Raw genomic sequence first — 144,179 nt, 5'->3', positions numbered from 1 at the left:
TGCTGCTGCCCAACCACTGCTTCTAAGAGGTCAGCCTTAACATGTCTTCCTACCTGAGCTCTGCTTCGGAATAAATTGTCAGTATTTCACACCTACAGTATATCAGAAGCATGGCTGCCACAAAAGTACTCTATGTGTTCTATTTTAGAAAATGACTTCTGCTTAAAACGCCACTAAATCAAATTGTTACTATTACAGCCCCACATGTTCACTTACTCCCCATGATTTTTTTTTTTTTTTCTCCTAAAACGTTCCTTGATGATCTAGCCTGGTCAATTCAAACATAGTAACAGTTTTGAGTGCCACATTTTATCATTTCAAGTTCCAAGTTATAAAAATCAACACTCCAAACTGCTTTTCCCTGAATTTCATTAGGACTTTTATTACACATCCATATTTACTACGGACTCATGCATTTGGCTATAGGTTGATCTTGAATAATTCTTTAGTTTTTAAATAAACTTAACTTCAAAGCCAAATGGGATTCTTATAACTCCTAAGCCTTATCATTTTGTATTATATTACACTGTCTTTTTAAATGAATCTTGCAAATTAGCAGAATTTTACTATTCAGCAGCTCATTCTTTCCACATAATTACTTTATTAATTATGGCCTGATAATGTAAGAAAATAATTCCTTGTAGGCACATACACAGCTGAGAAAAGGTAATTAAAAGCATCCCTTTTATGTTTTAAAGTTGTCAATGCTTATATTTTAAAGTAATGATAAGAAAAGACATTACCTCCAAATACAAACTTGGTTCTTTTGGTCTGTCTTGTCTTGATAATAGTACAGAGATTTCATCTATAAAATGTTATTTGCAGATAAATTAATGACAAAAGTATTACTGCATTTTAAAAACATATTCAAATCTACCTCTTTGTGACTATTTCAGTAAAATAAAACTCATAACAAAAAGAATTTCACAAGGTTAAAGCAGTTTCAGGAAAAAGTTTATAGTATAAAAAAAGGCAAAAGAAAGATATTAAAAAGGAGTGGACATTAAATACTTGTGTCCTCACCTATGGTGCATCTTGCAAATGTACATGTGAAGTCTATGAAGAGTACAGTATCAATGTCTTAATACAACAATTAAGTAAGTGACGTGAAGGCTATGTGAACAATCTGGATTTTGGGCGGCGCCTGTGGCTCAGTCGGTAAGGCGCCGGCCCCATATACCGAGGGTGGCGGGTTCAAACCCGGCCCCAGCTGAACTGCAACCAAAAAATAGTTGGGTGTTGTGGCGGGCGCCTGTAGTCCCAGCTACTCGGGAGGCTGAGGCAAGAGAATCGCTTAAGCCCAGGAGTTGGAGGTTGCTGTGAGCTGTGTGATGCCATGGCACTCTACCGAGGGCCATAAAGTAAAACTCTGTCTCTACAAAAAAAAAAAAAAAAAAGATTTTTAAAAAAAGGATGGCGCCTGTGGCTCAAGGAGTAGGGCGCTGGTCCCATATGCCATAGGTGGCGGGTTCAAACCCAGCCCGGGCCAAAATCCACAAAAAAAAAACACACACACAAAAAAAAACAATCTGGATTTAAGCAGTCCAAATTGTATACAAAATCAGCACATCATACCTCATAAATACATTAATGTACACAGTTATGATTTAATAAAAACAATACAATAAATCAAAGGAATGGACATCAAACCAATACCCATTATTGGTTTTGACTTCATAACAGCACGTAATCATTAAATTTTTGAGATATTTCCCCTAAATTACCACCTCTTATTATTTTTTATAACAAAAATAAAATTGTCTTTACTTGTTTCCTTTTGTGTAGCACTTTCAACAATACCAATCGTGTTGGTATTGTCTTCAACTTCTGACTCTCTTGCTCCTTCCTATTGAAAAAAAGAAAAGCCAAATTCAGGAAATGTATTGATTCACTCACACACCAATCTGTTAGCAAAACAACACACATTCACTATGTTTATCAAACATACACACTATCTGGGAGAATAATTTGAACATAGAAACAGAATATAGAGTCTGTCCTATATTTAAGGAGGTGTGGCAAAGATATATGAAAACAAATCAGAAAAGTAATTGATGAGTCTGTAATTACAGTAAATTAATTACACTAAGGATACAATGGAGGAAGAGTCAGTTCTACCCAGAAAGCTTAGGAAATGCAGCAAATATAGAGGCGTATTTTCAAAGACAACGATGTGCGCAGTGAGAGTGTGAAGGGCTTTTGGACAGGGGAGAAGGGGCAAAAGGATGAGGAATGGAACCACAGGGCATATGAGGGCTATGAAGGTAATGCGGTAAAACTGCAACCTTGTGATAAGGAACAGGTTTTAGAGATGAAATGAGAGAATCAGGCCAAGCTACCAAAGACAGGTGGCAGAAGAGGTGCAAACTTTCCCTTTCCTGTAATGGGATCCACTCAATAAGCACGTAAGTCAGGCCACCAAAAACATATTTTCAAAAGGTCACCTTGGTAGCAATGTGAAGATAGATGAACACAGGACAAAATCAGAAAAGAGCTTTTCAAAATCATAAATCAGAAAGTGAATTATGGTAATAAGCTATGAACACTGGTAATGGTGAGTGACTGGATTGGTGATCTGCAGGAGAGTTAAAGTACAAGATTTACACTAACTTAATGTTTCAGTGCTACTTACTATGTGTTATTTACATAATAGAAAAATCAGATGACAAAATAGGGAACAGAGTCAAGGAAGTAAGGGAAGGGTTAAGGACAGTGTCTTCAGTCCTTAAAGTCTAATATGTCAACTATGAAGCATCCAAGGACATAGGAGGTAAATCTGGGTAAATACTTTAGGAAGAGATTACCTTACTCATGAAAGGCATATGGTGTTAAGAACATAAGTATGTGTAAGCTATACTAAACTGGCACACCTTATGTAATCCAACAGAACTCTGACATTTGGAAAATGACAACAAAAGGATTTGAATTTTATATTTTAACATTTTTAAAGAAATAATATACTTTTATTAACATGTGCAAACTTTTATTTCTCATTATTATGTGCATTTTTTAAATGGATGAAAATATTTAACTCTAAAACACCAATTCAGGATGCTACAAGAAAGCTCTCTTTCAATAATTAGCCCTAAATTCTGACCTGTAGAAGAGAAATGCTGATTTGATTAGAGAATTATGAGGGCATTTTAAGTACTACTATGATGTAAGAAAGAAATGTAAAACCCTAGTCTGAATTTCACATGGTTTTCTTATTCGTTTGTCAAGAACATATGAATAACTGTGATTGTCTATTGACCCACCCCTGATAGAATGGTCATTAAAAGTTAAGGAAAGGTAGGGGGACAAGGCATGTGGTATGCCTTTTGGGGATGGAACTAGGGTCCTCATCATCTACCAAAGCAATCAATGTACCTAGTTCTATGTACCCTCAAAAAAAGAGGGTAATCTGGAAAATGGTGGCTGAGTAACAGCTTCCTTGAAACTGGACACAGTGAGTCTGGGGAGACAAGACCACAGGCATCTCTGGCTGGTGGGATCTGCTTATATTTATCCCTTTGAGGACAGAGGGAGTCAGCGAGAGACTTCTTGACCACAAGAGGAGGACAAAAGCAGTGTAAAACTGGAAAGTGGTTATGTGTGTTTGTTCAGTCTAATCATGCTGACAGCTGTAAGAACAGCAGCAGTGAGATTGCAAAGGGGCAATCTCACCTGTGAGCTGTTTTGGTGTTTTTGGACTTGGCACTCAGTTGAACTCTCTTGCGAGAGCTTGGACAGGAGTGTGGAGAAATTTGGGCATTGTCTAGGGCCACTGAGCTGAACGGAGCTAACAGTGTCCAGCTGTGGGCCGTGTGGAGTCATTGTGAGAGAACTGCCCAGGCAAGCTCTGCCCTCAGGGTCACAGAGCAAGGATCAGGTGGGATCTAGTAATCTAGTGACTGAGCAGCCTAAAGGTGGGGCAGAGCTGCCTTACAGCCTTAGACCTAAGGGGCAGAGTGAGACTGGTTTTGGCACACTGGATAGCCACTTCAGCAGTGATCCAAGCAACAAGTGCTTTCCTGGGAAAGCTTCTGCATAGCCAAGTTTAGCAGTTTAAAGTGCCCTTTAAGAGAGCTGAGGGGATATTTGGGTCTCCACCCTGAGGGATTTGAGAAATAGGCAGAGGCCTCCAGTCGTATCAGCATTGTGATTAACATCTTATACCCAAGATCACCTGTTGCCCAGACAATATTCAGCAAGATATATATACTGCTTTGTCCTTGGTTTTGTTTGTTATTTTATTTTATTTTTGTTGTTGTTGTTGTTGTTGCTGCTGTTTTGTTTTTTTAATTTCAATCTTTTACCCATAGAATTTTCTTTTATTTATTTTTTTCTTTTCTTTCACCATTTGTCTAGTTTAAATACTATTTGCCATTGTTGCCTTTTTCTACAATTAGAACTTCATTTTTGCTACTGTTTCTATGCCTATTTGGTTTCCCCCCAATTTTATCCTGTAAGTTTTATTTTTTTATTGTTTTGGTTTGATTTATAGCATTTTTGTCTTTCCTCTCTACTTGGTGTAGGTAAGGTACTGTGTCCTAACAGGCTAGTAAGGGAACCACCCAACCCGGTGCCCCCAGATGTTTTTTTTTATTATTATTATTTTTAGGTTAGGTCAAAGTACCCTACTGTGCACCTATGTTGCTCTGTCTCACTCTTTCTGTGTCTCTCTTATTTTTTAAATATTACTTTTTACTCATCCCTTCTTCTTTTTTTTTTTTTTTTCTTTTATCCCTTCTTGCTCTTCAACCTTCTCATCCTTCTGTTCCTATACCAAAAGGACTCATTGAAACCCTAGTCCAGAGGCATGGCAACTTAAAGAGCAAGGGGAAGTGAAAGGAAAATGAGATCAAGGAAACAGATAAAAGAAATCATTCATGAGGAAGAATCAGCCGAAAACTCCTGGCAACATAAAAAACCAGTCCAGAGCAACCCCTCCAAGGGACCATGAGGTAGCAACAGCAGAGGATTCCACCTACAAAGAAATGTTAGAAATGACAAAAAGGGAATTTAGAATACAGGTGATGAAAACAATGAAGGAAATGATGGAAACAACGAAGGAAACTGCTGATAAAGTTGGAAATAACTAAAAGGAAATTCAAAAACAATCAAATAAGAGATGAACGATATGAAGAATATAGAAAGTGTATAGCAGAGCTGAAGGAACTGAAGCAGTCAATTAGGGAACTTAAAGATGCAATAGAAAGTATCAACAACAGATTAGACCATGCAGAAGAAATAATTTCGGAGGTAGAGGACAAAGCTCTTGAGATAATTTAGATATTTAAAGAGGCAGAAAAGAATAGAGAGAGAAAGCAGAACATTCACTGACAGAATTATGGGACTTTATGAAGCATTCAAACATACGAGTGATAGGTATCCCAGAAAGGGAAGACGGATGCCACAGGGGAATGGAAGCCATACTAGAGAATAGTATAAATGAGGTGGGTAGAGAGAAGGGGATTGGTGGGATTACACCAGCGGTGCATCTTACAAGGGTATATGTGAAACTTGGTAAACGGTCTGTGAAGCTAGTGAATGATGTCCCATGATCATATCAATGTACACAGCTATGATTTAATAAAAAAAATAAATAAAGAGGATTACCTTCAGAGGAATAAACTGAACATGGTGAAAAAGAAAAAGAAAAAAAAAAAAAAAAACAACTTTGGCCAGACTAAGTAGAAATAGAAAAGTAAAATCTCTAGTAACCTCAATCAGAAATGATACAGGGGAAATTACAACTGATGCCACAGAGATACAAGAGATCATCTCTGAATACTCCCAGAAACTCTATGCCCAGAAATTTGACAATGTGAAGAAAATGGATCAACATTTGGAATCACTCCCTATCCCTAGACATAGCCAGGAAGAAATAGAGCTCCTGAACAGACCAATTTCAAACACTCAGATCAAAGAAACAATAAAAAAGCTTCCAACAAAAAAATGCCCTGGTCCAGCTGACTTCACACCAGAATTCTATCAAACCTTCAAGGAAGAGCTTTTTCCCGTACTGCAGAAATATTCCAATAAATTGAGGAGGAAGGAATCTTCCCAAGACAGTCTATGAAGCAAATATCACCCTGATACCAAAACCAGAAAAAGACCCAATTAAAAAGAATTTCAGACCAATTTCACTAATGAATATAATGAATATAGATGAAAAAATTCTCAACAAAATCCTAGCCAACAGATTACAGCTTATGATCAAATAGTCATATACCATGATCAAGTAGGTTTCATCCCAGGGATGCAAGGCTGGTTTAATATACGCAAGTCTATAAACATTATCCATCATATTAACAGAAGCAAAAATAAAGACCATATGATCCTCTCAATAGATGTAGAAAACGCATTTGATAAAATTCAGCATCCTTTCCTAAGTAGAACACTGAAGCGTATAGGCATAAGTAGCACATTTCTGAAACTGATCAAAGCTATCTATGACAAATTCACAGCTAATATTTTACTGAATGGAGTAAAACTGAAAGTTTTTCCTCTTAGAACTGGAAACAGACAAGGTTGTCCTCTGTCACCTTTACTAGTCAATGTAATTCTGGAACTTCTAGCCAATACAATTAGGCAAGACAAGAAAATAAACGGAATCCAACTGGGAGCAAAGAAGGTCAAACTCTCCCTCTTTGCTGACGACATGATCTTAGAGAATCCTAAAGACTCAACCAAAAGACTCCTGGAAGTCATCAAAAAATACAGTAATATCTCAGGATATAAAGTCAATGTCCACAAGTAAGTAGCTTTTGAATATATCAATAACAGTCAAGATGAGAGGCTAATAAAGGGCAAAAACTCCTTCACCATAGTTTCAAAGAAAATAGAATACCTAGGATTATACCTAACAAAGGAGGTGAAGGACCTCTATAAAGAAAATTATGAAATCCTCAGAAAGGAAATAGCAGAGGATATTAACAAATGGAAGAACATACCATGCTCATGACTGGGAAGAATCAACATTGTTAAATGTCTATAAATCCCAAAGCAGTCTACCTATTCAATGCTATTCCTATTAAAATACCAACATCCTACTTTCAAGATTTGGAAAAAATAATTCTGCATTTCGCATGGAACCAGAAAAAAACCCATATAGCTAAGGCAGTTCTTATCAATAAAAATAAAGCTGGGGGCATTACCATATGTGATTTTAGGCTGTCCTACAAAGCCACAGTGGTCAAGGCAGCATAGTAGTGGCACAAAAATAGAGACATAGATATTTGGAATCAAACAGAAAACCAGAAGATGAAACTAACATCTTACAACCAACTAATCTTCGATAAACCAAACAAGAACATGCCTTGGGGGAAAGTATCCTTATTCAATAAATGGTGTTGGAAGAACTGCATATCCACATGTAAAAGAATGACACTGGACCCACACCTTTCTCCACTCACAAAAATTGATTCAAGATGGATAAACGACTTAAATTTAAGGCATGAAACAATAAAAGTCCTCAAAGAAAGCACAGGAAAAACAAAGATATTGGCTTGGGGAAAGACTTCATGAATAAGACTGCCATGGCAATTGCAACAACAAAAATAAACAAAATGGGACTTCATTAAACTGAAACGGTATTGTACAGCTAAGGAGACAATAACCAAAGCAAATAGACAACCTACACAATGGGAAAGGATATTTCCTTATTTTTAATCAGACAAAAGCTTGATAACTAGGATCTATAAAGAACTGAAATTAATACCTATGAAAAAAGCCAACAATCCCATATGTCAATGGGCAAGAGACATGTGTAGAACCTTCTTTAAGACAGACGAATGGCTAACAAACATATGAAAAAATGTTCATCATCCCTATCTATTAGAGAAATGCCAACCAAAACCACCCTTAGATACCATCTAACCCCAGCAAGAATAGCCCACATCACAAAATCTCAAAACTGCAGATGCTGGTGTGGGTGTGGAGAGAAGGGACCACTTTTACCCTGCTGGTGGGACTGCAAACTAGCACAACCTTTTTGGAAGGAAGTATGGAGAAACCTCAAAGTACTCAAGCTAGACCTCCCATTTCATCCTGCAATCCCATTACTGGGCATCTGCCTAGAAGGAAAAAATCCTTTTATCATAAGGACACTTGCACTAGACTGTTTACTGCAGCTCAATTTAAAATCGTCAAAATGTGGAAACAGCCTAAATGCCCACCAACTGTGGAATGGATTAACAAACTGTGGAATATGTGCAACATGGAATACTATTCAGCTATTAAAAATGGAGACTTTAACTACTTTGTATTAAACTGGATGGACATGGAACACATTATTCTTAGTAAAGCATCAGAAGAACGGAGAAGCATGAATCCTATGTACTCAATTTTGATATGAGGACAATTAATGAAAAGGACATGGTAGGGGTGGGGGAAGTGGAGAGCAGAGAGAGGGAAGGAGGAAACAGGGGGGATCCTTGGTGTGTGTCACAACTTTTGGGGGCAAGACATGATTGCAAGAGGAACTTTGACTAACAAATGCAGTAAGTGTAACCTAGTTTGTTGTACCCTCAAAGAATCCCCAGCAATAAAAAAAAAAAAATTAAAAAAAATTTGAAGAAAGGATCTAGAATTAAAAAAACTCTAAGATTATCCAGTTAAAGATTTAGAAATCTCCCAGTATATACATGATTGTCCACCTGATACTCACATGAGGAAAGAAGAAATGGACTAAAATATTGAGCCAACAGGATTATTGGGTTTTACTGATAAAGGACGTTATGTGCATGGTTTGACAAGTATGAATACTAAAGTTAATAATGCTTCTTGAGAATAATAAAATCTCTGCATTGCTGGACATATTTGTCAAAGTAAGAAATGACCTTCCAGAGATAATTCTATATACTCTTTTGCAATCTTTACTGCCTTATGCTTCTGTAACACTGGGTAGTTTATTTGACGATTCTTTAATCAAATCTGATCACATACACTGGATGTGTGAACATCTGTGTCCATTACAGAGATTCCATGAGCACAAGATGAATGAGAAAATCACCAAAATAAACAAGTGACTAATTTGTTTAAGAGGATTGAGTTTAAAACCTCTTGTCACATTTAATGGATAAAGACATTTTAATTTTAGTTAATAAAACTATAAATGCTTATTTATTTTGCCTTTTTATTTTCAAAAAGTTCAGCTACCAAGAAATTACATCAAACAGTAAGATAAATTAGTTAAGTAAGTTGAGAATATACTAAACAATGTTAGAAAACTTTAAAAAAAGCCAGAAGAGTCAAATAATAATAATTAATTTAATAATTCTAATAGAGCCTAAAAGAGGTTTCACTTTGCATAATATCTAAATATAGGTTTGACTAGATTAAATATAAGACAATGTTTCATTAAATTGAAAAGAAATAATGAGGACTAAATTTCCTTTTTTAGAGATACTATCGAAAAAAGAGAATAAATCTTAAAAAGAAGCTTGATGTTCAGGCTGTCTTAAGCAATCAAAGGAGAAGATAACTTTTGGGGGTTAGTCATAAATGGAATAACCTAAAAAAGAAAAGATAATCACATAGAATTAACATGATTTTTCTAAAAAATATGTAAAAATCCTTTGTTGTTATTATTATAATTATTATTATTGTTATTATTATTTTAAGACAGAATCTCGCTATGTCCCCCTAGGTAGAGTGCCGTGTCATCACAGCTCCAAGCAACTTCTAACTTTTGGGCATCAGCAATTCTCTTGCCTCAGCCTCATAAGTAGTTGGGACTACAGGCACCCACCACAATACCTGCCTATTATATTGTTGCAGTTGTCATTGTTGAGCAGGCCCGGGCCTGGTTTAAACCTGCCAGACCCCATGTATATAGCCAGTGCCCTAAGCACTGAGCTGTGGGTGCTTAGCTATTTTTTAATCTTTGTAATTGATACATAATAGGGGTCCATATTTGGTGTGTACACATGATAATTTCACACATTCATATCATCAACTCAGGGTATAAGGTATTCAACACCTTAAATATATATACACATACATTTTTATATATACATTTTTTGAGGGTGGTAAAATAGCTTTATCCTCTGTCATAACACAAACCAACAGACTTTGGTGTTGGCAAGTGAGGAAACACAACAGTAGAACACGCTGCTCACTGAGAAGGAGGAGGATGAGTTAAAAGCCTTCCCCCATTTCTCGTGCAGCTGAGATAAAGCCATAACCCTTATAAATAGATAAGCATATTAAAAATATTTCCAGGGCCCACCTGGCTCTGCTCCTACACAAATAAGGTTAATCTCTGTAGTAAAAAGGGTGAGAGGGAGAGGCAGAAATTTGGTTTACTGGTAGGTGGAAAACAGGAAGGGATACAAGCCAATGTGTAACAAAGGCTCTCCCAAACATACAAAAGAGAGGGTCAAGGGGACCTGTCAGAGGCTGAGAAATGTTCCTGAAGGTGGTCTCACTCCTGTCCCCAATCCCAGATGCTCTTGAGTGATCTGTCCTTTCAGACACCACCTGTGAGGTTCCACTATCAGAGTCTATTCTTCCCTCGGTCCCCACCTATTCAGCTCACCAACCAAGTTTTGGTGTCCCTAATTGCTTAGGCCTCTGAAATCAGCCCCTTTAAAGCACAGCCCTCTCCTTAAATACAAAGCATGAGGAGAGCTGGAGGGTCCTTCCTGCCAAGAGGATATTCCAGGGGTCAGCCAGTTTTGGGGTTCCCCTTCAGTCCTGGACCAGGCAGTAAATTTGGTGGTGGGCCACATGTTCACTGTTGGAGACCTCAAAGACATAGACAGTGCACAGCAGCAATTTCTGGGTGTCTCAGTTTGTCAACACTTGGAGGACAGTGAAATTTTCAAGGATGCTGTTCATCATATATCACTCAGCCAGCTGCCACAACCTGTGCAGGTAATTCACCAGGTAATCCCAGAGAGGCAAGCACACCAGGAAGTACACTAATCTCTGTCTTCCAGCTGTGCATGCTTTGTCTCCACCTTCTCCACCAACTGCTTGCCAAAGGAACAGGTCTTGTAGGAGCATGTGAGGGTCATGTGTCCCAGGCTCTCATACTGGCTGCTCACTCTGTTACTGCTGCTGCCACTGCTAGCCCTGGCTTATCACCCCTTGGGCCTCAGTTCAGGTCTGCCCAGAACTTGATCAGGCAAAAGATGGGGGCAGTGGAGACCACACTTTTTCAGGGATGTTGTAATTGATCTGCTGGACATTCACACTCTTGAGTGGGGGTTCCCATGGCTAAGGCAATGCTGGGTGATCTGTAGAAACAGGTGTTTCTGGTATGAGTCAGCTGCATTAGGCAGTTACACACAGGCCGAGAACTCTACTAGCTGCAAGCAGACAATGCCCAGGGCCCAAGCCTGCCAGGTTGGGGGTAATGGGGCAGGTAGAGGCATGGGTAATATGGGTTAAGTAGACCCATACCCTGGTCAATAGATGTGGGAGTCAATGACAAGGAAAATGGCTTCACATCTGAAACATTCCAGAGGGGTCTAGAGCCCCTGACCAAAACTGGAAAATCTCAGAGACCTGATGTCCAGCAGGACCCAGTTTGGTGAGCTTGGCCAAGGACATGGTAGTCATGGTTTGGAAAACCTGGTTCTTAGAAACCAGGTCCTTTAGCTTGGACTACATTTCCCTTGATTTATTTCAAGGTAAAACCTGGATGAGACTAGAGACCTGGGTGCATGTTCAGACCTTTTCCATTCTCAGCTTGATATAGGAGGTAATCATTTCATTCTGACCATACATTTTGCCTTCATAGGGTCCTTCCTATCAGGAGGCTATTCCAGGGACCAGCCAGTTTAAGGTTCCCCTTCAGTCCCAAACCAGGCAGTAAATGGGGTGGTGAGCCCCATGATCACTCGTGGAGACATAAAAAACATAAGTGGTGCATAGCATCAATTCCTGGGCGTTTCTGTTTGTCTACACCTGGAAGATGGTGAACTTTTCAAAAATGCTGTTCATCATGTATCACTTAGCTAGCTGCCACAATGGGTCCTTTGCAAAGCAGTAGGGGAAAACCCACAGTCATCAGTCCCAGCTCTTGGGCAAAGGGCTGGTTAATCACTACTCCAGGTGCCCCCAATCCAATTTCACATTATCTGCTCATCTAGCCAAATAGTGAAAAATAAACATGGGGTGGAATCAGCAGAAAAACTCTGGCAACATGCATAGTAAGAGTAGATCAACATCCCCAAGGAACGAAAAGGTGGACACACCAGAAGATCCCATTCACAAACAAATGGCTGAGATGTCAGAAATTGAATTCAGAATTTGGATTGCCAATAAGATTAACAGAATGGAGCAAAGTCGGATTTAGAAATTTAAGGAGCATTTCAAAAGTCGTCTGAAGAATTCAATGAATTCAAAGTCAAAATCAACCAGTTTTGACACATTGAGGCAAGAACTCGCAGCCCCCAAAGATCTGAGAAATACAGTAGAATCCATCAGGAACAGAATGGAGCAGGCAGAAGAAAGGATTTCTGACAATGACGGCAAAGCTTTTGAATGTTTCCAAATGCTCAAAGAGGAAGAGAAATGGAGAGCAAAAATGGATCATTCTCTCAGAGAGCTCTGGGACACTTCAAAAAACCTAACTTTCGCCTTATAGGAATTCCTGTGGGCAATGAGATTGCATCTAAAGTTCCAGATGCTCTACTGCAAGAGATAATCGAGAAGAACTTACCAAACATGGCAGGAGATTCTGAAATTAAGAAAGCAGACAGTTTCAGAACCCCAGCACAACTCAACCTAATTATAGCATCTCCCAGACATATTATAATTAACTTAGTAAAGGTTAATATGAAGGAGAAAATTTTGCAAGCAGCCAGACATAAGAAAACCATAACCCACAATGGGAAGAATACTAGAATGAGTGAAGATCTCTCTACCGTAACTTTTCGAGGTAGAAGAGGGTGGTCATCGACATTTAACCTCCTAAAACAAAACAACTTTCAACACAGGATTCTGTATCCAACTAAACTTAGGTTCTTTTATGATGGAGAAGTTAAATACTTTAATGACATTCACATGTTGAAGACATTTGCCATAAGTAAACCAGCTCTCCAGTATGTTCTCAGTCCTATCCTCCACAATGACCAGCAAAATCCTCTACTACCAAAGTCAACTCGCTCAGAAACTTTTGATCAAATTCCAACTTCCACAGTGCCGAAAGGATTAGAAATGCATACTGGACTTTTGAAAAACTTGATATCCAAAATACTGTCAGGTTTATCAATATTCTCAATTAATGTGTATGGCTAAAATTGTCCTCTAAAGAGGCACAGGTTGGCTGACTGGATATAAAAATTTAAGTCATGTATCTGCTGCATATAAGAATCTCCTCTTACCTTCAAAAATAATGACTCGGTGTGAAGGGATGGTTGTATATAATGCAGGCAAATGGAAATCAGAAAGAAGTAGGTGTTAAAATTTTATTTGCAGATATAATATGCTTTAAACCAAGAAAAGTAAGAAAAGATAATGATGGTCACTTCATATTTATTAAGGAAAACAGTCAACATGATGAGATTTAGGTTATTAACATTTATACACCCAACCAGAATACACATCAATTTATAAGAGAGGGTCCAACAGACATGGGTACCTTGATTTCCCACAGCACCATAATAGTAGGAGATTTTAGTACTCTTTTGGCAATGTTGGATAGATCCTCCAGTCAGAAAGTAAGGAAAGTAATTTTGGACTTAAACTTAGCCATTCAACAATTGGATTTAACAGACATCTAAAGAGGATTCCACCCTAAGAAAACTAAATACACATTCTTCTCATTAGCTATGCAACATCCTCCAAAATTTATAACATCTTAGGTCACATGTCTAACCTCAGCAAATTTAAAAGAATAGAAATTATTCCTTGCACCTTCTCGGACCATCATGGAATAAAAGTAGAACTGAGTAACAACAGGAATCTGCATACTCATACAAAAACATGGAAACTAAATAACCTTATGCTGAATCACAGCTGAGTCATAGATGGGATTAAGAAGAAAATTACCAAATTTTCGGGCAAAATGATAATGAAGGCACAAATGACCAGAACCTTCTGGAATACCGCAAAGGCCGTCCTAAGAGGGAAATTTAAAGCATTGCAAGCCTTCCTCAAGAGAACAAATGATAAGAAGTTAACAAACTAATCTCTAGCAACTGTAAAAGAACATTCCAATCCCAAACACAGCAGATGAAAAGAAATAATCAAAATTAGAGCAGAATTAAATGAAATGGAAAGCAAAAGGTTTATACAGCAGATCAATATATCAAAAAGTTGGTTTCCTGAAAAGATCAATACAAAATCTCCCCAAAAAGACCACCATCAGATGGTTTCACATCAGAACTCTACCAAATCTTTAAAGACGAACTAGCACCTATATCACTAACCTTTTCCAAAATATAGAAAAACAAGAACACAAAACACAACACATTCCATGAATAAAACATCACTTTGATCCACAAACCAGGAACAGACACAACAAGAAAAGAAAATTATGGACCAATATCTCTAATGAATATTGACACAAAAATATTCATTAAGATACTAGCAAACAGGTTGGTGCCTGCGGCTCAAGGAGTAGGGTGCTAGCCCCATACATCAGAGGTGGCAGGTTCAAACCCAACCCCAGTGAACAACTGCAAAAAAAAAAAAAAAAAAAATCCTAGCAAACAGAATGCAGTATCACATCAAACAAATTGTACACCATGATCAAGTGGATTTTATCCCAGGGTCTCAAGGCTGGATTAACATACATAAAACTATAAATATAATTCATGGCATGAACAAAATAAAAAACAAAGACCACATGATTCTCTTAATTGATGCTCTAAAAATCTTTTGACAATATCCAGCATCGTTTCATGATCAGAATACTTAAAAAACTGGTATAGAAGGGACATTTCTTAAATTGATACAGGCCATATATAGCAAACCCACATCCAATATTGTATTGAATGGAGGAAAATTGAAATCATTTCCACTCAGATCAGGAACCAGGCAAGGTTGCCCATTGTCTCCACTGCTTTTTAACGTTGTAATGGAAGTCTTAGACATCACAATCAGGTAAGAAGAGGCGATCAGGGTATCCATGTAGGGTCAGAGGAGATCAAACTATCACTCTTTGAAGATGATATGATTGTATTTCTGGAAAACCCCAGGGATTCAACTACAAAACTTTTAGAAGTAATCAAGAAATACAGCAACATCTTAGGTACAAAATCAATACTCACAAATCTGTAGCCATTATATATACCAACAATAGTCAAGCTGAAAAAACAGTCAAGGATTCTATTCCGTTCACAGAAGTGCCAAAGAAGATAAAATATTTGGAAGTTTACCTAGCAAAAGCCGTGAAAGATCTTTATAAAGAGAACTATGAAACTCTGAGAAAAGAAATAGCTGAAGATGTTAACAAATGGAAAAACATACCCTGCTCATGGTTGGGAAGAATTAACATTGTTAAAATGTCCATACTACCCAAAACAATATACAATTTTAATGGAATCCTTATTAAAGCACCACTGTCATACTTTAAAGACCTAAAAAAAAAAATAATACTTCATTTTACATGGAATCAGAAAAAAACTCAGATAACCGGATATTACTCGGAAATAAAAACAAATCAGAAGAATCATACTACCAAACCTCGTATTATACTATAAATTGATAATGATCCAAACAGCATGGTACTGGCACAAAAATATGCATGTAGATGTATGGAAAAGAATACAGAACCAAGAGATGAACCCAGCTACTTACCATTATTTGATCTTTGACAAGCCAATTAAAAACATTCAGTGGGAAAAAGATTCCCTATTTAACAAATGGTGCTGGGTGAACTGGCTGGCAACTTGTAGAAGACTGAACCTGGAACCACAGCTTTCACCATTAACAAATATACCAGATTACTGTATTAAAGATTTAAACTTCTTGATATATACCTAGTAGAGGAATTGTAGGATCAAATGTCAGGTCTATTTTTAAATCCCTAAGTGTTCTCCAAGTATCTTTCCAAAAGTAGTGCATTAGTTTGCATTCCCACCAGCAGTGCAAAAGTGTTCACTTTTCTAAACATCCATACCAACAGCTTTGGTTGTGGGATTTTGTGATGGAGGCTAATCTTACTGGAGTTAAATGATATCTCAAAGTGGTTTTGATGTGCATTTCTCTGATGATTAAGGATTATGAGCATTTTTTTCACATGTCTATAGGCCATGCGCCTGTCTTCTTCAGAGAAGTTTCCCTTCAAGTCCCTTGCCCACCCTGACATGGGATCACTTGTTCTTTTCCTGCTAATACATTTGAGTTCTCTGTGGATTCTGGTTATTAAACCTTTGTCAGAGACATAACCTGCACATATCTTTATCTTAAGATCAAAGATTTAAACCTTTGTCAGAGATGTAACGTGCACATATCTTTATCTTAAGATTAAAGAATTTAACTTAAGACATGAAACTATAAAAATACTAGAAGAAATTGCAGGGAAAACACTTGAAGAAATCAACCTGGGACAATATTTTATATGGAAGACACCCTAGGGCAATTGAAGCCACAATAAAAATACATTACTGAGACCTGATCATACTAAAAAGCTTCTGCACAGCCAAGAACACAAGCAAACAGACAGCCCTCAGAATGGGAGCAAGTCTATCTTAGTTAATGGTGAAATGTATGACAGTGGTGCTTAATAAGGAAAAAAAATAAAAAATAAAATTGTATATTGCTTTGGGTGGTATGGACATTTTAACAATGTTGATTTTTCCCAGCCATGAGATTGGTATGTTTTTCCATTTGTTAACATCTTCAGCTATTTCTTTTCTCAGAGTTTCATAGTTCTCTTTATAAAAGATCTTTCACAGCCTTTGCTAGGTGAACTCCCAAATATTTTATCTTCTTTGGTACTACTGTGAACAAAATAGAGTCTTTGACTGTTTCTTCAACTTGACTATTGTTGGTATATATAAAGGCTACAGATTTGTGAGTATTGATTTTATAACCTGAGATGTTGCTGTATTCATTGATCACTTTTTTTTTTTCCAGTTTTTGGCTGGGACTGGGATTGAACCTGCCACCTCCAGCATATGGAGCCGGAGCCCTACTCTTTTGAGCCACGGGCACCACCCCTCCTTGATCAATTCTAAGAATTTTGTAGTAGAGTCCCTGGGGTTTTCCAGATATACAATCATATCATTTGCAAAGAGTGAAAGTTTGATATACTCTGACCCTACATGGATACCCTTGATCGCCTATTCATGCCTGATCGTGATGGGTAAGACTTCCATTACAATATTAAAAAGTAGTGGAGACAATGGGGAACCTTGCCTGGTTCCTGATCTGAGTAGAAATAATTTCAATTTACCTCCATCCAATATAATATTGGCTGTGGATTTGCTATAGATGGCCTCTATCAGTTTAAGAAATGTCCCTTCTACACCAATTTTCTTACGTGTTCTAATCATGAAAGGATGCTGGACTATTATCAAAATATTTTTTCTGCTTCAACTGAGAGAAACATCAGGTCTTTGTTTTTTAATTTGTTTATCTGATGAATTATATTTATAGATTTATGTATAATGAACCCATGAGAGCCTTGGATAAAACCCACTTGGTCGTGGTGTATAATTTGTTTGATGTGTTGCTGGATTAACTTTTTAGGATCTTGTTGAATATTTTTGCATCAAGATTCATTAGTTACATTGGTCTATAATTTTCTTTTCTTGTTTTGTCTTTTCCTAGTTTGAGTATCATGGTGATGTTTGCTTCATAGAATGTGTTGGGTAGTACTCCTTGTTTTTCTATTTTGGAAAAGGTTAAGTAATATAGGTACTGATTCCTCTTTAAAGGTTTGGTAGAATTCTGTTGTGAAGCCATCTGGTCCAGGGCTTTTCTTTTTACGGAGATTTTGTATAGTTTATGCTATTTCAGAACTTGATATAGATCTGTTCAACAGTTCCACTTCATTCTGGCTACATCTAGGAAGGTGGCATGCTTCCAAGCATTGGCCTATTTCCTTTAAAATTTCATATTTCTGAAAAAAGAGTTTCTTGTCATATTCATTAAGGCATTTTTTGAATTTCTGAGGAGTCTGTTGTTATTTCATCTTTACCATTTCTGATTGATCAAATTAGAGATTTTAGTCGTTTTTCATGGTTAGGTTAGCCAAAGATTTATCTATTTTATTGACCTTATCAAAAAACTAACTTTTTGATTTATTTTGATCCTACAATTCTTCTACTAGGTATATATCCTGAAGACAAAAATCACGTTATAACAAAGATAATTGTACCAGAATGTTTATTGCAGCCCAATTCATAATTGCTAATTCATGGAAGAAGCCCAAGTGTCCATCGAACCATGAATGGATTAATAAATTGTATATACACCATAGAATATCATGCAGCTGTAAAAAAGAAGGAGACTTTACCACTTTCATGTTTACATGGATGGATCTAGAACATATTCTTCTTATCAAAGTATCTCAAGAATACAAGAAAAAGTATCCAATGTACTCAGCACTACTGTGAAATCAATTTATACCTTTCATATGAAAGCTATAACCCAATTATATCCCAAGAACAAGGGAAAAGGGGAGATTAAGGGTAGAGAAGGGGGAGGATGGGAGGAGGGAGGGTAATTGGTGGGACTACAACTATGGTGCATCTTACAAGGGTACATGTTAAATTTGCTAAGTGTAGAATGTAAATGTCTTAACATAATAAATAAGAAAATGTCATGAAGGCTATGTGAACCAGTTTGATGGAATTATTTCAAACTGTATATAAAAATAGCACATTGTACCCCATGATTGCACTAATGTACACAGCTATGATTTAATTAAAAATATTTAAACTTAAGATATGAACCTATAAAATACTAGAAGAAAGTACAGGGAAAATATTTGAGGAAATCAATCTGGGAAATAATTTTATGAGGAGGACCCCAAGGGCAATTGAAGCAACACCAAAATACATTAGTGGGATCTGATCAAACTAAAAAGCTTCTGCACAGCCAAGGACACAGTACATAAAGCAAACAGACATCCTTCAGAATGAGAGAAGATATTTGTAGGTTATGTCTCCCACAAAAGTTTAACAACCAGAATCCACAGAGAAATTAAACTTATTAGCACAAAAAAAACAAGTGATCCCATCTCAGGGTGGGCAAGAGACTTGAAGAGAAACTTTTCTGAAGAAGTCAGGTGCACAGCCTACAGACACATGAAAAAATGCTCATAATCCTTAATCATCAGATAAATGCAAATCAAAACCACTTTAAGATATCATCTAACTCCAGGAAGATTAGCCCACATCCATTCATGAGATACTTTGCTAAGAAGAATATTTTCCAGCTCTATCCATGTAAACATGAAAGAGTTAAAGTCTCCATCTTTCTTTAAGGCTGCATAAAATTCCATGGTTTACAGATACCACAATTTATTGATCCATTCGTGGCTTGATGGTCACTTGGGCTTCTTCCACGTCTGAGCAATTATGAATTGGGCTGCAATAAACATTCTGGTACAAATATCTTTGCTATAATGTGATTTTTATTACTATTAAATCATAGCTGTGTACATTAGTGATTTTTGGTCTTCTGGATATAAGAAAAAGTATCCAATGTACTCAGCCCTACTATGAAACTAATTACAGCACAAGAATATGGGGAAAGGGACAAAGGACAGGAGGGAAGAGGGGAGGATAGTTGGAAGGAGGGTAAATGGTGGGACCACATCTATGGTGCATCTTAGAAGGGTACAGGTGAAGCTTACTAAATGCAGAATATAAATGTATGAACACAATAACTGAGAAAATGCCATGAAGGCTATGTTAACCAGTTCGATGAAAATATTTCAAATTGTGTATAAAACAAGCACATTGTACCCCATGATTGCATTAAGGTACACGGCTATGATTTAATTAAAAAAAAAAAAAAAAAGAGAGAGAGAGAGATTAGCCCACATCACAAAATCCCAAAACCAGAGATGTTGGCATGGATGTTGGGAAAAGGGAACACTTCTGCAATGCTGGTGGGAATGCAAACTAATATGTTCCTTTTGGAAAGATATTTGGAGATCACGTGGAAATCTAAAAATAGACCTGCATTGTATCCTTTAATTTATCTATTAGGTATATATCCAGAGGACCGACAATCACATAATAATGAAGATAATTGCACCAAAATGTTTATTGGAACCCAATTCATAATTGATAAGTCATGGAAGAAGCCCAAGTGCCCATTGATTCATGAATGGATTAAGAAATTGTGGTGTATATACAACATGGAATATTATACAGCCTTAAAAAAGATGGGGACTTTGCCTCTTTCATATTTTCATTGATGGAGCGGAAACATTTTCTTCTTAGCAAAGTATCTAAAGAATAAAAGAAAAAGTATCCAATGTACTCAGCCCTACCATGAAATTAATTTATAAGCACCCACACATCCATATGAAAGCTATAACCCAACTATAGCCCAAGGTGAAGGGGAAAAAGAAGAGGGAAGGAAGGGGTAGGGGGAGGATGGGCGGAGGAAGGGTAATTGGAGGGACCATACCTACAGTGCATTTTATAAGAGTACATGTTAAATCTACTAAGAGTAGAATATAAATATCTTAACACAATAACTAAGATAATGTGGTGAAGGCTTTTTTAACCAGTTTGATGAAAACATTTCAAATTGTATATAAAACCAGCACATTGTACCCCAAAATTGCATTAATATACACAGCTATGATTTAATAAAAAAAAAAAGAAGAAGAAAAAAAGAAAATATCCACTGGACACTTGATAAACATGGCATCCCAAACATTATGATGTTTATCAATACTCTCAATTAATTTGAGTTTCTTAAATTTTCCTCTAAAGAGGCACAGGCTAGCTGACTGTACACAAAAGCTCAGATCAGATATATCTTGCATTCCAAAATCCCATCTTACCTTAAATGACAAAAGTAGACTGAGGGTGAAGGGATGAACATCTATAATTCAGGCAAATGGAAATCAGAAAAAAATCAGGGGTTGCAATTTTATTTGCAGATACAAATAGGCTTTAAACCAACAAAGGTAAGGAAAGTTAAGGATGGACACTTCATATTTGGGAAAAGAAACACTCCATATGAAGATATTTCAATTATTAATATTCATGCACCCTACCAGAATGCCTCTCTATTTATAAAGGAAAACACTGACAGACACTGAAGAATTGGATATCATCCTGAACTATAACAGTGGAGATTTTAACTAACATTTGGCTATGTTGGATAGATCCTCCAAGAAGGAGGATCTTTCCAAGAATAATGTAAACAAAGAAATAATAGATTTAAACTTGGTCCTATAACAAATGGACTAAACAGACAGCTACAGATAATTTCATTATAATAAAACCAAACACACATTCTTCTCATCATCCCATGCAACATCCTCCAAAATTGATCACATCTTAGGTCACAAATCTAACTTTAGCAAATTTAAGAATATAAATTATTCCTTGTATTTTCTCGGACCATCTGGAATAAAAGTTGAACTCAACAACAGCAGGAATCTTCATACTGGAACAAAGTCAAGGAAACTAAATAACCTTATGCTGAATGATAGCTGTGTCAAAGATGAGATTAAGAAGTAAATTACCAAATTTTTGGAACAAAATGACAATGAAGACATAAATTATCAAAACTGTTGGATTCTTCTAAAGCAGTCCTACAAAGGAAATTTATAGCATTGCAAGCCTTCCCCAAGAGACTGGAAAGAGAGGAAGTCAACAACTTAGTGGGTCATCTCAAGCAACTGGAAAAGGAAGAACATCCCTTCCCCAAATCAAGCAGAAGAAAATAAATAACCAAAATTAGAGCAGAATTCAATGATATTGAAAACAAAAGAATCACTCAGAAGATCAACGAACAAAAAGCTGGGTTTTTGAAAAGATTAACAAAATTGAGAAAACTTTGACTAACCAAACCAGAAACAGAAAAGTAAAATCCCTAATATCATCAATCAGTAATGATAAAAAAGAAATAACAAAAGGCACCTCAGAAAATGCAAAAAATCCTTAATGATTACTGCAGAATACTCTATTCTCAGAAATGGGAAAATCTGGGGGGAAATAGCAATGTCTGGAAGCACACCACCTTCCTAGACATAGCTGAAAGAATTGAAAGTGTTGAACAGACCTATATCAAGCAATGAAATACCATCAACTATATGAAATCTCCAGAAAAGTAAAGTCCAGAAAGAGGAGGCTTCACATCATAATTCTACCAAACCTTTAAAGAGGAACCAGTATCTATATTACATAACCATCTTCAAAACAGAAAAAGAAGGAATACTTCCCAATACATTTGAGGAAGCAAACATCACCTTGATCCCAAACCAGGAAAAGACCCAACAAAGAATTAAAGTTATAGACCAGTATCATTAATGACTATTGATGCAAAAATATTCAATAAGATCCTAGCAAAAACAATTCAACAACACATCAAAAAAATTATACACTATGACTAAGTTGGTTTTATCCCAGGGTCACAAGGCTGGTTCAACATGACTAACTCTATAAACGTAATATATCACATAAACAAAATAAAAAACAAAGACCATATGATTCTCTCCACTGATGCAAAAAAGCTTTTGATAACATCCAGGATCCTTTCATGATCAGAACACTTAAGGAAATAGGCTGAAAAGGGTCATATCTAAACTGATAGAGGCTCACTACAGTAAACCCACAGCCAATATCATATGGAATGGAAGAAAATTGAAAAAAAATCCACTCAGATCTGGAACTAGACAATGATGCTCATAGCCTCTACTGCTATTGAACAAAGTAACGGAAGTATTATCCATTGCAATCAAGCAAAAGAAGGAGATTAAGGGTATTCCAATTTGGTCAGAGGAGACAAACTCTCACTCTTCGCAGATGATATAATCTTCTACCTGGAAAAACCCAGGGACTCAACTGTAAAACTCTTATAAGTGATAAAAAAAAAATACAGCAACATCTAGGAATACAAAATCAATACTTACAAATCTGTAGCTTTTACATATACCAACAATAGTCAAGCTGAACAAATAGTCAAGGACTATATTCTTTTTACAGTAGTACCAAAGAAGATGAAGTATTTGGGAATTTACCTCAAAAAGGACATGAAAGATCTCTATAAAGAGAACTATGAAACTCTGAGAAAAGTAAAAAGCTGAAGATGTTAACAAATGGAAAATCATACCCCATGCTTATGGCTGGGAACAATCTTCATTGTTAAAATGTCCATATTACCCAAAGCAATATACAAATTTAATGCAATCCCTAAAGCACCTCTATCATACTTTAAACAACTGGAAAAACTAGTACTTTGTTTATATGGAATCAGAAAAAAACATTGAATAGCCAAGACATTACTGCGAAATAAACACAGAACAATAGCAATCAACCTACCAGACTTCAGCCTATACTAGAAATCTATATTGATCAAAACAGCATGGTAAAAATGCCAAGGAAAATGTATGGAACGGAGTAGAGAACCAAGAGATTAACCCGGACACTTACCATCATTCAATCTTTGATAAGCATATCAAAAACATAAATTGGGGGAAAGATTCCCTATTCAACAAATGGTGCTAGGTGAACTGGATGGCAACTTGTAGAACACTGAAACTGGACCCTCATCTTTCACCATTAACAAAAATTGATTCTCATTGGATAAACAGTTTAAACATAAGACATAAAACTATAAAAAATATTTTAGAGGGGACAAGGGAAATACTTGTCCCCTGAAGAAATTGGCCTGGAAGAATGTGTTATGAGGAGGACCCCAGCCCCTAAACAATTGAAGCAAAACCAAAAATGTACTACAGGGATCTGATCAAACCCTGTAAAAAGAACAAAGTAAAGCCAGCACACGGTCCTCAGGATGGGAGAAGATTTTTCCAGGTTATGTTTCCAACCAAGGTTTGATAACTAGAATAAACAGAAAACCCAATTAATTCGCAAGGAAAGAACAAGTGATCTCATTTCATTTTGGGCAAGAGAATTGAACAGAAGCTTCTCTGAAGAAAATAGGTGCATGGCCTACAGACTCATGAAAAACTGCTCATCATCTTTAATCATCAGAGAAATACAAATCAAAACCACTTTGAGACATCATCCAACTCCAGGAAGAGTAGCCCACATCAGAAAGTCACAAAACTACAGATTTGGTGTGGATGTGGAGAGAAGGGAACATTTCTGCACTGCTAGTGGGAATGCAGGCCAATATGTCCCTTTTAGAAAGAGGTTTGGCGAACACTCAGGAAACTAAAAGTAGACCTACTATTTGATCCTGCTATGCCTCTGCTAGGAATAAGTCCAGATGACCAGTCATCATTTTACAAAACATATTTGCACCAGAATGTTTATTACAGCCCAATTCATGATTGCCCAGTCATGAAAGAAGCCCAAGTACCCATAGACGCCCTAAACAGAGTAACAAATTGTGGTATATGTATATCATGGAATATTATGCAGCCATCAAAAAGATGGAGACTTTGCCCCTTTTTGTTCACATAATGAGCTGGAACATATTTTTCTTAGTAACATATCTCAAGAATGGAAGAAAAACTGTCCAATGTACTCAGTACTATTGTGAAATGAATATATAATCCCCCACACTTTTATACAAATGATAAATCATAACTATAGCCCAGAATGAAAGAGGGAAGAGAGGGGGAGAGTAGGAGCAGGGGGAGGCCATGTGAATGGAAGGTAAATGGTGGGACATCACCTATGGTGCATATCACAAGGGTACATGTCAAATCTATTAAGACTAGAGTATAAATGTCTTAACACAACAAATAATTCAGTAAGGTGAACCCTATGTTAACCAGTTTGATGTAAGCATTCCAAATTGTGTCTAAAATCAGCACATTGTACCCCATAAAAGCAGTAATGTAGTTACGATTCAATAAAAAATTTACGATATAAAAATAAGAACTTCAGAAAAAAAAATCTTAGTGTCCCTTCATTTTGACAATAACTTCTGACTTCCTTGCTTGTTTTCGTGTCTGTATTATCTTCACATTTCTCCTCACCTGTGTCAAATGCATGCCGAGTGTCTGTGTGCATTGTTAGCATTTTTACAGTACACTTTTTCTTTAATTTAAATAAACTTTAGAAGGTGAGTGAAGATTATACTTCAGGAACACAAAGTAGGCATGAGATGGAAAATATTTTTGTTACTGAGGCATTTTGTTGAGAAAATGCCTCAAACACTAAAGAGTGGAAAATCCAGGTGCATCTTTCCCCTCACAGTCTGGTATACTATGTTACATTAGATGGTGCTTTTTCTGAACTTTGCTCCATCCTTACACTAACTCTACTACAGGACAAGCAGGAATTTTGTATCATTCACAGATTTAACCAGAACTCTGTTTCAACTCATTTCTCAGGTGTTTTTATTTACTTCCCCATTCCTCTTTGCCTTGTTTGATGCCCAGTTGCTCATACTTTTGAACACAAGGAAGTTCTGAAAGTACAGATACATTTCATCAGTCCTCATTCATTCCTAATCAGGAGTCATGTTTCCATATGCAAACATGCTCTATTAACATGGTTATTTCCATTCTGTTTTTAAAAACTGATAACTGAAAACTGGAAAATTTTACATTATCACAAGATAAAATCAATAGCAATCAGAAAGAAAAGCCAATTCTCAAATGTGAATTCAAATGATATAGCAGAATATGACAGTGCTATTTTTCTGACACGGACTATCCGCTTAAGCCTATGTCTAAGATATTCTAATGTCCTCTTAGGACAGTGAGTAAAGGAACCTTGATACCATTTAATAATTTCATACAGCTATGTGAGTTACAACTTGCTGCTGTACACAATCACATCAATGTCCCTTTCTGCAAGGTCGGATTTCCTTCATAGGCACAGTCTAATGACCTCATTCCCACTCTCAGCACACAGGCCGAACCGAGTTAGAGGCCACAAGGTGGAAGAACCACTCTACCTGGCACAAATGACTGGCAGTATAAAACTACACTACAGTTTGGGACATTAGGAATGGTGACTCTTTGAACATGAGTCCAACTCAGTGGCCATCATGATGAAATTGCTTGTAATTTCTCTTGCATAGAAATATGATTCTGTACTTGGCATGACCTTATCATGTAAGGTTATAAAACTAAAGAAGCAGGAAAACACCAGAAATTCTCTGCCTCGAATCCAAGGACAAAGATTAGCTATAAGTCACTCTTCACTTTAGGAAGGTTTAAGCTTTATAACTAGTTAAAAAACTTCCTCAACTTAATATTAGCTTACAACATATGAATTATAAAATGCTATTCCATAGGAAATGTCCCTGGGACTATGCCACATTATTCATGTAAAAAAGCAGTATTAAACCAGGAACATAAGTGTCAATTTGTTTATACCTGTGGCTGGTCATTTTCAACTCCTTCAGGCTCTTCTTCCTCTTCTTCTGACGTAACAAAGTCGTATACTGTAAATTTCATAAATTTATTTAAATGAGCTGATTAGAATGATGTGATAAAAGGTATCAGCTTTATAAAAGTGGATAGAAAGTTACATTTATGTTGATTTTATAAATTGAGAGTTTAGATGAAGTTAAGTCTTTAGCAGACTATATACTTGTTTTAAAAATACTCCTAAATAATCTAATAATGAGTTGCTTGGAATGATGGTAAAAGCTATTACCTTTATAAAAATGGATAGAAAGCTAAATTTCTTTTTATTTTATAAATTAAATTTCTACATGAAGTCTTTGGCAGACTATATACTTCCTTAAAAAGTACTCCTAGTTAATCTAATAATGAGTTTCTTAGAATGATGTGGTAAAAGCTATCTGCTTTATAAAAATGGATAGAAAGCTAAATTTCTTTTTATTTTATAGATTGTTTAGATGAAGTTAAGTCTTTAGCAGACTATATACTTCTTTAAAAAATATTCCTAATTATCTAACACTTAAAAAACCACTCAGAAAACTACTAGGCATCAGTGTGTAGAAGGCTCACAAAGATCACAGATTCACGCAGAAATTCATCCACCCAACATACATGACATAGCCATCATAAACAAAGAAAAATTTTTCAATCCAGAAAAACATATCAAGTATCCCTGTGTACGCCTGTCTCCTTCTTAATAAAACCTGGGAAGCATTGCATATGTTATTCTGTAAGTTGCTGTTACTTTTCATACCATAATCAGTGTATGCCCTGTGACTTACGTGTGAAATGCTTTCCCTCTAATAGGCTGACAATCTTCATTCAATTTTTAATTTTCTTTTCTCTTCTTTTATTCTTCTTTTTCAATCTTCTCTCTTCTTTCATTCTTTCCTTCTTTATTTTTGGACACAGATTGCTATGTGAAGACTCTGTTAATTACAGCTCTTTCCCTGGTCAAACAGGAATCTACTCTCTCACTGAATCTACTCTCATCCTCAGCACTTATGGATTTCTCTTTTGCACCTTCCCCACCTGAACTGTAAGTTATTTATTTCTATTCCCCAGATCCAAAGGCTGTAGGATACAATATTCCACAGCATTGTTGGGCACATAGTTTTTATCTATTGTACTTGATAATTATACTGTGATTAAAGGAAAATGAATAAGATGCATCGAGATTGGCTTTTCTAGAGGTCATGTCTGAACTGACAAGTACAGGGTGAGATGAGCAAGGTGAAAAGATGGAGAGGCCAGGAGAAAGGGAGAGCAGGACAGGAAGCAGCAGGAGGAAAGAGAAGCCTGAAAGAGGATGTGCATTTGTCCAAAAAAGAGGAATTGGCTCAGAGGGCACTCCCAGAGGTATTTCAGTAATGCTAGTGAAAAGTCAGGCACACAGGGTATGGGCTAAAATGGAGAGTTGAGAAAAAGTCAGACTGTGAAAGCCCCATGTGAGACCTAAGGTACTACAATATTACCAATTCAAGGACCGCTTAATCATCCTAACGGCCCTGGAGAGGGACCACAGTGAATACTGTAGGGAAGATAAATTCCAGGGACACATGAATAAACAGAAGATGACTTACAGGCCATATTGCAAAATAAATGCACTTCTGAAATATATGAATGGTTCCAGAAATGATTCACAAATGTAGATTTTTATGGAATAAATAAAAGAATCTAGGTTTTGCATTATAATTTTTTCCATTTTAATGCTTAGTATAGTAAGTTTTAATATTTACAACCTACTGTATACAAAAGATCCTATGGATCCCCAATCACATTTACATTTTTAATCTGCATTCAGTGTTCAGTTCAGTGTGGTACACATATGTTGGAATGGCACAGAGAGCTTAAACAAGGATACTAGTGTCATTCTCAGCAGATCCAAAAAAATGTAATATTGAGCAAATGAAGAAGTTTCTGAATGTTATATACAATGTATACCATTTGTGTGCAATTTTATGACCCAGAAACTAATTCTCAGCAATATTTATCACCAGACTCATACATTGTCAAAACTTTGAAAGTCCTTGGAAATAATGTACAGACAATTCCAGGTGTTCATTATTTCTGTGTAATATTCCGTAAATAGTACGGAAGGACTATTTTGTACTATTAACCTTTCAGGATCACGGTTTTAAGACTGTGTCTACCAAATATTCATAATGGAAAGTAACTAAGAAAATGCCAGGAAAGCTATGTTAACTAGTGTGACGAAAATGTGTCAAACGGTCTATGAACCAAGTGTATGGTGCCCCATGATCATACTAATGTACACAGATATGATTTAACAAAAAAAATAAAAAAAAGAAAATTCATTTAAAAAAGTTTCCCACTTTGTTTGTAGACTCGCAACTTTCTCTTACAATTCTGCCAGACTTGCTTTATATATTTCACCAAAATAAATATGTACTACCAAAAAAAAGTCTCTCAATAAATGAAAAATTAAAAACTAAAAAAAAATTCATAAAGGAGTGATTAATTATTTTACTAATAAGGATACCCTCTCACACAAATATACTCTACTAATTGGATCATCTGACTTCCTTTGATATCATCAGTGTAAAATCAGTAAGATGGAATAATTAAAGTTAAACATGACTGAGATGTTAACATGAAGTGCTCCTCTACGTAAAGATTTGAATTCCAAGAAGCACTTGGAAAGTTGTGGAGTCACCAAATTCACCTCTGTCATTTCCCTAACAAGGACAGGGATGCCAAATCAGAGAACAATGGGAGGCAGAATGACAACAACAACAACAAAAGAAAATTACCTGTTGCAGCTGGTTTAACTTTAATCCTTTGTACTCCTTTTTTTGGAGTAGGAGGTTTTATGTCAGCATCGCGCCCAGTGAGCTTTGAAACAAATTGTATCATAAGTAAACCACAATTTCACACAATGTACAGAAAATAATTCCCTCACATGAAGGGAATTAGGAAACAACTACTTTATAGAAAAAAAAACAAAAACAATAATAACATTTGCAAAAAAAGCCAGCCATCTTTGTTCAAAGTAACCTGATCTGATTAACTAGTATCAATGCAACATATATCTCAGATGCCTGATCCTTCTGGAGAAGAGAAATGCCTCCCTGTGTTCTGCCCCAATCCAGCACTTCCTCCTCCTTCCAGTAATCTCTGGAGCTGCAGTAATCCAATCTTCTCTGTGTGTGCAAATTTCCTGAATGAATATTGTTACCTGATACTGAGGTTGTGTCTTAACATGCACTGGAAAACAAAGAGAACATAGAAATCAGTGTAAATGACAGTGTAAATGTAAATATGACAAAGCCAAACATACAGTGGAGGAGAGTTCCTATTGAGCTGAACCCCCAAGCTGGGCTTAGAAAATAAATACTTTAGGTTTCGGGCTGCTTTTTCTCTCTTTTATTGGTGGATTGATTGATTTATGGGCAGACAGGAGCATAACAGACAAAAACTGAAGACAACAGGAATACAAGTTTAATATAATATACAGTTAAAACTTCAAAAGTGAGATTATGTTTCAAATGAAAATCACTCATATAGAAAAGTGCACATACAGAAGAGTGAAGAGTGGTCTTTATTTGAAGGAGCAAATCATGACCCAGAGAGCATAAAAGGCAAGGCCGATGGCAGAAGCTTACAGCATGCCTTTACTACAACCCAAAACATCATTTGTACAATAGGCTGCAATTAACTGCCAAGTTCTTCAGTTTGTGGACGTCATTTAGGAAGAAACACAGCTATGATGACAGTTCAGATGAGGGCATAGTCCATTTCTCATTAGAGAAAGGGTTCAATCGATCTGCATGGCTAGACCCTTGTAGAATAGCAGTTTTAAAAATTTGATCTTCTCCATACCCACAAGAGACGCAAGTATACCAATATTTCTTAGGTCCTCTTACTTTTGTGCTGTTAATTTTCTTTCTCAATTCATATAAGAGGTATGTGAGAAATTACATATACTGAGCTATCTATGGTGAACTATTTATCAAAAAGGAAACACTGAATGGCCATATAATTATTAGATCTTGGGTGACTCCTGTGACTCAAAGGAGTAGGGCACTGGCCCCATATGCCAGAGGTGGCAGATTCAAACCAAGCCCTGGCCCTACAAACCACAAAAAAAAAAAAAAAAAAAGTTAAAATGTTTTTAAAAAAGAATTACTAGATGTTAATGAATTTTTATATTCAAAAATCACTAGAATATTCATTGAACATGACATTAAATTTCATAAGAGGCAAAAATAAGCTTTTAGGCTTTTTTTAAATTTTCAGAATATTTGGGGATACATATTTTGCTTGCATACTTTACTTTTATACAGATTGAATCAAATGCTAAGTGTACTGTTTCTAAAATTAGTGTTCTTGAAGATCTCACATTAAGGGAATTAGGAAACAACTACTTTATAGAAAAAAAAAATAACATTTGCAAAAAAAGCCAGCCATCTTTGTTCAAAGTAACCTGATCTGATTAACTAGTATCAATGCAACATATATCTCAGATGCCTGATCCTTCTGGAGAAAAGAAATGCCTCCCTGTGTTCTGCCCCAATCCAGCACTTCCTCCTCCTTCCAGTAATCTCTGGAGCTGCAGTAATCCAATCTTCTCTGTGTGTGCAAATTTCCTGAAGCCACCTGAACTGAGTTCTGTCATGTTTGCTCATCACTAACTGAGAAATTACCTCGCTAAACTTCTTCCCTCTATGCCCACTCACAAGCCCTCTTCCTTTGCCAAAAAAAAAAAAAAATCTTGCAATCTGCCATCTGCATTCTTTTGATAGATTATTTCCACCACCTCTTTCCTCTTTATTTAGCAAAACATCATATATCTAGTGTTTCAATTTCTCTATCATTCAGTGTTATCCTCCAGCTAGAAAAATGCTCAGAAATAAGAACAAAATAATGCTTTCCCTTGATTCTAGGTTGGAAGTGCTCTTCAATGGTGCCTCCTACACATTTCTCTACAGAGAACTCTATGCCCTAGTTATTCAGGGCGTTCTGAGGACCAACAGTACTGGAAACAAATGAGAATGCATTACGACTGTAGAATCACAAACCTGCTCAATCACGATGTGCATCTTTAACATGGTCCCCATTGATTTCTTAATGTTTGAGAATATCTGGTCTTTAAAGAGTATTAGTCCACATTTCTTTACCTAAAAATAGCCCTTGGAATACAGCCACCAGTTTCTCCCAGTCACATATTCCACACTGAAATGGCATTTAAAATCACCATATTTCTGATGGAATGTTACTGGGCTACAGCTTTCCTGACCTCTCCACGAATAACCCCATTGTCTTCTATCCACTTCCATAAAATTGAACCATATGCTATGAAGAAACATCACTTTATATGACATGAAATTGCTTACACGTAACAGCTCCACACTCCATCAAACAGCTCTGCATGAACAGGGGCCTCAGCCCTTAATGGCTTCCAAACAGTGAGAAACACAGGGAGAACAAGGATTTTGGTGCTACTTGTCTCACTCATTTTGGCACTGGAAGATCTTCATCTTTACTACATTCTTCCCACCTAACACTTTAATCTACCTTTTACTTAAGAAGTATTTTATTGTACCACCCTGACATTACATCCATCTGCTCCTTTTCTCTCCATGTACTCTCTGTACTGTCTGCTTTCCCAGTTCTTCATCCCCTTTTGTAAAGCTGTCCTCTTCCTGATTTCTTGTCTTTGCTCAGCTCTCACACTATACTGAGATGGGACTAAAGATTCAGTTCCTTAAGTGATACTCTCGATTTCATCATCTGTTGCTGACACCGGAGAAGACATACAATTTATCACTGTTTTGCTTCATCTTTTCTTTTTTCTACCATACATATCTAAAAGCCAAGATGGTTTTTGGTGCTCACGTTCTTCAATAAACATTATTTCACATGACATTTCCCGTAAGTTGTAGTGCTTACCCTTTACTTGTTTGGGTACTGTCTTGTATCCATTTGAATTGCCAGTCCAAGAAGAACCACTAAGATCCTCCTTGGTAAGATTCTCTGATAAATTCTGTTAAAATTAACATCAACATTGAGTTTAAAGTACTTTATAATTAAAATCAGTGGTATCAACATTTCCTAATCATTTTTGTCAAAAATATTTGAATTATCTACTCTAAGATCAAAGTTTTTTAACCTTTAAAGAAAGAAGAATGTCTTGAAAACCAAAGCATTGCAGCTATACATATGCTCTTGAGATGAACCTTACCTTCCACTTGTGTATGGCTATTGATTCTGTAAATTGAGCATAGGCAGCCAAAGGAAACATATTCAAAGACAAAACATTAACTCATGTTATATAGCAACAAGGAACTTACTTCACCTTCCATAACATTACTTTGCATTCTCCTCCAAACACAGATCAACATTGTGAAAAATATAATACATGGGATATCATACTTCTGGCATTACATCCTTAAAATATTTCTCACTCTAGAAATATGTCAGTGGTAACACTAGATACTGGCATAATGGGCAACTTGGGAGTACATCATGTCGAGTATGAGCTCAAAAATGTCAATGCTGCTTCATTTAGCTAAACAAGGCCTTGAAGACATCAAAATGTTTTGTGATAAAATATTTACTGATAGGAAAAATTGTTGAAGAAAAAGATATCCTCTGATAAGAACAACTTGCCTTATGTTTATGTTTAAGTAAAAGCAAGTAAACAGGACATACACTGTGCAACTCCTTCCCAATTAGGAAACAACTTCAAGAAAGTATGGAAAGCCTTAATAAAGAGTGAAGGATGGAGGTGGAGCATGATGGCAGATGGGACGGACATGTAGCCGACCTCTCCCAAGTCATCAGGTGAGAGGAAGAGTGGTCTGGACCTTTCCCACAAGTGGATTATTGGTGTGGACGGACAGCTGGAGACACTCAGCGAATTGGCAGACTGCTGTATATGAGGGGTAATTTAAAACCACAGACTGTTGTAGAGATTTTTCCCTGCTTGGCCATGCTGGCTGGCAGGCCCCTCCCTTACGGGGGACAGCAGCTTCCAATTACTGGCAAAACACAACTTACGAAAATGTACTCCTGAGGATGGCACCCGAAAGGAGAGCCACTCAAAACCACAGAGAGCTCGGCAACCCAATGGAAAATTGAAGGGAAGGGATACCGCCTGGGAAACAGACATTTTGAACTATCCAAAATGTCAGACGCCTTCCCCCAGAACAACAGGAGTGATTAAATAGACCAGAGCATCCCTGGTGGGGAATGTTGGAGGGGGCTGGCAGTTCAGGCTGCATGGCAAACTGGCAGGTGGCTGGACTGAAAAGTTCCAATTCAAAAGGGAGACTCTGAACCACAAAACTGAGAATAAGGTCCCCGAGCGCTCCAGCCACGGGACCTGTCAGCAGCCACGGGAGCCACCAGCAGCCAACACCCTTCCCCACAGCCGACTGCAGTCGCCAGTTTGTAGAAGAACATCGGAGCAGAGTGGAAAGATTTGTGAAGCATGGACTGCTGCAACGAGTTGGGAGGTCGGACAGGAGTGCCATCTGGAACAGAGCAGCTGAGGTTGCGCAATTCTTAGGTGACAAACTTTGACCAAAACTCCAAAATGGCGATCAGCCAGGTAGGGTGCTTAGGTGGTAACAGTATAAACTGTGAATCAGGTATAAGCCTGGAAACCACTCACAGCGCCTCCTGGTGTCCAGAAAATATACTGCATTATAAATATATTCCTCTGAAAATTGATCCCTACATCATACATACAGATGTATATTTCTACATATGTACAAGAATAATATTTTTTGTGATTGGTGCCTTTTTTTCTTTTTCTCTTTTTTTTTGTTCTGTTTTTTTCCTCACCATTTTCTTGGTGAGGAAACTATTATTATTTTTTATGATTTTTATAGACATATTTTTATTTACTTTTTTTCTAATTTTAATTTCTCCTTTCTTATTTCTTTAACTTTTTTATGAACACGACTTTTTTCCTTTTTTTTCAATTATTTTACATTTATCACTATTTTTATTGTAGTTGTTTTTTGTTGCTGTTGTCGTGGGTGTTGTCTGTATGTCTATCTCTGTCTGTGCATCTACGGGCTCGTGTGTCTGGTAGCCTTTGTATATGTTTATGTGATCATTTGGTCTCAATGAGTTTCGTGTTACGACCTGCAATTCTGAGCTCCCAGCACTTCCCTCCACTCTCACTCTGAGGTCTGGAGGCCTGTCCCCCAGGAGTCCAGAGTCTTGTGTGATTTCTCGAGGGGTATGGACAGGACCTGGACTGCAGCTGGTCAGAGCTGATTCTGTGGCATGGGAGTGAGGAGACGATGGTCAGCTGAGAGGGAATCACGCCACAGCGGCAGTGCCCCGAGGCACAGAGCAGCAGTCATCTTTAGCAACAAAAAGGCAAACCCTCAGATTTCCCAAAGCAACTCCCCCTGTCTCCCTGGGCAACCAAAGGAGGCCAGGCATCTTCTCAGATGGCAACCACCACGGAACAGATTTGGGACTGAAACACAGGCCCCATGAGTAAAGGGTTTGCCTGAGGCGGTACTGGCCTGGGTGGAACACGAGGACTAGAAAAAGCACGCGCAGAACAAGGAAACTCCCAGAGTGGGCTGACCAAGAGGACCACTCTACTGAGCATAAGACGCACCCGGCCCTCAGGGGATCATCAGCCTATAGACAAAGGAGGACAGGAGGCTAGAGCTGACAGCTGAACATGCTGCAAATAAAAACCTGCAGGAGTAAAGACAGGGCCTGAGGCACAGGTTCTGGGAATTCAAATCAGCCCCTCCTCTGCAGAGGAATTTAGCTGGGACAGAAACAAACTCCAACAAGGTTGTTCTGTTAGGCCAGTAACATTAATCTAGGGTGCAGCTGGAACAAAGTGAACACCCCCCAGCCTCCATCAACCACCTGAGTTTGACAGGTCTCACTACCCCCTAATGGATAGAGGCAGCGAGCAGTAGCCTGGCTGAGCAGACACAGACTTCCTTGTGATGTAGGTAGGTGCAAACCTCTGGAGTATCTGCTCACTGGAGACAACTGACTGGGTCACAGCCCTGCGGGGCTAGCAGTGACTGGGTGTGACAGAACTTCAAGATGGGGAAGAAGGTATCAAACTTCCCAGACTAATCTGTTTGCTGGGTGGGTCCTCCAGAATTCACGGAGCACCAGAGCAAGTCATATTTGAGTTGTCACCAGACCCCTGCATTCCAGTTGCCAGAGACCTTTTAAACTCTCCCACCTGAGGCAGGTGCTAACTGACACAATTGATTTGGACCTTTTGAACTGAGCCAGTTGCCTGAGGACTATTCAAATGGTGCCCTGGGTGTGTGGTTGTAAGAAAGTTTGATTTTCTTTTCCAATTCTTGCCTGTGGGGGGCGGGGTGACTTAATTGCTGGTAATACTCCACAGCTGATACTTCAACCCAGAGTAACTGTTTCACTAGGGGTGAACAGAGACCAGCTGAAAACAAGACAGAACCACTTAGCCCCACCACATCAAATAGATCCCCAACATCTCAGGCTGTAGCACTGCACGGGTCCTCGACAAGGCTCCAGAGGAAAAATCAAATGGTGTAAAGTAATCATGGGGCACAATTGGCGGAAAAATTCTGGTAACATGAATAACCAGAATAGATCAACAACTCCCAAAGGACAGATATGGCAGATGTAGCTGAAGATCCCATTGATAAACAGCTGGCTGAGATGTCAGAAATCAAATTCAGAATTTGGATTGCAAACAAGATTAATTGAATGGAGGAAAATCTGGAATTAGAAATCCGAAGAGCAATTCAAAAGTCAGAATTAGAAATTTGAGGAGAAATTAAAACATTGTCTCAAGAATTTAATGAATTTAAAGACAAAACCACCAAAGATTTTGATGCACTGAAGCAAGCATTTGCAGCCCTCAAAGATCTGAAAAATACAGTAGAATCCCTCAGTAACAGAGTGGAGCAGGCAGAAGAAAGGATTTCTGACATTGAAGACAAGGTGTTTGAACACTCCCAAACTCTCAAAGAAGATGAGAAATGAGAGCAAAAATGTATCATTCTCTCAGAGAGCTCTGGGATAATTTGAGGAAGGCTAAAATCCGCCTCATTGGAATCACTGAAAGTGATGAAGAGGTCTTGCAAGGCACAGAGGCCCTTCTTCATGAAATTATGAAAGAGAATTTTCAAGGTATGTCAAGATATTCTGAAATCCAGACAGCAGACAGTTTCAGAACCCCAGCACAACTCAATCCAAACAAGATATCCCCCAGGCATGTCATAATTAACTTCACTAGTATCAATATGAAGGCGAAAATAATGAAAGCAGCTAGATGCAAGAAATCTATTACCTACAAAGGGAAGAATATTAGAATGACGGATGATTTCTCTGCTGAAACTTTTAAAGCCAGAAGAGGGTTGTCCTTGACCTTTAATTTCCTAAAGGAAAATAATTTTCAACCCCGGATCCTGTATCCATATAAACTGAGTTTCATTTATGATGGAGAAATTAAATCCTTTATGGCATTCATATGTTGAAGAAATTTGCCATGACCAAACCAGTACTCCAGGATATTCTCAGAACTATCCTCCATAGTGACACCCCAATCCTCTACCAATAAAAGAACTCACTCAGAAACTTTGATCAAACTCCAACTTCCACAGTGGAGAAAGGACTAAAATTGTCCACTGGACTTTCAAAAAACTTGATACCCAAAATTTTACCAGACATATCAATATTCTCCATTAATGTGAACGACTTAAAGTGTCCTCTAAAGATGCACAGTATAGCTGACTGTATACAAAAAGTCAGGTCAGATATTTGCTGCATATAAGTGTAACATCTTACCTTAAAAGATAAATATAGAGTCAGGGTGAAAGGATGGTCATGTATATTTCAGGCAAATGGTAATGAGAAAAAAGCAGGTGTTGCAATTCTATTTGCTGACACAATAGGCTTTAAACCAACAAAAGTAAAGAAAGACAAAAATGGTCACTACATATTTGTTAAGGGTAATCCTCAATATGATGAGATTCCAATTATGAATATTTATGCACACAACCAGAATGCTCCTCAATTTATAAGAGAAACTCTAAAAGACATGAGCAACTTGATTTCCTCCAGCTCCATAATAGTCGGAGATTTCAACACTCCTTTGGCAGTGCTGGATAGATCCACCATTAAGAAGCTGAGCAGACTTCTAACTCTCTTTGGAAGTGCTCTAAACTTTCTCTTTGTTCTTCCTAAATAAAATCTCTCTTTGCTGCCCTGAGACTTGACTCAGCCAAGTAATTGAACCAGGTCAGCTGGGTTTGGGGAACTGGGACCTCCAATCCTCAACGGTTGAGAGACAGAGTCTCATTCTGTTATCCAGCCTGGAGTGCACACAATGAGTGTTCACAGCTCATTGCAACCTTGAATTCCTGGGTTCAAGCATTCCTTCCACCTCAGCCTCCCAAGCAGCTGAGACCACAGTCCACAGGCACTAGAACTTAAAGAGCAAGAGGAAGTGAAAGGAAAATTAGGGCAAGGAAACAGATAAAAGAAATCACCCATGAGGAAGAATCAGCAGAAAACTCCAGGCAACATGAAGAACCAGTCCAGAACAACCCCGCCAAGGGACCATGAGGTAGCTACCGCAGAGGATTCCACCTATACAGAAATGTTAGGAATGACAGAAAGGGAATTTAGAATACACATGTTGAAAACAATGAAAGAAATGATGGAAACAATGAAGGAAACTGCTAACAAAGTGGAAAATAACCAAAAGGAAATCCAAAAACAGAATCAAATAAGAGATGAATGATATGAAGAATATAAAAAGAATATAGCAGAGCTGAAGGAAATGAAACAGTCAATCAGGGAACTTAAAGATGCAATGGAAAGTATCAGCAACAGGTTAGACCATGCAGAAGAAAGAATTTCAGAGGTAGAAGACAAAGTTTTTGAGATAACTCAGATAGTAAAAGAGGCAGAAAAGAAGAGAGAGAAAGCAGAACGTTCACTGTCAGAATTATGGGACTTTATGAAGCGTTCCAACATACGAGTTATAGGAATTCCAGAGGGGAAGAAGAATGTCCCAGAGGAATGGAAGCCATACTAGAGAATATTATAAAAGAAAATTTCCCAAATATCACCAAAGATTCTGACACACTGCTTTCGGAGGGATCTCGGACCCCAGGTCGCCTCAACTCTAACCGAGCTTCTCCAAGACACATTGTGATGAACCTGTCCAAAGAAAACAAAAGAAAAGATTCTGCAAGCTGCCAGGAGTAAGCGCCAGTTGACCTACAGGGGCAAATCCATCAGAGTGACTGCAGACTTCTCTAATGACACTTTCCAAGCAAGAAGACAATGGTCATCTACCTTTAATCTACTTAAACAGAACAATTTCCAGCCCAGAATTCTGTACCCTGCTAAGCTAAGCTTCAAAATTGACGGAGAAATCAAATCATTTACGGATATACAAACATTGAGGAAATTCGCCACAACAAGACCAGCTCTACAGGAAATACTTCAACCTGTTCTGCACACGGACCACCACAATGGATCAGCAGCAAAGTAAGAACTCAGAAATTAAAGGACAGAACCAAACCTCCACACTGATGCAAAAGACAAAACTAAGCAATGGACTCTCACAAAATAAGACGAATAGAATACTACCACACTTATCAATTATCTCAATAAATGTCAATGGCTTGAATTCCCCACTGAAGAGACATAGATTGGTTGACTGGATTAAAAAACACAAGCCATCCATTTGCTGTCTGCAAGAAACACACCTGTCTTCAAAAGACAAATTAAAGCTCCGAGTCAAGGGTTGGAAGACAATTTTTCAGGCAAATGGAATTCAGAAGAAAAGAGGAGTTGCAATCTTATTTTCAGATACATGTGGATTTAAAGCAACTAAAGTCAAAAAAGACAAAGATGGTCACGTTATATTGGTCAAGGGAAAAATACAACATGAAGACATTTCAATTCTAAATATCTATGCACCCAATTTAAATGCTCCCAGATTCTTGAAACAGACCTTACTCAGTCTGAGCAATATGATATCTGATAATACCATAATAACAGGGGACCTTAACACTCCTCTTACAGAGCTGGACAGATCCTCTAAACAGAAATTAAACAAGGATATAAGAGACTTAAATGAGACCCTAGAAAAACTGTGCTTAATAGACGCATATAGAACACTCCATCCCAAAGATAAAGAATATACATTCTTCTCATCACCCCATGGAACATTCTCCAAAATTGACCATATCCTGGGACACAAAACAATTACCAACAGAATCAAAAGAATTGAAATTTTACCTTGTATCTTCTCAGACCATAAGGCACTAAAGGTGGAACTCAACTCTAACAAAAATGCTCGACCCCACCCAAAGGCATGGAAATTAAACAATCTTCTGTTGAATAACAGATGGGTGTAGGAAGAAATAAAACAGGAAATCATTAACTTCCTTGAGCATAACAACAATGAAGACACAAGCTACCAAAACCTGTGGGATACTGCAAAAGCAGTTTTGAGAGGAAAATTCATCGCTTTAGATGCCTACATTCAAAAAACAGAAAGAGAGCACATCAACAATCTCACAAGAGATCTTATGGAATTGGAAAAAGAAGAACAATCTAAGCCTAAACTCAGTAGAAGAAAAGAAATATCCAAAATCAAATCAGAGATCAATGAAATTGAAAACAAAAGAATCATTCAGAAAATTAATGAAACAAGGAGTTGGTTTTTTGAAAAAATAAATAAAATAGATAAACCATTAGCCAGACTAACTAGAAATAGAAAAGTAAAATCTTTAATAACCTCAATCAGAAACGATAAAGGGGAAATAACAACTGATCCCACAGAGATACAAGAGATCATCTCTGAATACTACCAGAAACTCTATGCCCAGAAATTTGACAATGTCAAGGAAATGGATCAATATTTGGAATCACACCCTCTCCCTAGACTTAGCCAGGAAGAAATAGACCTCCTGAACAGACCAATTTCAAGCACTGAGATCAAAGAAACAATAAAAAAGCTTCCAACTAAAAAATGCCCTGGTCCAGATGGCTTCACTCCAGAATTCTATCAAACCTTCAAGGAAGAGCTTATTCCTGTACTGCAGTAATTATTCCAAAAACTGAGGAAGATGGAATCTTCCCCAACACATTCTATGAAGAAAACATCACCCTGATACCAAAACCAGGAAAAGACCCAAACAAAAAGGAGAATTTCAGACCAATCTCACTCATGAACATAGACGCAAAAATTCTCAACAAAATCCTAGCCAATAGATTACAGCTTATCATCAAAAAAGTCATTCATCATGATCAAGTAGGCTTCATCCCAGGTATTCAAGGCTGGTTTAACATACGCAAGTCTATAAACGTTATCCACCATATTAACAGAGGCAAAAATAAAGATCACATGATCCTCTCAATAGATGCAGAAAAAGCATTTCATAAAATCCAGCATCCTTTTCTAATTAGAACACTGAAGAGTATAGGCATAGGTGGCACATTTTTAAAACTGATTGAAGCTATCTATGACAAACCCACAGCCAATATTTTACTGAATGGAGTAAAACTCAAAGCTTTTCCTCTTAGAACTGGAACCAGACAAGGTTGTCCTCTGTCACCTTTACTATTCAACGTAGTGCTGGAAGTTCTAGCCAATACAATTAGGCAAGACAAGGAAATAAAGGGAATCCAAATGGGAGCAGAGGAGGTCAAACTCTCCCTCTTTGCTGACGACATGATCTTATACTTAGAGAACCCCAAAGACTCAACCACAAGACTCCTAGAAGTCATCAAAAAATACAGTCATGTTTCAGGATATAAAATCAATGTCCACAAGTCAGTAGCCTTTGTGTACACCAATAACAGTCAAGATGAGAAGCTAATTAAGGACACAACTCCCTTCACCATAGTCTCAAAGAAAATGAAATACCTAGGAATATACCTAACGAAGGAGGTGAAGGACCTCTATAAAGAAAACTATGAAATCCTCAGAAAGGAAATAGCAGAGGATATTAACAAATGGAAGAACATACCATGCTCATGGATGGGAAGAATCACCATTTTTAAAATGTCTATACTTCCCAAAGCAATCTACCTATTCAATGCCATTCCTATCAAAATACCAACATCGTACTTTCAAGATTTGGAAAAAATGATTCTGCGTTTTGTATGGAACCGGAAAAAACCCCGTATAGCTAAGGCAGTTCTCTGTAACAAAAATAAAGCTGGGGGCATCAGCATACCAGATTTCAGTCTGTACTACAAAGCCATAGTGCTCAAGACAGCATGGTACTGGCACAAAAACAGAGACATAGACACTTGGAATAGAATTGAAAACCAAGAAACGAAACTAGCATTTTGCAACCACCTAATCTTTGATAAACCAAACAAGAACATACCTTGGGGGAAAGACTCCCTATTCAATAAACGGTGTTGGGAGAACTGGATGTCTACATGTAAAAGACTGAAACTGGACCCACACCTTTCCCCACTCACAAAAATTGATTCAAGATGGATAAGGGACATAAACTTTAGGCATGAAACAATAAAAATCCTCCAAGAAAGCATAGGAAAAACACTGGAAGATATTGGCCTGGGGAAAGACTTCATGAAGAATACTGCCATGGCAATTGCAACAACAACAAAAATAAACAAATGGGACTTCATTAAACTGAAAAGCTTCTGTACAGCTAAGGAGACAATAACCAAAGCAAAGAGACAACCCACACAATGGGAAAGGATATTTGCATATTTTCAATCAGACAAAAGCTTGATAACTAGGATCTATAGAGAACTCAACTTAATCCACATGAAAAAAGCCAACAATCCCTTATATCAATGGGCAAGAGACATGAATAGAACTTTCTCTAAAGACGACAGATGAATGGCTAACAAACACATGAAAAAATGTTCATCATCTCTATATATTAGAGAAATGCAAATCAAAACAACCCTGAGATATCATCTAACCCCAGTGAGAATGGCCCACATCACAAAATCTCAAAACTGCAGATGCTGGCGTGGATGTGGAGAGAAGGGAACACTTTTACACTGCTGGTGGGACTGCAAACTAGTACAACCTTTCTGGAAGGAAGTATGGAGAAACCTCAAAGCACTCAAGCTAGACCTCCCATTTGATCCTGCAATCCCATTACTGGGCATCTACCCAGAAGGAAAGAAATCCTTTTATCATAAGGACACTTGTACTAGACTGTTTATTGCAGCTCAATTTACAATCGCCAAAATGTGGAAACAGCCTAAATGCCCACCAACCCAGGAATGGATTAACAACCCGTGGTATATGTATACCATGGAATACTATTCAGGGATTAAAAAAAATGGAGACTTTACATCCTTCGTATTAACCTGGATGGAAGCGGAAGATATTATTCTTAGTAAAGCATCACGAGAATGGAGAAGCATGAATCCTATGTACTCAATTTTGATATGAGGAGAATTAATGATAATTATGGTTATGGGGGGGAATAGATAAGGAGAAGGAGGGAGGGGGGTGGGGCCCTGGTGTGTGTCACACTTTATGCGGGCAAGACATGATTGCAAGTGGGACTTTACCTAACAATTGCAATCAATGTAACCTGGCTTATTGTACCCTCAATGAATCCCCAACAATAAAAAAAAAAAAAGAAGCTGAGCAAACAAATTTTAGATTTAAACCCAGCCATCCAACATTTGGATTTAGCAGACATCTAGAGAACATTTCATCCCAACAAAACAGAATACATATACTTTTCATTAGCCAATGGAACATACTCCAAAATCGATCACAGCTTAGGTCACAAGTCTAACCTAAGTAAATTTAAAGGAATATAACTTATTCCTTGCATCATATCGGACCACCGTGGCATAAAATTTGAACTCAGTAACAACAGAAATCTGCACACTCATATAAAAAAATGGAAGTTAAATAACCTTATGCTGAATGATACCTGGGTCAGAGATGAGATTAAGAAGGAAATTGCCAAATTTTTGGAACAAAACAACAATGAAGACACAAACTGTAAGAACCTCTGGGATACCGCAAAGGCAGTCCTAAGACGGAAATTTATAGCACTGCAAGCCTTCCTCAAGAGAATGGAAAGAGAGGAAGTTAACAGCATAATGGGACATCTCAAGCAACTGGAAAAGGAAGAACATTCCAACCCCAAGTAGAAGAAAATAAATAACCAAAATTAGAGCAGAATTAAATGAAATTTAAAACAAAAGAATTATATAACAGATCAATAAATCAAAAAGTTGTTTTTTGAAAATGTCAATAAAATAAACATTTGGCTAACCTCACCAGCAAAAAAAGAGTAAAATCTCTAATTTCATCAATCAGAAACAACAAAGACGAAATAACAACAGACTCCTTGGAAATTCAAAAGATTTTAAAGAATATTACAAGAAACTTTATTCTCAGAAATATGAAAATCTGAAGGAAATTGACCAATACTTGGAAGCACTTCATCTTCCAAGACTTAGCCAGAATGAACTGGAACTGTTGAACATGCCAATATCAAGTTCTGAAATAGCATCAACCATACGAGATCTCCCTAAAAAGAAAAGCCTGGGACCAGATGGCTTCACATCAGAATTCTACCAAAACTTTGAAGAGGAACTAGTACCTATGTTACTCAACCTGTTCCAAAACGTAGAAAAAGAAGGAAGACTACCCAACAAGTTCTACGAAGCAAACATCACCCTGATCCCCAAACCAGGAAAAGACCTAACAAGAAAAGAAAATTATTCACCAATATCACTAATGAATATAGATGCAAAAATATTCAACAAGATCCTAACGAAGAGAATCCGGCAACATATCAAACAAATTATACATCATGACCAAGTCGGTTTTATCCCAGGGTCTCAAGGCTGGTTTAACATACATAAATCTATAAATATAATTCACTGTGTAAACAAAATAAAAAACAAAGGCCACATGATTCTCTTAATTGATGCTGAAAAAGGCTTTTGACAATATCCAGCATCGTTTCATGATCAGAACACTTTAGAAAACTGGTATAGAAGGGACATTTCTTAAATTGATAGGGGCCATATACAGCAAACCCACAGCCAATATCATATTGAATGGAGTTAAACTGAAATCATTTCCACTCAGATCAGGAACTAGACAAGGCTGCCCGTTGTCTCCACTGCTCTTTAACATTGTGATGGAAGTTTTAGCCATCACAATTACGGAAGAAAAGGTGATCAAGGGTATCGATATAGGGTCAGAAGAGATCAAACTTAAGCTTTTCACAGACGATATGATTCTATATATGAAAAACACCAGGGATTCTACAACAAAACTCTTAGAAGTGATCAAGGAATACAGCAGTATCTCAGGTTACAAAATCAACACTCATAAATCATTAACCTTTATACATACCAACAATAGTCAAGCTGAAAAAACAGTTAAGGACTGTATTCCATTCACAGTAGTGCCATAGAACATGAAATATTTGGGAGTATATCTAACAAAAGATGAGAAAGATCTCTATAAAGAGAACTATGAAACTCTAAGAAAAGAAACAGCTGAAAACATTAACAAATGGAAAAACATACCATGGTCATGGTTGGGAAGAATCAACATTGTTAAAATGTCTATGCTACCCAAAGCAATATACAATTTTAATGCAATCCCTATTAAAGCCCCACTGTCATACTTTAAATATCTTGAAAAAATAATACTTAGTTTTATATGGAATCAAAAAAACCCTCGAATAGCCAAATCATTACTCAGAAATAAAAACGAAGCAGGAGGAATTACGTTACCAGACCTCAGACTATACTATATATCAATAGTGATCAAAACAGCATGGTACTGGCACAAAAACAGATAAGTAGATGTCTGGAACAGAATAGAGAACCAAGAGATGAATCCAGCCACTTACTGTTATCTGATCTTTGACATGCCAGTTAAAAACATTCAGTGGATAAAAGATTCCCTATTTAACAAATGGTGCTGGGTGAACTGGCTGGCAACATGTAGAAGACTGAAACTGGACCACACTTTTCACTATTAACTCAGATAGACTGTCACTGGATAAAAGGTTTAAACTTAAGACATGAGACGATATAAATACTAGAAGAGAGTGCAGGGAAAACTCTTTAAGAAATCGGTTTGGGTGAGTACTTTCTGAGGAGGACACCCCAGGCAATTGAAGCAGCTTCAAAAATACACTACTAAGACCTGATCAATCTAAAAAGCTCTGCACAGCCAAGAACACAGTAAGTAAAGCAAGCAAACAGCCCTCAGAATGGGAGAAGATATTTGCAGGTTATGTCTCCGACAAAGGTTTAATAACCAGAATCCACAGAGAACTCAAACGTATAAGCAAGAGAAGAACAATTGATCCCATCGCAGGCTGGGCAACGGACTTGAAGAGAAACTTCTCTGAAGAACACAGGGGCATGGCCTACAGACATATAAAAAAATGCTCATCACCTTTAATCATCAGAGAAATGCAAATCAAAACTACCTTGGGATACCATCTAACTCCAGTAAGATTAGCCCCTATCACAAAATCCAAAGACCAGAGATGTTGGCGTAGATTTGGAGAAAAGGCAACACTTCTGCACTGCTGGTTGGAATGCAAATTAATACATTTCTTTAGGAAAGATGTTTGGAGAACCTTTAGAGATCTAAAAATAGACCTGCTATTCAATCCTATAATTCCTCTACTAGGTTTATAAGGTTTATACCCTGAAGACAAAAAATCACATTATAACAAGGATATTTGTACCAGAATGTTTATTGCAGCCCAATTCCAATTACTAAGTCATGGAAAAAGCCCAAGTGCCCATCGATGCATGAATGGAATAATAAACTGTGGTATATGTACACCATGGAATATTATGCAGCCTTAAAGAAAGATGGAGACTTTACCTCTTTCATGTTTACGTGGATGGAGCTGGAACATGTTCTTCTTAGTAAAGTATCTCAAGAATGGAAGAAAAAATATCCAATGTACTCAGCCCTACTATGAAACTAATTTTTGGCTTTCATATGAAAGCTATATCCCAGTTATAGCCTAAGAATATGGGGAATGGGGAGAGGCAGGGGAAGGAGGGGGGAAGATGGGCGGAGGGAGGGTGATAGGTGGGACTACACCTGTGGTGCATCTCACAAGGGTACTTGTGAAATTTAGTAAATGTAGAATGTAATTGTCTTAACACAATAACAAAGAAAATGCCAGGAAGGCTATGTTAACCAGTCTAATGAAAATGTGTCAAACTGTTCATAAAACCAATGTATGGTGCCCCATGATCACACTAATGTACACAGCTATGATTTAGTATTAATAACAAAAATTAAAAAACAATAAAAATAAAATAAAATAAATCATTTACAAAAAAAATAAAATAAAAAGTGAAGGATGAAAACAGAGAAGACATTTCTTAGAATCTCCTAAAGTGTTCTGCACACTTTCTTGTACATTTTCTTTTCTACACATTATACTAATGAACATAAAAATCATGATGAAGATGGTGACCCTCAGTTCTGTTTTCTGTTCATTGTAGGATGTAAGAGTTAAATGGTGAATAAATGTGATTAACGAAACATACAAAATTGGAAAATCAGAATGGACCAGACAACTGACAAAGGAAAAAGCAGCAGTGGGAAGGGAACCATCTACCTCGTTTGGAACTTGAACTTTTTCTTTTCGGAAGGTGAGAGTTCTACAGGCCTTCCTCATTCTGATTTGTTTACATAATTTGCTCTATTGTTTGCTTCATAAACACATATGCTTTTGATGATCTGTCTCTAGGTGGTGGGGAGAAATACACATTTTCTGATTCAGGTTTCATGATTTATACTTCTTAGATTTGCTGAACTCATCTAATGCCTCACAAACATGTTCAGCATGTACTGTTTTTCCTTCATCATAAGTGCCCATAGCAGCAGAAGCAGTGTGCCCTTTTGCTTGAATGAGGCACACTTCATTTCTTTGCTGTTATCAAGTTACAAATTTTGCATCACTAGACTGAAGCACAGTTCTGATATCTATTTTCACATTAATGGTTTTGGGGTTCCCATTTCCTGCCACTTCTCTACGGAGACAGCTTTCAGCATAAGCTCCCACAAAGAAAGAATGATAATAGTCAGAACAAACCCAATAAAGCTGTGAGCATGGCCATTTTCTTGTCTGGCATAAAAGTTGGACAAGTATTTTCCCTGCTATTCTGAACTCTCAGTCCATCTTTTCCCCGGGCCTAGAAGTCTGGAAGTCTAACCCCTGCAGAGCTCAGAGTTTCTGGTGGTTCTTTGCTAGGGCTGGGCATTGTATGGGCCATGGGACAGGCGCGCTAAAAATGTGACATGAGAAGAAGTGGAGAGATACAAGGGGTGGAGGACTGGCCCAGTGCCACCAAGTACATAGTAGCGGCTGCCAGAGGCTTGGGGACCTATGTGGTGGAAAAGCAGCAGTGATGGTACCCTGCTCCCTCCATGGTAAAATTTTGGGAAGCCATCTCACCACTTCTATGGACCACTAGAGGGAGCCCAACCTCGCTCCACAGCGGTACCAGAGGAGGAGTGTGGCTGTGTGAGAGCTGCATTCTCTGAGGGAGTAAAACACACAGAGTCAACCCCCAGCTTGGAGCAGACTCAGGGAAAACATGACCCAGTTTCCAATGAGCACCAAAGGGTGTCAGGATTCAGCTCCCTTTGTGTGCTGGTGGCAGAATGCAACGGCCTGGTTAAGGAATCATTGACTCCCCTTTGAATTTGGAAGGTACAGAACCCAGGCACATTTGCTCATTGGAGGGAACTCGGCAACAGACCCTCAGGATTAACTTTGACTGCTCGTGGCAGATGTGAAAAGTGGGGAAGGAGTTCCAACCTCCCTGCACTAACTCATTTGCTGGGTAGGCCTTTCTGACTCCATGGAGTACCAGAACAAGTCATATTTGAACTGCAAGTGGACCCCTGCTGTCTGCTTTTTGGAGACATTTTCAACTCTCCCACATGAACAGCAATTCTGCTGCCCAGGACAATTAGTTTAGAACTCCTGACCTGGGCTGGCTACCTGGGGATGCTCCAAGGTTGAACCCTGGTAGGGTTGAAATGGGAGAGACTGATTCTCCTCTTCAAGTTGTTGCTGCTTGGGGGTGTGGTGTCTTAGTTGCTTTTATCTCTCCCCAGCTAAGATTTCAGACAAAAGCCACTGATTCCCTAGGAATGGATAAAGGCTGGCTGAATACAAAACAGAGCCACCTAGCCCCATCACACCTATCATGTCCCCAGACTCTCAGGATGCACGATGGAAAGAGACCTTTGTAAAGCTGTAGGGAAAAAAGCCACAGTCACTAGTTCCAACTTTTTCATAAAGGGATGGTGAACTACAACTCAGGGATCCCTCAAACCATTTTCACTTTAGCAGCTTCTCCAGGCAAAATGTGAAAAATAACCATTGGCTGGTGTGGCGCCTGTGGCTCAAGGACAAGTATATGCAGTATATGCTGGCTCCATGTACTGGAGGTGGCAGGTTCAAAACTGGCCATGGGCAAAAACTGCAAAAAAAAAAAAAATCATTGGGCAGAACCAGTGGAAATACTCTGGTAATATGAATACTCAGAGTAGATTAACAACCCCATGGAATGACAAAAAAGACACAATAGAATATGCCATTCATAAACAAATGGTTGAAATGTCAGAAAAGGAATTCACAATATGGATGGCAAATAAGATTAATAGAATGGAATGAAAGTTGGAATTAGAAATACAAGGAGTAGTTCAAAAGTTGTCTCAAGAAATCAATGAATTCAAAGACAAAATATGCAATGATTTAGACATAAGGAGGACAAAAAATGAAGACCTCAATGAACTGAGAAATACAGTAGAATCCCTCAGTAATACAGTGAAGCAGGCAGAAGGAAGGATCTCCAAAGTTGAATAGAAAGCTTTTGAAGGCTCTAAAACACTCAAAGAGGCAGAGAAGTTGAGAGAAAAAATGGATCACTTGGTGAGAGGGTTGTGGGACCAGTTCAGAAGACCAAACATTCACCTAATGGGAATTCCTGAAGGAGAAGGGGATAATTCCAAATTATATCCTCTACTCCAAGATATAACGGAGGATAATTTGCAAAGCATGACAAAAGATACAGAAATTCAGATAGTAGATAGTGTCAGAACACCAGCACAACTCAATCCAAATAAAGCATCTTCTGGACATGTTGTAATTAACTATACCCAAGTAAACATGAAGGAGAGAATTCTGCAAGCAGCCACACATAACAAAAGTATAACCTACAAGAGGAAGAATATTAGAATGACTGTAGATATCTCTGTTGAAAATTTTCAAGCCACAAGAGGATGGTCATTCACCTTCAATCTCTGAAAAGAAAAGAACTTTCAGCCCAGGATCCTGTATCCAGCTAAACTGAGTTTCATTTGTGATGGAGGAATCAAATACCTCACCTGCATACACATGTGGAAGAAATTTGCCATAACTAAGCCAGCTATCCAGGAAATTCTCAGACTCATCCTCCATCATGATCAGCTTAATGGTCTACCACTAAAGTAAATTCACCCAGAAAATGAATAAAACCTAATATCCTCAATGGTGAAATGATTGAAAATATCCACTGTGGGGGAGGAGGCAAGATGGCTGATTGGAACCAGATTTCCACAGAGGCACCCGTCCAGAAGGAGAGTTAAAGGACAGAAGTTTAGCAAGTAAGCTGATGGTTTAGAGCTGAGCCAAGAGGGAAGACTAAAGAGCACATATCAAAGCATCCCTTCCACAAGCAAGCAAGCAGAGTTCATAGCTCTTCCTATTTTATCCCATGGGAGAGACACTCTATAAACCAGAACTCCTTCCCAAGAGAGGACTCACTAGTGTGCCATGGCACTCTCCCTCCAGGCATAAAACTGAACATAGACTCTACCTGCAATTCTGAACTTCCAGCACTCCCCTCCACTCTCATGCTGTGGTCTGGAAGCCTGTCCCCCATGGAGTCCATATTCTTGGGCATTTTCTCGAGAAGTGTGGACAGGGTGTGGGCTGTTACAAGTCTGTGCTGAAATGGAGGCATGGGTGGAAACTGGGGACTGTGGATCATGGGAGCCATACAGGAGAGAGAGAGATGGCATTCCACATGGCAGCCCAGCAGCTGCAGTGGTGGGATCAATAGGGCTCATGCCCCTGGTGATGTTTTGGAGAAACATTTTCCACCTCGCTTAGCAAGCAGAGGCAGCTGGGCCTTTGCTCTGGTGGCGGCCATGGGTGAAACAGATGTGGGATGGACACACAGGCCCCCTGAGCAAAGGATATGCCTGAGGTGATACCTGCCTTGAAGTGGCATGGCAGGAACAGAGAATAGAATCCACGTGCATGCAGAGACGGCACACTCCTAGGGCAGAGCTGAGTCAGAAATGCTACATTTGTGAGCCCAAGATGCAAGTGTTCCCCAGGAGCTTAGCTGGGACAAAAGCAGGCAGGCAACAGCATCAGCCCATGGAAGGGCTGAAACTGAGAGTCATTTATGAGCACTAAGTGAACCCACCCCAACATAGAGTGCAGTGTAGTCAGAGATGCCAGCTACATGAGTATAGGTGCAGCAGCAACAACACAGGGTGGGACTGAGCCATAGTTTCTGTGAACTCAAATAGTGCCTGGCCCATAGAGCAATAAAGCCAGAACAAAATGCAAACTCTGTGAGAATTGAGTTGTCTCAAGAATTCAATGAATTCAAAGACAAATCAACAAAGTTTTGACACATTGAGGCAAGAATTTGAAGCCTTCAAAGATCTGAGAAATACAGTAGAATCCCTCAGTAACAGAATGGAGCAGGCAGAAGAAAGGATTTCTGACAATGAAGACAAAGCTTTTGAATGCTTCCAAATGCTCAACGTGGAAGAGAAAGGGAGAGCAAAAATGGATCATTCTCTCAGAGAGGTCTGGGACACTTCAAAGCAAACTAACATTTGCCTTATAGGAATTCCTGAAGGGGATGAGGTTGCTTTGAAAGCCCCAAGATGCCCTTCTGCAGGAGATAATCGAGGAGAACTTACCAAACATGGCAAGAGATTCTGAAATGAAGAAAGAAGACAGTTTCAGAACCCCAGCATGACTCAACCCAAATATAGCATCACCCAGACACATAATAATTAACTTTGCCAAAATTAACATGAAGGAGAAAATTCTGCAAGCAGCCAGATGTAAGACAGCCATAATCTACAAGGGGGAAAATATTCGAATGACTTCAGATCTCTCTACTGAAACTTTTCAAGCTAGAAGAGGATGGTCATCAACCTTTAACCTCCTAACACAAAATAGCTTTCAACCCAGGATCCTGTATCCAGCTAAACTGAGGTTCATTTATGATGGAGAAGTTAAATACTTTAATGACATTCACATGTCGAAGAAATTTTCCATAAAGGAACCACCTCTCCAGGATATTCTCAATCCTATCCTCTATAGTGACCAGCACAATCCTCTACCAGCAAAGTCAACTCACTCAGAAACTTTTGATCAAAATCCAACTTCCACTGTTGCAAAAGGATTAAAAATGCCTACTGGACTTTAAAAAAAATTGATACCCAAAATACTACCAGGCTTATCAATATTCTCAATTAATGTGAATGGCTAAAATTGTCCTCTACAGAGGCACAGTTTTGCTGACTGGATATACAAATTTAAGTCATATATCTGCTGCATATAAGAATCTCAATTTACCTTAAGTGATAAATATAGACTCAGGGTGAAGGGATGGTCATCTATAATGCAGGCAACGCTCAATAGCCAAGACATTACTCAGAAATAAAGACAAAGCAGTAGCAATCATCCTACCAGACTTCAGTCTATACTATAAATCTATAGTGATCAAAACAGCATGATAGTGGCACAAAAATACCAAGGTAAATTATAGAACAGAATAGAGAACCAAGAGATTAAGCCGGGCACTTACTATCATTTGATCTTTGATAAGCATATCAAAAACATAAATAGGGAAAACATTCCCTATTCAACAAATGGTACTGGGTGAATTGGCTGGTGACTTGTAGAAGACTGAAACAGGACCCTCATCTTTCACCATTAACAAAAATTGATTCTCATTGGATAAACGGTTTAAACTTAAGACAAAAAATATAAAAATACTATTAGCGGGGACAGGGAAAACACTTGAAAAAATTGGCCTGGAAGAATATGCTATGAGGAGGACCCCAGTCCCCAGGCAATTGAAGTAACACCAAAAATATATTACAGGGATCTGATAAAACGAAAAAACATCTGCACAGCAAAGAACAAAGTAAGTAAAGCAAGCACACGGTCCTCAGAATGGGAGAAGATTTTTTCAGGTTATGTTTCCAACAACGATTTGATAATTAGATTAAACAGAAAACCTAAATTAATTAGTAAGGTAAGAACTATTGATCACATTTCATTTTAGGCAAGAGAATTGAACAGAAGCTTCTCTGAAGAAAATAGGCGCATGGCCTACAGACACATGAAAAACTGCTCATCATCTTTAATCATCAGAGAAATACAAATCAAAACCACTTTGAGACATCATCTAACTCCAGGAAGAGTAGCCCACATCACAAAATCACAAAACTACAGATTTTGGTGTGGATGTGGACAGAAGGGAACATTTCTGCACTGCTGGTGGGAATGCAGTCTAATATGTCCCTTTTAGGAAGAGGTTTGGAGAACACTTAGGATATTAAAAGTAGACCTACCATTTGATCCTGCTATGCCTCTGCTAGGAATAAATCCAGATGACCAATCATCATTTTAAAACAAACATATTTGCACCAGAATGTTTATTACAGCCCAGTTCGTGATTGCCCAGTCATGAAAGAAGCGCAAGTGCCCATAGCCCCTGAATGAAGTAACAAATTGTGGTATATGTATACCATGGAATGTTGTGCAGCCATAAAAAGATGGAGACTTTGCCCCTTTTATGTTCACATGATGGAGTTTGAACATATTTTTCTTAGTAACATATCTCAAGAATCTAAGAAAAACTATACTCAGTACTGTTATGAAACAAATATATAATCCCCCATACTTTTATATGAATGATGAATCACAACTATAGCCCAGAATGAAAGAGGGAAGACGGGGGAGAATAGGGGAAGGGGGAAGCTGTGTGAAGAGAAGGTAAACAGTGGGACATCACCTATAGTGCATATCACAAGGGTACATGTCAAATCTTTTAAGAGTAGAGTATAAATATCTTAACACAACAAATAAGTAAGGTGAACCCTATGTTAACCGGTTTGATGTAAGCATTCCAAATTATGTCTAAAATCAGCACCTTGTACCCCATAAAAGGAGTAATGTACAGTTATGATTCAATAAAAAAATTATGATATAAAAATAAGAACTTCATAAAAAAAAACTCTCAGTGTCCCTTCATTTCGACAATAACTTCTGACTTCTTTGCTTGTTTTTGTGTTTGTATTATCTTCACATTTCTACTCACCTGTGTCAAATGCATGCCGAGTGTCCGTGTGCATTGTTAGCATTTTTACAGTATACCTTTTTCTTTCATTTAAATGAACTTTAGGAGGTGAGTAGAGATTATACTTCAGGAACACAAAGTAGGCATGCGATGGGACATATTTTTGTGACTGAGGCCTTTTTATTGAGAAAATGCCTCAAACACTAAAGAGTGGACACTCCAGGTACATCTTTCCCCTCACAGTCTGGTATACTGTTTGTTACATTAGATGGTGAATTTTCAGAACTTTGCTCCTTCCTTACACTAACTCAACTAAAGGACAAGCAGGAATTTTGTATTATTCACAGTTTTAACCAGAACTCTGTTTCAACTCATTTCTCAGGTGTTTTTATTTACTTCCCCATTCCACTTTGCCTTGTTTGATGCACAGTTGCTTATACTTTTGAACGCAAGGAAGTTCTGAATGTACAGATACATTCTATCAGTCCTCATTCATTCCTAGTCAGGAGACATGTTTCCATATGCAAACATGTGTAGTACCCATTCAAAGAACCCCTAAAGGCCCCTGTCTCATCCTGAGTTCCCTGCACATCTAAACCCCCTCTTGGGTTAATTCCCAAAACAGGTTTCAGAATAGAACAGGAAGTTCCCTTAGTGCCCAAAGATTCCTAGACACGGGTAAAACAATGGTGCAACTTACCACAACCCCCTAGCAATGGCTAAACAATGATGGAAAGCTTACTCGAGTAAAATTTCCCAATCCAAGTTTATCCCCATGCCAGCTGCCAGAATGCAACCCCCTGACTCACTGTAACCAGTGCCAAACCCCTGACTCACTGTAACCCCACCCTTGTGAAAACCGACATGCTTTTGGCCCCCTGAGCCAACTCTGTAACTCTGCCCCTGAGCTAACCACCTGCCATGTTTGGCTTCTGTTTTTGCTTGGCTTGCCACATAGCACAAAATCGGTATAAAAATCAGCTTGATCCTCGCCTTGGGGCCGTTTGCCCTTTGGACAAAAACAGGCCTGCGCGGGTGTAATAAATCACTATCTGATTTATACCTAGAGTGGGTATACCTGAGTCTTTCTTCAGGTAGCATGAGTACAACACATGCACTATTAACGTGCTTATTTCCGTTCTGTGTTTAAAAATTGATAACTGAAACCTGGGAAATTTTACATTATCACAAGACAAAATCAGTAGCAATCAGAAAGAAAAGCCAATTCTCAAATGTGAATTTAAATGATATAGCACAATATGACAGTGCTATTTTCTGAAACAGACTGTCGGCTTAAGCCCACATTTAATATTTTCTTTCTTTTTTTTTTTTTTTTTTTTTGGCCGGGGCTGGGTTTGAACCCACCACCTCTGGCATATGGGACCGGCGCCCTACTCCTTGAGCCACAGGCGCCGCCCCACATTTAATATTTTCTAATGTCCTCATAAGACAGTGAGTGAAGGAACCTTGGTACCGTTTAATAATTTCCTGAAGCTATGTCAGTTACAACTTGCTGCTGTACCCTCACATCAAAGTCCCTTTCTTCAAGGTCGGATTTCCTACATAGGCACAGTCTAATGACCTAATTCCCTCTCTCAGCACACACACTGAACTGAGTTAGAGGCCACAAGGTGGAAGAAACACTCTACCTGGCACGACTGATGTGCAGTATAAAAACTACATTACGGTTTGGTACATTGGGAATGATGACTCTTTGAACATGAGTCCAACTCAGTGGTCATCATGATGAAATTGCTGGTAATTTCTCTTGCTTAGTAATATGATTCTGTACTTGGCATTACCGTCCTTATCATGTAAAGTTACAAAACTGAAGAGCCAGAAAAACACCAAAATCGTCTGCCTGGATTCCAAGGACAAAGATTAGCTGTAAGTCACTCTACTTTAGGAAGGTTTAAGTTTTATAACTAGTTAAAAAAAACTGTTCAAAATTAAATATTAGCTAACCACATATGAATTCTAAAATGCCATTCCAGTAGGAAATGTCCCTTGGACTACGTCACATCATTCATGTAAAGAAAACAACATTAAACCAGGAACTTAAATTTAAATTTGTTGATACCTGTGGCTGGTTATTTTCACTTCCTTTAGGTTCTTCTTCCTCTTTCACTGATTTTGATAAAATTTTGTGTCCTGTAAATTTCATATATTAAGTTAAATGACATTGCTTAGAATGATGTGATAAAATCTCTCAGCTTTATAAAAATGTATACAAACCTAAATTTATTTTTATCTTATAAATTGAGAGTTTAGATGAAGTTAAGTCTTTAGCAAACTATATACCTCTTTAAAAATTACTCCTAATCATCTAATACTTGAAAAACCACTCAGAAGTGGCTACTAGATGTCACCAGGTAGAAGGCATATGAAGATCACAGATTCACTCACAAATTCTTCCATACAACATAAATGACAAAGCCATCATAAACAAAGAAAATTTTATCAATCCAGAAAAACATATCAAGTAACCTATGTACTCCTGTCTACCTCCTATTAGAACCTTCAACGCGTTGCACATGTTAATCATCAAGTTGTTGTTACTTTTTATACCTTCATCAGTGTATGCCTGGTGATATATATGTGAAATGCTTTCTGCTCATATGCTGACAATCTTCTTTCCTTTTTTTTTTTTTACACAGATTGCTACGTGAGGACTCCATTCATTATGGCTCTTTCCCTCAGTAAGGCATGTCCTCCTTCAGTAAGGCCTCAATACTCTAAGGATTTCTCCTTTGCAACTTCCCCACCTCAACTGTAAGTTATTTATTTCCATTTCTATTCCCCAGATCTCAAGGCTCACAATATTCCATAGCATCATTGGCAAACAGTTTTTACCTATTTTACTTGATAATTATGGAATGCAGTTAAAGGAAAATGAATAAGATGCATCAAGGTTGGCATTTCCAGAGCTCATGTGTGAGCTGAGAAGGAAAGGGTGAGATGAGCAAGGTGAAAAGTTGGAGAGGCCAAGAAAAAATGAGAGCAGGACGGGATGGAGCACCCTGCGGCCTACAGATTAGGTGTACACTGTATCCTCTAGCTTTCCCATCTTAATATGTCTTCCTCCACTCATTCAAAAGCCTTGTAAGATACATCTAAGTAATTATGCATATTCACTCTAAATATGACATATTTATAAAAAAGGAAACAAATTGATTCACCTCATCATTATAACATATTAACTAATTTTTACATTTAAAAATCAGTTTCATATTCATTGAAAATATTAAGAAAAGTCATGGAATGGGCTCTATAAATTTATGGTTTTTGACTTTATTTTCTGTGGGGATATTACATTAATCTCTTTCTGATTTTAGAAAACACCTATTTTAATAAAGAATATTTTTAAAATTGACCAGTGTTTTTATATTCAAGTTAATGTATTTTTATGAATTAATATACATATAGCACATATCTCTGATGCCTAACACTTACAGGAGGAGAAATGCATTGCTGCTATAGCCCCAGAGATTCACCATTCCCCACAATTTTTTTTTTCTCCCAAAATGTTCCTTGAATATCCAGACTGGAGAATTCAAACAGAAATAGTTTCAAATACCGGATCCTATCCTTCCAAATTCCACGTTATAATTCTAGCACACTCTCTTGCTTCCAGTGATCTCTGTGGCAGAAGAAATCTTAATCTTCTGTGTAAATGCAAATTTCTTGAATCAATACAAGAGCATTCTCTTGGTTTTCTTCATCATTAACTGCAACATTACGGGTACAACTTATTCCTTCCCTCTTTCCCTGCTCATGAACCTTTTTTTCGGATCTCTTGTCACCATTCTTTTCAGGGATCATTTATGCCACTTATTTCCTCTTCAATTAGTAGTAATAGTTCATATCTATAATTTGGAATTGTTCACTTTTTTCTTTATCCCATCTGGCTAGGAACATGTTCAGAAATACATGTAAAAGCAAAATAATGCCCTCCTTTGATCCTTCTGTTGGAGATGTTCTCCAACAGCTCTTCCTATATATTTCTCTACAGGGATGTCTATAGTCTTGTTACTTAGTGTGGTCCAAGAACCCGCAGCATTGGAGTCACCTGAGAACATATTAGAAACACAGAGTCCCGAGGGAGCAGTAGCTCGACCCTGTAATCCCAACACTCTGGGAGGCGAAGGCAGGTGGATGCTTGTGCTCTGGAGTTTAGGACTAGCCTGAGCAAGAATAAAATCCCATCTGTAAAAATTGTCTTTTACAGAAAAATACAATTCTTACCTTCTACTTGTGCATTTACTCTGTTTTTTTCTTCTTGATTGGCATCCTGAGATGAATGACTAAGATCCTTCTCTGAAAGAGTCTCTGAAATACTCTGTTAAAGTTAATATCAATATGAGTTAAGTTAAAAATAATAAGTTACATCAATATTTGCTAATCGTTTTCTTCAAAAACAACTGAATTTTTTTTGGTAAAAGCAATTACATATAAAACTAAGAGAAACATGTACTGAAAGCCAAAACACTTCAATACAGAACTTCATATATGCTGTCTAGCTCAAGCTCATCTTTTATGTGCATATCGGTGTTTAAACACAGCATGAAAGGCCAAAATGAATCATATTCACAAAAAAATATGAACTCGTGCATGTTTCAACATGGAACAAGCTTGAAAATAACCGATTACTTTGTACTCACCACAAGGAATAAGAGAACTTTTTTTTAAAACAAAATACACTTGCTCTAATACTTACCGATTAAACACATAAAATATTTCTTAATGGAATTTTAGCATGAAAATTTGACACACAGAATTCTAATAAACTTTGTATATGTCATATTGGGCATAAACTGAACATTCATTTTTATTTCATATTAACATAAGTGTACCTAAACAGAACATTTCTGAAGCTGCTTTATTTCGGTAAACAAAAGGTTAGAAAAATCTAAAATATGTTTTGTAGAGTTTTTACTTATGATTGAATAAAAGGATACCGCAGTTAAAAATAACTGTTTTGTCATGTTTAAATAAAATCAAACAAACACTAGATATAGTATGTAACTTTTTACTAACAAAAAGCAAATTAGGAACTATAGAAAACCTCGATATAAAAGAATACAAACATTTATTTTTGAAGCATCTAAGGTATCCCAGACATGTATTTGCACATTTTCATTTCTATGCATTATAATAATAAAAATAAAATTGACTGATGATGATGATGATGACGACTACCCTACTTTCTGCTTCCTGGTGTTCCCAGGATGTTTAGAGTAAAAATTGATACATATGTGATCCATTGCTTTCTTTCCTATCTTTCTCCCACAATTTCACATGGCTGGCTCCTTCTCATCCTTTAGCTGATAGCTTGAAAATCACACTCAGAAAGATCTTTCCTGACTATAGATTTCCACCCCAGTCCTTTCCGCATTAACTGCAATCTTCCTCTATATTGTCTAACCTGATATTCTCTGTTTTCTCTATATGAAGCCCCCATAGTAAGTCAGAATTTTTGGCTGTTTGGCTTTCTGTTGATACTACAATATTTATATGAAGCCCACATAGTAAGTCGGATTTTTTGGCTGTTCGGCTTTCTATTGATACTACAATACCGTAAGTCATCCTATTGTACATTCAATGTTTAACTACTTAGCACATAATTGGTACTCATAGTACCAGATACTACTTCGGAGGCTGAGGCAAGGGGATCACTTAAGCCCAAGAGTTTGAGGTTGCTGTGAGCTATGACACCACAGCACTCCACCCAGGGCACAGAATGAGATTCTATCTCAAAAAACATATATATATATAAATACATACATATTTTTTTTTCAAGGTCAAACATGTACAAATCTCATTGGGAAGGTCATAAGCACAAAATCACTATTCTTACAGGATATCTGCCACAATAGTCTCCCAAAACTTATTATACCCCAAATTAGAAAGGCTCATGCCAGTTCTAACTTGCTTAACTTTCCATTTTACCTTGACACTACTGTCTGAAGGATTTTTTTTAAAAAAAGAACTACTTCCCATATTTATTAAATCATTAAATAAAACTGTGAACATTTCTTACATTTGCATGCATACTTTTCAGACTATAAAAATGTTTCCAGATTTCATACTATATTTGTTCATTACACATACCTAAGAGGTTGATATTAGTGCCATGTCTATGAATTAGGTCACAGACATTCAAAATTAATTAAATAATTTTCCTCAGTTTCCACAGAAAATGAAAGATCCAGAATAACATGTCTTTTGACATCCATTTGATGCTGGTGCTGCTGCCCAACCACTGCTTCCAAGAGGTCAGCCTTTAACATGTCTTCCTACCTGAGCTCTGCTTCCGAATAAATTGTCAGTATTTCATACCTACAGTGTATCAGAAGCATGGCTGCCACAAAAGTATTCTATGTGTTCTATTTTAGAAAATGATTTTTGTTTATTAAAACTCCACTAAATCAAATTGTTACTATTACAGCCCAACATGTTCACTTACTCCCCATGATTTTTTTTTTTTTCTCTTAAAATGTTCCTTGATGATCTAGACTGGCCAATTCAAACATAGTAACAGTTTTGAGTGCCAGATTTTGTCATTACATGTTCCAATTTATAAAAATCAAGTCTCCAAACTGCTTGCCCCTGAATTTCATTAGGACTTTTATTACACATCCATATTTACCACAGACTCATGCATTTGGCTATAGATGAATCTGGAATAATTCTTTAATTTTTAAATAAACTTAACGTCAAATCCAAATGGTATTCTTATAACTTCTAAGCCTTATCATTTTGTATTATATTACACTGTCTTTTTAAAGGAATCTTGCAAATTAGCAGAATTTTACTATTCAGCAGCTCATTCTTTCCACATAATTACTTTATTAATTATGGCCTGATAATGTAAGAAAATAATTCCTTGTGGGAACATACACAGCTGAGAAAAGGTAATTAAAAGCATCCCTTTTATGTTTTAAAGTTGTCAATGCTTATATTTTAAAGTAATGATAAGAAAAGACAGTACCTCCAAATACAAACTTGGTTCTTTTGGTTTGTCGTGTCCTGATAACAGTACAGAGATTTTATCTATAAAATGTCATTTAAAGATAAATTAATGATAAAAATATTACTGCATTTTCAAAACATATACAAATGTATCTCCATTTGTGACTATTTCAGTAAAATAAAACTCATAGCAAAAAGAATTTCAGAAGGTTAAAGCAGTTTCAGGAAAAATTTTATAGTATAAAAAAGGTGGCAAAAGAAACGTACTTAAAAGGAATGGACAGTATATTTAAAAGGAATGGACATTATCTACTTGTGACCTTACCTATGGTGCATATTGCAAGGGTACATTGCAAGGGTCAAATCTATGAAGTGTAGAGTATCAATGTCTTAACACAACAATTAAGTAAGTGAGGTGAAGGCTATGTGACCCAGCTTGATTTAAGCATTCCTAATTGTATATAAAATCAGCACATCATACCCCATAAATACATTACTGTACATAGTTATGATTTAATAAAAACAATAAAATAAATAAAAGGAATGGAAATTAAACCAATACCCATTATTGGTTTTTATTTTGTAATAGCATGTAATTAAAAATTTTAGATGTTTCCCCTAATTATAAGATTACCACCTCTTATAATTTATTTTCACAAAAATAAAATTGTCATTACCTATTTGCTTTTGTGTAGCACTTTCAACAATACCAATCGTGTTGGTATTGTCTCCAACTTCTGACTCTCTTGCTCCTTCCTATTGAGAAAAAGAAAAGTCAACTTCAGGAAATGTATTGATTCACTCACACATCAATCTGTTAGCAAAACAACACACATTCACTATGTTTATCAAGCATACGCACTACCTGGGAGAATAATTTGAACATAGAAACAGAAGACAGAGTCTGTCCTATATTTAAGTGGGTGTGGCAAAGATATATGGAAAAAAATAAGAAAGGTAATTCATGAGTCTGTAATTACAGTAAATTAATTACACAAATGATACAATGGAGGAAGAGTCAGTTCTACTCAGGAAGCTTAGGAAATGCAGCAAAGATAGAGGCGTATTTTCAAAGACAACGATGTACACAGTGAGAGTGTGAAGGGCTTTTGGACGGGGAGAAGGGGCAAAAGGATGAGGAATGGAACCACAGGGCATATGAGGGCTATGAAGGTAATGCGGTAAAACTGCAACCTTGTGATAAGGAACAGGTTTCAGAGATGAAATGGGAGAATCAGGCCAAGCTACCAAAGACAGGTGGCAGAAGAGGTGCAAACTTTCCCTTTCCTGTAATGGGATCCACTCAATAAGCAGGTAAGTCAGGCCACCACAAACATATTTTCAAAAGGTCACCTTGGTAGCAATGTGAAAATAGATGAACACCTGACAAAATCAGAAAAGAGCTTTTCAAAATCATAGATCAGAAAGAGAATTATGGTAACAAGCTATGAACACTGGTAATGGTGAGTGACTGGATTGGTGATCTGCAGGAGAGATAAAGTACAAGATTTACACTAACTTAATGTTTCAGTGCTACTTACTAGATGTTATTTACTAGAAAAGAAAAATCAGATGACAAAATAGGGCACCAAGAGTCAAGGAAGTAAGGGAAGGGTTAAGGACAGTGTCTTCAGTCCTTAAAGTCCAATATGTCAACTATGAAGCATGCAAGGACATAGGAGATAAATCTGGATACATACTTTAGGAAGAGATTACTTACTCATGAAAGGAATATGGTGTTAAGAACATAAGTATGTGTAAGATATTCTAAACTGGCACACCTATGTAATGCAAATCCAACAGAACTCTGACATTTGGAAAATGAGAACAAGAGGAGAAAATAAAACCATAGGATTCAAATTTTATATTTTAACATTTTTGAAGAAAAATACACTTTCATTAATATATGCAAATATTTATTTCTTGTTATTGTGTCCATTTTTAAAATTGAAGAAAATGTTTATCTCAAAAAAAAAAACAATTCAAGATGCTACAAGAAAACTCTTTCAATAATTATCCCTACAAATTTTAACTTGTAGAAAAAAATGCTGTTATGATTAGAGAATTATGAGGGCATTTTAAGTACTACTATGATGTAAGAAAGAAATGTAAAACCCTAGTTTAAATTTCACATGGTTTTCTTATTCTTCTGTCAACAACGTACTAATAACTCTGTCTATTGATACCTGATAGAATAGTCATTAAAAGTTAAAGAAAAGGGGTGTGGTATGTCTTTTATGGGTGGGACAAGGGTTCTTTTTCATTATTATTAAATTATAGCTGTGTACATTGATATGATCATGGGGCATCATACACTAGCTTCATAAACCGTTTGACACACTTTTATCATACTGGTTGACACAGCCTTCCTGGCGTTTTTTTAGTTATTGTGCTAAGACATTTACATTCTACATTTACTAAGTTTCACATATACCCTTGTAAGATACACCACAGGTGTAATCCCACCTATCCCGCTTGCTTTATCCCCCTCCCCTCCCTTTCCCCCTTCCCCGTAAGTATCTCAAGAATCGAAAAAAAAGTACCCAATGTACTCAGCCCTACTATGAAACTAATTTAGGGCTTTCACATGAAAGCTATAACCCAGTTACAACCTAAGAATAGGGGGACAAGGGTTCTTATCTAACAAAGCAATCAATGTACGCTGGATTTGTGTACCCTCAAGGAAACCTCAACAACAACAACAACAACAACAAAAACTGAAGAAAGGATCTAGAATTTAAAAAACCCTATGATTATACATGTTGAAGATTTAGAAATCTCCCAGTATATCCATGATTGCCCAGCAGGAAGAAATGGACTAAAACATCAGGCCCACAGGACTCTTGTGTTTTACTGATAAAAGACATTGTGTACAAGGTTTGACAAGCATGAATACTAAAGTTAATAATGCTTCTTGAGAATAATAAAATGTTCGCATTCTGGACATATTTGTCAAATTAAGAAATGACCTTCCAGAGATAATTTTGTATACTATTTGGCAGTCTTTACTGCCGTATGCTTCTATAACTTTGTGTAGTTTATTTGATGATTCTTTAATCAAATCTGACTACATTTACTGGATGTGTGAACATCTGTGTCCATTACAGAGATTTCATGAGCACAAGATGAATGAGAAAAACACCAAAACACACAACTGACTAATTTGTTTAAGAGGTTTGAATTTAAAATATCTTTTCACATTTAATGGATACATAAATTTTAATTTTAGTTAACAAAACTATAAATGTTTATTTTGCCTTATTTTCAAAAAGTTCAGCTACCAAGAAATTACATCAAATAGTAAGATAAATTAGTTAAGTTGAGAATATACTAAACACTGTTAGAAAACTTCAACAAAAGCCAGAAGAGCCAAATACTAATAATTCATTTAATAATTCTAATAGAGCCTAAAAGAGGTTTCACTTTGTATAATCTGTGAGCATAGGTTTGACTAGATTAAATATGAGATGACATTTCATTAAATTGAAAAGAAATATTAGAAATACTACCAAAAAATAGAGAATAGACCTTAAAAAGAAGATTGATGTTGAGGCTGTCATAAGCAATCAAAGGAAAAGATAACTTTGGGGGGTTGTTCATAAATGGAATACCCGAAAAAAGAAAAGATAACCACACAGAATAAACATGTTTTTTTCTAAAAAATAAAATAAAACTCCTTTATTATTATTATTTTTAAGACAGAGTCTCACTATGTCCCCCTAGGTAGGGTGCCATGGCGTCACAGCTCCAAGCAACCTCCAACTCTTGGGCATCAGCGATTCTCTTGCCTCAGCCTCATAAGTAGCTGGGACTACAGGGTCCTGCCATAATTCCTGGCTATTTTATTGTTGCAGTTGTCATTGTTGAGCAGGCCCAAGCCAGGTTTGAAACTACCAGATCGGATGTATGTGGCATGTGCCCTAAACACTGAGGTACGGGTGTCCAGCCATTTTCTAATATTTGTAATTGATACATAATAGGGGTCCCTATTTGGGGAGTACACATGATAATTTCACACATTCATATCATCAACTGAGGGTATAAGGATATTCATCATCTTAAATATGTAAACATATACATTTTTATATATACATTTTTTTGGGGGGGAAATAGCTTTATCCTCTGTCATAACACAAACCAACAGACTTTGGTGTTGGCAAGTGAGGAAACACAACAGTAGAACCCGCTGCTCACTGAGAAGGAGGAGGATGAGTTACAAAGCCTTCCCCCATTTCTCATGCAGCTGAGATAAAGCCATAACCCTTATAAATAGATCATTATATTAAAAATATTTCCAGGGCCCACCTGGCTCTGCTCCTACACAAATAGGGTTAATCTCTGTAGTAAAAAGGGTGATATTTTGGGGGCAGAAATTTGGGGGGCTGGTAGCTGGAAGACAACCCAATGTGTAATGAAGGCTCTCCCAAACATCCAGAAGAGAGGGGCAAGGGGGCCCTGTCATTGGCTGAGAAGTATTCCTGGAGGTAGTCTCACTCCTGTCCTCAATCCCTGATGCTCTTGAGTGATCTGTCCTTTCAGACACCCCCCTGTTCCACTCTCAGAGTCTATTATTTTCTTGGAACCCACCTATTTAGCTCACCAACCAAGTTTTGGTGTCCCCTATTGCTTAGGCCTCTGAAGTCATCCCCTTTAAATCACAGCCCTCTCCTTAAATACAAAGCATGAGAAGACCTCAAGGGTCCTTCCTGCCAGGAGTATATTCCAGGGGTCAGCCAGTTTGGGGGTCCCCCCTCAGTCCCAGACCATGAATTAAATTGGCGCTGGGCCCTGTGTTCATTGGTGGAGACCTCAAAGACATAGGCAGGGCAGTAATTCCAATAAGACACCCGGCAATTCCTGGGTGTCTCTGTTTGTCACCACCGGGAGGATGGTGGAGTTTTCAAGGATGCTGTTCATCATGTATCATTCAGCCAGCTACTACAACTTGTGCAGGAAATACACCAGGTACTCCTAGAGGGGTGAGCAAAACAGGCAGTACACAAATCTCCGTCCTCCAGCTGGGCCCGCTCTGTCTCCACCTTCTCCACCACCTACTTGCCAAAGGAGCAGGCCTTGGAGGAGCACATGAGGGTCATGTGCTCCAGGCTCTCATACTGGCTGCTCACTCTGTATAAGGCACCACTGTTGCTGCTTCCACCATTGCTAGCCCTGGTCTTCTCACCACTTGGGCCCCAGTTCAGTTCTGCCAAAAACTTAAACAGGAAAAAGACAGGGGGAGGAGGCATTGATCATCAGTTCCTGGACACCACCCTTTTCTCAGAGAATTTGTAATTGATCTGCTGGACATCCACACTCTTGAGTGGGGGTACTCCAGGGCTGGGGCAGTGCTGGCTGATGTGTACAAACAGGTGCCTCTGGTATGAGCCAGTTGCATTTGGCAGTTCCACACAGGCAGAGAACTCTACTAGCTGCAACCAGGAAGAGCCCAGGGCCCAAGCCTGCCAGGCTGGGGATAATGGAGCTAGTACAGACAGGGGTGAGAGGGGTTAAGTGAACCCTTACCCTGGTCAATAGATGGGGGAGTCAATGACAAGAAGAATGGCTTCACATCTGAAACTTGCACAGGGCTCTAGGGCCCCAGGCCAAAACTGGAAAAGCTCAGAGGCTTGAGGACCACCAGGACCCAGTTTGGTGAGCTGGGCCAATGACGTGGTAGCCATGGTTCGGAAAGCCTTGTTCTTGGAAACCTGGTCCTTTAGCTTGGACTAGATTTCTCTTGATTACTTTCAAGTTGAAACCTGGATGAGATTAGAGACCTGGTTGCAAGTTCAGACCTTCTCCAATCTTAGCTTGATGTAGCAGGTAATCATTTCATTCTAACCGTACATCTTGCCTTCAAAGGACAAGATGATTTTCTGACAACCATAGAACAGGTAGATGGCCAAGCTCTGCTCAGTATCTGGGTTCCAAACACCCTCTGCATCTGTGTCCACTTTCCTTCTAGTACTCTTCCTGCCTGTGCCACTCTCATCACTGCCGTCCTTAATGCTTGTCCAGCCATGGCCATAATCCACAAGGGACCCTAACCCAGGGTTCCCAATCACAGCCTCCCAGCCTGTAGCTGAGGAACCATAACCTTAGATATTTATCTTTCCTTCATGCTAGGAACTTATGAAATATCTTCTAGTTATTTGTAAATGTATACAAGATTAATGTTACTATAGCCATCATTAAGTTTTCTTTATGTTCCTTATTAACATCAGTTATAAGTCATTCAGATAAATCTGAACACGTTTTCATTACCTGGCTTTCTTTTTCTAAGTTATGTTTAAAATAATTTCTATTATATCTTTTACAGAGATCATGCCGCCATTTAACTCCACTATTTCCGTCGTGTGTTTATTTATTTATTTATTACTTTTCTTTTTTAGAGATAGAGCTTCACTTTTTCACCCATGGTAGAGTGCCATGGCATCACAGGTCACAGAAACCTCCAACTCCCAGGCTTAAGCGATACGCTTGCCTCAACCTCCTGAGTACCTGGGATTATAGGTACCCACCACAACACCTAGCTATCTGTTGTGTTTTCATAATAATCTCCCTCATTTGGACTGTCTTACTCAATGTTTATATTTATCTTGCCCTTCCTCAATCAATTCTTTCCCTTCATCACTCTCTTCCTCTCCATGTTTGTTGAGCTGGGGTTTTTTGGTTGCTTTATAGTACTTTCCTTCCATAATGATAAGCTTAAGCTTTGCTCCACTAGTTTTCCTAATGCTCAATGCTAAGCACATCTCTGGCTTGACACTATATGATTTCTCTTATGATTATGAGGACATTTTTTGTTAGATCTTTCTTATTATTATGAGAATCAGTGGGATGGTATGTGAAAAAAATCACATTGTATCCCATAAATGCATTAATGTACACAGGTATGATTTAATAATAAATAAATATCCTTTAAAAAAGGTTTTATGAAGACAACTTACCTCTGTATCACAATGGTTGACAAAGGCCATTCGAGGACCTGGTATGAATGGCTGGACTAAAGTGAAGGTGGAAAAATGGTTTTCAGCCATTTCTTCCTTTTGACAAACAGAACGCCTTTCCTTAACCAAAGTTGCTCTTGCTACAGTAAAAACAAGGTAAAGAATACATAAAAATATTGGTAGTTCATAATCAATAAATAACAGAAGAAGAGACAGTCTTCAAAAAGCTTATAATTTTCCTTGCATGTCTGAGAAGCAGTCTACAGACTTTTAAAATCTTGGTTGGAAACCCAAAAGGAAACGGAAAAGGAAGAAAAAGGAAACCAGAACAAAGGAGAGGTTGCAATCTTAATTTCAGATACAAGCAGTTTTAAAGCAACTAAAATTAAGAAAGACAAAGATGGAAGAGAGGAAAGGAGGGAGGGGGTGATGGATCATGGTGTTTGGCACACCTCTTGGAGAAAAAACACATTTATAAGAGGGACTTTGCCTGACAAATGCAATTAGTGTAACTTGGTTATTTGTACCTTCAATGAATCCCCAACAATAAAAATAAATAAATAAATAAAATAAAAATAAAAAAAGAAAGACAAAGATGGACACTTTATACTGGTCAAAGGTACAATACAACATGAAAACATATCAATTTTAAATATTTATGCACCCAACTTTAATATGCCCATATTTATGAAACAGACCATGAAGGGTCTGAGCAATATGACATCCCAAAGACACCATAATAGCTGGGGACATTAACATCCCTCTCACAGAACTGGACAGGTCCTATAAATGGAAACTAACCAAGATACAAGGGACTTAAATATGACCCTGGAACAAAAGGGATTAATATACATATACAGAACACAACATCCCAAAGCAAAAGAATATACATTTTTCTCAGCCCATCATACATACTCCAAAATTGACCACATCCTAGAATACAAATCAAACCTCAGCAAAATTAAAACAATAGAAAGTATACCTTATACCTTCTCAGACCACAAGGCAATAAAGGTGGAACTCAACTCCAACTAAAATGCACATCTCTACACAAAGACATGGAAATTAAGTAACTTTTAGCTAAATGAGAGTTATGTTCAAGAAAAGATAAAAGAGGAAATCATTAAATTCCTCAAACATAACATCAATGAAGGAATAAGTTCTAAAAACCTGTGGGATACAGTGAAAGCCCTCCTATGAGGGAAATGTATTACATTAGATACCCACATTTGAAAAACAGAAAGGGAGTGCATTGACAAACTCAAGAACCATCTTTTGGAATTGGAAAATACAACAATATAATCCCCAAACCAGCAGAAGGAAAGAATTAACCAGAATTAAATCAGAGATTAATGAAATTAAAAACAAGAGAATCATTCAAAAAATTAATGAAACAAAAAAATATTTTTTTATTTTATTTATTTATTTATTTATTGCAGTTTTTGTCCAAGGCTGGGTTTAAACCCTCCACCTCTGGCATATTGGGCTGACACCCTACTCCTTTGAGCCACAGGTGCCCCCCCAAATGATTTAATTTTTTGAAAAAATAAATAAAATAGATAACCTGTGGCCAGATTAACTAGAAACAGAAAGCAAAATCTCTAATCACATCAATCAGAAACAATAAACAGGAAATAACAACAGATGCCACAGAGACACAAGAGATTATCTCTGAGTACTACAAGAAACTCTATGCCTAGAAATTGTATAATGTGGAGAAAATGGATCAATAACAAGAATAATGTCCTCTCCCTAGACTTAAACAAGAACAAATAGATCTTCTGAAAAGACCAATCTCAACCACTGAGATTGAAGAAAAAATAAAAAATTTCCCAACAAAAAATGCCATGGTCCAGATGACTTCACACCAGAATTCTATCAAACCTTCAAGGAAAAGCTTATACTCATATTGCAGAAATTATTCCAAAAAAAAAAAAAAAAAAAAGAGAGAGGAAAAAGGAAGGAATCTTCCCCAACACGTTCTACAAAGCAAACGTTACCCTGATGCCAAAACCAGTAAAACATCCAACTAAATTGAGAATTTCAGACCAATTTCACTAATGAATATAGATGCAAAAATTCTCAATAAAATCCTACCCAATAAATTACAGCTACACATTAAAACATAAAATCACAATCACGCAGGATTCATCCCAGAGATGCAAGCCCAGTAAAGAAAAAATGTACTTCACCATATCAACAGAAGCAGAAACAATGACCATAGGATCCTCTGAATAGAGGCAGAAAAAGCATTCAATAAAATTCAACATCTTTTTTTCTAATAAGAGCACTTAAAAATATAGGCAGAGGTGGCATATTTCTTAAACTTATTGAGGCCATCTATGACAAACCCACTGCTAGTATTATACTAAATTGAGTAAAACTGAAAACTTTTCCACTTAGAACTGGAACAAACACAAGATTGTCCTCTACCACCACCACTATACAACACAGTGCTGGAAGTTCTAACCAATTCAATCAGGCAATAGAAGGCTATAAAGGGCATCTTAATGGGAGCAGAAGAGGTCAAACTCTCCCTCTATGCCAATGATGATCTTATACTTAGAGAACACCAACAACTCAACCACAAGAATCCTGGAAGTGATCAAAAAATACACTAAGGTCTCAGGATATAAAGTTAATCTCCACAAGTCAGTAGCCTTTGTATATGCCAATAACAGCCAAGATGAGAAGCTAATCAAGGACACAAATGTCTTCACAGTAGCCTCAGAAAAAAATGAAATACCTAGGAATATACCTAATAAAAGAGGTGAAGGACCTCTATAAAGAAACTTACAAAATCCTAAGAAAAGAAATAGCAGAGGATATTAACAAATGGAAGGATATAACATGCTCTTGGCTGGAGAGAAACAACATTATTAAAATTTCTATACTCCCAAAGCATTCTACAGATTTTATGCAATCCCCATTAAAATACCATCATCATACTTTCAAAATGTAGGAAAAAAAAATAATTCTGCATTTTGTATGGAACAAAAAAAAAAAATGTTATAGCCAAAGCAATTCTTAGTAATAAAAACAAAGCCAGGGCATATCCCTACCAGACTTTCAGCTGTAAAGATCAAAACAGCACGGTATTGGCACAAAAATAGTCACTGACATTTAGAGCTGAATAGAAAACCATGAAAGGAAACTAATATCTTACAGCTACCTGATCTTTGATAAAACAAACAAGAACATACACTAGGGAAAAGAATCCCTATTCAATAAATGGTGCTGGGAGAACTGGATAACGATATGTAAAAGACTGAAACTGGGCCCCCATCTCTCATCACTTACAGAAATTGATTCAGGATAGATAAAAGATCTAAATCTAAGGCACGAAACAATAAAAATCCTCAAACAAAGTGTGGGGAAAACACTTGAAGATATCAACCTGGGGAAAGATTTTATGAAAAAGACTTCTGTGGCAATCACCACAACACCAATAATAAACAAATGGGACTTAACTCAACTGAAAAGCTGCTATACAGCTAAGGGAACAATAACCAAAGCAAACAGACAGCCTTCAGAATGGGAAAAGACATTTGCATATTATGAATTGGACAAAACCATGATTACTAGGATGTATAGACAACTCAAATTAATCAACTAGAAAAGATCCAAGAATCCTATATATCACAGGGCAAGAGACATGAATAGAACCTTTCTAAAGACAGATGAATAGCTAACAAACATGAAATAATACTCATCATCCCTGATCATCAGAGAAATGCAAATCAAACCCACCATAAGATATCACCTAGCCCCAAAATGGCCCACATCACAAAGTCTCAATGTGGCAGATGCCAGTGTGGATGTGGAGAGAAGGGAACACTTTTACGCTGCTGCTGGGGATGCTAATTAATACAATCTTTTGAAAGGAAGTATGGATAATCCTCAAAGAAGTCAAATTAAATCTGCCATTTAATCGTGCAATCCCATTACTGAGCATCTACCCAGAAGAAAAAGAAATCCTTTTATCATAAGGACATTTGCGCTAGACAGTTTATCGCAGCTCAATTTAAAATCACAAAATGTGGAAACAACCTAAATGGCCACCAACCCAGGAATGGATCAACAAACTGTGGTACATATATACCATGGAATACTATTCAGCCACTAAAAAAGATGGAGACTTTGTATCTTTCATATTAACCCACATGAAGATGGAAAACATTGTTCTTAGTAAATTATCTCAAGAACAGGGAAGCAAAAATCCAATGTGTATATTTATATTCTAATATGAAGGCAATACATGATCTAATTCAAGGGGTATGGTAGCAGAACGAGGTAGCGGGGAGAGGCAGAGGTAGAAGGGGAGTGGGGGACACAGTGTGTGGCACACCTCTTGGGGGCAGAACACAAGTATAAGAGGGATTTTATCTAATAAATGCAATCAGTGTAACCTAATTCTTTGTTTACCCTTAATGAATTCCAAACAATAAAAAGTGCACATTTTGATTTCATTGATTTTGATTTTTTTACTTTTTATTCTGATTGATTTTGGCTCTAATTTTTATTTCCTTTCTTTTGGTCACTTTAAGTTTCATTAGCTCTTATTCTAGTTTCTTTTTTTATTAATATTAAATCATAGCTGTCTAGCTGATAGATCATGAAAAAAATGCACATTTTGTGTATGATTTACAATTTGCTAAAAACGAAGACTGATACATTGTTACAAAGTATTCCTTTGGGATCATACTTGAATACCAGAGTAGAATTAATAGTCATACTATTGGTGGGCTATTACTGCAGAAAGAAACTCTTACTTCCCTTCCTTTGTTTATAAAATGTAAACAAGAACAAGATCTATCAAAATTATTTGATACCTGTATGGAGCTACTATTTGCAATAATCATAATCCTAAAAAACCCTACCATACTGACAGAAAATGTTATCATTTGCAGAATCAGTATCACGTGAGTATAGTCTCAAACTTAAAAAGATTGATTTCTGAAATGGATGAGGAGCACTTAGAATACAGTATAAAGCATTCCCCCTTATCTATTACTTGTGTGAGAAAAAACACACTCAACCTGTTTTTTCTTTGTCCTCACACCACCACGACACTAATCAACACAGAGGATTTATGTGACCTATGTGTGGGAATATTTTTTCACTCCAAAAATCCCACAATCGATTCTTCAGTAGACACCAGCTGGGTGTCCTCCCTTTTGATCCCAGCACCATCTCCTTGGTGACAGTATCAGACCCCACAGGGCTCGTCTGCCCCTCCCCACACCAGAACTTCTGACCAACAGCCTTCAAGCTGGGGTTCCCACAACCCCATCCTAGGGTTCGATAAATTCAGTAGAATGTTTCACAGAACTCAAGGAGACACTTCTGCCAGCTGGTTAATTATGGAGGAGATTATGAAGGATACAGATGGGGAGGGACATAGGGCAAGGTATGGGGAAGAGATGCAGAGCTTCCAGGCCCTCCAAAGGGCACCACCCCCTAGGAACTTCCATATATTCAGCTATCTAGAAGCTCTCTGAACCCTGTCCTTTGGGGTTTTATGAAAGATTCATTACTTGGCATGCCTGACTAAAGGACTGGCCATTGGTGTCAAACAAACTTCCAGTCTCTCTCTCCTCCCTGGAGGTTGGGAAGTGGGTCTAGAAGTCCCAACCTTCTAATCCTACCATAGTCTTTCAGGTGACCAGGCCTTACTCTGAAGCTGCCTAGGAACTGCTGGACATCAGGCCAAAGATATCTCTTTTGGAGATCCTAAAGATTTTAGAAGTTGTATGCCAGGAAATGGGGTGCAAGATCAAGTATCACATTTTTGGCTTTGTGTCCTGTGGTTTCAATACATATAGTCAAAATGGTGTCTAAGTCTTAAATTGAAAACTCCAGAAATAAACAATTTATAAGTTTTAAATTATGTACTCTTCTGAGTAGTGTGATAAAAAATCTCAAACCATTCTGCTCCATTTTGCCCAGGATGTCAATCATCCTTCTTCTGCTATAACCACACTGTCTGTGCTGTACCCCAAATTCTCCCTTAGCCATTGATATGCTCTGTCCTCACATTCAGCCCTCAGCTGGGTGATCCAGGATCACTGGAAGGAGATGATCTCCTCCTTCTAATATGCAGTTGGAACATAAACAGCAGCCCAAACTGCATCACAGTGCCTGCCTCACCCACCTCCCTCATCCAGTCGTGTTCACTGTATCTGCCCCTGTCATCGCAAGGAGAAGTAGGGTGAGGAGAGTACGATAAACTGTTTTGAGAGATGACATTCACGTCACTTACGGTATAGCACGTTGTTAAAATTATTCATTTTTTATTAGTTATTTTAGTTGATCTATTACTGTGCCTAATTTATAAACTATCATAGATATGTGTTTATAGGAGAAAACATTTGCAGGGCAGACTAGAGACAGACTACAAATGTGCCACTCACGGGGAAAGTGGAGTTGCAGGTTGCTGCCTTCATACGGATCACTTGTCTCTGAAGCCACATTGTGAAATCACAGAGAAGGAACAGGGTACACTCAGTGTGGGGGGAAAAGGTGATAGGTGACACATTAAGAAGATTAGAGAATGTGAGGGGAAGAGTAGATTAGATTATGAAAGAATCATGTCAGCACAGCATGGCCTGAACTGCACGATGGCACCCAACACCCTCACAGACCTCTTATCTGCACAGATGGGGTACCGCCTGGAGTCTGTGCAGAACCCATGCAACAGACAACAGGCACTGTGGGGAAGCACCCTTAACTCTGAGGTGCACCCACACTGGTCTACACCAGGTCTACACTGAGCAGGGGAGGGAGCAGACTGACTTGTGGCTTCCCTTTGTCCTCTATAGATTCTAGTTATAAAGCTTTGGTCTGATTCAAAAAATGCAAATATCCTTTCCCATTGTGTAGGTTGTCTATTTGCTTTGGTTGTCGTCTCCTTAGCTTTTCAGATGAATTAACTCCCATTTGTTTATCTTTGTTGTTGCAATCGCTACAGAAGTCTTCTTCATACAGTCTTTCCCCAGGCCAGTAACTTCAAGTGTTTTTCCTATAATTTCTTTGTGGATTTTTATCGTTTTTTTTGCCTTAAGACTAGGTCTATTATCCACCTTAAATCAATTTTTGTGAGTCGAGAAGGGTGTGGTTCCAGTTTCGGTCTTTTACATGTCCTTATCCAGTTCTCCCAACACCATTTATTGAATAGGGATTCTTTCCCTCAGTGTATGTTCTTGTTTGGTTTATCAAAGACTAGGTGGCTTTAAGATGTTAGTTTCATTTCCTGGTATTCAACTCGGTTCCAAATGTCTGTGTCTCTGTTTTTGTGCCAGTACCATGCTGTTTTGAACACTATGGCCTTGTAGTACAGCCTAAAGTCTGGTATGCTGATGCCCCAAGCTTTGCTTTTACTACTAAGAGGTGCCTTAGATATATGGGGATTTTTCTAGTTCCATACAAAACAAAGAATTATTTTTCTAAGTCTTGAAAGTATGATGTTGGTATTTTAATAGGGATGGCATTGAATCTGTAGATTCCTTTGGGAAGTATAGACATTTCAACAATGTTGATTTTTCCCAGCCATGAGCATGGTATGTTCTTTCATTTGTTAATATCCTCTGCTATTTCCTTCCTTAGGGTTTCGAAATTTCCTTTATAGAGGTCCTTCACCTCTTTTGTTAGGTATATTCCTAGGTATTTCATTTTCTTTGCAGCTATGGTGAAGGGGGTTCTGTCCTTAATTGGCCTGGCACCTTGGCTGTTACTGGCATACATAAAGGCTACTGACTTGTGGACATTGGTTTTATATCCTGAGACATTACTGTATTTTTGGATCACTTTCAGGAGTCTTGTGGTTGACCTTTGAGGTGCTCTAAGTAAAAGATCATATCGTCAGCAAAGAGAGAGACTTGGACCTCCTTTGCTCCCATTGGGATGTTCTTTATTTCCTTCTCTTGCCTGATTGGCTAGAAACAGCACTATGTTGAACAGTAAAGGCAATACCTGGTAACCTCCTCTTTATTGACCTAAAAACTTCTTATTCCGTCCTTATGCCCAGTTTTAAGGTCAGGCTATTAAATTGTGATCATTCTGTCTTTTTGATTTAGGCTTTTAAGGTTATTGATTTCCCACCAAAGAATGCTATGGCTGAGTCCCATAGATTATAAAAGCTTGTGTCCCCTTGTTTTTTCCTTATTTCACAATTTATTTTTAAAGTAGATCACAACACCAAGCTTTTGGTGCATTCTGCTATTGTACAAGCTCTAAATGCTGGCTCAGCAGCTGAAGGGCACTCTTTCATAGCATGTCTGAAATGTGAACAAAAGTCCATATAAAACAAATATTTAAACTTTTTCTATAGGAACACAGATAAAGGTAACCCCATATCCTAATCCTCTGAATTGCTTCATCTGTGCCAACCCTACTTTTACAAAAACATTTCAAAACTAGTAGTGATTCAGTTAAGTGTACCCCAAAATCCCTAATGCCAGCTAAACTCACAGTTAACAGCTACAGAATGATGTCTACACATTTTTAATGGCTGAAGGACACACTGCTGGGTGACCTTTCATTTCACTTTCCCAAGTACAAGACACAGACAGAATGCTGACATCCCTCTCTTCTACTTCAGGTAGGATGTCAGGGTTCTGGATTTGTTCAGTTGCCATATCAGTCCTGACATCATATAGTAGACAGTCGAGTAGAAGCAGCAGCTACAGTGTAAGTAGCCAGGATTTCAAGGAGCATCCAGAAACACACATGCATTTCAGGCAGGTCACAGCACTCAACAATCTTATCAAGGCCATCACATACTCATCCCCAGAAGTAGATGGATGAATACTACTTCTCATCTGATTTAGGACTCTTGTGCAGAAGAGGCTTTCCATGCACATAATCATTAGGATGTTACCAAATGACCCCTACACCCCGTCTTCACATAACACAGACAGACTTATTCGCTGCACTCATCATCATCGTCATCAGAGCCTATCTGTTCCTTCAACATGACTTTTTTGGCAACAATATTAACTGCAAGCATGCAATGTGATGCAAAATACTATCTGCCTGGCTCAGCTACGATTTTCACTCCAGTGTCTGATGCAAAACACTTGTCCAACACTGGGCTGATTACACTGATGATCTCTTCCAATTTCAGCTTCACATCCTCACATTCAGGCAAACCACCATCAATATGAAGCAGTACGTGCTGAAACCAACCTCGGCTCCTATGTTAAAGACACAGCAGACACCAGAGACCACCTGCATGAAGGGCTCAGGATCATTACAGCAATTTCCTACATGGAAGATAATGCTGATAACATTAATATTTAGTGCTTTTTCTTATTCCACAAGAAATCTTCTGGTTTTGAGCATGGCACCAAATTTAGCAGAGTCAACAGGCTGCCTTGGAACCATCAGTGGCAACCAGCAAAGCCAACTTTGGCTTTGGTTGTGTTTTGGCAACTTTCATCAGCTTGACTGTGCTGTCCAAAATCATCATCTGGACTCCATTATTGGCAGCACACTTAATTGTAGACACTTGTTTACAGGGATTTGCATAGATAATCCTCTCTAGAGGTACATGACACTCTGCACCAATTGTATTTCAGTCATGCTAGCACAGTCAGATCCGGTCCCCAAGGAAGTGAGGATCTTCACAATGACTCTGCAGTCATGACATTTGACTGCATAAAACGGAGTGACAGAAGAAGAAGCTTTTCGCTACTTTTGGGGTTTCCCCAAAATCCCAACATAGAAGGCATTATTCCCTTCAGAAGAAGAAATCTCATACATTTTTTGGTCCCAAATGTCCCTGGGAGTAAAACCTTGTGTTTTTAGAATCCCACTGTGCATCCTCAGATCAAAATGGAAATGTTCTCACAGCATCCAGGTGCCACGGGACAGCCCCATGGTCAAGCCAGGGTGCTGCTGTTCCACGTAGTCATCAGTGCCTCACTCCCACCCATCAGAGATGCCACCCAAGACGGTGTCCAAGCAGCAGGTACAGGGGCAGATGGCAGTGGCTACAGGGAATGACCTATGTTTCCCTGTTTTTCAAATGATTTCTTGATTTCCATCCTAATTTTATTTTTGACTCAATAATCATTCAGCAGCAGGTTGTTTAATTTCTGTGACTTTGCAAATGTTTGAGTATTTCTCTAGTGATTCACTTCTAGTTGCATTCCACTGTGGTCTGAGAAGATGCATAGTATGATTTCATTTTTTTTTAACTTCTTGAGGCCTTTTTGTAGCCTAAGGCATGATCAATATCAGAGAATATCTCATGCGCTGCAGAGAAGAATCTCTTATTCAATAGTTTTGAGGTAGAATGTTCTGAAAATGTCGTTAGGCCCATTTGATTTACAGTCTGCATTTATTTATACTCTGCTTTTATGATCTGTCTATCTCTGACAGTTAGGTGTTAAAGTCCCCAGTAAACACTATCCTGCCACAGTAATCTTCCTGCTCTCTGGAACCCATGGGGATGGTATATTCCAGATAAATGTAGTTTCTGGTTACTTGAGAATTCCTTTTAAAAATAGCCCTATCTCTTTTGTTCATAACATACCATACCATACCACTAAATCTGTATTGACTTCATATTAATATTGAAATACACTAGTTAAAAGCTAATTAAGACAAAGACAGACTTCACTTACTATAACACAGTTTTACTGTGTTATAAAACAGCTTTCTAAATGCAGTGTACAATTTTAGCTAAATTGAAGTCAAAACATTTTCTTTCTTTTTTTTTTTTTATTGTTGGGGATGCATTGAAGGTACAATAAGCCAGGTTACACTGATTGCATTTGTTAGGTAAAGTCCCTTTTGACATCGTGTCTTCCCCCAGAAAGTGTGGCACACACCAAGGCCCCACCCCCTTCCTCCTTCCCTCTTTCTGCTTTTCCTCCCCCATCCCATAACCTTGTCATTAATTGTCCTCATATCAAAATTGAGTACATAGGAGGACTGAGGTTCTACTGTATTCAGGATTGTTGTAATTTCTTGTTGAAGTTCTCCCTTTACCATTTTAAAATAACCCTCTTTGTCTTTCTTTACCTTTGCTAATTTAAAATCCGTTTTATCTGATTTGAGAATGGCTATGCCTGCTCTCTTTTGGTTTCAATTTGTGTGGAATACTTTTTACCACACTTTCACATTGTATCTGTATGCATCCTCAGTGGCTCCAATATGTTTCCTGGAGAAAATAGATACTTGGATTGTGTTTCCTTATCCATTCAGTCAGACTACTCCTTGTGAGTGGTGCATTTAAACCATTAAGAGATACAATTGATATGTAGGATGCTTTTCTGTTCATAGTGTTGGGTAATACCTTGTACCTTTTTTGCCCTTTTGTGCTATTGTTCTATAAGAGTTGTGAGCTTTACTTTTTTGGGTGATTTTACATTGGTGGCTATCAATTGTGCTGATTCATGTATAATGCAGTTTTGACTACTTTCTGCAAGGCAGGTCTGGTCGTAACAAATTCCCCCCATGCTTGTCTGGAAAAGCTTAATTTCTACATCAAATATGAAACCTAGTTTTTCAAGATACCAGATTCTAGGCTGGTAGTTGTTCTGTTTAAAAAGATTAAAGAGAAGACTCCATCCCTCTGGTTCATAAGATTTCTGCTGATAAGTAAGTTGTTAGTCTGATGGCTTTTCCTTTGCAGGTCAGTTATAGATTACACCTAGATGCCTGTAGAATTTTCTCCTTCATTTTGACTTTGGCCAAGTTGATTATCATGTGTCTCAGAGATGTAGCATATGCTATGAGACTTTCCAGAGTTTGATGACCATCTTGTATCTAGATGTCTGGATCTCTGGTGATACCATGGATGTTTTACTCAAAAATTCTCTTGAATAGATTTGGGTACAGCATGGAAATCTATGGATTATCTGAGATATCTCTCTGCCCCCTAAGAGTTTCACATTCAATAATCACTAAATCATGTTGACTATATTGCTTTTCTTCTTCTGCATATTTCTACTAATGCTGCAGGGTTAAATATTAATACATTAAAATACATTGATAATTCCTAGTTTAGCGTGTGGTCTCAATGCATCATTCTCATAGGGAAAACAAACTACCAACTATCATTGTTATTTCATAAATAAAAAAATACTTTAAGACAACCAAATAAAAAAGTCATAATGCCAAGAAAAAGACCAACACTTAAAATAAAAAAAAAACAACTAAGCTCCCTATTTTTCTATATTTTACCATAGATGGGTAAAACCTCATAATAGATTGATAGCAAGAATTGGTGCCAAGGTAACTGTGGTTTTGACTACCAAAAAAGCTTCCTTTGTCTCCTAATCACTTCACGTGGTTACCTTCCTCCTATCCCCTACAAGAGGCCTCAGAAAACTACAGACAACATATAAAAATTCATCCTGGTATGCCTTTATAAGTAACATTTATTGGAATAAATTCATATCTATTTGCTTACATATTATTGATGACTGCTTTCACAGAACCATGACAGGGTTGAGTAGATGTGACAGAGATAACCAGCTGAGCTAAAATATTTACTGTGTGGCCCTTTGAATAAAAACTTTCCAGTCCCTGCTTTACCCATAAACAGAGCTCTCTAATACTCAAATCTGACCTGTGACTTCCTTGCTCAAAATTCACCAATGAATCCCTACAGCAAACTTTACTGGCTCCATACCTAATAGCCATTCCATGTTCCCACTTGCTAGAGGAACACAATCCTATTTGGATATTTATCAACCCAAAACCCTTCCCAGGCTCCAAAACCAGAAATAATTATTCTAAGCTAATCTGCTTTCCCAGTGACTGGTTTAGGGATGAGCATATGATGTACCCCAGCCAACAAAATCTAACAGGATGTCCCCTGGAAGCATGTGAGTTTTCTCTCCATTTAACTGAAACATGAAGAAAAGCAGGCCTTCCAACCATGAGACGTCACCTTACGGGAACACAATGTTTGGAGTTACTGCTAATTAGGCAACCACGAAAGAAGACATGAACAAAACACAAGCAACAGCACAGCAGAAAGAGGGACAACAAGGGGGATGCTGAGGATGTGCACTGACCCCCCCCCCAAAAAAAACAACTCTGTTTTCTGTGGTTGTAGCCACCATTGGTTAGGTCATCTTCAACATGGATGGAGGGAGGGTAATTGGTGGGAGCACAACTACGGTGCATTTTACAAGGGTACGTGTTAAATTTACTAAGTGTAGAGTATAAATGTATTAACACAATTAAGAAAATGAGCTGAAGGCTATGTTAACTAGTTTGATGAAAATATTTCAAATGGACAATAACCAAAGCAAAGAGACAACCCACACAATGGGAAGGATATTTGCATATTTTCAATCAGACAAAAGCTTGATAACTAGGATCTATAGAGAACTCAAATTAATCCACATGAAAAAAGCCAAAAATCCCAGATATCAATGGGCAAGAGACATGAATAGAAGTTTCTCTAAAGACAACAGACGAATGGCTAACAAACACATGAAAAAATGTTCATCATCTCTATATATTAGAGAAATGCAAATCAAAACAACCCTGAGATATCATCTAACCCCAGTGAGAATGGCCCACATCACAAAATCTCAAAACTGCAGATGCTGGTGTGGATGTGGAGAGAAGGGAACACTTTTACACTGCTGGTGGGACTGCAAACTAGTACAACCTTTCTGGAAGGAAGTATGGAGAAACCTCAAAGCACTCAAGCTAGACCTCCCATTTGATCCTGCAATCCCATTACTGGGCATCTACCCAGAAGGAAAAAAGTCCTTTTATCATAAGGACACTTGTACTAGACTGTTTATTGCAGCTCAATTTACAATCGCCAAAATGTGGAAACAGCCTAAATGCCCACCAACCCAGGAATGGATTAATAAGCTGTGGTATATGTATACCATGGAATACTATTCAGCCATTAAAAAAAATGGAGACTTTACATTTTTTGTATTAACCTGGATGGACGTGGAAAACATCATTCTTAGTAAAGTATCACAAGAATGGAGAAGCATGAATCCTATGTACTCAATTTTCATATGAGGACAATTAATGACAATTATGGTTATGGGGGGAAACAGAAAGAGGGAAGGAGGGAGGGGGTGGGGCCTTGGTGTGTGTCACACTTTATGGGGACAAGACATGATTGCAAGAGGGACTTTACCTAACAATTGCAATCAGTGTAACCTGGCTTATTGTACCCTCAATGAATCCCCAACAATAAAACAAAAAAAGAAAATATTTCAAATGGTATATAAAATCAGCACATTGTACCCCATAATGGCATTAATGTACACAGCAATGATTTTTAAAAAAATGCCCATGACCTACAGAATAAGACCTACTCATTTCTATACTACTAAAAAGGTTTTCATGAGCATGTGTGAGCCAGGTATTCACCTCATTCCCAGCATAACTGAACCTCTGAGAAATCCTGCAAGGCCATTTATGAACATCAGATTTTACACTTCCTCTTCCTTCTGACAAATATGTAATCTGGTTAGATATTCCTTCTACAAGCATCATTATTTTGCCTCTTTCACTGGAAGACTGCTGTTCACTCTACCTGCTTACCTTATATCCTATTCATTCCCTTAAAGCTTTAATTTCTTTGCATGGACTTAAGGTGGCTGGCATAAACATAACATAATAAATACATAAGGAATGATATAAGCATGTGCTCACACACAGTAAACACTGAAGATAGTAGCAAATAATTAAAATGACAATGATAATAACTAGTTCTTGACTTGGCACTACAGCATAGTGGTTATGGTGCCAGCCATATGCACAGACGCTGGTGGGTTCAAACTCAGCTACACAATGACACCTGCAACAAAGAAATAGCCGGGCATTGTCGTGGGTGCCTGTAGTCCCAGCTACTTGGGAGGCTGAGGCAAGAGAATCGCTTAAGCACAAGAATTGGAGGTTGCTGTGAGCTGTGATGCTACAGAACTCTACCCAAGGTGACTTAGGGAGACTCTGTCTCGAAACAAACAAACAACAACAACAAAAAAAACTTCAACTAGCTTCTGATAGTATTTTTTAAAATATTTGTCTTCTATAACACTAGCAAAATGCTTAGTACATAAAAAACACTTAATAGTTATTTGTTAAATGGGCAAAGGAATAAAGATTATTTCCTTAACAATTCTGTTCATCAACCTCAGGAATTAAATAGGAAATGATCTATTTGGAGCACCTTACAGGCCAAAACTGTGTATTCCATTTGTTTTCTTTGAGACAGTGTCTCACTCTGTTACCATGGGTAGAGTGCCATGGTGTTGTAGCTCACAGCAACCTCAAATGCTTGGGTTCAATTCATCCTTTTTTTTAATTTTTTTTTGTTATTAAATTATAGCTGTGTACATTAATGCAATCATGGGGCACCATATACTGGTTTTATAGACCATTTCACACATTTTCATCACACTGGTTAACATAGCCTTCCTGGCATTTTCTTAGTTATTGTATTAAGACATTTACATTCTACATTTACTAAGTTTCACATATACCCTTGTAAGATGGACCGCAGGTGTAATCCCACCAAGCCTCCTCCTTCTCCCCACCTCCCCCCTTCCCTTTCTCCATTCCCCCTATTACCTCAGCCTCCTGAATAGCTGGGACTATAAGCACCCACCACAACACCCAGCTAGTTTTCCTATTTTTAGTAGATATGGGGTCTTGCTTTTGCTCAGGCTGGTCTTGAACTTCTGAACTCACTCATTCTGCCTGCCTCAGGCTCCCAGAGTGCTAGGATTACAGGCATGAGCTACTGAGCCCAGTGTACTCCATCTTTTTTTTCCACAACTTGAGAAACCTGATACAGAAGTTCTTTTAGAAAGATACACAACATTATATTTCAGATTGTATAATGCATTTATGTCACATTGAGGTAGCCTAATAGCACTTTTGTTACTATGAAACATTTTTGTACTTTTATTATACTTTGTTTACTCAGAGTTGGGCATTTGGAATATTTATGAGGCAAAACCTCTAGCAAATGGTAACAGTATCTTCTTCTACCACAATTATGGTTACCATGATAGTTACCTAGCACACAGAATAACACACCTTATTCTAACCAAGTAAATATATCTTATTCAATTACAATTTTTGGTTAATGAAGTCAATAATAATAAGGTCTTGTTGGTATAAGAATATATAACTTGTGCTTCTCAACAGGGATTGCCCTTCTGACTCGCCTACTCAGAAGATACCATTAAGAAATATTCACTTGGGCGGCGCCTGTGGCTCAGCAGGTAGGGCGCCGGTCCCATATGCCGGAGGTGGCGGGTTCAAACCCAGCCCCGGCCAAATTAAAAAAAAAAAAAAATAGTAGAAGAAATATTCACTTATTGGTGTTAGCCCACACTGGATATGTTTCGTAGTTTTATGCCTATTTATGGTACCACAGAGGTATTGTTTATTGTTGAGTTCCCAGGTTTAAAGACAGTATGTCTTTAGAGACAGATAGCACTATGTAATACAGTTAGCCTTTCAACAACAGGGGTGTTGCCTGCAGCATCCACTTACGTGCAGATTTTCTTTCACCTCTGCCACCTGCAGACAGCAAAACCAATCTCTCCCCTCCCTCCTCCTCAGCCCATGTGAAGACCAGGAGGTGGAAGTCCTCTACAATGATCCACTGCCACTTAATGAACAGTAAATATACTTTTCAATTCTTTCTTTCTTCTTAATGAATTCCTTCCTCTATCTTTATTGTAAGAATACAAGATTCTTTCTTTATTGTGAGAATCAGGTAGATAACACACACAAAAATATGTGGTAATTGATTGTTTCATTCACTAAGGTTTTCAGTCAACAATAGGCTATTAATAGTTTGTAGGGAGCCAAACATTATACATAGGTGGATAATCCTAGCACTTTGAAAGGATGGGGGGATTGCTTGAAACCAGGAGTTTGAGACCAACCTGAACAAGAAAACAAGACTCCAACGCTATAAAAATTTTAAAAATTAGCTGGGCATGGTAGTATATGTCTGTATTCCCAGCTACTCAGGAGGCTGAGGCATGAGGGCTACTGGAGCCCAGGAGTCTGAAATTGCATTGAGCTATTGTTGATGCATCCCTGGCCAACAGAGGAAGATCCTGTCTCCCCCCAAAAATGTGGTATGTAAATGTTTGACTACAAACCACACATTTTTTGAGGGTAAACAGTAATTAATATTCTTTAAATGAATGTAAATCCCTTATTACAAAAAGTAAATGGAGGATTTATTTTATAAACAAGTTCAACTCATTACAGTGTGATGATAGAGGACATTTTGAACATTCCAACTTGCACATCTATTTTCTCATTTATACAAAAATCTCATATACGATTTTAGAGGCCATAACTAATTAAATGAATTGTTTTCAGACAACATTATATTGGATTCTAAGTTATCTGCAACTGACTTAATAAACAATTCTGAACTGTAGGCCTGGAAGGAACAAATGAAGAAAAAATACATAAAATTTACAATTTTTTTGGTAACTGCTCCTTTGTGTTCAGAACTTACTACTCTTACTATAATAGGTCAACCCAGAGTAATTCACTATCAGAAGTCTTACCTTGTGCAGGAGTTACAGGTTTAATTTTTGCCTTGTATTCCAAAATTTTCTGTTGAATGCTATGTATAAAGAATAAATAGAATTATAGTTTTAATACTGATGTGAAATATATTTACCACATATATTAAATTATTAGACTATTTCAGAAAACATAAGAGCTGACATCAGAATGTTATCCCATACAGATCAAATTTGTAAGCTCTATGAATTTATTATACAGCTTCTAAAGAATAAAGTAAAAAAGCAAGGTGAAGTACTCATGAATTGAGGGAAGTACAGCTCATTACATTAATTAGAATTAGCTTGAAAAAATGGAAAACTTCCTGAACTCAGAATAAGTTCTACCTCTACAACAAATAGCTAATTGTTCGTGCCAAAACTGCTTCTTTAAGGATCAATTTTTTTTTTCTAAAAATAAGGATTTTATGACCATCTTTAACTAGGTTATTATGATGCTTTACTGAGACAAAATTTTTAAATGCTCAGAGAAACAGGAATACAATGGAATACATTGCTCCTAAAATTTATTATTGAAACTGTCATAGAATCCCACATAAAATACCATCTGCATTTTTTACAGGTTGTAATTGTTTTATTATTTATTTATTTTTTTTGAGACAGAGTCTCACTAAGTCACCCTGGGTAGAGTGCCATGGTGTCACAGCTCACAGCAACCTCAGACTCTTGGGCTTAAGTGATTCTCTTGCCTCAGCCTCCCAAGTAGTTGGGACTACAGGTTCCCACCACAATGTCCGACTATTATTGTTGTTGTTGTTGCAGTTGTCACTGTCGTTTTGGCTAGCCTGGGTGGGATCCAACCGGCCAGCCTTGGTGTATGTGGCTGGCATCCTACCCACTGAGCTATGGGTGCTGCCCCACAGGTTGTAATATTCTAATGTTGCATTTTCCAGTACATGTTCATTAAGTCCTACTTTTTTGGATATTGGTTGTTTTCTACTGTGTGGCTTATAAATCAGGTTGATAGCACACAAAGCGAGAATAAGATGGAGTTAGTCAGGCTAGGGCTGAGATGACACAGACGGTCTGGATGGTTAGGTCCTATGTGACCTCTGAGTATGTCCTATGTGACCTTTGCCTCATGTCTCCCATCCTTGTTGTCTTGTAAATATGGGTTTAACCTAACATTGTATATCTTGAATAGCTTAAGGCAATGTATTAAAGAGATTAACTTCTGGATTGGAATGTTGTTATATGGATCATGGGTTATGTCAATTATTGTTTGTTACAGATCATTGGTTATGGTGATTATTGTTATTTAAAATAAGTATTATTACTGCTGTTTAATATAAGGGTTAGTATGATTCTTTCTTTTAACATTTACATATAAAACTGATTTTGGAATATACCATATCAAAAGAAGCAAAAACAAAGACCTGATCCTCTCAATACATGCAGAAAAAGCATTTGATAAAGCCCAGCATCCTTTTCTGATTAGAACACTGAAGAATACAGGTATAGTTGGCACATTTCTTAAACTGATCAAAGCTATCTACCACAAACTCACAGCTAGTATTATACTCAATGGAGCAAAACTGAAATCTTTTCCACTTAGAAATGAAACCAGACAAGGTTGTCCTCTATCGTCACTACTAATTCAACATAGTGCTGGAAGTTCTAGCCGATACAATCAGGCAAGAGAAGGAAATAAAGGACATCCAAATGGGGGCAGAGCAGGTCAAACTCTCCCTCTTTGCTGATGATATGATATTATACTTAGAGAACCCCAAAGACTCAATCACAAGACTCCTGGAAGTGATCAAAAAATACAGTAAGGTCCCAGGATATAAAATTAATGTCCACAGATCAGTAGCCTTTGTATACACCAATAACAGCAGCCAAGGCAAGGAGACAATCAAGGACACACTTCCCCTCACAGTAGTTTCAAAGAAAATGAAATACCTAGGAATATACCTCACAAAAGAGGTGAAGAATCTCTATAAAGAAAATTATAAAACCCTAAGAGAAGGAATAGCAGAGGATATTAACAAATGATAGAACATACCATGCTCATTGCTTGGGAAAATCAACATTGTTAAAATGTCTGTACTTCCAAAAGCATTCTACAGATTCAAGCAATCCCCATTAAAATACCAACATCATACTTTCAAGACTTGGAAAAAATAATTCTTTGTTTTCTATGGAACCAGGAAAAATCCTGTCTAGCTAAGGCCATCCTTAGTAATAAAAACAAACCTGAGTGAATCAGTCTACCATATATTAGGCTGTACTACAAGGCCATATTGATCAAAACAGCATGGTACTGGCACAAAAATAGACATATAGACATTTTGGAACCAAATAGAAAACCAGGAAATGAAACTAACATCTTACAGCCACCTAATCTTTGATAAACCAAACAAGAACCTACACTGGAGGAAAGAATCCCTATTCAGTTAATGGTGCTGGGAGAACTGGATAACCATACATAAAACACTTGAAACTGGATCTGCACTTTTCACCACTCACTAAAATTTATTCACGATAGATAAGAGATCTGAATCTAAGGCACAGAACAATAAAAATCCTTAAAGAAAATACTGGAAAAACACTTCAAGGTATCAACCTGGGAAAAGACTGTATGAAGAAGATTTCAGTGGCAACTGCAACAGCAGAATAAACAAATGGGACTTAATTAAACTCAATAGCTTCTGTACAGCTAATGGGACAACCACCAAAGCTAATGGACAGTCATCAGAATGGGAAAAGATACTTGCATACTATGAATTAGACAACAGATTTGTAACCAGGATCTACAGAGAACTCAAACTAAGCAACAGAAAAAGAGTCAAAAATCCCTTCTGTCAATTGGCCAGAGAGAGGAAGAGAACCTTCTCTAAAGAAGACAGATGAATGGAAAAATAATAAACATATGAAAAAATGCTCATCATACCTAATTATTCGAGAAATGCAGATCAAAACCACCCTGAGATATCATTGAACCCCAGTGAGAATGGCCAACATCACAAAGTCTCAAAGCTACAGATGCTGGTGTGGATGTGGAGAGCAGGGAACACTTCTTTTTTTGTTTGCTTGTTTTTATTATTTTTTTATTGTTACATCATAGCTGTGTACATTAGTTCAATCAAGAGGTACAATGTGCTGGTTTCATATACAATCTGAAATATTCTCATCAAACCGTTCAACGTAGCCTTCATGACATTTTCTTAGTTATTGTACACTTCTGCTGGGACTGCAAACTAATACAACCTTTTAGGAGAAAGTATGGAGAACCCTCAAAGAACTCAAACTAGACTTCCCATTTGATCCTCCCATTACTGAGTACCTACCCAGAAGAAAAAAAAAATCCTTTTACCATAAGGACACTTGCAGTAGACTGTTTATTGCAGCTCAATTTACAATTAAAAAAAAAATGGAGAAACAGCCTAAATGCCCCCCAACCCAGGAGTGGATTAACAAGTTGTGGTATATGTGTGCCGTGGAATACTATTCAGCTACTAAATCAAATGAACACTATACATCTTTTGTACTAATTTGGATGGAGATGGAATACATCCTTCTTAGTGAAGCATCACAAGAATGGAGAAGCAAGAATCCAATGTGCTCAATTTTGATATGAGGACAATTGACAACCTAGTACATGTTGGGGGGTCAGAGAATGGGGGAGTGGAGAGAAGGAAGAAGGGGAGGTCACAGTGTTTCGCACACCTCTTGGGGGAGGAACACATTTATAAGAGGAACTTTGCTTGACAAATGCAATTAGTGTAACCTGGTTCTTTGAATGAAGAACCTCAATAAATCCCCAACAATAAAAAAATGTGATTTTGGAAATAGAAGAACAGGACAGTCTTGGAGAGGACACTCTCATCTTCTCCACAATTGATGGACTTCTGACAAATAAAGTTTGGTGCATCTATCCCCATCTCTGCATATTGGCTGACAGTGACAGGTGGCCAAACTCTCTTCATCCAGTAACAAGGTCATCTCAGCTGTTTCATAGTTTTCAACAAAATTTATTTGTAAGACATTAGTCCACTAAATTAGATAACATAAAGTAAATGTCCCCCATTATAATGGTAGAAAACTAATAGACGTCAAGACCTGGTTTGGATTCCTACTATTCTCTCTCTACCTAGTACCTAGTCAGAGTCTGAACCGGTAGATCTTTGTTAGAATGGTATTTAATCTCCATGCTCATCTCCAATTGATGTAGACGACAAAAAAATCCTGCTTCTTTAAATTCCATGAAGGAACGAGATCCATGTTGATACTTTCTCATTTCTGAAATACATCAACAACACTTTGCACACAACATCCCAAGTGTTATTCAGCTCCATGCTCATTTCATAGATCATCTTACACAAAATTTTTTTTAGAGAACATCACAGTTTCACTATTGGGTGCTGCCCATTTTGCTTTGACTCATACTATTAGAGTTTGTCAAACAATTCAGTCACCATTCAAGAACTACACAAAATATGGAATGTCTCAAGAAACTGTATGTGACCTTTGCACATGAGTCATGCTAATCTTCTCTGTATTGTTTCAATTTTATTATATGTGCTGCCAAAGCAAGCACAATGTTCTACTTTTGTATGTAACTTTTTTTTTATTATTTTGGGGGCTTCATTGAGGATTTAAAGAACCTGGTTACATTGATTGCTTTTGTCAGATAAAGACCTTCCAATAATAGTGTTCCACCTCCAAAACGTGTACCACCCCCTGTGATTCCCACCCCCTTCCTTTCTCTGTTCTCCCCATCCTCAACCCCCACACTGTGTGCTAGGTCACTAATTTTTCCCATATTACAATTGAGTACATAGAATTCTTGCTTTTCCATTCTTGTGATGCTTTGCTAAGAATAATGTCTTCCACTTCCATCCAGGTTAATACAAAAGATGTAAAGTCTCCATCTTTTTTAGTGGTTGCATAGTATTCTATGGTATACATATACCACAGTTTGCTAATTCATTCCTAGGTGGGTGGGCATTTAGGCTGTTTCCACATTTTAGCAATTGCAAATTGAGCTGTGATAAACAGTCTAGCACAAGTGTCCTTAAAGTAAATAGATGTTTTTGTTTTTGTTTTGTTTTTTTCCTTCTAGGCAGATGCCCAGTAATGGGACTGCAGGATCAAATGGGAGGTCTAGTTTGAGTTCTTTGAGGGATCTCCATACTTCCTTCCAAAAAGGTTGTACTAGTTTGCAGTCCCACCAGCAGTACAAAAGTGTTCCCTTCTCTTCACATCCATGCCAGCATCTGTAGCTTTGAGACTTTATAAGGTGGACCATTCTCACTGGGTTTAGGTGATATCTCAGGGTGGTTTTGATTTGCATTTCTCGGATAATTGGGGATGATGAGCATTTTATCATATGTTTGTTAGCCATTCATCTGTCTTCTTTAGAGAAGATTCTATTCATCTCTCTTGCTCTATGTTGTAAAGGATTCTTGGTTCTTTTGTGTTTATTGAGTTATCTGTAGAGCCTAGTTATTAATCTTTTATCTAATTCAATATATGCAAATATATCTTCTTATTGGGTAGGTTGTCTATTTGCTTTGGTATTGATTTGTCATATAAATACAACTAACCTGTTCAGATTCAGAGGTTTACATCCAGCAGCTACATTCTTAGAATTTGACATAGAATTTGAAAACATTCTTAAATTTTGAGGTAGAGAACCAAGTAGCTTCAAAGATTTTCATAATTATGGAGGACAAATCATTTGAGGGCCAAGGACAAGTTGGTGTCCACTACTAGAGAAGGATATGGGATCTTTTACAGCCTAAGAAAAGGTGCTGCACAGGCTATAAGTAGGCTTCAGGGCATAGATCTGGTAACAAAGAAGAAACGGAACTCCATTCCTTTCCTGCATCATTATTTGGAACTCTCTGACAGTTTAGAACAATCTCAGCTACTATTTGCTAGACAAAAGGACTTTAAAGGAGAATGTACAAAGGATTAGGCTAAGTCTAAACTAAAATGTGAGCTCCATATAAGCTCTATATAAGTAGGGGAAGGGATCTCTTTGCTCACTGTGTGTTTGTGTGGCTAAAGTTCAGAGGCCTAGCTGCCAGAGCAGAGAACAATGCTAGTGCTTTTGGGAACAATGGACAAGCATATAAGCAAATGTAAGTGAACCACAAAAAGTATTACTTTGAAGTTTAAGTGTGTTTGACCATGGAGACTGAGGCATCTGAATCAGCAAAGACTTCCTAGTAGCATAATTACCAGACTGCAGGACCAGTTTCCAGGCAACAATGCAGCAACACAATCAGGGGAAACAGAATGAGTACAAAGTCCTTCTTCTCCCCTTTCTGCCTTATAAAAGAGGATTGACTTTCTTGCACTTTAAAACCTGTTCAGTTCTTGAAAATTTCAAGGAGGAAGGTCTAGAGCACAACAGTACAACAGGGAATGGTACAACAGCTTCTACTAAAGTGGACCTTTCACGACCCATATAACTACTCAGAAAAAGCAGAGTTGTGACACTGTCTTTATCCCACGCATAGGGGCTGTACTTGTAATAAAACAAATAAAACTGAAATCCGTAAGGTTAAAGGTCTTAAAAGTCTTAAGAACCCTGCACTCATTACTACTTGTAACACCTCCATCCTTTGGATTTCTTCCGGCTATCTCATTTCCATTCTAAAACTTTCTGAAACAAACCATGAAATTTCAACTGATGTACAAGTTGCAATAGTTATAATTATTTTACACCTCAATTTAACATTAACTGGTCTTTTTTCTTTTTCTCTTTTTTTTTTTTTTTTGAGACAGAGTCTTACTTTGTCCCCCTGGGTAGAGTGACGTGTCATCGTAGCTCACAGCGACCTCAAACTCTTAGGATTAAGCAATTCTCTTGCCTAAGCCTCCTGAGTAGCTGTGACTACAGGTGCCTGCACAATGCCTGGATATTTTTTTGTTGCAATTGTCATTGTCGTTTTAGCAGGCCCAGACCCTGTTCAACCCTGTCACCCCCAGTGCATATGGCTGGCACCTTAACCACTGTGCTACGGGTGCCACCCAGCATTAAGTAGTCTTTTATCGTGTACACTTACCTTTCAGAGTCAGGAAGAAGAAAATTATCTATAGTCTGTCCAAATAAATCTTCCGCAAAGACATTAATATTCTGCTCCAAAAGAAGATCCACTAAGCTTTCCGAATTACAAAGTACAGCAAGCATGAGCGCTGTTCTAAAATAAGAAAGATAACCCACACTTACAAACTCGAAAAAAGTTATTTATAGTACTAATTGGATATACTTTACCAATTCAATATCCTGCCTGTCCGTGCAGAATGTTCTTACAGACATGAACATCTTGGGTACTGAAATGTTCATTTTAGCCAATTTCCACTGAAGCTAAAAGGAAGCCTCTTAACCACTGGTATAACACAGTACAAGTTGCTAATTTATAGGGCTTTAATGGTCAAGAAACTATGCTGAGATCACTTATCTTACATAGTGCAAGATTTAGATGTAGAATTCTCCATTCCTTCCCTATCTAAATAGAATATATTTTCATTGAAAGTCAGATAGTGCTCAAATAAGTAAGAGCTACTTGCAGGCTTCCAATAACAATAATAATGGTAATAATTTTAGTCAGAGTACTTACAGATTTTGATGCTGATATTCACGTGCTAGGAACTGCATTAAATTATTGTGTGTGTGTGTGTATATATATGTATCTGTGTGTATGTGTGTATATGTCTCTGTGTGTGTACATATAAGACTTTACACACCATAAGCCTTGGCAGATTATGCTCCTTTTCAGATCAAAAAACACATCTGATGATAAATGATGTTCCTAACATTACACCTAGCAAGCGGAAAAGCCAGGAATCCAACCCAGGCTTCGGGGAATCTAAAGCCTCTCTGTTTACACTTTATCACCCACCTATGGCTTATTTTATTCAAGGAAAAGTTTATCCAGTTAAAGTTTTCATCCTTCTGCCCATGCCAATTAAAACTAAAACATCAAACTACACTAGAAGTAAAAATGGAAAAAAAGCTGATGAACCCACAGGATCTGGTAATAGCAATTAATAGTCACTTAAGGATAATCTAACGTCAATATTCTTTAAAGAAAACAACTTAAAGACTCACTAAGTCATTCAAAAGAGAAAATGAATCCCAGCTCCTATTTATGGGACACAGAACATTCTAAAGGAAAACCATATAAGCAACAGTGGTTAAAAAATACTATGAAAGAGTGAAGAATTTCATATTAAGTCATAAAGTAAACTACAAGTTTAAGTCCACATTTTATACAACTAACTAAAGCCTATCAGCTAATATATCACCAAAACACCAAATTACGAACAAATATCAGTCAATATTGAAAAAAAAGGTAAATCCTTCTGTATACTGTCCTTCATATTTCTCAGTCAAAATAACTGCTTTTCTGCGTAACTGAAGATCTGTGTGGATATTTTTCACTATACAACTATTATGAGGTAACGTTATTGTTCATTTAACATTTCTGAGGAGAGATACTATTGCCACTCTAGAATACCACTCAGGTTTTAAAAACAGAACGAATTACTATACCTCCTACATCCATCAACTAGATGTATATTTGCCTTATGCTTAATTAAAAGTTCCGCCACATCTGAATGGGTTTCCTTCAGAGCAAGGAAGAGTGGTGTGGTGTCTTTCTGCAATACAGCAAAAACAATTAATACAATATTGGACAAAATTATACACTTTTATAAGTGGAAAACTTTATATAAGGTCCTAAAATTGTACACATAAGGTAGAAAATAAATAAAAAGTAGACCCTTCCTTCTCATTACTCTGTGCTTTCCAATGTGAAACTCCTTCCCTTGGAAACACCTCTCATCTGCCTCTTCACATCAACTCAGGTTACCTCCAAAACTCAGTTCAGACATTTAATGCTTTGAAGAATCTTTGCTTCTATCACAGCATTTACCACAGTATAATACTTTATTGTTTCTCATCTAAACCAAGAGCTTCTTGTGGGCAGAGGCAGTATCTATTATTAACATCTCTATATCCCCCTACCCTAAGATATAGTAGTAACTATTTTCAGTATTTTTATTGAGTTAATGATCTAAATTATTACCCCTAGATCAGTATTTCTTACACTGCATTTCAAAGACTACTTACAAGTATGTACCCCTAACACAAAGTTTCCATGATCATCTATGCATAACAAATATTACCAAACTTTCCATTATATATCCAATATTAAAGCAATCTCTTGAATTTGCTTAAACCCTCTTTGGCAATACATTTTTGGGGCAAACCCTAACATTTGAGAAATGAGAGTTTCCGTGATCCTTGAAAGCTTTCCAACAAAGGGGGAGGATTTCACCAGGTACACCAACTCAGGACTCTCTTCTATCGATGGTGACAAGACCCCAGATGCCAATTGGTCTGTCACTCCTGTTGCGAATGGTTCATTAAGGTTTTCTGAGTGAAAAAAAGCTAGACTTCAAATGAACTTTTCTTGCTTATCATTAAATGGCCCATGGGATGTCTCCTGTTATAAGATTATCAATTTTTTACTTAGGAGGCTGAGGCAAGAGAATCACTTAAGCCCAAGAGTCTGAGGTCGCTGTGAGCTGCGACACCATGGCAATCTACCAAGGGTGACATAGTGAGACTCTGTCTCAAAACAAAACAAAACAAACAACAACAACAAAAAAAGATTACCAATTTTTATCTCAGCTGTTAGAAAGTTCACTGAGAAACATTATTCTCGATGAAAATGGTATATGGAAATCTAATGCATATTTAACTTTCTAATCCATTTTTTTCTGGTTTCTCTTTAAATTATGTTTTTTTTCGGCAAAATATAAAGCAGAAATATAATGGTTTCTTAATAAAAGTTCTAATACTGACTTACATGAATTGTTTACAACCTAAGTAAAGGCACTAAATCATTTTCATTTTTAAGGGATGGTGCTGAGGCAAAACATATGTCATCATCTATCCAACTACAACCATGATTAACTTAAAAAGGCTTATAGGTTTTGTAACAGGAAAACAATTATTTGATAGATGCAAAGACAAAGATTTTAAAAGCCATTTTTTAAGTTCTAAGATATGACCCCATCACTAAGGACTAATATAATTTTTTTTAAAAAAATTCCTATATGTATTCTAACTTCATGGTTTTCAGTGTTTCAAACTGAGATCCTGATTATGCTGAAGCTCTGTGGCCCTAAAAGATGTGCTAAGACAGTTCATATTACAGCTTCAACTAAAAAAAAAGGTAAAGGATTCGCTACTATTCTGATTGAGAAAACTCTACTTGTAAAAAACATTTGTTGACTTAATCATCTGAATGATAACAAAGAGGAAATACTAAAATGGTCAGTCTGCACTTATTGAAAGACTATACACAAGTAAATTTCTAAAATCCCTCTCAATAACAGTAAATGATTGATGGTTGAAAAGGATAAGAAGTTGCTCTGTAAGCTAACAGATACTGCCAGTAACATTCCTTTTACCCTCTTAAGCAGTAAAAGACATCATAAACATCAGTCTAATATTACTGGAAAGCAGAGATTGAAAGAGAAGTAGTGCCTCTAGAAATTTCTTACATTTTTGATACATGTGAATTCATAATTACACTTAAGTGCTCAGTGCATCAGTGTCTTGAAGAAATTGTGTTGTTCTTAGGGACAGTGTCAGAGAAAGTGTCAAGAAATCCTGGGTTGGTTCAGTGCCTGTAGCTCAGCAGCTAGGGCACTGGCCATATAAAAAAACCTGAGCTGGCAGGTTCTAAGCCAGCCCAGGCCTGCCAAACAATGACAACTACAACAAAAACAAAAAAATAGCCCGGCATTGTGACAGACACCTGTAGTCCCAGCTTCTTGGGAGGCTGACGCAAGAGAATTGCTTAAACAAGAGTTGGAGGTTGCTGTGAGCTGTCACGCCAAGGTACTCTACCAGGGGAACACAATGAGACTCTGTCTCAAAAAAAAAAAAAAAAAAAAAACAACTCCTGAGATTGACTGATCCTTCCTACCTCAGTCTCCCTCTCCCTCGAACATGTACCTGCCTTCAAGGAAATATTTTTAAATATATGTGCTTGGACCTTATTATATTTTCTGAATCAAAATCTTCAGGACAGAGCCTAGACTTCTAAATTATTATTTTACATTCCCCCCAGTTCATTGTGTTGCACAATTCTAGTGGAGAACTAATGCAACAGAAAACCACTTTTGTCTCATTGTCTACCTACATGGACAATTATGTTACCACTTGGGAATTTGGATAAAAAGAAGAAAGAGTAAGAGGTGGAGTCATTACTGAAAATTCCATTTAATGTTTCTAGGGAAGGGGAGAACAGGGACTAGTGAACTGAACATGCACCTTGATTTTGCTACGAAAAAGGTCCTTCTCCCCCACCTTCCCATCAAGACATTCTGGTCTTGAGAGCAGAGTTTACACTCTTACCTAAAAGTGGCTGCTTCTGCCAAATTAGGATGATCAGTTAATTATTTGTTCTTCCTTCTTTCTTACTTCATCATACTCATTGTCAATCTGGTTTTCTCGGAGTTCTCCTAAAATTGATGCCTAGACAAGTCTACCTCTCACTAACTCTCTCAAACTGAGAGTTATTATCCCTCAAAATAAAGAGATTCTGGTTTAAATGTTAAAAAACTGGACAAAACATGCAAAACACCCTCTTATTGGAATTTCCTGCAGTTATGTATTTTTTTAATGATTTTTTATTAAGTCTTTTGTATATAGATCATAAAAACATTTATGCCATTTTCAATGTGTTGATTATTTGAACAAATTGAAGTGCTTACATCATACTAATCAACATAGCTTTCACCTCATTTACCCAATCATGCAGTTTTTAAAGTGGCCTGTGTGTTTCTGATCAGTCTCCTTTCCCTTTTCCCCATTTTCCTCTTTACCCCTTGCTTATGTGAGGCAAATCATGTTCTTAGAAATTATTTTTTAAGAAACCTGTCAACAGCAAGATTTCTATTTCTTGTAAAATACATTCCTTTTGTCGAAGTTTTAAGATAAAGCCTATTTCTAGGATAAATTGACTTTTCTGTGCTATTTTACAATAATTAGAAAGAAACAGCAGAATGGTAAAAAAATTGAAAAAAATAATTTAACCTTCAACAAATTCAGTGTTATCTCAAATATTTAACATAAATGCATAAAAGAAGATGTACTCTCTCATGCTCCTTCGAAAGTACCAATTTTTAAACAGAAACCTTTGACAATTGAGCTATTTCAAAATATTTTATTTTAGGGAATGCTTAAGTTTCCAAACTTGGAAAATTGAACTCTTACATATGTCAATGTTAAAACAAATGTATTTCTGATATTTTCAAAATAAAGTCAGTTAATCTATACCTTGTTCATTATCTCTGTAGCGGCACCATGTTCAAGGAGTTTTGTTGCAATCTCTACATTGCCGCTGTGGGCAGCATAGTGGAGAGCGCAGTTACCGTGGATATCCGTAATGTTGGGATCTGCGCCACGTTCTAAGAGGAGAGTGACGCACTGCCGTCTCTCGCATTGCACGGCCTGTCAGTTTTACACCAAGAAATAGATCATAAGTTCTAGGAATGCAATATACCTTTCACAGATTTTACTTATTAGTTATATTCAATTGAGATAAATTCATTTTTATTCTATGGGTTTAAATAAAATCCATCTCAAGCTGAAATCTGGCTACTATATACCTTTATCAGAGGTGTCCTCTCTTCAGCATCTCTGATGTTCAGATCGCAGTCCTTGTCGATCAACATAGTGGACACCTTGGCATAGCCTCTTACGCAAGCCAAATGCAAAGCACTCCTACAAAATTGAGAGAGCCTTTTTAAAAAATTGTAGCACACTAACTAAAAACATGTAATCATTCATGTAGTTGTAAGCATTAAGTTTCATTTATTCCTGTTTTCAGAACAAATCCTTAATTTTCTTGTGAAGATAGAACGATATTTATTAACACTCACTGTGTAACAAAAGAACAGCCTATTGGAATCCAAAGACATTGGCCTTTGGATTCAGTAACTTCAGTTTGGGACACACTTTGGCTTAGCTTTTCTGTGTCTTAATTTCCTCATCGATAAAATGGAAATAAAAATAGTAAGAGCAGGCGGCACCTGTGGTTCAAAGGAGTAGGGCGCCAGCCCCATATGCCGGTTGTGGTGGGTTGAAACCCAGCCCCAGCCAAAAACTGCAAAAAAAAAAAAAAAAGAAAGAAATAGTAAGGACACCTTACAGGATACCCTTGTGATGCTGACCATTTTTAACAGTTCCTGGCACAAATAACAGCTCAGTAATTGTTGTTTATTATAACTATTACTATGAATGCTAAGAAAGATGACATTCTGATTAAAGTAAAATGATACAATCATATCTACTCAGTGGTATGTTTTAAAGATTAGAAATACAACTGTATTATAATGTTTCTTTTTTTTTTCCATTATAACATCTCTGATTTAGGAATGCCACTTGTAATTCATGATTATAAGTATAATTGGCAGCATTTTAAAAATTACAGTATTGAACTTAAGATAATGGGGCATAGCACATTCCATGGTGGCTTTACAGTGAGTGAGATTTGGCACACACAGGTCTCTAGCATTTATTTTTATATGAATGACATTTAAATAAATTTTAGTTTTTAAATGTACTAGGACAAAAAGATGGCTGAATTAACAACAATTTTCAAAAGAAAGTTAATTCTCATTTTGATTTCAAAAATATTTAAAACAAAAGAAATGCAGAATTCAAATGAAAGTGTGGCTCATTATTCAGTGCTTAGATTGATTGACATGTAAAGGAGATATTTCCAGTGATTAGTATTAGTCATTAAGACTGTTATAAAATTTCAAAGGTCACTAAAATATCTTTTTAAATAATTGTTTAACTTTAGGAATTATTTTTATGCTAACTTTTATTCTCTTCAAAAGTAAAGGAATCTTTTTATCTGTGTTTAACAGGAGGGAGGAAAAACTGCATGTGAGATCAAGTCCTAATGCAACAATTTTAAACCTCTCATCTTCCTCAGGCTGCTCAGGTAAACATGATGGTTTAGGATGGAACGGTCCTGAAAGGCTATAGTATATGTCTCCTGCCAAAGAGGTTTCCAGCTTATGTTTGGAGAATAAATGGATTCAAAGGATGGATAGGGAGCTCAATTAAAAGAAAAAAGAAAAACTCAAGAAGTAAAGCAATACTTTTGCAAGATTAATAATCATTTATATTTGCCAGCTTTATTTTCTTAAGGGCACAAATAAAATGATGAATCTATAATTATTTGTATATATAATAAATACATATGATGAAAACAATGTGCATAATAAAATGTATACGCAACAGAATATACATGCACAGATACAGGTAAAAAGATTCATTTTGAAGAGACTACAAGTTAGTAGAAGATACTAATTCGAATAAATGAATTAATAAAAAGTGGGAAATTATTTTTCTTGTGTACGATTCATATCCCATAATCCTTGTGAACGGATTATTTCATTAATAATAAGCTGCTACTAAAACTTATACAGGTTCACTGCAGAAATCACAGGGAAAAAAAGAAAAATCTTAGTCGTATACCAATTTCTAACACTAACTGCTTTTGTCAAACTTTTTACATATTTTCAGCTAACACATTGCCATAGTCCATGTGTACATATCAGCAAATTGACATTTTCCTCACTGTATATCTTAAAAGTTCACCTCCACGTGACAGCTGACACCTACCTGTTCATATGCCACCTTCATATGCCACTCTTACCTAAGTGGCTGCTTCTGCCAGATTAGGATTCTATCACATATTGTACTATCCTATGGATGCATTGAAGTTTCTTTTTTTTCTTTGTTTTGTAGAGACAGAGTCTTGCTGTACCGCCCTCGGTAGAGTGCCGTGGCGTCACACAGCTCACAGCAACCTCTAACTCTTGGGCTTACGCGATTCTCTTGCCTCAGCCTCCAGAGCAGCTGGGACTACAGGCGCCCGCCACAACGCCCGGCTATTTTTTTTTGCTGTTGCAGTTTGGCCGGGGCTGGGTTTGAACCTGCCACCCTCGGCATATGGGGCCGGCACCCTACTCACTGAGCCACAGGCATGTTATGTAGGTTCTCCTTAATACAGTGTTACTTTAAGCAGAGCTGAGAAAGTCAAATTTTATGAATTTCTAATTACTCCATAAAAATATTTTATTATGACTTGTTGGAGTCTATCTAAAAGGTCATAAGCACATAAAAGCATAAGTACCACCACATTGCATCTTTATAAACTTTGTGGATAGAAAAAAAAAAGTATTCCCTTTTTAATTTAAGGTCCTTGTCTTATCAAGAACACTAAATGTTTTTCCCAGGTCCATAGATCAATTGTAGATCAGTAAAGAAAAATGTACTTTGCAGAATTTTAGAATTCTTTTTTTTTTTTTTTTTTTGCAGTTTTGGCCAGCACCGGACTTGAACCAGCCACCCCTGGTTTATGGGGCCAGTGCCCTACACTTTGAACCACAGGTGCTGCCCAAATTAAGATATATTTTCATTTGATGTGTTGCAAATATTTTGTAAACATGTTTTGTTAATTTTTTTCCCCTCATATACGGAGGGTTTTAACGTTTATTTTGCTGAAACAATCTTCAGAAAGCTTGCTTCAGAGGTCATTCTCAGGAAGGGCTTCTTACCATAAAAATGTATCTATCTCAATAGGCATTTAGGTTTGTTCCTAGTACTTTCCTCATTTGGTATATTTAAAACTTTTAATACGTATTTTATTATGAACTTACATTTATTTATGTATTTATTTATTTGAGACAGATTCTCACTATGTTGGCCTGGGTAGAGTTCCGTGGGGTCACAGCTCACAGCAACCTCAAACTCTTGAGCTTAAGCAATTCTCCTGCCTCAGCTTCCAAAGTAGCTGAGATTATAGGTGCCCCCACAACACCTGACTATATATTTGTTGTAGTGGTCTTTGTTTAGCATGCTGTTCTTGGAACCCACCACCCCACCCCACCCCACCCCCACCCCCGGTGTATGTGGCCGGTGTCCTAACCACTGACCTGACGGTGCCCAGCCATGAACTTACTTTTGTGAATTAAAAATCTATCTACTTTATTTCCAGCTAACAGACACCTCAGTTATGAAAAATTCATTGTTCGCTAATAATATAAAATGTCACCATTATCAAGTTCTAAATTCTCCTATACATTTGGTGTATCTGGATTTTATATTTTGTGCCATTCATTCATGTGTCTTTTCAAATGTTAGTAAAAAATTTGTGGACCTTAATAGCACATTTTGATATCTAAATAGGCAAGTATTTATTCACACCATTACAAATGTTTCTTAATATCATGACAATAACAAAAGATGGATACCATATGCAACTCAAAAATTGAAAAATTTTGGCATTTTTATTTGGCTGATTTAAAATTAATAAACATGGAAAGAGCTCACATTTTCAGGAAAATAAGTCTTCCTACTCAAGCACATGCAATCATCTTACCACTTTAAAATTGCTTTCTAAGACCCCCTCGGTAGAGAACGCAAACCCACAGCTGCACTTCGATATAAAATGGAAATTGGACTTGATCTAAAGATGTGTTAGCTCAGAGGTGGATATATTGTAGGAATTCTCTCATTATGTACTTTTCCATAATATACAGAACATTATGTTCTAAAATGTGTACATCAAAAATAAAATGCGGTTATACCTAATTTTCTTGGTTAAATTACTTTAAAATGGTCAATACAGGCTGGGCACAGGGGCTCGCGTCTGTAATCCTAGCACTCTGGATGCCGAGGCGGGTGGATTGCCTGAGCTCACAGGTTCAAGACCAGCCTGAGCCAGAGCGAGACCACATCTCTAAAAATAGCCAGGTGTTGTGGCGAGTTCCTGTAGTCCCAGCTACTCTGGAGGCTGAGACAAGACAAGTGCTTGAGGTTGTTGGGGAGCTATGACGCCACAGCATTCTATCCAGGGCAAAAAAGTGAGACTCTTGTCTCCAAAAACAAACAAACAAAAAAGGTCAATACAGAGCTGTATAAGGGGAATCTGGAGTGGAATGGAAACCAGATGAGGTTCAGCTTTTGCTCTGCTGCCCATAGTGATGGCCCGAGTGGGGCGCGGGACCTCTCCCAGACTTCCCCATCTCAGTTTCTAAGGAGCCCTGGCGACAGGAGGGCTGGCCCAGGGAGCCCATGAAAGAGGGCGTCTCCCCCCTCATCCCTCACACCTGGAGCCCATGAAAGGGGGCGTCTCCCCCCTCACACCTCATCCCTCACACCTGGTCACCCCACCTCTCACCCCCCACACCGCCACCCCCAACCCCATCCCACCCAACCCCTGCCCCTCGCCCCAGCCCGAGCCACCCGGCTCCCTGTTCCTATTACCTCTTCTTCTTGTCATATGCATTTAATTTATTTCTTTTCAGATGGACCAGGTCCATCATGTCGTAGAGGTCGCCCTCGTAGGCAGCTCTGTGGAGAGTCTTGAGGTCCTTAAATTTGACCTCATACCCAGCCGTTGAGAAGACTGGGTCCTGATTCTGGTCCCAGTACTGGTGGACCAAAGGGGTCAAGGCTGTGTTGCCCATCTCCACCTGCAGCTAACAATTTCTTTTAAATAGAGATCCTGGCTCCGTAGACTCCCTTCCCCCACCCCCTCCCCTCCGCTTTCTCGCTCAGCGTAGCCCTAGGACGGTGTCCTAACCAGGTCTGGCAGCAACTCCAGGAAACAAGCCTGGCGGTTCCGTGGTCAGACCGGTACAACCGAAGGCTAGCAACCGCAGTGCGCGTGCGCAGGAAGACCCGCGCTGGCGTTCGGAAGTTGTGTGCAGCTGGTGCCTGGGCGTGCAGGGCGTGACTACAGAGCTGGACCTCGGGGCTCCCTGGGTGCACAGGGTCCTCGTACACTGCCCGCCAGGCCTGGCACACCTGCTGCACATGGTGCGTGCAGGAGGGATCTAGGGAGTTCTGTACCCTCTCAGCTCAGGCAGATATTTCCTGTCCTTGCTGCTGTTTGGACAGGGCCAGGGACTGTGGGGAGCAGCCCTGCAACTAGGAACCTGCCCGCGCTCCTAGAAGGAAGGAACAAGGCACCTGACACCTCAGTTGCAGTCAAGCCTGGCCAATGACCTGGCAGCAGCCGCTCAGCCAGACTGCCTGGTGGGCGCGGACCCCATACTCCCAGCATGGGCCCAGCAGGAGCTGGCCCGCGAGTCGGTAGGGCCCTTGGGACACATGCTGGACACGAGTCCTTGAGCGCTGGACACACCGACCTCAGGGTTCAGCGGTGCAGCCTGTTCCGCCCCTGAGTGCTGCTGCTAGTGCCGGGCCCACCGCCCGGCTTGGCGCAGGCTGAGGCCCCCGCCCTTGCATCGGTGCTGCTGAGGGCGTCGCGAGATCTGGGATTTCTGGACAGTCACTGCAGGCACCTGACAACAGTTGCAGCCCCGGCTGTGGTGGCAGCGGGCTGGCAGCCTAGTCCCTGTCCATCCCGCCTACCTGGCCTGAGGGCCCACCCTCCTTGACCTGCAAATGGAACGTGGGGCAGCGATGCTGGACCTTGGACACAGCACTCTCCATTTTCAACACACAACCTCCCCCTCCCGGTTCTCTGAACACCAGCTGCCCCTGGGCAGGCAGGGCTGGGACAGGAAGGTCGCACTCAGGGTTGGAATCACAGAACCCCTGTGTCCTGAGGGCGTCACGCTGAGGTGGTCGTCCGGCCTGGTCCCCTCGCAAAGGGCGGCGCTGAGGAGCTGTGTGTTCTGTCACAGCCACAACGCCCAGGAGCAGTCTCTCGCCACGCCGAGGTACCGTGCGTCCTCTACAGCCCGAGGCGCCAAGGGGCCCAGGCTTCTCTCAAGCAGGCGCGCTGAGGCCGCGCCGCCACGTGGTCCCACGCAAGCGCCCTCTCCCCCGGCGGGAGGCGTGGTTCGCCCCTCGCTGGGCGTGGCGGGCCTTACAGCCTCGCAGTGGAACCGGACTGCTGCTCCAGTTCTAGTCCAGCCACACTCCTCTCCTGGAGCTGTCCCTGTCCTAATCCCTAGATCCTGTGGGTGTTCCTGTACCTGTTGAGAGGAGCTTTGCATACCTGATTAATTGAAGGATTTTGAAAGGGGCAGGGGAGGGGAGGGAAGGGACCCAATGCCTGGACTTTTAGACTCCTGAGCTCCAAAACCATAACAATTCTAACAGATTTTGTGGTAATTTGTCACAGTATTAGGAAATCTAATACAACTTGCATTTGCTTCTCATTCTATCAAAACAGTAAAGTCTTTTTCTTCATTGCTTTAACACTTTATGAGTCAAAGTACTACAAAATCAGCACAGCTCTGCCCAGAGACATTAGTCAATTTATTCTTATTTTGTCATTGCTCTTAATTTTCTTTTAATTAATTTTAATTAAAATCATAACTCTATACATTTATGTCATGATTTGATATACAATGTGGAATGCTTAAACTGATTAATGTCACCATTACCTCGTTTACTTGATTTTTTGTTTGTTTATTTGTTTGTTGGGGGGAGTTAAGACATTTAAAATACACTCTTAGTTAATTTGAAATACACCCTTGCATTGTGCACATTAGGTGAGATTCCCACCAAATGCCCTCCCTCCTCTGGCCAATTGCCCTCCCTCCTTCCCCTCCCTTCTCCCTCCTCTCTCCTCCCCTTCACTAGACTATATTTGTCTTTTATCACACATATGAGTGTGTAAGTGTTTATACATTGGTTTCATAATAGTACTGAGTACATTGGACACATTTTTTGCCATCCTGGAGATACTTTACTAAGACAAATGTGTTACACTTCCATCCAGGTGAACAAAAAATGTAAACTCTCCATCTTTTTTATGGATGAATAGTATTCCATAGTATACGTATACCACAATTTGTTCATCCACATGTTGGTTGATGAGCATTTGGGTTGCTTTCACCACTTCGCAGTTAAGAATTGGGCTGGAATAAACATCCTGGTGCACATATCTATGTGGTAAAACAATTTCTGTTTCAGGGATCGTCAAACTTGTTAGAGGGGACCAGTTCACTGTCCCTTTCAACCACAATCTACACTTTAGAGACTATCCACTTACAAATACTAGTCACCACAAGATATCTGCATTTACAAAAACAAAACATATGCCTATATAAAAACAACAACTAGACCAGTGATTGTCAACCAGTTCACCATGGCACACACCTGTGCCGTGAGAGGATCTTAGGTGTGCCATGATAATTTTTAAATTTCATTATTTTCAAAAGAAGTTCAAAGTACAATTTTTTTTTACTCTTTTTCCGATCAACATAATTTAAGTGTGCCACAAAAGTTTAAATATAGATTCATGTGCACCACGAGATAAAGAAGGTTGAAAACCACTGCTCTAAACAAATATCCACTTCTGCCCTCACAGAACTGATTACAGAGCCCACTATTCACACTGCCCCCTTTTCATCAAGAAATGTTTAAAACAGTCAATGACTGGGATTCGTGGACCACAACAGAGAGAAAAGGACAGCAAACTCCAGTTAGAACAATACATCCCTCTATCTTCTTAATTAACTGAGACTGTAAAAATTACATAAAAGACAGACATTCTACCCTCCCATCAGGATAAAAATGTATAAAGTTATTTAATTCACATAATAATAAATATATCAAATTTTATTTAACAGTTGAGGTCCCTACACTATTACACATCTTGTACCTTTCATAAACCATACACAAAACATACAACGCTCACCAGACACACCTAATAAATATACTCAAAAACTACATCTCCCCAACACCTGCCATAGTCACAGACACCCATTCATTTCTACCAAATATGTCTTCTTAACCATTTTATAAAGCCTGCTATGACTATTAGTCTTAATATTCAGATTAGCCACTTGGCCTGTACAAAAGCCTTAAATAATACTTCTCAAGCTAGAAACACTGTTAATACAAAATGAAGACCACTTTAAAAAACTTAAAAGATCAAAGTACACTAAACAACACCTTACTAAGTTATAACCATAAATGACAAAATTTCAAAGATACATATTATTTTGTCTAATGATGCCCAGTCAATTAAAAAATATAAACTATAAACCAAAACATCACTCAAAGGAAAAAATGCTTTAACACTAAAATACAAACACGATGGTCCTAACACAATAACCACGTTGGGAAGGGGGCTCCTCCTGTTACTCCTATTACTATCTATATTACTATATACAAAACATGCCTGCCCTCCTGTCTCTTTGCTCATTGTATTAATTTCCAACTAAAATACCTAATGATCCCAAAATTAATACGTGAAATCATAGCCATTGCTCCCATGTCAAAAAATCCCCAAAATCCATACATACAAACCCAGAAACAAAACTAAAAAACGATAATGGATGCTGTTATCCTAAATAACCACTACATACTAGACACTACTAGACAAGCCCTGATGAAATCAGATAAGCCTACATGCCATTATCTAAAAATGATGTATTCACTTCCAAACTCTACTATCATAGAGTTGGTAGACTCCATAATACCAAACACAAAGGACACTCTATACATGCAATAAAATATTAACTATAAATTTAGTCTAAATAAAAATACTTTAGAAATATAACCACTTTAACAACACAACAACAAAAAAAAATTTTTGCATTTTTTTCTTTTCTTTTTCTTTTTTTGGCTGGGGCCCGGTTTGAACCCACCACCTCTGGTATATGGGGCCGGTACCCTGCTCCTTTGAGCCACAGGCACCACCCAAAACAACAAAAACACTTTTTTTAACCTTAGAATCTATAGACAAAGAGATCTACTTAATATATACTATGCTAGTTAATAACATTACTTCTACTTTTACTATATATAAAAAAATAACTTCCAAACACCCTCCCCAGAAGAACAGCTCTTTAAAAAGACATCCTTGCTGTTTGAAATTTAAATAAAAATAAAATATTTTATCTCTTATCCACTCTTCCATTATTTAATTTAAATGACAGACTCATTAGTCCAACAACAGCCACACTCACGCACAGGAGCAAATGGCAAAGCAACAGTTGCAAAGAAAGTGCCACTGACAAGCCTGAGAAGCAGGTGTACGCAGACTGCTGGGACTTGCACCTCCCTGAGCAGCTGCAGGTGATGAAGCGAAGTGAGCCCCAGGATTGAACTGTCAGATAGGAACTGGATATTTCCCGATTTGGGAGTCAAGAGCCGCCACCTAGGACAATGTCTCTGCTTTGGGTCCAACACCTGATAGTACTTTATGCAGTGGCCAATCTCACATAGCAAATGAAAGGCAGGATAAAGAACACGTTGTGCTGCTATTTTGAGTTCCCTAGAAGTATAAAATAATTGGAAGTAAAAGACTTTTTTTTGAAACAGAGTCTTATTTTGTCACCCTGGGTAGAGTGCTCTGGTGCCATGGCTCACAGCAACCTCAAACTCGGGCTCAAGCGATCCTCCTGCCATAGCCTCCACCCCAGTAGCTGGGACTACCGGCATCTGTCACCAGCACCAGTAAGTAACAACTTTTACAAACAATCTTGTCAATACCCTGTCAGGAAAGCAGAAATGACATCAAACTTCGTTGCAAGGCCAAGCCTGACCCACATCCAGGTCAGCACAGCTGGGGAACCAACAGTCTGATGTCACTTCAGTGTGGAAAAGCCACTAAGTGGATGTCACACCAGCGGACACTGCAACCCATGTGTGGAGGACCTCGGTGTGGTGGACAGTGTGGTCTCTGTTTCCATTTTCCATACGGAGACCCCCTCCTGGATCTCTAAACCTAACCTTCACCCTACGCCCCTAAACTTTATCTTGCAGGTCTCTCTGACCATAATTACCACCCAAAAAGGACCCTAACTTTAGCCACACCTAGGGACCCAAACCCTCTATCCCACAGGTTCACCTGAACCAAATTATCATCCAAAACGGAGCCCTGAACTGAGGGGCCTGAACTCTCTTCATGCCGCAGGCCCCCAGACATCAACCATGAGGCAAAGTCAGGAACGAACACAGCCCTCACTCCAGGGGACAGAACGCTCTTCATTCTGCAGCCACCATCCCCATCACCCATCACGCCAAGCCGAGCCTGAGCCAGCCCGAACCCCAGTGGCCTCTGCGCCCGGTGTGTGAGGACCTCGGACACAGCGCACTCTCCATTTTCAACCCAGAACCTCCCCCTCCCGGTTCTCTGAACACCAGCTGCCCCTGGGCAGGCAGGGCTGGGACAGGAAGGTCGCACTCAGGGTTGGAATCGCAGAACCCCGGTGTCCTGAGGGCGTCGCGCTGAGGTGGTCGCCAGGCCTGGTCCCCTCGCAAAGGGCGGCGCTGAGGAGCTGTGCGTTCTATCACAGCCACAACGCCCAGGAGCAGTCGCCGGCCATGCAGAGGTACCGTGCGTCCTCTACAGCCCGCGGCGCCAAGGGGCTCACGCGTTCTAAGTAAACTTTTCCCTGCTCCTACATTCCTTAATGGCTTGCTTTTCTAAGCTATTAATAACAGGAACTAGCACAAAAAATATGGAGGATTAAATGAGTACTTAGCACAGTGACCAGCACACACTCCATCAAGATTAGATTTTAGCACAATTCCAAATGTTTGGGCTACACTCGTCCTCTGTCCACAACCTCAGCCATGCCCATCTCCTGAATCCTAACCTTCCTGGAGCCTGTGTCCTAGCATCATCTCCCCTCCATGATCCTCCACCTCTCTGGACATCCCCTTCGGCCCTGCACTGTGGCTAGTGAAGAAAACCCTTGGTCCTGCTGGGCTAACGAAGGGGAATGTTGGGAACAAGGTCTACTTGGGTAAGGTTTTGCAGCTAAGTGAGCCCATCTCCTTCATGCAGGTGTATGATTTGAGTAGACATACGTAAATGCATGCTCATATATGCACACACGTGTGCATACACGCACAGCACACCCTTCAAGCCCCAGGTTCAGGCTCTAACCTTGAGCTTAGGGAGCCGTTTGATGGTCTTGAGGGGCCGTAAGACGCGCAGAACTCTTAGGGACTTGATGGTGTTGATGTCTTTCCCTTTGGATCCTCTAGAAGGGAGAAACCACAGATGCAGACAGGTGGAGTTGTGAGTGGCACCCATGCAGCCCCCCAGGCTCTGGCTCACACCCCTCTGTATCCAGAAGCAGGGAGGCCTTGCCCTGCAGGTACCACAGGCCACTTGGCTCTTCCCATGGTTGCCTGCCTGGGGCCTCATCTGAGGACAGGGGCCAGGCTGGGACCAGCACCAGGACAGCAGCACATGGGGCACAGGGAGAGCCCAGAGTTCCCTCAACCACACTCTGACAGCCACCCCGAGCCAGCTTCCAGGAGCAGAGGACAGGGGGCCTGTATCAGTACTGTAGCCCTTTAGTACTGCAACATTCTGGAAGGGCTTTTCCCCTGCTTTCTCAGTCCTGGCAGAGGGAGGTAAGGGGGCCGTGTCTGGCCTCTTCCTACAGTCCTCCTTGGCCACCCTAACACTATTGCAGATGACAAAAAGCTGACAGAAAAGAAGAGGGAAGTGGGGAAGGAAAGTAAGAAAGAGACGTTACATACATAAACCAAGAGTGAGGAAGGAGGGAGGGAGCCACAGACAGAGCAGTGGACAGGGAAACTCACACAGAGGGGAGCAGGGAGAAAGTCAGGGAAAAGAAAACTCAGGCACTAGAAACAAGCTCCGAAGTCCAGGGTTCATGTGCCCACATCAGGGACTCTCGCAAGAAAAGCCAGAGCAGACCTAGGTGCTGCCTCTGCTTCCCAGGGCCCCAGGAACTGGGCCTAGCAGGCACTGGGGGCCGACCTACTGACCTCCTACCAACTCCACCTGAGGCGAGGCCAGGCCAGGCTTCATGGAGAGCCTATTATCAGAAGCATAAAGCCCTTAGTCCATGGGGGCAGGAGTGGACAGGATGGAGTGGGCTTCATTCATACCTGGGGCTCTGGCTTCTTTACTCAGTGGGCAATGGCCTGCATGGGTGTGTGTGGTCCTATCCTTAGGGGTCTTCATGGGCCCACTGGGTGGGGTGGGCAGAGTGTCTCAGGCCTTCATGGGGCTGGAGAGTCTGGATACCCAGTCCTCTGCTGCCCCAGCAGCAGCCTTCACCCCAGAGTCCAATTAAACTCCCCTGCAATGCTGAGTTTTCAGGTGGGCAAAGCCCAGCCCCTCTAAGTTGGCTATTTCCATCACTGCAGAAGCCCCTGAACCTGCTCTCAAACCACTCTCCTCTGCCAGACAGAGAAGGGAGGACAGACGCTGGCCTGGAGTGGGGCAGAGCAGGAGGAAGGCCACACTGCCTGTCTGGAAGGAGCAGCCCTCTGGCATCCATGCAGAATAGCCAGCTCAGGGCTGCCTCCCATTCTCTTCCTCTGAAGCCACCTGGCTGGGTCTCACCTCTCTCCTCCTGCTGGGACTGGCCAGCATCCCTGGCTTCACTGTCCTCATTGCAGGACCCTCCCAACACCCTGGCAAAGTTCTCGTTCCCTTTAACATGGAAGGAGGGTTCATTAAGACACCCAGAGGGGAAGCTGGGTATGGCTGGGCACTGATGTGGTCAGGAAGGAGTGGGGAGGAAGCTGCACTTCAAGAAAGGAGCCTCAGAGGAAGCAGCTTAAGAGGTCCAACATCCTGGGGCCTATGGCCACCGCTGGAAGTTGCCACCTCACTGCCTTCCAGCTGATATTCTCAGCCTCTAGCACGTGACCAGGACACCTTGATCTCTAGGAAATGCCGCAGCAAGGGCTGACCATGTCCAGCCCTAAGCCCCAACCCAAGGCATGACAGAAACACTGGGCTTGGGTACATGGCTCCTAGCAGCATGCAGCCCAGATGGGGAATGTGGGTGAGCAGGAGGCAAGGGTGGTGATGAAATGGTCTGGAGAGAGGCCATTGGAGCTGTGATGTCAGACGCATGGGGGAGAGAGAGAGAAGCATTACCACATGGTGCTCCTACCGAGTCCAGCAACAAGGAGGCAAAAAGAGCAGAGTCAGTGACACTGGCAGGATAGGAGTGGCCTTTGTGCAGGTGCAGCCTTCCCAGTAGGCTCAGAGAAGGCAAAGCCCCCAGTGTTGCCTATCGACTGTCAGGGGCCTTCCTTGTCTCTGGCTCTCACTTCACAGCTGCCCTCTGCACCCACCAGGTCCCCCCAGGCCCTGACACTCTCCACGCAAGGCCTGACAGAGTTTTCTCTAGGCCCCACTCCAGCAGGGGGAGTATTCCCACAAAGGAGGCAGAAGGAACAGCCCAATACCCCAAGAGGGTAAGATGACCTCCAACTCTGGCTGGGAACAGCACTGGCCCAGATGCTCACCTCAGGTAAAGCTGCTCGTATGGGTCCTGTGGGGCTGCACCCAGTCCTAGAACCACCGGGTACCTGTGGGACGTCAGGGACAGACAGGCCTCGGGTCCCCTCAGGTCCCCTGGCCCCATAGAGCCCAGCTCCAGGAAGCTGGACCAGTTCCATATGGCCCACAGACATCACCCCATGCCCCTACACTCAAGGTCTTCTTCTTGGCCACCCTAACACGATTGTACCACGGTTCTGGGGGCTGCACGCAGCCAGACCAGAGCCAATATGGTTACTTACGAGAAGGCAAACACCACCAGGGCCCCACTGACCACAATGAAGTCCAGAATGTTCCACAGGTCCCGGAAGTAGGCTCCAGGGTGAAGGAGCAGTCCCAAGTCAATCATCTTCAGGTGAGAAACACACATTAGCAAATATAATGTTCCAGAAAAGAGGTAGAGCCAGGTCCTGGTGTCACAGGGTCACTCCCTCTCAGCAAAGGTTCGCACATCTGTGACCTCATTGCAGCCTCGGAACATGCTCACATGCCCTCCCAGGGCAGAGGTCACAGTCCAGGTCATACCCTCTAAGGGACTCAAGGTCACTGACCCCAGTGTCACAGTTCATGACAGCCTGGCACCCTGCCTGGGCTCCCTGCCACCCTGAAGCCTGAATGAGACTGGGAGGGTCTGCCACCATGTGCTCTGCAGGGCCATGCTCTGCCACACCTTCAGAGGGCCGGCTCAATGCAGCAGGAAGAGCAGCTGGTCCAGGTTATAGGACTTTCATTTGTGGCCTGGCTCTGCCACTCCCTGTGTGGGGACTTGGAAGAGGTACCAGGACCTCTGTAGCCTCAGTTTCCTCATTTATAAAACATGATGATGTGCCGAATGCCACCCTGAGAGTATGCACTGGGCACACATGCTGAAGTCACAGGTGTACACACACGTGTGCACATCCAACCACGCTGAGCACATGCCTGTCAGACACTGATAAGGGAACACTCATATCCACACGTAGAGACAGAAATGAAGGCTGCAGTGAGGCGGCAGACCCTGAGCCTGTTACCAGGCAAATGCCAGACCCCTTTTAAATTAGTGTCTTCACTGCCTACTTCCCACGGCCCCCCAGCTCTCTCCAGGCTTCTTGGCCTCCTGTCACACAGCAGCCCTAGGGAAGGAGCTGAACCCAAAGCGTCCTGTTCCAGGAGTGGAGTGCAGCAGGGACCCAGGCACTGCTGGGGAGGCGATCCTGCACAAGGGGTCCTCAATGAATGACAAAGCCTCTTGTTCTCAAAACACACCCCATATGCATGCAGCAGGTGCTCTCATGTCCTCACACACACGTATGCATATACTCACTGCTTACCCGCCCACTGTGCACCCTCACCAGAGGCTACCAAGAATGTGGCTTAACCCCCAGCCTTAGCCCCATCTCATATGGGAAGATGAGCAAAACACCAGGTAGCTGGGATGGCCACACAGCTCACCTTTATCACCATCTCAAAGGTGAAGACACCTGTGAAGATGTAGTCCATGTACTTCAGAGCCTGAAACCAAAAGGAAGGTTATTCCAAACACCAAGCTGGGGCCTGAGCCAGGGCTGCTGCAGGGGCTCCGAGCTCCTCTGAGTCACTGGGCAGACAGCCAATCTGGGAGCTGTGGGCTTGGGCATTAGGAGGCAGGGCTCAGACATGCATCCATCCCTTTGGGCTAGTCCCCTGGCTGTAGCCCCAACCCCTGCTACTCCTGCCTTCAGACGTTGGGCCCTGCACCCCTGAGGAGGAGACATAGCAGAGAGGGAGGATGTTAAGGGAGAAGCCAGCCCCTCTGCCACTCACATTGTTCCTGGGAGAGTCTGTCCGCACAGGGTCCTCTGCAGCCAGAGCAATGCTACTCAGGGCAATGACCACGAGGATGACCATCTCGAAGTAGCGCATGGTCACTATGTAGTGGCAGAGGCACCGCAGCCTGTGGGGATAAAGCATGGAGGCTGTGAGCAAGCTGGGCACACTTGGCTCAGCTACAGGCACCAGAGCCTTCTCCACTTCTCCTGGCACAGCAGCCCGGTGACAATGGTGGCTGAGGTACTCATGAGGGCAGCCCAGGACAAGGAGTGGGAAGGCTGCACAGCCCGCAGCTCACAGGCTACAGTTCACAGGCCACACTTCCGTACAGCATAACCACTTGTGTCCACCTGGCTGCTGTCTAGAGAGGATGGATGTCAGCACTAGCATTCTGGCAGACGGCAGGCCTCTCCTGGCCTAGGAACCTTCCCAGGGCCACCAGGAACACAAGCCCACTTGCTCACCTGCACTCACTCATGCAACATTACTGATCATCTGCTCTGCTAGCCTGTGCTGAACTCTGGGGAACATAGTAAGCAACAGGGCAGGCAAGTCCTCCACCTCAGGAAGTCCCATTCTGGCAGGAAAACAGCAGCAAACAGTGTGGACAGAAATAGGAGACTGGTGTGGACAAGTGCTCAGGGGGTTGGAAAGCCAATCTCTGAGTAGCGGACAGAAGGGGCAGCAATAGATGGGCTAGGTGGAGTGGACTGTCTCTCGTGCCAACACAAGGAACATGCTCTAGAAGCACCACCTCTACCTCCTGCATCCCAGGCACACTCTGCCCCTCTAGCCCTTCCAGTCTCTCCTCTAACATTGACATCCCAAGACCCTCCATCCAAAGACCCCCTTCTCTCTCTTCTCTGGAGGGAGCCCATGCACATCTTTTTATCCTCACCTGGCTCCTACCCTCACACCCATGGATCTGCCCCCCAGGTCTACCAACAGCCTGCTAGTTCTTCACTCCATGGCATTTCTCCCTCCTTAAAAGAGACACTTTTCCTTCTAATTCAGCAGCCTGTGTCTGGGTTTCTACCACTTAGACTCCGGGCTACTTGGCTACAAGATGTCTCCAGTTGCCTTAGGTTTTCTCATCCAGACCCTCAGCAGCACTGCTAGTCTTGGTGAGCACACTACCTTCTGCCCAGCATCCAGCAGAGCTTGGTGCTGTCCTTAACAACCCCTCCTCTCACACATAGTACAAGTATCATCAAATTCTGCAGATTATGCCTCCAAAATTTCTTGTAAGAACTGACTTCCAAACCTCTCCATTCTGACTACTCCAGTCAAACCACCACCATTTCTTCCTAACACTTCAACCACCCGGCATCTCTGTCCATTCTCCCCATTGAAGGATCTTGCTGAGGTGCAGGTCGAGCATGTCCACCTCTCAGTGCTGTCCATCCCCAAAGGATGCCAGCAGTCAAGCACTTCTCATCTTGGCGCTGCCCACACTGCCTGCAGCCTGCTGCCTCCCATGTCCACCCTATGTCCTAGCCCACTACCTCCTACATCCTTCCTCCGCCCCAGAGCTTCTGCTCTTTGGGTTTTGGCACAGGTGCCTTTTCTGCTAGGAGAGCTTTACTAACAATCCACCTGCTCCCCAATGCCAGCATCTCTCCATTGAGATATTTTCATGCTGAACTTACTGGATGTTCCCTGCCCCTTGTGGAAGGGACCATCCCTCTGCACGTGCTGAGCTGTAACAGAGAGGGAGGAGGCAGGGAGATTGGGTGCTGGAGAGCCATGTGCAGACACCACTGGCTGCTGGGACAGGAGTGGCCGGGCAGCCCAGCAACAAACGGAGTATAGGCCAACCTGCCTTTGCTGCCCTTGGACTGCCTGTCTACATCCCCTGCACCCCCTGTACACCCTCCCTTCCACTCCCAACCTTCCATCTAACTTAGTACCTGGACAGCATCTCCACCCCATTTTGTGCTTCCTCCAGCACTATGCACTGTTGGACGTCTTATTACGTTTTTTACTTATTTGTTGTGCCTGGTGTCTGTCACTCCCACAGGCACATAGGCTCAGCAAGGACAGTGCCTTGGTCCTGAGCACCTCCAGTGCCTAGAGTGCTGTCTACCATGTGGACTTTAGTTGGACCGATGAGAGCACCAGACTGATGAGTGGATGGCAAATGCATGCCGGACAGACATGGGAAGGCACACAGGTGAACAAGTAAACAGATACTGCATGCATGCATACACATGTGGGTGACAGGTGCAATGGAAGGGGGTGCATGAAACCTGTGTGCACACAGGGAGATGGGCCCATGTGTGCAGAGGAGAGTGAGCATGTAGGGCTGAGCATGCAGGGCTGAGCAGCAGCTCTACAGCTGCTGGGTTCAAACCCTGCATCACCAAGACTGCTATATCAGGGCACGTAGCACAGAACTGTCTGTGTCCTCGTCTACATGAAAAGTCATGGGCATGTGTCTCAAGGGACTATGGCAGTGACCAAAGAAGCTCACGTAGCATAGGGTGCAATTGCACCCTCAGGGCACCTACAGGCCATGCTGGTTCCTGTGTCTCTGCAGGTCATGATGAATGGAAAAGAGAGACAGCCACATGCCGGGGCAACGAGGGACTCACAGGTTGGTGGGGCTTAAGCAGAACATGGAGTTATATGGCACAATGGGTCGGGGGCCGCTCCTCATCACGTCATCGGCTTCCACCTCCTTCTTCCCCTCCACTTGGCTCTCCGGGTCGACGTTACCACCTGTGAGAGTACAGAGCCACCAGGTAAGGGTGTGGTGTGCACACAGCCCACATCACATGATCTCTCCACCAGGAAGGCCTGGCCAGGCAGGCTTCGCAGACATGGCTGAGGGGATGACGGCAGGCCACAGCCACAACCAAGTCCCTGAGCTGTGTGTGCAGAGACTCTGATAGGCCGGTCCCTCCTTGCATCTTGATTTGGCAGGGCTGGGGTGGGAACAGATTCAAGCCCACTGCTGCCCACTAGGCTCTGCATTCTCCAAAAGGAACAAAGCCAGCCAGGCCTCCCCACGGCCTCTACAGGACCCTTGGAGCAGTGAAATTGGACAGGCAGGGCTGGCCCTGATTCAGAAGACCACAGGAGCTCCCTGACCATCATTGTCCAGTCTGAACTGACCTGGCATTTTCTCCCTCAGGATTCTAGATAAGGGCCCACAATGATAGGGAGGTCAGAAGGACCCACTGACCCAGGAAGGATTTGCTGACCAGTCTCTGCTCACAGCTCGCTCTTCCTTGGGTCCTTATGGGTCCTCACTTGGCCCCCACTCAGCACCCGACCTCCCCCAGGCCCACCCTCTGCTTGCTGAATGAGTACTCCAGCCCTGCCCAGTTTTGTTCCCACAAACCAAACTGCCCAGGACTGAGATGGCCATAACCTGATATGTCAGATAAAGCCTGCTATTCATGCATTTTGCTCACAACTCTGCATCTTTAATTATCCTAACATATACTTCAACTCTTGTGGGTGACAGAGTTCCTAAGACCTCAGGGACACCAAAGAAGATAGTACAGTGACTTGGAGCCCCCCCGCCACCTGCTGTATCTCCTTTTTACTTCTTTAAAGAAACATAAAAGCAAAGAGGATATTAAGAACAAAAATGAAGGTGCTTATCCCTACAGCCTGCTGTAGAGAACAAGCTCCAAGCCCTCCTTGGCCACTGACCACTCTGAAGTCCTGCAGAGAATAGCTGGGGCAGAAAAAAGAGCCTTGTGTGGCATGTGAGAACAGCTGATGTGGCACCAGGCAGCCAGCTCCCCTACCCACAGGCATAGGCATTTTTATAGTGACCACTTATGAAATGGCTATCATCAAATTTCTCTGCTGAAAACATAAATTATTAAATACACAGACCTCTGAGAAAGAAATCTGACAATACTTAAATAAAGCTTAAAATACTCTATTAATATCTAAGACATTATCCACTAAGGCAATCAAGCATACACACAGCAATCTGTATTTACTTTGTTATAAGTTCTTTTACAGTAACAAAAGTTATGAAACATATAACCACAGTTTGACTAAGTAAAATATGAAATGTTTATATGAAGCACCACACTATTAATATTAAAAAAGCTTACACCTGGGCAGCACCTGTGGCTCAGTAAGTAGGGCGCCGGCCCCATATGCCGAGGGTGGCAGGTTCAAACCCAGCCCCAGCCAAACTGCAACAACAACAACAAAAATAGCCAGGTGTTGTGGCGGGCGCCTGTAGTCCCAGCTGCTTGGGAGGCTGAGGCAAAGAGAATCACGTAAGCCCAAGAGTTATAGGTTGCTGTGAGCCGTGTGACGTCATGGCACTCTACCCGAGGGTGGTACAGTGAGACTCTGTCTCTACAAAAAAAAAAAAAAAAAAAAAAAACTCACACCTGTTGTCCCAGCAATGTGGGAGGAAGGTCACTTGAGACCTCAAGTTTAAGTCTAGCCTGGGAAACATAATGAGAACCCCATTTCTATAAATAAATTGATTAAATTTAAAATGACTTCACAGATGTAAGAGGAAATTTATGACATGGTAAGTTAAAAGAAAAAAAAAGGCAGGCCACATACTTGTATACCCTACATGAGCCCCACCTGTAGAAAATAACACCCATGCAAGGAGAGAAATAACACCAAAACGTTAGCTGTGACCTCAGAAGGGCTGTTAGACCATACTTTTTGTTTTATTACACTTCTTTTGTCCTGCTTGTTTGCATGTCTCATAATTTTTTATTGCATGCTGCACGTGGTATATAAATGATACCAGATAATGTCTTCCACCAGTGAAAGTACCCTTTTGTCTATTAGGCAGATAGGATGAAGGATTTATCACTTTAATTCAATCAGGGATTTATTTTAGGCTGAGTCTGCCTACAGCTGTGGCCAGAATCCTGTACCCATTTATATTATTTATGCTTATAAGGGGAGGCTCTGGGAGGATGATGGTGGACCCAGCTCCTGCACCAGTAAGACAGAGACAGCTGCAGACGGGCACTGGGTACCCAGACACATGGCAATGGAAGACTAGACAGCAAACATTCAGCATTACCATCATGAGTTCTAGAAGCAGCACAAAGGGCTTGGATATCTACATATCACCTTTAAAGTTAGGAATACTTATTATTTAAAGCCACACTTCTTTCACAATAACAGCAACGCACAACAGGAGAAAAGACCCAATTGGGACTCAAGAATTCCCTTCACATCACAGCTATGTGAGTTCAGGCCAAGGCTGAACTTTCTTTTTTTTATTGACAGAGTCTTATTTTGTCACTCTCTGTAGAGTACTGTGATGTCACAGCTCACAGCAACCTCAAACTCTTGGGCCCAAGTGACTATCTTGCCTCAGCCTCCCAAGTAGCTGGGACTACAGGCACCCACTACAACACCTGGCTAATTTTTGGTTGCAGTTGTCATGGTTTAGCAGACCCCGGGCCAGGCTGGAACCCACCAGCCTTGGTGTATGTGGCTGGCACCCTAACCACTGAGCTATGGCACTGAGCCAGGCTGTTCCTTGAAAGCAAATGCCCACCAGGATCCTCATCTCACAGGAAAACAGGATTGAGTCTCAGCGTTTAAGGCTGCAGAAATTTTGACACTGACCATAAATGCTAATAGAAATTAAACTTCGTGGGCGGCGCCTATGGCTCAGTGAGTAGGGCGAAAGCCCCATATGACAAGGGTGGCGGGTTCAAACCCAGCCCCGGCCAAACTGCAACCAAAAAATAGCCGGGCGTTGTGGCGGGCACCTGTAGTCCCAGCTGCTCGGGAGGCTGAGGCAAGAGAATCGCGTAAGCCCAAGAGTTAAGAAGTTGCTGTGAGCCGTGTGATGCCACGGCACTCTACCCGAGGGCAGTACAGTGAGACTCTGTCTCTACACACACACACACACAAAATAAATTAAACTTTGCTATTACTTTTTATCAGGACCATTCCAGTTTTTTAGTTTCTGGTTAAAGAGTTAAACAACTCTTGAGTCATTGGGCCCAACTCTACTCTTCCTACACCTCTACGATTTCTAGTGCAAGGCATTTTCGGGAGTGCACGTGTCAGGTCACACAGGACTGTCTGAACTTTAGGAAGAAAGAGAATCATAGCAAATGGAGGTTTGAGCTGTAAGACTAAAAGGTAAGCCAAAGAGCAGTGAGAAATCTAAAACTGGCAAATCTAAATAAACATGGTCTCTATCATGTACAAAGCAATAATAATATCTACTGTGCAGAATTTTGTTTTTTTTTTGTAGAGACAGAGTCTCACTGTACCGCCCTTGGGTAGAGTGCCGTGGCGTCACACGGCTCACAGCAACCTCTAACTCTTGGGCTTAAGCGATTCTCTTGCCTCAGCCTTCCGAGCAGCTGGGACTACAGGCGCCCGCCACAACGCCGGCTATTTTTTTTGTTGTTGCAGTTTGGCCAGGGCTGGGTTTGAACCCGCCATCCTCGGCATATGGGGCCGGCGCCCCACTCACTGAGCCACAGGCGCCGCCCTCTACTGTGCAGAATTTTTAAAAAAGAGCTGGAATGCTATACAACAGTAACAAAGAAGTTGGGAAAAATGGGATTAAGTTACTATTCTAAGGTCTTAGTATTATTAAAAGGGAAGTTAACAATTATAGATTTTTACTGTGAATACAGGGAAAATTACAAATTTAATCACTAAAAGAACAGAAATAGAATCTATAGTTTTTAAACCAGGAGAAGGCAAAGTGGGACATGTAAGCAAATAAACAATCAAAATCAGTTAGTATTAAAAAGGAAGGAAAAAGCATATGAAAAATGGAATAAATGTCATAATCTAAGATGGATGAAGAAAGTCCAAGTAAATTACTAATCATAATAATTATGAGCAGACTAATTTGGGCAATTAAATGACAAAGATTCAGCAGGACGTCCCACAGGACGTTCAGGTGCACAGAAGCTGGCCTTTTGTTCAAGGGTTGGAGAGAGTATATTCTGCCTTTTAGGGACAAAGCCAGAGGCCTGAACCCAGGCTATCATTTTACTGCCACTGGCTGGGCAGATCTGGTCCTGGAGCCTGTTCAGTGGGAGGCCTGGCAGCCTGGTCCCCATTGCCTAGGGAGACTGACAGGGCAGGTGTGGATAATGCTAAAACCTTGAGCTGGCTGACACCCAAGGGAGCCAAGCTTGGAGAAGCCTCACAGTATCCCATTATGTTAATGCTTCTGACTCCAGCAGTTGGAGCTACCCCAGGGCTGACTTCCTTGAACACATGGGCAGAGGTGAGCAGATTATGCCTACGACACCGCTCCATCTGTGGCTGCAGGGAACTCTTTGGATGGCAGAGTCTTCCCTGCCTCCCCACCTCATAGTCTGGCATAAGCTTCAAGAATTTGCCTCTACCACCCCCATGGGGATTCATCTCTCATACAGTTAGTTACCAAGCCCAGAATAACATCAATGAATCAGGAAAACAAGACTGGATCTCTTTGGCAACTAGCTGATAACATCCTACCTCTACCACATGCAGAATACAGAGTACTGGGTTTTTTTCCCCCCCTCTTAACCAAGAAGTGCCACGTATTGTCATTAGGAAGAAAAGGTTTTTTCTTTTTCTTTTGCTTTTCCTAATCCTGGAGCATTACTTACGGACCATGCAATACATGTATTTTTGATTTTTTTCCTTTTTTTTTTAACTTTTTTGTTTTTTCTTTTTTTTAACTTTATACTATTTCTATTCTCTTCTCCATTTCTTTTTCTTTTTGTTTATTTTTCTACCTTTCTAATCTTTCTCTCATAAATCCCTTAAGTAACAATCAAGATAATCTCTCTCTTTTGAGTGTGTTTTGTGTTTGGTTTTTTGGAAGACCATTTCTAAGGCCTCCATGGCAGTGTTGCAGCAATGGTCTGGCTCATGGTGGCCTTCAACACCTGGATTTGGAAATCCCTGCTTTGACCTCCTGAGGAGTTGCAACAGCTATTCCTCAATAAAGTTCATGTTTTTGTTTGTTTGTTTGTTTTTTCCATATTTGATGGAAGTAGGGTGTCACTCTGGATAAGGCTGGTCAGAATCATCTAACTTTGGGTAATACACCTGCCCTAGAGCCGCCAGATCACTGATAATTGCTGGTATGCTTCACTATGCATGGCCTGTTACAATTATCATCATTAGCTTTCTTCTTTTTATCTCTCATTTTCTCATTCTTTTACTCTCCTTCCTTTTCATTTTTTAATCCTTGTACCAAAAGACAATTTTTTATTTATTTATTTTTTTTTTAGAGACAGAGTCTCACTGTACCGCCCTTGGTAGAGTGCCGTGGCGTCACACGGGTCACAGCAACCTCTAACTCTTGGGCTTACGCGATTCTCTTGCCTCAGCCTCCCGAGTAGCTGGGACTACAGGCGCCCGCCACAACGCCCGGCTATTTTTTTTGTTGTTGTTGTTGCAGTTTGGCCGGGGCCGGGTTTGAACCCGCCACCCTCGGCATATGGGGCCAGCGCCCTACTCACTGAGCCACAGGCGCCGCCCAAAAGACAACTTTAATCTCAAAGCACAGAAACAAAGAGGCTTCAGGACAACTAGGAAGTGCGAAAAGTTAAGTAGGGGAAGGAAATAACAAGAAGTAACAACACATGCAGAGGATCCAACAAATAAAAATTATATCAACTTGAAAAACTAGAATAGACCAATCCTGCAAGGGATTACCAAGCTGCTGTCAAAGATGAAAAGACAAAAAGAATTTAGATTATAGATGTCCAAAGTGATGAAGAGAATTAAAGGGCCAGTGGAAAGTCACCAAACAGAAATAAAAAAAACTGACCCAAGAAACAATCAAAAGACATGATGAAATTAGAAAAGAGTTCAAAGTATTGAAGGAGTCATTCAAGGAGTTTAAAATGCAATAGAAAATTTCAATAACAGCATAAACCTTGAAGAAGAAAGAATCTTAGAACTTGAAGACAAGGCTCTTGAGCTAACTCACTTACTTAATGAGGCAGAAAAGAGGAGAGTAAAGGTCAGGTGTGATGGCACACACCTGTAATCCTAGCACTCTGTGAGGCCAAGGAGGGTGGATTGCTTGAGCTCACAGGTTTGAGACCAGCCTGAGCCAGAGTGAGACCTCATCTCTAAAGATAGGCATTGTGGCGGGCGCCTGTAGTCCCAGCTACTTGGGAGGCTGAGGCAAGAGGATTGCATGAGCCCGAGAGTTTGAGGTTCCTATTAGCTATGACACCACGGCACTCTACCTCAGGTGACAAAGTGACAGTCTATCTCAAAAAACAAAACAAACAAATCCAAGAGAGTAAAAGAATAGCAATCTTAGAGAATTATGGGATTTTATAAAGTTTAAAAACATACAAATTATAGGCACAGAAGACCTATTGGAGGATATCATAAATGAAAAATGTTTAAGTATTACCAAAGATTCAGAGAAAGTCCGTTGAGAAATATCAAAGCCCAGTTTATCTCAATTCAAACAGAGCATCTTCTAGACACATTGTAAAAAACTTGGCCAAAATGAAATAGAAAATTTTGAAGGCCACCAGGAATAAGCACCAGTTGACCTACAAGGACAATTCCATCAGAGTGACAGCAGATTTCTCAGCTGAAGAACAACAAGCTAGAATAGATAGGACTCTCATTTTCAATATACTCAAACACAACAACTCCCTGCCTAGGATTCTGTATTCTACGAAACTAAGTTCCATATTCAATGGATACATCGAATGTTTTCCTTGCAAGTAAACGTTGAAGAAATTTGCCACTATAAGACCACCTGTCCAGGAAGTATTCCAGAGTAATATTACACATCGAACATAACAATGTACCACAAGAAAAGACACACAGAAATTAAAGGTCATAGCCTAACTTCCTCAATGGTACAAGTGATAAATGTAGGTGGCAACCTTCACAAAAGACAAACACAAATCCATCATAGTCAAGCCATAGTGAATGGCTTGAATTACCCACTGATGAGACACAGACCAGATGACTGGATCAAAAGCACAAGCCAACTATATGCTGTCCTCAGGTAACATATTTAACAGCTAAGGACAAAACAAGACTCAGGTTGAGGGATTAGAAATCAATATTCCAGGCAGATGGAAATCAAAAGAAAGCAGGGGTCACAATTTCAAGATACACTGGGCTTCAAACCACAAAAGATAAGGAATGATAAAAATAAAGTACTCTATTTTCTTGTCAAGGGAACAATACCAGAAGACATCTCAATCCTAAAGTCTTTATGCACCCAAATTCATTAAATGTTTCCAGATTTACAAAATGAACTCTAACAAGTCTGAACAATATAATATCCTATAACAGCATAATTTCTGGGGACTGCACACCCTATTGACAGAACTGGACAGACCCTCCAAACACAAACTGAGCAAAGAAACGATCGACTTTAACATGACTCTACAAAACATACCACCCCGATATTACCAAATACACATTCTCCTCAGTAGCTCATGAATAATTTTCCAAAACTGACCACATCCTAAGACACAAATCAAACCTCGCCTAATTTAAAAGAATACAAATTATACCTTGTAGCTTACAGATTACTATGGAATCAAGGTCGAACTCATTTCCAACAAAACCTTTCATTCCCCAAATCATAAAAACTAAATGATCTTACGCGAAAGACAACTATTTCAAGGAGAAAACAAAGGAGAAAAATCATTAGATTTGTCTAACAAAATGATGATGAAAAACCTCTGGGATACTGAGAAAGCAGTCGTAAGAGGGAAATTTATTGCATTACATGCCCACAGCCAATAATTTAAAAAGCACAAATCAACAATCTAATGCATCATTTCTAGGAACCGGAAAAGAAAGCGCTATCCAATCCCAAACCTAGCAGAAGGAAAGAACCAAAATCAGAGCAGAAGAAAATGAAATTGAGAACAAAAGAACCATTCAGGAGATTAAGAAAACAAAGAGTTGGTTCCTTAAAATAAATAAAATTGATAAAAATAAAAAAATTGATAAAACTTTGGCTAGTCTAGAAACAGAAAAGTAAGACCTCTAATAACCACACCGAGAAATGAAAGAGGGAAAATAACAATAGATGTCGCAGAAATACAAGAGATTATCTCTGATTGCTACAAAAATTGCTATGCCCAGAAATTTAACATTGTGGAGGAAATGGACTAATACCTGGAATCATACTACCTACCTAGACTTAACCAGGAAGAATTAGAACTCTTGAACAGACCGATATCAAGCACAGTAATCGCAAAAATAAAATAGCTTCTAATAACGACAACAAAAAGTCCTGGACCAGATGATTTTACACCAGAATTTAAACAAACATTCAAAGAAGAGCTCATACCTATGCTGCAGAATCCATTCAAAAACATTGAGAAGGAAAGAACACTCCCAATTCATCCTCTGGAGCAAATATCTTCCTGATACCAAACCATAAAAAGGACCCATTAAGAAAAACACACGCACACCCCCCAATTTCACTAATGAATACAATCCAACAATACTCAAAATCCTAGCAAATAGAATACAGGTGTGGGACGGCGCCAGCGCCCGGCGCGCTGCGGCGGGTGTCAACGGTCCCCACATCAGTCTCACCTCACCGGCTGCCGTTGTGACAACCGCTGCGGCTCCCCGGTGCCTCGCCGCCTCGGCCTCCAGCAGCCCCGCGTCGCAGCCAAGTCTCCGCCTCCGTCATCCCCGGTGCCTCGCCGCCTCGGCCTCCAGCAGCCCCGTGTCGCAGCCAAGTCTCCGCCTCCGTCATCCCCGGTGCCTCGCCGCCTTGGCCTCCAGCAGCCCCGCGTCGCAGCCAAGTCTCCGCCTCCGTCAGCCGCGGCGCCAGCCCGACTGCGCGCCACGTGACCGCGTCACGTGACCCAGCGCTGTGAGCTGTGCGTCTGGGACCCGTCCAGCCAGCCTGACCGCGCGCGACGACCGTTCCTGGCGCACCATCCATTCCCCGCGCCACGCGCTGCCAGGCCCGATAGTTTGGCCTCCTCCTCCCGGTGGACCTTCAGTTCCCGAGCCCTCCCGCGAAGCCTCAGCTGGCGGCGCCGGACCCTCCAGCCTCCGCCGCGCCTCGTCCAGATAGATAGGCGGCCTGGGTCAGCGGCTGCAGTCGCTTGGCCTGCTGTAGCCGTCCGCCTCGGCCTCCTGCAGGGCCTGGCTCAGGTCGCGCAGCCGCCACACCAGGCACAGTACCGCGCGCACCGGCGCGCGCACTTCGCCTAAGCTGGGCCTGGCGTGAGTGTGCTGCAGCACCTGGCAGGCTCGTCGCGGGGTCCCGAACACCGCCTCCAGCCACTGCCGGTCGCGCAGTCTCTGGAGGACCACGTTGGCGTCGGTCCCCGGGAAGGGCCCGCACTGGGGCTGCAGCGAGCACCGCCTCTTGGCCCAGGGCCACTGTGGAGCCCCTGCTGTCCTGAGGAGCCTCGGCTGTCCGACGTGCGCGGGGACGCTGTCTTCCAGCGCCGGGTCACGTGATGCGGTCACGTTGTGCGCAGTCGGGCAGGCGGCGGCTGACGGAGGCGGAGAGTTGGCCGGGACGCGGGGCTGCTGGAGGCAAAGGCGGCGAGGAACGGGGGAGCCGCAGCGGTTGTCACCACGGCAGCCGGTGAGGTGAGACTGACGAGGGGATTGTTGTCACCCGCCGCAGCGTGCTCGGGCGCTGGCGCCGTCCCACACCTGTATTCTATTTGCTAGGATTTTGAGTATTGTTGGATTGTATTCATTAGTGAAATTGGGGTGTGTGTGACCTGTGTGTTTTTCTTAATGGGTCCTTTTAACCAAATGGATCCAAATAACCAAAGAAGTGGTTATTTGGGGTAAGTAAGTGTTACAGTCTTTCTTGATCAGAAACCATTTTATTGTTTTGTATATCACATGGGCTGTAATGTCCATTCCAACTCAAAAGTTCAAAGATTCCACGGCTAGAAAAGTCCCTGAAAAGAGAGGTCTAGAGAGACACAGTGATGTGGTGGAAGGAGTTCAGGTTCGGCAGCAGGAAGACTTGTGTGCTTATCTTGCTCTGCCATTTATCAGCTGTACGCCTTCAGCAAGTTATTGATGCTTTCCAAGCCTCTGTTTCCTCATTTCTAATGTAGAAGTAATACTATTCATATTCCGGAGTTGTAATTATTAAACAAGATAAGAATATAAAGTAGCTGACACACAGTAGATGCTTACTTGAGAGTAGTTATTATCATCTGATACAATCGCCCAACTTGAGCTAGGATGACGTATTAGAGCTGTCCACCCCTGCCTGTTCATCCTATGTCTTGTCAATATGTGGCACACTTCAGGGGAAATTCCAGATTGTGTATGTTGACGAGGGCACAGAAGTAGCGAAAACAATCAGTGCATCACCAAATAGGTATTATCAGAAAGTGCTTTGCAGCCAAAATAAAGATGTGACTTGCCTACAGTTATAGTTAATTAGTATACCTCCAATCCAACCAAACCTTTTTTTTTCAATTTCAGATTAACATGAGGGTATAGGCGATTAGGTGACAAGGTTTGCATTTGTTAGGTAAGATCACTGTTGTAATTGTGTCTCGCATCAGGGAGATGTGCTGTGTACCCTTACATTGTGCCCATTAGGTGGGAGCACACCAATCTCCCTCCCCCCACAACTTGATTACATTGAGTTTTTCTCATGTGGGCGTGTATTTGTTCATCTACTGGCTTCATATTAGTATTGAGTATATTGATTACTTGTTTTTCCATTTTTGTGATACTTTTTAAGAAGAATGTGTTCCAACTCTATCCAGGTTAGTACAAAGGATGTAAAGTCTCCATCTTTTTTTTTTTTTATGGTTGAAAAGTATTCCATGGTATACATATACCACAGTTTGTTAATATATTCCTGGATTGATAGGCACTTGGATTGTTTCCACACCTTGGTGACTACAAATAAATTGAGCTGCAATAAACAATCTAGTGCAAATGTCCTTATGATAAAATGTTTTTTTTTTCTTCTGGGTAGATGCTTAGTAATGGGATTTCATGATCAAATAGAAAGTCTATTTTGAGTTCTTTGAGGATTCTCCATACTTCTTTCCAAAGAGGCTGTATTAGTTTGCAATCCCACCAGTATTGTAAAAGTGTTCCCTTTTTTTCCACATTTGCACCAGCTTCTGCAGTTTTGGGATTCTATGATGTGGGCTATTCTCACTGGGGTTAGGTGATGTCTTAGGAGTCCAATCAAAACTCTTGTTGGTTTAGCCACTAAATCAAACTTTACTGTTCCTAAATTGAGTATTTTTCTTTGGTCATAACCAAGGAAATTCACCAAAGTTTTGTGAGTTTAGGTGGTTGTCTAGGAAAGATGCTAAGATAAGTCAAAACAGACATCACTTTATTTTGTCAAATTCTATAACTTGTATGTCTACAACCCTATGTAAAATAATTTTCAAATACAAAACTCTTTCAGCTGAATTAGAACTGAGAGAGATTGATTCTGATGGTAAACCCAGTTTGCCAGGCCCTCAGGGACTGACTGGAGAGATGTGAGTTCACAAGTGTTAGGTGGTGAACTGAAGGTTAGTGTAGTTACACTGAAAATGATACTTCTCAAGATAAGGCACTGGCTGGCCAGTGCGTTCTGTCTGTCCCTCTTAGCAAAGGTTATATGGGTAGTCAAGTGACTATTAGTAGATTGTTTGGAAACATGGAGTTAGATGATCTCAATGGTAGATTCCAGAATTTGTGGAAGTTTCTCCATCCATCTCCTGTCAGATGATTTGGTTGGCATCTTCTTACCCAGATAGTGTTGGTAAAAGATTGCCCTGTTTCCACACTCCCTGATGTCTTCTGTTGTGTCATGTATTGATTGTCATCACTGGGACTCCGGTTCTTACTGACTTGGTTCAGGTGGACTGTGTCCAAGCATGCACCTCCTGGCTCCCTTGCAGCTCTGTGAAATTCAGTGATACGAAGGGGAGGTCTGTTGGTTAAGGAAGGTTTTTGATAAATCTTGATAGCAGGGGCTTTCAAGCAAAGACTAGGCAGGCATTTGCTTTTTTCCCTATTCATTCCCATTTCTTTTAGCTAGGAGGTGATACAGCTGTCTTGTGACCTTGAAGGTAATGACCACATGCTAAGTTTGGTGGATTAGAAGTTTAAAGGGAGCCTGGATCCTTATTTATTTTCTTAGGTAGCAATACTATCCCTTGAATAATGTGTAGACTTCTTGTATTGTAAGGAAAATTACTCCTGGTAAGTCATGTTTCTGCAGTCCTAATTGATACATGTTTCATTGAAACACACAGATGGCCCATTTAATGTTCACTTTGACATCTGTCCCAGTTCTTCTGTCTAGCTCTGAACTGTTCTGGTCCTTTCACTGAGTTGCTTTAGGTAACCTTGATGTTTCCTAAGACGGTATATTTTCAAAATACCCCTTACATGTGCTGCTTTTTCAGGTGGTGAAGATAGTGGACTTTATGTTAACTTATCTCGTTATGCTTTGAGCAGGCAAACTGTGCCTGACCGCCAGTTTTTGGAGTTTTTTATATGACAGTGATTTTCAACCTCTGCTCCATGGCACACTGTGAGAGGATCTTAGGTGTGCCATGAAACTTTCAAAGATCATCAATTACATTGTTTTTGAAAGAAGAAGTTCAAGCACAGTAAATATATTCTTTTTTTTTTTTTTTTACTCTTTTACTCTTTTTGATCAGCAATTTAAGTATTCTGCGGAAGTTTAAGTATAGGTTCAAGTGTGCTGTGAGATAAAAAAGGTTGAAAAACACTGTTATATATTCACAATTTATGCTTGTTAGTTTCCCTCACTGAACTTTATTTCCTGGCACTCCTATCTCTTAAAATGCAGAGTCACCATATGTAAATCCTGTTGACATTTAAAATACCTAGATGTGTGTTCTGATGGTGAATGTGAGCTCTGCTCCAACCTTAACCTTGTTTGTTATGTCTGGCTCAGCATCCAGGACCAAATCCAAGCTTGTCCTTTCTTTTGCTTGTTACATGTTGACAGAGGAAACAGACTCCCCAGTCTTACCTTCAGGAACATGTAATCTTTTAGCTTAGGCCACATTTGTGATGAATGTTGAGATATCCCATGATCACTGCTTCAGTTTTTTTCCACACTTCCTTTTCTTGCATAAACACTTCCTGCATTCTCATCCTGCAAAAAAACATTACATGTTCAGTGTTTGTGATGGAAGACTACAAGGAAATTAACTGGTGCTAGGCTTTTAGGAAAAGTGGGTTTGCATTCCCATTCTGAACACGGGTACTACCTGAAAAAAGGCAACCTGAGGACTTGTGAGTAAATGAATTACAATTACAGCCACAGTAGCAAACCCTAAAGTAGCCCTTGATAGGTGCCGGGCACTGATGTAAATGTTTTACACGTACTCATGTAATTCCACAAAAACTCATGAGGAAGGTACTCTTGTCCCACGTTTAGGGGTGCAGAAACCACATCACAGGGAGGTTAAGAGTTTTGCTCAGGATGTTAAGGCTGCTGTGCGCTAGTTCTGTCTGTCTTGCTCCGGAATCCATACATTTAACCGTGCATTTATTTTTAGAAATGACGATTATTTCGGGAATGGAAAAATAATAACTAATAAAGGTCATTTTAAGAGAGAGAAATTAAGGATAAATACAAGCTAATTTTGTTATTTAGAATAAAGACTGCAAAATCACAACAGAAAGCTGATGTCAACAAGGCTAGAATTTCACAGGGCCGAGTCCATAATTCTTCATCTCGACCCTGTCTTCCACAAGAAGCCCAAAGATACCTGGCACACTACTGACCTGGAAAAGTTAACGTGCCTTCACAATATGATGACAATTAAAAATACAAAAAATGATAAATTTTATTCAGATGTATTTTTGACATATCAGTAATATAATTTTTATGAAGATTTCGAAGAAAATGGTAAATTTGTTTTTTTACTGATAGAACCAAGTAGGAGGAGGAGGAGAATTCAAAATTTAGGTGGAGAGGGACATTTTAAAAGATACATATAATTGTGGAAATTCATCTGTGTAATATATCCCTTTCATTGGGAAATTACTGTGTTACCAGCCTGCAGGTACAACCTGCGGAATTGAGTGATGTGGTTCACAATGAAAGTCCTTAGTGATAACCCAGAGCTTTCTGCAGTCTGACCTCACTGCTCAAAGTCCTGATCTTAAGTGATCTCAAAACCAATGGGATAACTTGTGTACTTGCCTTTGTGGAGTTGTTTTTATTACATAGAACGTATCTTTATTACAAAAGTCACATCCTATGGAGAATGAGAGAAAAAGAGCAACCGGTAAGCATCCTCTCTCCTTTTGCCTCCCAATAATTCCCCTCCTGCATGGAGGATGGGATTTAGGTCTGTATGTGATGGCAGGATTCAGGCAGCCAGGTGAGGAGTGAAGCAGTGGGTGGGGGGCTGTCAGCATCTGGTGGGGAGTGTGCCCTTGTCTCATGCTCTGTCAGGGTACAAATGTTTCCTGATTCGTCACTCTCATAGTTTATTCCAAAGTTCACCATCAATTCTAAGTGAAGATCCACTGACCTGTGATAGGAGTGAAATCAGGGAGCAGAGGACAGTCTGGCTGGGAGCTTCCTGTTGGGTTATCAGAGGGTCTGACAGTAAGCTCATGTTTTCTCTCACTAGGAGAGAAAAATTCGCCTTGTTGGACTTCAACAACTCAAATGACAGTAGCCTTTATAAACATGTAGCAAAAAAATGTAGGGAAGTTCCACATACAGATGTTTTCTTTTCTCAGGCCTAATAAACCTGATCCTTTCTCCCTTTAGCAGTCTCCGCTGGGCTGTGCGAGGCTGACGCTCAAATGAGTAAATCTGTGAGCCTGAAGGGTGGGTGAAGTAGGAAGTCATACGACTGCTTCCCTGGTGGTCTGCCCTGATGCAGGTATTAACATTTTTAGGATATTTCTCAGGAATATACATGGTTTATGCTTGACTGTCACCAGAAACTGAAGCAGATACTTCAACTCCAAACAAATTGTGAAATACTTTAGACATACAGAAAACTATGATAAGTGAAGATTCAACATTGGTATCACTGATGAGTACCAGAGAGCTAGTCTTCTGTATTCATTGAAATAAAGTACAGATGCAGGGGAGATCAAGCTCTTCACAATTGTTGAAATAATGCTCATTGATTTGACTTGCATCGCTCAATGATTTTTGCTTATCTAAGCAGGTCTGCCGTGTTCTGGCTTACCAGTCATTCTCAAGTGTTTCTGCAGCATAGTGAGCAACACAGAAACCCCACAAGCATCTAGGAATAGGAAACCCTGAATGAAGTGCAGGCTTGGTTGTCATCCTGTGGAAACAGTTATTAATGGAATATTATTTGGCCTTTAAAAAGAAGGAAATCTTGTCATTTGTGACAACATGGATGAGCCCAGAGGACACTAGACTACATGATTATGCTTACGTGTGGAATCAAAAAAATTTGAACTCGCATAAGTAGAGAGTAGAATTGTGGTTATCATTGGCTGGGGAAGTGTAGATCAAAAGATACAAAATCTCATTTAAATAGGAGGAATAAATTGAAGAGATCTGTTGTATAACATAGTGACTATAGATAGTAACTGTATTTTATGCTTGGTATAAATTATTTTTTTAATTTTAAGAAGAGATGTTGGTTACTTTTATTAATTAAAGACAAATAATTTTTTTTTTATTTGAATGAATAGTCCTAGTGTTTCCCTTTGGAAATGTTTCTCAGTGAAAGAAATATTTGTAATCAGAATTTAAGGATTGTTATTGAGTATTAAGCTTTTATTTTCCCATGGTCTTAGCCTCTAAATTTTTAGTTTTACTGAACATGGAAAATTTACCTAACTTGGAAAATGATAACTTTTATTAGCTATCAGTTTGGAGAGTGGCAGGTATGCCAGGGTACTCTGGTTGCTGGCAACAGAAACCAGCTCTGGTTAACTTGTACTGATAGAATTTATTATACATTAGAAGGTGATGGGTTAGGGTTAATGTTTGGAAGGCAAGTCCAAACATTAGACTCAAAGAGGAGGGAGTGGACCACTGCTAAAGGAATCTTGGTGATAGAAACCAGTGTTCTCTTTTTTTTTTTTGTAGAGACAGAGTTTCACTTCATGGCCCTCGGTAGAGTGCCGTGGCCTCACACAGCTCACAGTAACCTCCAACTCATGGGCTTAAGCGATTCTCTTGCCTCAGCCTCCCAAGTAGCTGGGACTACAGGCGCCCGCCACAACGCCCGGCTATTTTCTGGTTGTTTTGCATTTTGGCCAGGGCCGATTTGAACCCGCCACCCTTGGTATATGGGGCCGGCGCCTTACTGACTGAGCCACAGGCGCCGCCCCAGTGTTCTCTTTTTGATCCAAGTCCAGAGTTGGACATCCGTGACCCTCAGCAAGGCCTTCCCTGACCATGACCCCTGTTTTCCGAGGACCCAGTTCCCCTTTGAATACTTTATTTTTCCTCACTTCTGACATCATCATGTCTATATTTTGCTGTTTACCTTGTTCCCTTTCTGTTTTCACGAGCATTTCTAACAGTGGCTCAAAGCAGGTGATGGCAGAGGTTACTGTAAGAACACAGAGTGCAGCTCTGCACCCGTAGTTCAGTGGTTAGAGTGCCGAGATACTGCATGTAAGTACAATGCAAAGTATAAATGCCTTACAGCCGCCCAAGGCAGTGGTTTCTGTCTGTTTTGTTTGCTGCCAGTGCTGAGAATGGTGCCTGGCATTCAGAAGGAAGGTGCTTAAACATTTTTATTTAATGAATCAATGACCAAAAATAGCCATTGGGATTCCTGTCTGATATCAGTTATAGATGAAATTGTCTGAAAGTGGTAGTCCAAAATAGTTAAGGTAAACAAGAGGATCATTTATAAAGATAGATTTGCTAGTACAATTTCTGAATTTTTCTTGAAGGCATAATAGTGTTTTCTAAAAAAAATCTGAAAACTGTGTTTCTACTTTCCCACCCTCCAACTTACAGAATTCTCATGTCTTCTGTGAGGCTATGCAAGACTATTTATAGTAGTTTGTTGGTTCAGCTTTACTTTAGCTATATGTCAGCATAGCCAAAAAAAGTTCTCATAGCAATTAGTGACTATAATTATTAATAGAAACTATAATAACTTTTAAGTTCTTTTCCCAGAAACGTCTCTGCACCATAAATAAATTTGAAGCAATTTCAATGAATGGGTAGCTAGTTTGTATTTAAATTTTCATCTGAATGGGAATAAGTAATGGGAAGGACAGAGACCAAAATAGCTTGGCTCTTTGCTCCACAGATAGGTGATAACCTTACCGAAAACACACAAAAATGGAATGACAGGGTTAGAGGTTCCAAACTGTGGATATCAGCATGAATGTTTCCAGGAGTTGTTAATGAGAAGTGCTCAAATTTTATAAAGAAGATAGAAAAAAACTCACTCTATTCACAACATATTTGGTTACTTGAATTTATGAGCCTTTGAATCAGAGGATTTGTGGTGATGGATAGCACACAAGCTCAGGAAACAGCCTGGCTGAGTTTATTTTCAGACTTTGCATTTTTAAGCTATGTGGCTTTGGATAAGTGACCTCACCTCTGTGTGGCTCAGCTGGCTTTTGTGAGAAATTGGAGTGATGATACATGAGGTTGTTTTGAGCGTTCAGTGAGATACTGCATGTAAAGTACAATGCAAAGCCTGGCACAGAACATAATGTCAAATATTATCATTATTGTTACATACATTTTGATGTTTTTTCTGTAAGTAAACGATCTCTATAATGACAGGATTTATAATCTTTTTTCTCTGCATTTTACAGGCTTGTGATGTTGTCGTTTTTCAAAAATATATTTTTAGAGGCTGCATAATGTTCTTTTGTATGACTGTGGCATCATTTAAAATTTTTTTTTTTTTTTTGTAGAGACAGAGTCTCACTTTATGGCCCTCGGTAGAGTGCCGTGGCCTCACACAGCTCACAGCAACCTCCAGCTCCTGGGCTTACGCGATTCTCTTGCCTCAGCCTCCCGAGTAGCTGGGACCACAGGCGCCCGCCACAACGCCCAGCTATTTTTTGGTTGCAGTTCGGCCGGGGCCGGGTTTGAACCCGTCACCCTCGGTATATGGGGCCGGCGCCTTACCGACTGAGCCACAGGCGCCGCCCCATTTAAAAATTTTTAACTGTTTGACATTTTAGGTGTTTTCATTTACAAACAGTATGATGAGTATCTTTGAATGTGTTTCAAAGTCTGATAAAATTATAAGTTTTGTTGTTTTTTACCCTGAATTTTTATATGCATATCAAGTTAATTTATGAACAGGTATATCTTTGCTTCTTTGTTCTATCAGACTGCTTTTCTGTTCAGAGTCTTAATCAGATACTAGGTAAATTTTCACATAAATATTTTCCCTATCTCATATTTTAAATTGTGGATTATAATAACTCATGAGCACTGTTGATCGGCTGATCTCATTTGTTTATGTTTCTTTTCTCGTGCAGCAAGGGGTTCCCGTAGGACCACACTGGCTCTCTGTGTTCTTACAGTAAACTCTGCTATTACCTGCTTTGTCTGAGCCGCTGTTGGAAATGCTGTTGAAACAACTGTTTGATGCACCATATGGACTGATTATTCCTACTGATTGCTGTGGTTGCCAGGCGCCTTTACTTAAGCCTTCAGGGGACCTTTGCCTCCTTCAACAGGTTTATACTCTTGCACAGAATTCTTTTTGGGATTCTAATATTCGCAAAATTGTAAAACCCAGCTGGATCAGAGTAACTGCTGACATCATGAACGTACTCTTTTGCCGAAGATACCTCTTTTGTGGTGTCAATCATAAGAGCATTTCTGTCTAATCTTGTGGCACACACTCATCAGCTGTGTGTAAAGCATCTATGTTGTTATTAAAGAAAATATTAACAAGCAGAAAGGAAACACGTAGGAAATGCGAACCGGGCAGTTCTTCCTAATTGAGCTCTCAAGCTAGGCTGGTCTGAGTTCTCATCTTATTTTTTCCTGAGAGCCTCTGTCTAAGAGTGATGCTGTATCTCATCCTGGTGTTCTCTTTTCCTAAGTCTAGTGATGTCGAACTTCAGGAATCCTCAACAGATGATGGCCCCTCTATTCCAGACAGAAACCAGGTGACCAATACCAGTGTGATCAGCTCATACCTGGGCTGCATTCCAGCCCTGTCTGTGCTGTGCAGAGGGTCGGTGCCATACCTCTTTGCTCTGTAATTCTAAGAAATACTGTAGATTTTGTTTGGAAGATTCTAGAAGTTATGAGATCCAGTGAAATGTTCCGATACAGTCCTCAGGACTGAGCCCTTCCAATGCGAGGGAGGAAACCAATCTCTAAATCTAATCTCTTACTTGTGAGCAGTCTGTGTTTTTATGTGCACACGTACATGCTGACGTGAGTGTAATGAACTATTCAAACTGCCGCAGTTGGCTTTCCTCACTTTGCTATGTCTTCAGTGTCTTTCCTGGCCAATAAATGCAGAGCAACATCTTCACTTAGTGTTATTATACAGTGTATGGATGTACACAGATGGACTTAATCCCTCTAGTATTCAAGTTTTGGATAATATATTCAATATTGCAAGACATTTAAAAATTTATGTTCATTATTCATTTATCGATGCCCAAATACATTCATAGGATAAACTCCTAGAACTGAAATTCCCATTTCAAAATTTATTACTACATTAAGGCTATTGATAAGGCTATTGATTAAGGCCACATTGTCCTTGAAAAAGGTTACATTAGTTTACATTTTGTACAGCAGCATGTTTGCACGTACACAACGAAATTCTGGGCAATATCATTCTTTTTAGTTTTTGATATATCTGTAGTTTTTTATGAGGTATTTTATAACTTTTATTTTTACTGTATTGGTTACTGGAGAGGTTGACTACTTGTGTCTCATTACTGATTTTGTGTGTGTTTATAAATTTTCGGTTCAATCCTTTACTTACAGTTGTCATTGTTGTTTAGCTGGCCAGGGCTGGGTTCGAACCCACCAGTCTCAGTGTATGTGGCTGGCTCCCTACCCCCTGAGCTACGGGTGCCAGCTGGGAATGCTATTGATTTTTACATATTTTGTATGTAGACATCTTATTGAACTCTCTGGATGTTTTCAAAAATAATATTGGGGGTTAATTTTCTATATTTTTAATAAGTATTTTTAAGGCACAAAATGAATAGGGCAGGAGGGAGAAAAGGGCAGATTGTATACAAACCAGAAAGGGGCCACAACAACTTACTTTTACGTCTTTTTTTTTTTTTTAGAGACAGAGTCTCACTTTGTCACCTTTGGTAGAGTGCTGTGGCATCACAGCTCACAGCAACCTCTAGCTCTTGGGCTTAGGCGATTCTCTTGCCTCAGTCTCCCGAGTAGCTGGGACTACAGGCGCCCACCACAACGCTTGGCTATATCTTTTTGAATAAAATCTGTTTCTAGCAGGTCATAATGGCAAGAAATTTTAGAATAGCTTAACTGGTGGAGTTAAAACCCCCACTAAGGGCTGGGTGTGGTGGCTCGCTCCCATAATCCCAATACTTGGGGAGTTCTGAGTCAGGAGGATGACATGAGCCCAGGAGTTTGAGACCAGCTTGAACAACATAGACCCCATCTCTACAAAATAAGAATTTCAAAAAAACCCTCACCCCAGCTTATTTATCTTGAAAGCGTATCTTTTGTGAATGCAGAAATGCCCTCCATTTTATGGAGAGGAATGCAAAGATGGTAGGAATACTCATTACAGACGTGGTATAACAGCGGCTCAGTTTCTGGTGATTGAGCTTTCACCATGTGTTGGCCCTATCTTTTAACTTCTAAACCCTTTGTGGAATTAACTCATTTTGGGGAGAAACTTGTGAGGGAGGTGTTAGCATTATACTGTCCTTTTGACAGAGTGAGAACATGGCTCACTCTGTCACTCAGGCTGGAGTGCAATGGTGCAATCATAGCTTACTGCAGCTTCGAACTCTTGGGCTCAAGGATCCTTCTGTTTCAGCCTCCTGAGTTGCTGGGAGCATTTACCACCACACTAGGATAATTGTTTTTCATTCTTTTAGAGATGAGAGTCTCATTACGTTGCCCAGGTTGATCTTGAATGCCTGGCCTCAAGTGATCCTCCCAGCTTGGCCTCCCAGAGTGCTAAGATTACAGGTGGGAGCTGCTGCTCAGCCCATATCAAATTCTTTTAAATGTTTTAAAGTTGTATTTATAATTTTTTTGGTGATTATTAGGCAGGGTTAAAAATTTAACATCCTTGAGTATTTTTGCATGATCATTAAAAAAGATACCATTTTTTGTGGGGTGGGGGGACGACAGAGCCATCTCTCACTTGAGCCCAAGAGTTTGATTTTGTGTGAGCTATGATGCTAGGGCACCTTTTGCCTCAGCCTCTCAGGTAGCTGGGACTGTAGGTTCCTTCCACAAAGCCCAGCTATTTTTAGAGACCAGGACTTGCTCTGGCTCAGGCTGATCTTGAACTTAAAGGGTTCAGACAGTCCACCCACTTCTGCCTCCCAGAGTGCTAGAATTACCGGTGTGGGCAACTGCACTCGACCATAAAAAGACATCTTTTCATGGGTTCTGTTTCTATCTTTTCTAACTGGCTCCTAGTAGTCTAGTGCCTCTCATTTTTATTTGCAAATAGATTGTAGGAATAGCTTAGAGACAAGAATTGCGAGATGGTTAGATTAGATTTGAATAAGGCGGCAGTAATAGCCTTTGTCTTGTTGGATCTTAAAGAGATTTCTTTTTTGTTCGGGTCTAGGTTTGAACCTACCACCTCCAGCATATGGGGCTGGTGCCCTACTCCTTTGAGCCACAGGCGCTGCCCAAGAGATTTCAGTCTTCATTGAGAAGATTTCATTTCTTTTTCATACTTACCTTTTAAAATTTCTTTCATGCTTTTAGTTTCCCTTTTTTCCCTCTCCTCTCTTCATTATATATTTATTTTAAAGGTGATTCTTCAACTTTTCCTTGTTTTCCATCTTAATAAAACATACAATTTTGGATTAACCGTATTAAGAAAGAAAACTCTATAGATGTAGAGACTTTGTCCAAGTCATCCTATGGCAGTGGTTCCATCTCATCTTGAAGAGCTTTGATTAGTTGTATGAGGAATGTGTTTTTGGTGGCTCTGCCTGCACTGGTTCTCTGCTTGAACTTCTGAGAGTGGGACCATTTGCTCATTGCTGTCACATAACGGGTTCCTCTGGTCCTCCTTAGTCCTGTCTCACAGGCCACCAACTAGTCTTCAGACTTGGACGTCAAACCAGTTGCTGCAAGGGCACTCAGATTTCCTGGTGTATCTCTGAGATAATCCAATATACTCTTCTTCCAGTTCTATTGTTTCTGAGTTCAAGTTAAATGGAATTTTCTTGTTAATTCATTGGCACAAAAATATAAACGATTTAAAGGAGGGGATAAATTCAACAGTTTGTTGGTTTTGAGCCTTGGTTAAGTTGTTCCACAAGTGAAACAAAAACAAATCAAAATTTGTGGGCGGCGCCTGTGGCTCAAAGGAGTAGGGCGCTGGCCCCATGTGCCAGAGGGGGCGGGTTCAAACCCGGCCCTGGCCAAAAACTGCATTAATAAATAAATAAATAACTTAGTATTAAAAAAAAAAAAAAGTCAGTCTCAAAAAAAAAAAATTGTCCTAGGATTCAGATCGAAAAGAAATACATACAAAAAAAAAAAAAAATTGTCCTAGGATTTAGATTGAAAAGAAACACATATCAAAATATTTCTCAGATGGTAATTGCCAACCATAACTTCAAGATTTAATTTAGAATTTTTTTAAAATTTAGAGTATGCAAAAAAGATAACAGCTTAGGAAAAAAATTGATTTTTCATATTGAAAATCCTAGAAGAATAGTTGTAGAGTATCTTTTAAAAATCTGTTTTCTCTCACAGTTGACATCATTTACCTTAGTTAGCCATGGACATGGGAGCCTATAACAGCATGTCTTCTGTTATATTTCTTGCACAAGCAACATTTTAAAGCCCCGAATTCATTAGCACTTTGCTGACCAAACACACTGTATGTAGTCCCACTTAAAGAAATTCATCTGTTCTAACAATTTACATTTCCCTCTTTGCCCACACTCCTCCAGGAAACACTAACCATCCATTAGAGCTTGTCCGAGCTTGTTAGTGATTTCTGAAGACTAAAATTAGCTTATCTGTGAGCACCTTAACGCGGTGTTACATTGCAGTTACATTGACTTTGCCATTTCTGATCTTTGGAGAACAGTTTTGCGGTACCTTTTTCCATATACGTGTATGAGGAAGGATACGGGGGCCAAACCAGAGCCCACTAACTTTGCTTAAACACAGGCGTCTTCACGGCCGATACACGCATGCATATCCATGGGCAGGAATAAATCACTACATATGGTCGGCACATTTAATATAAACTTTACTTTTTTTTTCTTAACAGTCACTCTTATTTAGAGAGGATTCTATAGATTTCTTCATTCTATCACCAAATATGCCAGATATTTGTAACCAAGATGGGAGGATTCAGAAAATAAGAAGATAAATAAATACATGGCATGAGTTAGGTGAGATCAATAAAGCTAGGGAGGAAAAGAAAGCAGGGAAGGCGGCCAGGGAGTGTCAGAGGTAGGGAGGTGAGGAGGAAACCCCCTTCCCTCAAGAAGAAGGTGACATATGAATAAAGATGTGAAGAGATGCAGGAGAGGGCTGTACAGCTATGGGGGGGAAGAGTTTTCCAGGCAGAAGCACAGAGAAAACTGCTTCTATTTGAGTGACAGCAAGGGTGGACAGTGTGTCTGCATCTGGAGGGGGCTGTGGAGGAAGGGGAGGAAGTTGGGGAAGGACAGTCTCATGCACCTTTGCATGGACTTGAGTGAAAGGGAACACTTTTGAAGGATTTTGAGCCAAGAAGTGACATCATCTAATATTCTCTTTTTAAAAACATCATGGTGGTTGCTGAATTGGGAATGAACTGCTGAAAAAGAATGGGTGAGGGACGGAGGCAGAGAGACCAGGTAGGAGGCTTTTGTAACAACATAGTTGGCAGATGATGATGAGTAGGACCAGGTGCTATCATGTGTGAACTTGTTGAAGGAGGGTTGGGTAGGGAGAGAGAGGGGAGTTAGGCTGGCTTCAAGGGTTCCAGCTTGAGCAACTTGGGGGTGTGGGGCTATTCATTGCAATGGGGAAAACTGCAAGGCAGAGGGTTAGGTGGAATATGCCATAGGAGCTCAGTTTGGGGCATGTTTAGTTTGAGGGAACTGTTGGACATGTGAAGATTTCCGGTTGGCAGTGGGATGAAAAGTCTGGAGTTCTGGGGAGATACCTGAACTGAGATATAAATATGGGCATCACCTGCGTGTAAATGTGCCGAGGGGAGTGGCTGGGAGAAGGAAGTCCTGCGAATTCACTAATGCAGGAGGGAAGAAGCAGCATATGATCATGAAATATTACTGGACTGGGTGTTTGTAGGTTTCTGGGACTTTGAACAAATCTCTGTGTTTACCCTTAATTTTCTTATCTGTAGAGTCGGGGGAAGTAAACAGCCCCAGGCATCCCTTCCTGGAAGCAGGGCTCTGGTCATTTCTAAATATCAAGTCTAATGTTTGTGATTATTTGGCAGTTTTTAGTTTGTCAGTGGAGAAGGTATAATACTTTCATCTCTGTTTAGTAAGATTATTTCTGAGAGCCACTGTATAATTAATCATTTTACGGGTAATGACAGATACTATTTCTGACCCTCTTCTTTCCTTTGTTCAACACAAGTTCTGATCAAAAGTACACACATACAGGCACGCACGCACGCACATGTGCACACACATACAGACACGCATGCACGCACACGTGCACACACAGGCATGCACGCACACGTGCACACACATAGGCATGCACGCACATGTGAACACACAGGCACCCACACACACGCGCATGTGCACACACACACAAGGCACATACATGCGCACACACACACGTGCAGACAGTTGTGCATAGACCTCACAGCAGAGGAGATCCTGTCCCTTTGGTGAGAGGGGAGTCGCCTGAGTGGCTGAAGACAGTGAGTGGCAGAAATTACCCCTGGGGTTGCTTCATTCACATGGGACCAGAAACGTTCTGCTAGGTATGTGGATTTTCCTTAAACGTTCGGGAAATCAGTCACAAATCCCTAACTCCTGTTTCAGGAATCTCAGCCCCTGGATCTTACGATCTTTCCTTGCATAGGGAACCGTGTGCTGAACCTGCACAAAGCTTTTGGTTGCAGAGCGTGACCAGTCCTGGGTCCTGCCTGTGGGAGCTAATGCGCTCCATCACCAGCTGGTGGAGGGGGACTTGTTCCCAGGGGAGAGGAACGTTCACTGCCTACTGAGTCCACATGGGCACGTCTGGGTACTTCAGGAGCGTTATCCCGCTTCACTCCATCCTTTCATGCCCACGTGTAGCCCAGGACTGAGGTGCAGTCACTTAAATTCCTTGCCTTAGGTCGCATCAGCAGGATTGGTAGAGGTGGAGTTGGGAGCTAGCTGTCACACAGCTCTCCAGGGCCCCAGAGCACATGTGTGTCCTGTGACACCCACTGTGTGCTGGCCAGCAGAGCTGAGTGTGGGGGAGGTGGAGTCCACCGCGGGGCATCTGCAGGGGTCCGAGCCTGCAGCTCAGCACTGTCCTCTGGTGAGTGCAGCTCTGTGTTCCCAGTGCTCAGGAGATAACTGGGCAATCTGTTATTATCCTTCAGAACATTACCAATGCTTTTTCAAATCCGCTATTAAGGTACATATTTTGCCTTCATGAGGATTTTCTGCGGATTTAATGTGTTTCCTCTCTGTCTCACAGACATGTGAGGATTATGTAGCCAGCAATCCAGGAATGACAGAGAAATCTCAAAAGCTCACTCTGAAGATATTCAGATACATGTAAAACTAGCACATTTCTGCTTTCTGTCTGTTACAGTTGAGTAAGGGTTAAAGCGGACACAGAACAGTGTTTTATAAAGTATCCCACACGTGTTCAAGTACTGCTGTTGTGACTGAGTCAACCCCCTTAGAATTAGATAACTTTTTATTGTTAAAATCCAGGGCATTTATTTTTCTAATTTCAATCCCTGAGGTAATAATTGCAGTTCCACTTTTTCGTGATCAGCAAACTTGATATAAAAAGAATGATTTGTTTTCCTTCATATATTAATTTTTTTCTGGTGTGCTGAGATGAGTTGAAAAAGTCTTTTTACAGTTGAGACAGATTTCCACATAGTTCTCTCTCTCTCTTTTTTATTTTTCTTAACTCAAGGGACCTAAGTTCCAGAAATATTTCCCATGAGAATGGCTTTCTGAAGCCAAGGCAAATACCCAGTGTCCCTCTAATTATTTATTTGCCACATGGGTCATTTGTCCTTCCCTGTTAACTGCCAGTTTTTGTCTTCTTCTTTATGGTAAGATTCTTAGTCTCTTGTTACCTGAGCTTATGCTTTCAGTTCCAAATATGAAGTGTTAATCTTGTCTTTGGCTTAGAGAATCCCAAGACGCCAGAAACATGCATTCATCCCTCCCCTGCTTTTTTCTTTTTCATGGTCCTCTGTGACTATCATTTCTAAGCACAAGTTGTAAAGTTGCCAGGCTGGTTCTCTTTTTAACACTCCAGTGATTTCCATTCTTTATTTTTTGTCCAGGACAACAGTATTTGCCATCTACAGCTTCATCCTTAGCATATCTACTTCTGTTTCAAGTCTACATGGAAATTTTTAGCACTTCTAAGCCTTCATAAATCCTTGCTAAGAATCCCTTTGGGGAGAAGATATAAACATGTTTTTGTTTTTGTTTTTTATTTTTTTAGTATAATAAACTTTTACATCTTCTCCCTGTTAACCAAGCTTCTATCCAGAGGTTATAGTATATCAATATGATTCCTAATTAAAAAGTTTTGAAAATTAGCCCAAAGCAGAGATTTTTCTCCTAAGAGTATTTTTTATTATACCCAGAAGTCATGCTAGAAGGAAATACTTTTCCCTTGTACTGATTAGAACTCATTCATATGTTTTGTCATGTTTCTTAAATTCTGTTTGGCTTTATCCTGGCCTTTCTTTCCTTTATAGGAGATTAATCCAGCAATTTTGTTACTTTGTTTTTTATTGAACATTTAACATTAAAATCTGTTTTACTGTAGTTGTAAATTTTTCATGGAAGCTATTCATTTTAGATAGTGGCTTTTCTAGGCAAAGGGGGACTCTCCTGCCTACCATCAGCATAGTAAGTCAAGCTGACATTGCATCTGAATCTTTGAATGTGTCCAAGTGACTGCCTGGCGTGTAGTACTTTATGGTCTATGAGGAACGTAGATACAGCCATAGATAAAAGGTGAACTAACATGAGAAAACCCTGTTACAGCTTCAAACACATTAAATGCCAGGTAAAATATGACAGAAATTTTCTCAAAAGTGCATAGTTGAGCTCAAAACAAATCAAAGGAAATCTTTAGATGCCAGGGGAGAGGAAGAACCCAAAGACGTGATAGTAGAAAGAATGGAAGCTAAAGAAGCCTGCAGTGGCATCTGAACCTGACATGCCTTAGGAGATGAGATTTCTAACATCAGAATCAAGGCTTCAGGCCCCTAAACATGAAAGAGAAATGGATCTGAGCTCTCAGAGCAAGGGCTGAAACTGGGAGGGGGATTTCTTCATGAGTACCAGAAAAATCTCTGCCCATCAAATTTGCCATGTGACACGGAAGTAGGCTTTTTGTTCTAATTCTTGGGCAGAATAAAAGGTGACCTGAGAGAAACAAAAACCAGAGTGTTTTACACGTCGGTGGGAGCCTTCACGTGTACCACTTACCATCAGAAACCAGAACCAAGAAAGTGAGAATAGCAACACTACTATATCTAGCCCGCATTCTAGGGTGCAGTAGAGAAGCAGATACAGTATTCAAAGGCGTAATAGCAGA

At 39.8% G+C, this 144,179-nt stretch overlaps 1 protein-coding gene and 1 non-coding gene across 2 annotated transcripts; both read right to left on the bottom strand.

The window, feature by feature from the left end:
* Positions 1-29,419: 29,419 nt before the first annotated feature.
* LOC128579436 (POTE ankyrin domain family member B-like) lies at positions 29,420-113,445 on the bottom strand. The gene is made up of 14 exons (XM_053581533.1): positions 113,336-113,445; positions 112,985-113,044; positions 97,926-98,040; positions 97,594-97,767; positions 93,790-93,896; positions 92,300-92,434; positions 85,263-85,321; positions 67,723-67,862; positions 61,450-61,528; positions 60,792-60,853; positions 58,046-58,139; positions 55,881-55,951; positions 32,330-32,423; positions 29,420-29,644 (listed from the first exon to the last, which is right to left on the bottom strand). The coding sequence occupies exons 3-14, from the start codon at positions 97,989-97,991 to the stop codon at positions 29,454-29,456; spliced, it is 1,272 nt and encodes a 423-aa protein (XP_053437508.1). The 5' UTR covers positions 97,992-98,040; positions 112,985-113,044; positions 113,336-113,445; the 3' UTR covers positions 29,420-29,453.
* LOC128579460 (U6 spliceosomal RNA) lies at positions 89,714-89,820 on the bottom strand. Its single transcript, XR_008378159.1, has one exon. It is a non-coding gene; the product is annotated as a U6 spliceosomal RNA (small nuclear RNA).
* Positions 113,446-144,179: the final 30,734 nt, after the last annotated feature.

This window comes from Nycticebus coucang, unplaced genomic scaffold (assembly GCF_027406575.1).
Source record: "Nycticebus coucang isolate mNycCou1 unplaced genomic scaffold, mNycCou1.pri scaffold_54, whole genome shotgun sequence".
Taxonomy (NCBI): Eukaryota; Metazoa; Chordata; class Mammalia; order Primates; family Lorisidae; genus Nycticebus; species Nycticebus coucang.
Note: the sequence above shows the minus strand (reverse complement) of the source record. Positions and strands in the feature narration are given on the sequence as shown.

Excerpts from the sequence above, each read along its gene's own strand:
- LOC128579436 (XM_053581533.1), bottom strand. The coding sequence starts at position 97,991 with ATGTTGATCGACAAGGACTGCGATCTGAACATCAGAGATGCTGAAGAG. Across the intron at positions 67,863-85,262 it reads ACCTGTAACTCCTGCACAAG|CAAGAGCAACTTTGGTTAAG; the intron begins GTAAGACTTCTG and ends TTTTTACTGTAG. Across the intron at positions 32,424-55,880 it reads GTGAAAATAACCAGCCACAG|AATTTATCAGAGAATCTTAC; the intron begins GTATCAACAAAT and ends TAATTTTAACAG.